This window comes from Cupressus sempervirens, chromosome 6, assembly GCF_028749045.1.
Source record: "Cupressus sempervirens isolate cs-2001-9-10 chromosome 6, ASM2874904v1, whole genome shotgun sequence".
Taxonomy (NCBI): domain Eukaryota; kingdom Viridiplantae; phylum Streptophyta; class Pinopsida; order Cupressales; family Cupressaceae; genus Cupressus; species Cupressus sempervirens.
Genome location: NC_143123.1, coordinates 469,466,744 through 469,610,922, shown reverse-complemented (window position 1 = coordinate 469,610,922; position 144,179 = coordinate 469,466,744). Strand labels below are relative to the sequence as shown.

At 34.7% G+C, this 144,179-nt stretch overlaps 1 protein-coding gene across 1 annotated transcript; it reads right to left on the bottom strand.

Moving 5' to 3' along the window:
- Positions 1 to 41,576: 41,576 nt before the first annotated feature.
- Positions 41,577 to 104,165, bottom strand: LOC149553090 (GTP binding Elongation factor Tu family protein). The gene is made up of 12 exons (XM_089788604.1): positions 103,703 to 104,165; positions 72,368 to 72,443; positions 72,058 to 72,150; positions 71,628 to 71,702; positions 44,194 to 44,298; positions 43,956 to 44,046; positions 43,649 to 43,854; positions 43,119 to 43,202; positions 42,981 to 43,046; positions 42,821 to 42,883; positions 42,497 to 42,737; positions 41,577 to 42,401 (listed from the first exon to the last, which is right to left on the bottom strand). The coding sequence occupies exons 1-12, from the start codon at positions 103,864 to 103,866 to the stop codon at positions 42,334 to 42,336; spliced, it is 1,332 nt and encodes a 443-aa protein (XP_089644730.1). The 5' UTR covers positions 103,867 to 104,165; the 3' UTR covers positions 41,577 to 42,333.
- Between the last annotated feature and the right edge of the window lie 40,014 nt (positions 104,166 to 144,179).

Sequence of the window (144,179 nt, the reverse complement as noted above, 5' to 3'; positions counted from 1 at the left end):
TACTCATTTAGCATGTTTATTTTAATTTAGGCAGAGCTGCATGCTCTTTTCTAATAATCCAGAGCATGATAAAGATTCCAAATCACTGAAGACAATTTTTTTTTAAGTTTCTATTTCAATGTCATTTTAGTTGTTAATCAGTTTTATTATTAAAATATGAGTGCTCTTTTTTTTTTTAATTGAGGTGATTTGTTTAGATAGCTATGGAAATAGTTCGTTGTGAGGTTGTTATTAAGGTGTAAACTGTGGTTTATCTATTGTCTACACTTGAACAACTGAAATGTCTGACAACTTTTTTAAAAAACTACTATTTACTAGATAGAAAAACTCAAAATATATAAGCTTACTCATCTGATAATAATGATGAAAGGAAAAATGCTATCTATAATCTGGAAATTATCTGGAGTCTGTAGTTTACGATGGCAGAAATGCCTCAAATAATCTCTCCAACTAAACAATTGATCAACTTTAGGGTCGAAACTGGTTCCAAATCTCACTAATCAGATTTTAACATGTGATGAAAATATTAAATCTTAAGTTCAGTATGTTGTTAAGGTTTTGAATGTTATCATCTTATTTAGATAGGTTGATGCTTGGATTTCTATATGAGCTTACCTTTGTGAACACTTAATTTCATCTCTACCCTATATTGCTACTTAAAAGAGATACTATACTTGGCATTGGAAAACACATATAGAGGTTATTTGTTTAGGACAATGCAAGAGATATTTGTTTAATATTTATTAATTGTATTCGAGAGTTGTGGAATTAACCAAAACTATGTGCAAGAAAGCTCTATTTACATATTACTAACCCATTGAGTCAAATAGTTATGAGAATTCCATTGTTCTTTGTTATATGAGAGAGATGCTTGTTTGATTGACAATAGGAAGTAATGTCCTTAAAATGTTACTTGAAGTTGAAGTATCTATTCATCTTGAACATTGAATACTTGTAATTGAATCATGTGCATTAGATGTAGTATGATGTGTAATTCTAAGTCATCAGATAAATGTCATGGTCTCACATTTATTTATAGATTACTACTGCTAACCTTTGATATGGTGTTAAATTCCATGATGGTTGATAAAGTTGTATAATGATTTTATGATGACTTTACATGGCTTGTTGAGATGCCATATTTGGATTGGATTATGATTCTTATTTTACATGTCTCACATGTATAAATGATGTCTACTGACCTAATTATGTGGTTATTGGGAATGTCTGTGTAGTATATTAATTTTAGAATATGACTCTTCGATATTACACAATTCCATTACTCCTGTGTAGTATCTTTCATGTTAGGAAAGATTTCGGGGAAGCTTAATAGCTTTGTGGTAGGGTGATAAAGCACTCCTATCATATTCTTTCCCTTGTGTTCTTAGACAGGTTTTTGGAGCTCAATTCAACTTGGTCGTCATGGTAGACTATCTGGTATCCAGTACCTAGATTTGGTAATATGGTAATGAAATTATGGTTTATTTAAACTTGAGTAAATATGAATATGTATCATTTTAGTTAAAGTTAATGATAGTTAATCAACTAACGTTGACTGGTCAAAATTTAAAGGACTTTGACTCTCATTGATTTTTTCGCATTTTATGAAGACTATTGATGTAGCATTGGTTTTGCAGGGGCAGTCCTTACAATAACTCTCTCTCTCTTTACTATATTATGTCAATCTATTCTTCTTGTCTAAGGTTATTGCAACACCACTTTTCTTTTTCCTGATCATTTGATTCTGTAGATGCAATGTAATGTGACTCTATATGAATGAGTTTTAAATATAATCTACAAAGCAAAAATATTCATAACTCTTGATCCTTTTCAGTTAACTGATATATAAGATGATCAAATTATGATTCCAGTGATGGCTTGATTTGATTAGTGTTTCTTTTGATACTTATTTCTCTAGCTTATGCAATGAATATGGTAAATTTGTGATCCTTAATGTAATCACTGAAAAAATCAATCACTATAGTGATCTTCCCTAAACACAAATTTTGTAGAAATTTTTTAATTCAAAACCCAATATGAAGTCAAGATTATAGTAAGAATTCACTATTATTATTCTTAATGAAGCTTTTTATTGGTTCACTTTTATTTGTTAAAAAAACAAAAAATTATCATAACAAGAACCAACACTACAACTAACCAAAATAGTTCACTTATTCATTGTTTACTTCTTCTATTTCAATCCATTCTTTTTATCTTTATCCATTCGTTGTTATAATATAATAAAGATAAATAATACTTTTTTTACTTCTCTATTAAATAAATAATGAAAATTTAAATTTATTTTAATTTTTTATAGAAAAACTTAACCAAAATATTAAATGTTGAACTTATAAAATTAAATGAAAACTTTTAATTAATTATATAAAATTTAATTAAAAAATTCGTGATTGTATTTGATAATATAATATGATACTTCAAACTATGCTTCACATGAAGGCTTGATTTACTCATTCTATCAATAGATTATTCTATCATTTTTAGGAAAATTACATTGTTCTTTTCAAGACACTTCAACAAGCACTTCCTTATTTGAATCTAGAATTTAATATCCGTTATCTAAACCAAGTGTTGTATCACTCAATTTTAGAATGTAGAATTTATAAAGTGTTGCGTATGAGAGTAGCAGTAGGAAAATAACAATCTTCGCCTCCCTGGAACTTGATCCCAACCTAGAGAGTGTTAATCAGGTGTGGCAAGTGGGTAGCTCAGTCAGCAACATGATTCCTAGCATCCACGGTTTTGTTGAGGCCAACAAAAATAGTCTAGGAGAACTTAATCTCCAAGCTGGATCTTCCTCTACTTCCCCTGTTGAATAACCTACACCAGTTGTTAATAATGTGAGTATTGCATTTTTTAATCATGGGTTTTTTTGAGACATTAGATTACCAAGGTTTGTATTTTGTTTCTCGATTTTCATATTCATAATTATATGTCATGATTCATCATTACAAGAGAGTTGTAAAAATTTCATCATCATTGGATTTTGTACAATTCACTAAATGGTGAATTGTGGATTATAATCTAAAGGAAAAGAATATGCAATTCAATTTAAATAATATTTTTCTTTTTTCAATTTAATATTTCTTCTTATATTTTGAAAATGTTTTAAAACTTCAAGATCCAGATAAGGAAGAGGAAAGGAAAGGGGTTTTTATAGTCCACCACACCAGCTATAGTTTTTGGGTTGACATATGGTGATAGTGATATGGGATTACCTCCTTTTTAGGAGGTACCTAATTGCACTACAAACGAGGCGTACATACCCTACCCTAAAAAGGAGGTACCTAATTGCACTACAAACGAGGCGTACATACCCTACCCTGCAGTGGGATTTGAATTTGTGACCTCTCTCTCAAGAGTACTAGTTCTATATGCATTATAGAGAGAATTCCAATAGAGACAATTTTAAATTTGAGTTTTACTTTGAGTTAAAATTTGTTTAGCCTCTTTTAGCTTTTTTGTTATTTTGATAATGAATAATAGATTGCAGATCTAATATAACCAAGTAAAATACTTGCAAACAATTTGAATCAGAATCAATATTAATCTACTAGATGTGGAATTTTGTGAATATTTAGCATTATGTGAAATTGAATTCTTTCTATAATCTTAATTAAATTCATAGTGAAAGTGATATAAGAGAGTGCTAGTAAAAAGTGGCTTTTGAAGTTCAAGCCTTGGAAATAACATGAAATATAGGTTGCATTCTTGCTATATTCTATAATCTATTATAACAAATTCATTTTCTTTATTTAGTTTGGATTCAAGAGCATTTTCTTTCTGTTGATTTCAATTTGGGTTTTTCACATCCCTATAATATTTCTGCTTTAGTTTGCAATGTTATGGGTGGAGATAGGAGAGTCAAACCCAATAAACATGATGACTTCTATAACATCGTGATAAATATCAGACAAACATCAACAATGACCACCAACAAATGTATTATACATATCCAATGTATGGGGTTAATGATTTACACATGTCATAAGACTTAAATTATTTGTCCTTTTACATTGAGTTAAAATTAAATGTTTGGAAGCCTTTTAGCATGACCTATCTGTTATATTACTCGAATATTTTTCCTCACCTTTTAATATATTACCTAACTATATTTTCCTATCCAAAATACAAGCACTAAATACCAATCAATAATTATTTTTTAAGATGTATATTCTTGAGCTTCTAAGGTTGGCTCCCATGGAGGGGGGCTTCATTAAAAATATATTAGTCCAAGCTTAAAAATTCTAGCTCCTAAATTTATGGAAGTGCGGTTCCATTAATTTTAAATTTGAAGATTAACTAAGAGATTTTAAATTCATGTGTCATAATTGTATTACAAAGATGGCTTTTTAGGATCCATATACCACATGCCTTGAATTAATTATTTTTTGTCTAAAATCTATATCATTATAAATTTAAAAGTAAAATCCATAACATTCCTTTAAATTATATTTAAAAACTAAAAAATTTTAAAATAAATATTGTTTTAAGTTAGTGGAGCTATGTCTAACCCTGAGATCTAAAGACCTAAAAAGTAGGAGCTTCTATGAAAAGATTTTAATACACTGTTAGGGAGATTAAAGGTCTATTTTTTAAGTAGATGAGGTCTCATGATTTTTTTGGGCTACAAAACTAATTAGAATATTTTCTTTTAAAATAGAAACCCCATTTTTTAGGTCATAATTTGAGTGGATGAAAGTGAGGTGAGATTCAAACATTGACAAAAATTAATAATTTAATCTCATGTTTTCCCTAAATAAAATTCACATGTATGCTCATCTTATTTTTGCTAAAATATCTCTATAAGTACAACTCCATTTTAAATTATAACACTATAAATCTTAAGTTTATTTTCAATATACAATTTAGAGGACCATTATCTCTGTTAAACTTATTAAATTTTTTTTAAAAACATAAGAATACTTGCATTTAAATATTCTCCTTAGTTTAAAGTTTTTTAATATTTTCGTTGACCAATGGTTGTAGGAGTCAAGTGTATGAGGAACACGTGACTCAAGTTGGAATTGAGGATATAATTGATAATCAAAGCGCAATTGTGTTATGGATAAATGTTTGGTTTATATTACAAGGTATTATATTGCTATTATTATTATTTTTTATTTTAATAAAGGCACATGATGTGGTAAGTTGGTTTATATTACAAGGTATTATATTGCTATTATTATTATTTTTTATTTTAATAAAGGCACATGATGTGGTAAGTCAAACTATGCACCCTTAATGGGAGATGTCGTGGGAAGAATGACTAATGTGGAGTTCAAATTCCTCACTATGGTTCCTCTCACTAATTTCAATATAACTTTAAAATTTTGGTGGAATTGCATGGAAAGAAACTAGAAAATAAGGTCAAATGTATTTTAAGGGGTTGAATGTTCCAAATAAAAAAAGTCATTTGTGGTATTGTGTGGAAAGAAATTAGAAAATCAAAAAACTAATATTTATTGTTAATAAAATAAAATTATAATTTAGATGTTAATAAGATATAAAAACTGAGATCAATTAGGAAGTTGTTCTTTACAAAAGTAAATTTTTATTTAACATATATGTATTTTTTAATTCATAACTTGAGACATTAGTATATTATATAGTTTTTTCTTATTTTGATAAATACAATTTTTAAATTAATTCTAATTTTATTATTATATGAAAATTCTTTTATAGTTTGTCATATATTTTAATATTTTAGTAGAATTATTCTTATATTTTGTGTTGAGGATTACAAAATATAAGAAAGATATTTTAAATATAAAATTTTAAAAGAAAATTACACTTAAATAGATCTACAAGCTAGTATTACTAGAACTTTTTAAAATTGTTTACATGAGTAAAAGTTGTCACAACATCATACTTGAATAATTCTTTTTAATAAATTATTGTTAAAGTCATCGTTAACATATATTTTGAGTTGAAAATTTGTGACCTAATTATAATATATTGAGCTAGTTAATGTATTTGACCACAATTATTTTTTCTACTAAAAATACTTATATTCATTTGTGCTAATAAATTATCTTAGAATATAATTTATCAAATTTAAGATTCCTTCTAATCAAAGCACCACCAAAATGGGACTGATCAAATAATGCCCTCCACTTCATTTCCCCATAACCCCATAACCCTTTAATATTGCCCAAATCTAGCGCTTAATTTTGTTAAGTGATTTAATTTCTTTCACATAAAATGTTGTTATTGATTCTATGAGATATGCTATTTTGCTACTTATTTGGAAAAGTAGATGTTTAGTTTTCTAACTATATTATGCATGAGGAAGTAGAAATGTTACAATTTTACTATGACATTATGTTACAATTGACTTTTTGTGCTTTCAACTGAAGACATATTATGCCAAAGCAAAAGGGAATCAAGTAAGCTCTCGAGATTCTAGATGTAAGAATTGAGAATGGTGTATATGTTGTAAGCTAGTTAGGAAGGTGATTCGAAGACTTCTATATCTCATTGCATCTTTTATTATTTAAATCTACAGTCTACTCTATTGGATTGCTATCATTTAATGTAATTCAACTTTGTTCAATAAAAAAAATGTTCTAGAAAATATCTATATTTGACAAGTATTTAATGATAGTGATCCAATTTATAACTTTCAAACTATACAAATGAATATCACGAGTTGTTGATAAAATGATTACGAACAATAAAAAGTATGAATACACAAGAAATCTTGTATAAGAATGTCATTATTCAATTGAAAATATATTAGTAAGGGCTCTAGTGGCACAAGAAAGAGAGGGAATTAACATATTTAAGGTAGAACTCCATCCTATAGATTTTTAAAAAAGAGACATTGAAGAGATCAATTTCTAGGATGAAGCAACCCCGAAACCTATTTCCATTTGGAAAATATTAAATCTGTCATTTAAATATGTTCAAATATTTGTTGTGATGTTTCAATTAGAAATCACATCAAGTAAGAATTATATAAGGTAATGCAAATGAAAATTAGAGTCTTATTGTTGTTCCAATCAACAATAGTTAGATGTCCTTAGTTTTGTGTACCCTAGTGGCTCTTACACTATGAACTTAATCATAGTTTCTTAGCTAAGTTTATTGATTCTTATAAGTTTAATATGGTTAAGTATAGCTAACTTATTTTATTATTCTTGTAACTTGGATATATATGTTTAAAATGGTGGGACCTATAATTTTAGCATAATTTGTGTCTTGTTTGATTGCAATCTTAGGTTTCCCTTCATTACCATAGAGTTTTATCTTGTTTGGTTGTAATCTAAGATTTTCCTTCACTACTTTTTGTTGGTCTTCATGTTATGTAATGAAATCATGATTGCTTTTGTTAATAATCTAATAAAAAAAGAAAACCTTAATAAGACTTTATGAATTTGTTAGAGGAATATCTCATTATTACATAAATGGAAACCTTCTAATTGAAAATAATAAGTTCAAATCAATAAAAATATGATACTAAGAATAATCTTCATTTATGTACACAAATTTAACTAAACACTAATTAATCATTATTATCAATTAGTGAAATAAATATTATTAAAAATTAAATTAGGACTTTACTCAACGAAATCCATCTAAAAGAACTTTTATCACAGCTAGTTTTAGGGTTCAATCATCAACATCTAGGAAAGAAGAAATGCAGATAAATTGTTTGACGAAATGCCTACACCAAGCAAGCAATGCATATGCTATGTTCGGCAGAATGTCTTGAGAAAAAATTAAATGTACAGAATATTATCTTGATGATTGTCTCATTGGAAAACATGCTTCATGTAATGCCAAGGTTTCTAGAGTATTCACCCACAACTCACCATAAAAGTTGAATTATATTATTGAGCGAATTTGCATTCTACAGAAGCTAGAGAAATGGTATTACCAAAGAATTATGAAAATCCCATCACATTCTATTCAAAGGTAACTATTCAAGTACATACAAGACAAAATATCACACAAAAAAAAAATATAAGAGAATTTAACATAGTGCTGAAAATATATTGTAAATGTAACAAGAAATACAATGGCAGATTTTGAGAATGGACAGTAACCCAAACAACTTATCCATATAAAATATGGATGCACAAACCAAAGAAATAAATGCATGTACAACTAATAGAACATTTTCGATGCAATGATAACTATGCGTATATATGTGACTGTACATTAACGATTAACTCTTTATTTCTAATTAATCATGAAACACACTAATCTACGTATCAATTTCAGCATGTTCAAGGAATTAGCATACAATCAAAATCATTAGAATAAGTAAAATTTTGCCCTTTCATTTATTATGTAACTCCAATCAATGCCATTGTGTAACTTTGTTATCTTATTCTAAGTCTTTCTAGTATAACCCATACACACAAGTCTACCTAGATTAAATCATAAAGAGAACAAGGACTTGATAAGTGAGTATTTGGTTGTTAAGATTGATGATTAATGTGATAAAAGGGTGTACTTTAGTTGATTAATAATGTTTTAGAATTAGGAGTATGTAAGTGCAATTCAAGAATAGGAGTCATGTTCATATGAATGGAAAAGAAGAGAATTACTACTATAAAGAGGAAGGAATTTTATAATTCTTGATTAAAATTTCTAAAAATTGAAAAATTAAAATATGAGTCATCAATCTTTTATAATAAATAAATTCAAGAACTCTTCTTTTAACCAAGATTGATAGAAGTGATTTGCTTCTATAATCTTAAAATTAGAATTATTTATGTTCACATATCAAATGTCACATTTTAAATACTATTCATTTCACAACAAAAATAATTTTAATTGTCATAAATAATACTACTATAAATTCTAAAATTTATACATAAGTACTTAGAATAAAATTCAAAAACACATCCTACTAAACATAATAATAAGTATTTGTTAAATAATTTAAAATTTATTAAAAATATAAATAAATAAATTTAGATTTATAATAATATTATTATTACATTTAAAAATAATAATAATTACTTTTATATTGAATTAATTGAGATGTAGTTTATATCTATTGTTATTAGTCTAAAGAAAATATTTTTATGCTAACATTTTATGGTGTCTTTGCTGGAAGTAATTTATAATATTGTTTACCCTTCCTCATTTTTATTAGACAAACAATAATCACATAAATTATAACACAGAAAAAAAAACTTGAAGGTTGAAACTACATATTTTACTTCTATTGATTTTGATTTGGTGCAAGATGACTATTCTCAATTGTATCAAATCTAAAGAGAAATTACTCTCCAATTAAAAGTATGCAATTGAAATGTTAAAAAATCAACTATTTTACTAAATATGATTAATTAGAAAATTAAATACAATTTTAAAAATAATAAATCTAACTAAAAAATTAAAATTTAATTAAAAAGTAAAATTGACTAAAAGTGAAATAAATCTAATTAAATGATTTAAGGAAAAAATAAGATACCTTGAAAGCTTTATTAAAAGATGTGAAAAAATAAGTACCATTTCTCCTTTATGTTGATATGGGATAAGATTAGCACAAAAATTAATATTGTTTTAAACATCAACATGAAATTGTAATTTTTATCATTAGGAACATGACATTCCAAAACAAGTACATGGATAACAATTTTTTCATGAGAGGAAGCGACTTCTTTTCTTTTGCATTCAAGACCCTCCAAGTCTATATTGTGAAAAAATAAAAAATAAAAGAAAAATATAGAGCCTTTGAACACAATAGAAATCAACATTTTAGATTAGAAAAACCAAAACTCACCAAAAGATCAATGATAAATTTGCTGACGTAAATTAAAATCAAAGTGTTTCAATCAATAAATTCAATAGAACCGAAATAGAGAGATGAACAATGGGTAACCATATCTTAAGAATTTAAAGGTTGCATTTACATAAATCAATGATCAAAAACTTACTAAAAAGATATAAAACAAAAATTAGAAACTTCTTTGCAAATTAAAAATGAGATTGCTAAGAATAAAGTTGGATTTTTAGAAATTTTAGAAATTATGAAATTTTTCAATGAATCATCAAAAAATCAATTGGAAAATGAAAAACAGACCAGGTCTTCAAAAATTTCCATCAATAATACAATTTCAGGGAGCAAAGCTCCAACACAAAGCCTATCAACTTAATTAGATTGTGTATGAGGAGCAAAGTGTCTTTCAATAAGTGGAATTAGATTGTGTATGAGTAGTAAAGCATTTTTCAATCATTTTAATCAGTAAAATGTCTTAGAATCTATGTTAGATATGTATTTTACAAAAAAAAAAAAATTACATGTCTAGGATTAAATTATGGTTACATTCCTATAATAGTGAGATTCTACTTTTCAAGTTGCTAGATATAGTTCACTTTGGACTATGGGGTTAGTTCTATAGTGTTATTTACAAAGATCTTTCTAAATAACACCATGGCATTGGTGCATTCTATGGGCCCTATAGACATATGTTTCTCCTTGGTCAATCCTTATAAATGTAAACTCAAAATTTAAAACAAATAGAAGAGCTCTAATATGCATATTTTGTATCCCTTTTAGTGTGAAAAATTGAGATGTGCTAATATTAATTACTTTTTAATGTCCAGATTAGAATAATTTCAAATTATTCCTTGCTTGTACTTATGGTTATAGTTAAAATGTCTTGAAATACAATAAGAAAACATCAAATTCATGAAAAAAGAGTGTTTAATCAATTGAAAACAAAAAGGTTGATGAAGCTAGGTATTTGAAAGTTGAATTTGAATTTTTTAAAAGAAAGGAAGAACTTCACAATTTTTGGTTTATCTTAATATAGGCAAACCATAATATCCAAATGACTAACAATCATGTAGCAAACCATAATATCCAAATGACTAACAATCATGTAAAGAAAAGTGTATAAATATGTGTGATAATGAAAATTTAAATTTATTTTAATTTCTTATAGAAAAGCTTAACCAAAATATTAAGTGTTGAACATATAAAATTAAATGAAAACTTTTAATTAATTATATAAAATTTAATAATTAAAATTTGTGATTGTATTTGATAATATAATATGATACTTCAAGCTATGCTTCACGTGAAGGCTTGATTTACTCATTCTATCAATAGATTATTCTATCATTTGTAGGAAAATTACATTGTTCTTTTCAAGACACTTCAACAAGCACTTCCTTATCTGAATCTAGAATTTAATATCCGTTATCTAAACCAAGTGTTGTATTACTCAATTTTAGAATCTAGAATCTATAAAGTGGATCTAATATGTAGTGCACCCAATAAAAAGCTTCATTAGGAATAATAATAGTGAATTCTTACTATAATCTTGACTTCATATTGGGTTTTGAATTAAAAAAATTCTACAAAATTTGTGCTTAGGGAAGATCACTATAGTGATTGATTTTGTCAGTGATTAAATTAAGGATCACAAATTTACCATATTCATTGCATAAGATGGAGAAATAAGTATCAAAAGAAACACTAATCAAATCAAGCCATCACTGGAATCATAATTTGATTGTCTTACATATCAGTTAACTGAAAAGGATCAACAGTTATGAATATTTTTGCTTTGTAGATTATATTTAAAACTCATTCATATAGAGTCACAACTATATTAGAACTTTACATTGCATCTACAGAATCAAGAAATGATCAGGAAAAAAAAAAGTGGTGTTGCAATAACCTTAGACAAGAAGAATAGATTGACATAATATACTAAAGGGAGAGAGTTACAAAGTGCAATGAATGCCAGTCTCAAGTGGTTTGTGTCAAACTATACTCTGCCATAGGGTCTGTGTGTTGATCAATGTGGTACGTCAAGAAGCAAGAATGTCAGGATGGAGAGACAAAAGGAAGACGGACAACATACCCAGCCAATCGAAATAACTAGTTGGGTAGCTGTTGCCCATGAGAAAGGGGCATTGGCTAAATAGCTGCAAAAATGCACCAGCTATCAACCAGTGCCATTACTAACTTTGTCTCCATCTCCATTGGGTGCCCATGCAATAGGATACCATCATGCACCTATCATACTTTTTTCATGACTCATGTTCCAATGCTTGTCAGAGTCAGAGCTATCCAAATTAAATGTGGGTCAGTGTACATTTTTTGGAGAGTTACATTTCTTCTTTGAAAAATTAAAAAGTAAAAGTGATAAAAGTAATAAAAACCTTTCAAATTGGTAGGGTATACAGAAAAAATGATGTCGGCCTACATGTTTGTGAACTTGTTATTATTATTATTAGAAGGCTTTGATTTAGGTTTGAATAATGATGTCGGCCTACATGTTTGTGAACTTGTTATTATTATTATTAAAAGGTTTTGATTTAGGTTTGAATATTGATAATCATCTTTGGTAAAGAATTTACTATATGGTGTTTATTATAGAGAAGCGATTTTTTATTGATAGATATAAATATACTTAATTGTTAGGAAAAATTAATAATTTTGTTGAAGTTTTGAATTTTTTTCTAAATTTATAAATGTTTAATTAATTTTAAGGAAATATTTACAATATATGACTTGGCCAATTCAGTTTCATTTTTAGAAGAATATATGTATTTTGATAAAATTATATATGTATTTTAGTTGATTGATCTATTAATAATATAACATTTTAAATAAACTTCTTTAGATTCTTGACATTTTATTATATAAAAAAGTTCAATTTTCTATATTTACAATTTGAATTTAATATTTGTAAAATTTATAGAATTTTTTTGAATCTTATTTTAGATCTATATAATGAGAGTGAAAAAATTATTCCTAATTGTAATGATAAATTAAATAGTATAATATAAAATTTTAATTTTAAAATGTATTAAATAATTATGTTTAAAAAAAATTTAAAACATAAATTATTAATTTAAATATATAAATTATTAATTCCAAAATATTCTTTTCAATACTATATAAATTTTCATATAATTATAATAACTAGATCATACACAATTTTATTACAACATTCTATTTCAATCATCAAATATTTTTATTTTCTCTATAGAAATTTTAGAATTAATTTTAGAAAGGATTGTTATATATTGTTTGCAATAAAATTATATCTATAATTTTAGCTTGGCAATTAGTTGTTATTAAAAATCATGATATTTAATTTTTTTTCAAATTTTTATTATTAAAAATTATATAATTGATTTTAGAAACATTTTAAAATACTCTATAGATTATAAAAAGTTCATATTAACTAAAATACATAACTTATTTTATCAAAACATCACAAATCAATTATTATTTCATTATTATCGTTCAAATACTTTAAAAATCAAAATAAAATAGATCAATCAACTAAAATACATATATAATTTTATCAAAATACATATATTCTTCTAAAAATAAAATTGAATTGGCCAAGTCATATATTCTAAATGTTTCCTTAAAATTAATTAAACATTTATAAATTTTGAAAAAAATTCAAAACTTCAACAAAATTATTAGTTTTTCCTAACAATTAAGTATGTTTATATCTATCAATAAAAAATCGCTTCTCTATAATAAACACCATATAATAAATTCTTTATCAAAGATGATTATCAATATTCAAACCTAAATCAAAGCCTTTTAATAATAATAATAACAAGTTCACAAACATGTAGGCCAACATCATTTTTTCTGTATACCCTACCAATTTGAAAAGTTTTTATTACTTTTATCACTTTCACTTTTTAATTTTTCAAAGAAGAAATGCAACTCTCCAAAAAATGTACACTGACTCACATTTAATTTGGATAGCTCTGACTCTAACAAGCATTGGAATGGGAGTCATGAGAAAAGTATGATAGGTGCATGATGGTATCCTATTGCATGGGCACCCAACGAAGATGGAGACAGAGTCAGTAATGGCACTGGCTAATAGCCGATGCATTTTTGCGGCTATTTAGCTAGTGCTTGAGAAAGGAAGTTCCACTTAATTTTTTTTTGGAATTTATTATAATAAATTGGAAGTTTTTTTAAGCTAACAAAATGATTATAAAATTTGTTTCAGAAAAAAAAAAAAAAAAAAAAATTAGGGTTATGGACGTTTCAAAGAAATATGGGCTTGATTATTGACTGCTGCATGCTGTGGAAAAAGGGCACCCCTGGTATGGGAATTGGGGTATTGAATTTGCAACTGGAAGTTTTGCTCTAACATTTGAATCATACAATAAAGTTGTTGAGTGCCTCTCAAGGTGCCCAATTTGTATCCATTGTTTATTGTCTCAGACTAATTACTAACATCTACATTTTACGAGTGGTTGAATTTTGGACTAGAGTCTTAGCTCATTTATAGGATGGTCCTAGGAGTTAACTTAGGATAAGTATTTGTTATATCAAAAAGGCTATTTATAAGCATACCAATTTAAGATTTACAGAAGTGTAATAAATTCAAAGTGAGTCTCCTCAAATAGTTTTAATTTACTTCCACTCATGTTGCACATATTTAACTAGTTGGTCTTCCATGTTAATAGGACAAACTTGGAATAAATTTAGGAATGATAATTTTCTCTTTTATATGTTTTTGTTCTTTAAATTTTCTAATTTATGGGTCTTCAGTTAGGTTAGGAAATATTCTTCTGCACTGTTCAATGTATTATGAGCATTATTAATAAATCACATATTTTGAAATGAAAATGATGTAAAATCTATTTATTTATTTATTTATTTATTTTTATTTTATTTTTTTTTTATTTTTTTTTTTTTTAAAATTCTACTTAGAAATATGAATACCGAAATAAGAAGATTGCTATATTTCTACATTCAATCATGAACCCATTTTGCCCCAATATTTTTCTAAACTAGGCTCTGTTACCAAAATGTCATGCCCAATCTTTTTTTTTGAACAAGACACACACACGCATACATAATAATATTCAATTTTAATTCTTGGAAACAATTTAAGAAATATTTAAACTAAAATATATTCACAATATTGAAAAGTCCTTTCAAATGTTACAATCATAATTAGATATTTACATCAATTTACAAATTACATGAAGATCTACTTCTAATCTTTTACAAAACATAACTTTTACAAATCTTCATAATAAAACATCTTCAAATATCCAAAAGAAAGTGAAAATATTCCAAGCTTTTCTTCAAGACATATCCATTTAGAAAACCTGTACAAAACAACCCTATAAACCATGGAGAGCTCACCTCCCAGCCTAGGTCTCTAAGAGACCACCCACCGAGCTTGGAGAACCAAGATCAACTGGGTAACAATCAAGCACACACATATAAATCAAAAATACAAGATACAACATTTAACACCCTTTTGAGCTTACATAGTAGGTTACCAAAGGAACCAATAGAATGGGTAAAGGTGTGCCTAAAACCCCAAGGAGAAGCCAAATACAGAAAAAACCAAATTTTCATTCACAAGGCATACAAAATAAATACCAACTCTCACAAAACTTCTCCCCTTATCACCCCCAAAGTGCATAACAAAGTACTGGCACATGCAGCCCATACTACATGCTTATCCCTCTTCCTTCCAGGGAAGAGACTCTGCATTCAAGGGATAGGCCCCACTAACCCCTTTACCGAAGGCCACTTCTTCCCTCCCAAGGGTGAGTGATGTCCTTCCACACCCATAACATCATACTCTCAAAAATCAAATGAAAATAAGGCAATAGAAATTCATCCACACCCAACAATCTAACAGGAACAATGAACAACACACATATGCATCTGTAGCAAAATTTATACATCTTTTATTCAAAAAAATAATACAACACATAATTTCCAAAACATGGCAAAAGCTCCAACCTTTCTCCAAGTTATGGTAAATGACCCAATTTGAGAAGAGCACTCTATCCTTCCTTCATCCAATCTACAAAAATCAAAAATCGCTAAAACTAGAGAGTGGGTGAATGTCAAATCTATTTTCCTATCTCCCTCTAAAAGAAGAAAATTCCAAATTTTTCTCCATCATAAAAGAGAACAAACACTTCAACTCCACCTAAGTTTCCCTATTTGGTTGGAATTATCAACTCACTAGAGATAAGGTAGGAATTTTGGCTAAGACTTCTTCCATTTTTGCAATACTTAAGAAATGGGATTTTACAAGTGGTAGAAAAGAGATTTTTACTCCAATAAGGCCAAAATCAAAGCCCTGATATATAGTACTAACATGTAGGTAACTTAATTTCACTAAAAGAACACTCTAGGACTCAAATAAAGCCCTCTAAAGTTACCCTGAACTTGAAATCCGAAATTTAATTTAATTAAAACCTTCACAAGATATTTTTATGCAAGGAGATGAAAACTTAAACATTTCTAACTAGATAGGAATAAGCTTGGGTTTCTTTTGCCAATATCTCAACCTAACTTGCTACTTAAACACATAACAACACAAGTGTCAAGTGACACAATAAAATATACATTTAACATTATGAGTGGCAAATCAATTTTCACAAAAAAAGAATCTAATCTAAAACATCCATTCGCATTACGTTCACAAAGTAAAATACCTAACAATGAGCTTAAGATCTCTTCAATAGATCTAACCTTGGCAATCTCAATTAATAAAAAGGTATAACCTTGGTTCTCCATTTTACCATGGATATTTCTTGCACACTCAAGCCACATATCAGTAATCCAGGATAAATAAAACATATGCATATAAAATCTTCAAACAATTATGTATTCATAATTGAATCAAAATATAAGGCATTTCTCAATTGAATAATATTTTTCCATTTCTAAACCATTGTGCATATATAATACTACCCTTATCGAAAATATATATATATAATCCATCTAACGTTTATATTCAAACATAATTTTCTACTCATTAATAAAATAACCAACCAAGTACATGAATGTAACGAATCATCAAGCATCATAAATAAGTCCTAATATCATAAATGATTACCATAAAATAAAGTGTCCCATAGTATCAAATAGTCTAAGTAATAGTCCAAAATAGTCCAACATATAACAAGGTCTCAAAATATAAAGTATCTACAACGCAAAATATAAACTATCTAAAATACAAATAAACTACTATGATATGCTATGACGGGCTAGGGTGAGGCCTCACATCTTTGGAACATGGGGTTTCAATAAATATAGTGAGTTATGAAGCATTGATCAAGGTGTGAAAGAGATTACTTAATTTTAATTATTATTTTGATGATTTCTATTAAAATAATTAATGATGGTCATGTATGTATTTTGATGTTATTTTGATTGTTGTTGTGGGGACTTGTTACTTTGTATTGTAAACATGCCCCCTTTCAAAGATGAACATATTGACTATTTGGTAGAAATAATTAAATATTTTATTATATGTCCATATCCTAATTACTTGTCTTGAAAAGGACATGTATTTAACTGCCTACACTTTTTAAACCCATGAGTTAATCTTTGCATGTGTTGTTTGATTTTAGTTTTGGTCGGTCCTACTTATGTTGCCTTTATGTATTTTTAGCTATGTCCTTTACTTGGTAAATAATTTGATTATGAATTCGAGATTAATCTTATGATATAAGAATTGTTAAATATTATTAAATGATTAAAAAGGAAAATATTAAAAATATGATGATATTTAATTAATTGAGAAATGAATTAACTATGTGCTTCAATTTAATAGTCTAATCTTGGATATTAAAAATAATTAAAATTACTAAGGCTAAATCAGTGTATTTATAATTATTTAATTTAAAAATAATAAATGTAGGAGTTACATTTATATAATGAGCTTTAAATATTATTATTAGTTAAAATAATTTATTTTCTAAAAATATCTTTCTAATTAAAAATGAAGTAGGAATAATATCATAAAATGTTATTCTAATTAAAGGTACTAAGCATGCACGAAGGAATTAATAAAATTAAAAAAATAAAAGATTATTTTAATGATAGGCCTTTGCATGTTAGTGAAACTGAAACCTTGGGTAGGGTTAGAGTCTTTATTAAGAGATTCAAGCTCATTTCTCCACACACTAGTTTTGGGGGAGCAATCTGAGAATTAAAGTTAAATAATTATTGAAGCATTAGGAATTTTTAGGTTGCATGTGTTCATCAAATTGTCCAAAGTTTTAGCTATCAAATTGAGGTAGGGTTTAAGAATCCCTTTTTAAAAAAATTTTGATAATTTTGTCTACCATGCATTTTCCATGTTGCTAAATTTATTTATGAAAATTTATAGGATGATTTCTTTAGAGAAATCCTAGTTTGCATTTGATAGTTATTGATGTTTATACTTCTAATTTTATTAGTTGGAGCTCTAAAACATTCTAGATAAGAGGATGAGTGGGTGCATTTTGAAGACTCTAGCATCCATGGAATCTCCATTTGCATGATCTTCTAAGGAAGATTAGGACATCTTTTCTTCCCTTGCAAAAAAGGACTAGATTAGGGACGTATATCATATGCCTATATGGAATTATTGGATTTTTTTTTATTGCATATGTAACGAGTACTACATCCATTTGGCATTGAGGAATCCAATTTGACTATATTGGATATATTACATGTATGACATTATTGGACATGTATATTTGGAAATCAAATTGGAATATAGATAGTAGATGTTCACGTCACATGACAAGAGATAGAGATAATTTTGTTAAATTTAAGAGCTATGATGGAGGTGTTGTTAGATTTTGAAACAACACACTCTATCATATAAAAGGAAAAGGATGCATTACTCTTGATGGTAAGAACAACACTGAAGATGTATATTTTGTTGATGGTTTGAAACATAACTTGTTGACTGTTGGACAACTTGTTGATAAGGGCTATCATTTATAATTTTCTACTAATACATGTTCAAACAAAGATAAAGCATGAAAATGAGATTACCATATGAACAAGAACAAGGGGTAATGTATTTTAGTCGAGTCATATTGAGACTATTTGTCTTGTTGCAAAAGTTGATGATAGTTGACTATGGCATAGAAGATTGTCACATAAATTTTGATAATATAGTGAAGATGAGTAATTATAATGTGGTTAGGGATCTACCAAAATATTGTGAAACCTACTAACATGATGTGTAATAAATGTGTAATGGCTAAACATTAAAGAAGTAAATTTCCAAGAAAAATATTTACTACTTCAAAAAAGTTGGAGATTGTTCATACAAATCTATGTGGTCCTGCAAAGACAAATAATTTCTATGGTAAGAGGTATTTCATTCTTTTCATAGATTATTTCACTTAGATGATGTGGGTTTCTTTCTTGAGAGAAAAATATGAAGCTTTTGTTAAGTTCATTATATTTAAGGAAAAATTTGAGGATGAATTAGGAGTCAGGATAAAGTTTTTGAGGTCTAACAAAGGTGAAGAGTTTATTTCTAATTAGTTCAATGCATTTTGTGAGGACAATGGTATTCGTGGGAAAGTTTTAACATGTAATACACCATAGTAGAATAGTATAGCAAATATAAGAAACAAAATAGTGAGTGTGGAAGCTAGAGTGGTGTTACTTGAAGGTAAGGTATCACATGTACTATGCATTGGTCATGCACCTATTGTTAAATATTTTATAATTTTAGGAAGAAAATACTATATTAAACGAGAATATAAATTGGGGAAATTTGATCATAGAAGTGATGAATGCATATTCCTTGGTTATTCAATTAAGAGTAAGGCATAAAGATGTTATAATTTGAGACTAGAGAAGATTTTTGAGAGTGATAATGCCGCAATTGATGAGAGATTTCAAGTACAAGAAATAACATTCAAGTATGGTTCTAAACCTAATTCAAATCATGCTAGTACAAGCCAAAGACCAATATAAAATTAGAATACAAAACAAGAGTTACTATTTTTAATTGGTGATGGAATATAAGTATAGATTGTAGAACCTAGAGAAAAATAGAGAGCACCTAAGTATGTTGCAAGAAACCATCTTAATGATTAGGTCATTGGTTATGCAAGCAAAGGAGTAATGAAAAGAGGAGAGGTAAGAGATGAAATTTATTTGATTCCATAAATCAATCCTAAGAGTACTGATGAAGCATGTAAGATCAATTTTGGGTAAATTCTATGAAAGAAGAGCTTGAGTAGATTAAGAAGAACAATACATGAGAATTAGTTTGTAGACCTAAAGATAATAATGTTATAGGTACAAATTTTTTTTTCAAGAACAAAATGAATGAGCAAGGTAATTTGTAAGGAACAAAGTACAATATTGGTATGTAAAGTCTATCCACAATATGAAGGTATAGACATTGAAGAAACATTTTTCCCTGTAGCAGGATTAGAGGCTATAAGAATTTTGTTGGCTTATTTATCTAAAAAAAAATTTAGTGTTCTAGATGGATGTTAAACCATCTTTCTTTAATGGAAAACTTGAGGAAATAAGTGTACATTGAAAAATTTGATGGATTTCATTGGCAGAAGAAAACAAAATGGTATGCAATCAAAAGAAGGCACTAAATGGATTAAAGCAAGCACCTAGAGCCTGGTTTAGATAAACACTTTTTCCCTATAGCAGGATTAGAGGCTATAAGAATTTTGTTGGCTTATGTATCTTTAAAAAAATTAAGTGTTCCAGATGGATGTTAAAGCATCTTTCTTTAATGGAAAACTTGAAGAAATAAGTGTACATTGAAAAAATTGATGGATTTCATTGGCAGAAGAAAAAAAAATGGTATGCAATCAAAAGAAGGCGCTAAATAGATTAAAGCAAGCACCTAGAGCCTAGTTTAGATAAACATTTGTTGAGTTTTAAATTTAAGAAAGATAATATATATTCGAGAATTAATTTAGATACCTTATTGATTACTGAAGGATTTGTGGATGGTATCATTTTTAGTAGAAATGATGAGGCAAATAATAAGCTTTCTGATGATGTGAAAGATGAATTTGAAATGTCTATAATTGGTGAGATGAAATATTTTTTTGGGATTGTAAATAACACAAACCAAAGATGGCATTTTCATATATCAAACTAAGTATCTTAAAGAATTATTGATAAGATTTGGCATGAAAAACTACAAACCAGTTGGAACACCTATGGTTATAGGATGCAAATTTTTTAATAAGGATGATTCACATAATACTATGAAACCATGGTATTGGTCAATGATTGGTGGCCTACAATATTTAACTCATACAAGACCAGATATTACAAATACAATTGGAATTATAGCAAGGTATCAAGAAGATCCTACATATACACACTTTGTAGTGGTTAAAAATATTTTTAGATATTTGAAGGGGAAATTGGAATTTGGCTTATGGTGTGATAGATCTAATGATTTTCACATTTTATGTTTATACTAATGTTCATTGGGTTGGTAATGTAGATGATAGAAAGATCACAAGTGGTGGAGCATTTTTCATTGGAGGAAGGTTAGTAACTTGGTTAAGAAAGAAGCAATATTGTATTTCTTAGTTTACAATAGAAGTAGAATATGCAGTAGTAGAAAACAATTTTAATCAGGTAATATTGATGAAAAAGATTCTAAAAGATATTGGTATTACATTTTTTGAACCTTTTATTATGCACTGGGACAATACAAGTACAATTAGTATATCATTAAGAATCCAATTTTGTATTCTCAAACTAAGAACATTGTAATTGAGTATCATTTTTTAAGAAAGGTGGTCACTAAGAAGGAAATAATATTGGAGTATGTGAGCACAAAATAGCAGATAGAAGATACATTCACTAAACCATTGGCTAAAGATTCCTTTGAGTGCCTCAAAATTATACTTAGGTTAATGGCCCCACCTACTGCAGAGTAATTCGATATAGACTTGCACCAATCTAGTATATTTACAGAATTATTTATTCATCTAGATATGATGCTTGGTATTACTTCTTAGGGGAGTAGTCGTAATGAGAAGAGCTATTTCTAGAGATCTTATGTAATGTTTTTGGCATAACAATTTTTCTTGGCACTTAACATTTTTTTGTTGTAGATTGGCTTGATTCAATTCAGGTACTTTGATGGAGATGTTCATAAAAAGGGGATTATTTTAGAATGTTAGTTGGTATTTAGCATATTGGCACATTTTCCATTGATGTCAAAGGGGAGAAGTTTAGTGTAAATCAAATAACCTTTGGGGGAGAAGATTGGAACCTATGGGGGATAAGAAGTACATTATACATTGTAGGATTGTATCAGAGCTTGTAAAGGCTGTATATATTGAGGATATTTCAAAAATCATATTCAGTTGTCAATAGTACATAAGATTGCTTTTGCATTGGTAGTTTTTCACTATACGTTTCCATCAATTAAAAAGGGGGAGGTTATTAGAAATAGAGGTTTGGTTTGCGCTTGGATATATTTCTTATGTTTTGTATGTATAAAAAGTTTTGTCATTGATAGCATTATATGTTTTTGGTAATCATGACAAATAGAGATTTTTTATATCATAAGATGATTGTTAGTATAGTAAAGTTGGCATATGAAAGGTTGCTCTTTGTGAACTTAGATTCAAATATAAGAATGGGTGTAGACATCGTGTCTATGTTCGTTGGATCTTGTGTTTAGTTCTAGATGAGTCATAGTATGTTTGGTGAAGACTAGTAGTAGGCTAGTGTACAAGGAATTAATGACATAAATAGTTGATCGTTTATTTTTGTATTTGATTGGCGAAGTGGAATTGATGTAACTGAGCTTGGATAATAGTCGAATACTTGTTCATGTATCCTACTCTATATCATGAATGTACATCAAATGCTAATAGCCTTTTCATTTCTTATTTTAAGATCTTATAGTTATGCTCTAGAATATTTAGTATACTTAGTATTTTTTTATGATTCATTTAATTTATTTTCCAACACCAAAGTTTAAGCTTACATTGAATTTATCCTCATAGTCACCCTCTTCTAAAGGAGTTTCACTTCGCTTATTTGAAGGTTGAGGTTTCAACTCATTCCTTAGAATTTACATTAATTTGAGAGTGACTTTCCATAATCCTCCCCCTTTTTTATGTTTTATGGGGTGTTAATAAATTATAGCTAAAATCAACACTTGGAAAAAGGTGATCGCAGGTGCTTTACAACTTGGCCTTCGAGTGTATGACATTCACGACCTTCCCAAGGAGGTTGGTCGCACCTCCATCACCCTAGAGGAATTAATGCATAAAAATTTTAGTGGTGTTAATGAGTGCCTCATCCCTGGATGGTATTTCTATGGAAATACTAGTTGTGAATCACCAAATTTTGCTCAACCAACTCGCTTATCTTTCTACATTGTTTTCCCAGGCATTGAGGAATGAACCAAATGTTTTGAATGGATAAAGATTCAAGCATGTAGGAAAAGGAAGTGATGATTCAAGTTGAGGAAGAGATTCAAGTAAGGGTTCCTCCTTTCTTTCTTGTGTCATCATTTCTAATTTGTAGATGAACAAGGTAATTGAGAATGAAATATATAGGCTCAAAGACTCTACAATTTTCCTAACATCCCAGGACATAAAGAAACTACCCGCTAGAAAATACCTTAATGACTGGTTGCATAATAATTCATTTTAAAAACTAGGGTTCAAGTTCTTCTTTTTAGGATGATTCAAAGCAGTATGTTCCTTATATTCTTTGAAGACCCCAAGTCCCAAAAGAGTGTGATTAAAAGACAATTTTGGAGAATTGGTAACACCACATTCCATGTGATTCCATGGTCCACTGACATTGTAGATGACAAAATTATAGCTCTCTCCACACCTTACTAGATTTCAGTGGGTAAAAGTTTGTCTTTCCTATGGAACTTGATTCCTCGAGCTTTAGGCCCCATTGGCAAGGGAAATTGGATAGACAAGTCTTCCACATTGTTAACACATACTGATGCTAGGGTTTTGATTGCATTCAACCCAAGTAAGGACCTACCCAGAGATGTTTCATTTCTTATTCAAGGTGATAACTATGTTTGTCCTCTATCCTTCCTAGGTGGTATCAACTCCTACTTCCTATGCAAGAAAGATGGACACATTAAGAAGAATTGCCCCCTTCTTAAAAAAGCTAAACCTACTAGAAATAATGGATAGAAAATAGACCCTACAACCATAAAAGGGAAATACACCAACATTGTTAGAAACAAGAAGGAACATATGAAGGAAATTCCCTCATTAGAATTTGAAACTTGACATGTATCCGTTGACCCCTATGGTGAATTAGAAACCCTTCAAGTTGCATTCAAACCCCTGACTAAGAAGGACCCCACTACTTTTTCCCAAGATCTAATCAATTTTGAGATGCTCACTCCATCCCTAGAATCTATAAGGTTGATACAAGAGAAATCTAAAGATAAGATGTTGAATGCCCAACTGATTATGCTTGAGAAGATCAAGAAGCTTTCTGGGCACAAATTTAGGAAGGATTCAACAAGATACCATGTTCTACCCCCTTTTGAAGAGGTGGAAGCCTTATTGAAAGGTTAAGAACTGCAAGTTAACATTACACTCTCAAATTTAAATTCTAATCAAAATAACCCTGAGGTTGAATGTAAGAGTGATGGGCTAGATGTTATTATAGATTCATATGATGCAGTAGATAAAATTAATGGCTTTGATTTGGTAATAATCCCAGCCAAAACTAACCCTACTAGCTCCCATATTTTTGGTGACGGCAAGAAGAAACTAGCCTCGTATATTAGGATCTCAAGTGAAGATGAGATTTATGATTAGGATATGGAGGATTGCAAAGGAAATAGAGTAGAATCTCCCAAGCTAGATATAGGTGAGAAGGGTGATTGTTTTTTGTTCATTTCCAAGAAGAAGGATAGGAAACTTAGGAGGAATTTGGTGGAAAGGGTAAAGGTGTTGAATGTTTTTGAAAACAAACAAAAAGAGGTGGAACAAGTAACAAAGAGGAAGAAAGGTATACCTATGATGACTCACACCCCATCCAAAAATGCTTTAAGAGATTCGATTCTCCTAAAGAGAAAAAAACCCTATCACCCCAATTGTATTGGCTAAATACATATCATGGAACGTAAGGGGTCTAGAAACTTTGGATAAGAAATATGTTATAGAGAGATTTCTTAAGGCTCATAAGAACACTAATTTTCTACTACTACAAGAAATTAAAGATTTTAGGTCTCAACTAGACATGGCCCTAAAATTTATATGGAATTATGTTAAGTCCTACTATACCAAATATGATAAAGTTAGGGGACAGAGAGCTACCCTTGGAAGCCCCAAGTGGAAAGATTCAATAGTGGAATGGGGATCCTCACCCTACATTAGAGTTGTGTGGGTAGTGATGAATCACCAAGAGACGATGTTTGGAATATGCTCTGTATATGCCCCTAATTATCATTTGAATAAGATCTCCCTATGGAATTGGATATCCCAGCTTTCACAATATCCTGTGGATATTGGCTAGAGATTTCGATATGGTAGAAATTCAACAAGACAAAGTAGGAGGTTGCAAGTTTGAGTGGAAGGGAGAGGATAGGTTTTTTTGGAATAGAATGATGAGTAAGCACTTGTTTGATCCACTAGATGGAAGAAGGGGTGAACACAAAGGTATTTGGTACACTTGGACGAACTTTCAGAAAGGCAACAATAGAATCTGTAGTATACTAGATAGATACTATGTTAACAAAAATTCCTTTAGCTTTCAATTGTCAAAGGAAGGATCTAGTGTGCTTGTATACCTCTATACATTATTTGATCACCAGCCCATCATTGCCAATATCTTTTGGATTGAAAGGAAACTTGTAGATATCTCTAGAACTATTAGATTTTTCCTCAACACTATCCTTCTAAAGGATGTAGATCTTAATGGTGTTACAGTGATGGTGAGATTGTTTAACCATTGTATTGTTCCTTATCTTGATGCAGCTTCAAGGTGGTCCACTATGATGGAGAGATGGAGAAAAACATTTTAGATAGTGGGTAAAAAAGGTCTAAGGATATGAGAAAAAAGGAGACATTCTTGTTGATCTCAGATTGGTTTTGACAAGTGAGTGTCAACAGACTTAAGCCGTTTACTTAGTTCATGCCAAACTAGTGATACATGTCGAGCACAACATGAAAATAGTAGACCGTGTTGAGTTGCAATAAATGTTGAGTCACTCATGTGCTGAGCAGATAGACCATGCCAAGTGATTCAAGAGCCGAGTAAATAGTGGATGTCGAGCAGTGTAGGTGCCGAGTTAGAGCAAAAAATAGTGCTTGTTGAGCATCAGTGACTTCATATGCCGAGTGACATAGCTTTGACATATTTTTTTATAATGCCACAAACAACTATGTAAACTATTTTTTGAGCCAACTTAAGGATAGATTACAATCTTTGAGAGATAAGAACGAATCTATATTTGGATTGCCTATGCAATTACATGTAGCCAATCAGAAAATGGGAAGGTTTAAGAGATAATATGGATGAATCTCTATCATAGATTCATACCTAACCCCAAGCTACCTAAGTCTTCTTAAGGAGGAGAAAGCCCTAAACTCTTTATGGCTGAGTAATCAAATTGGAGCAAACAAGATAGTTCGTAGAGCATTCAAGGTGACCTAGAAGAAAAGATTGAATTGCAGAATTAGTTAGAGAATAATAGAGGATAGAGAGAAGGATACAACATTGAGATGTTTGATTGAGAAGGATCAAAAGATAATTGTGTAGAGGTGATCTATCATTAGGCGAGCAAGTGCTAATTGCAAGATCTATGCTAAGACATTTTAACAGGTGATATTAGTCAAATCTCTTAAGTAGAGTAGTCCTAACAAGCTATATAAAATCCTTTAACAGGGTTCTTACTTAGTTGTAAGTTGAAGTTCTCTAACAAGGCACACTTCTAACAAGGTGTTGAAATTCTCTAACAAGGTGAGAACTAATAGTCTTTGTAAGCCTTTAACAGGGAAGACCTTTCACAAGGTAGACTATGATTCATGGTTAAAACATTGTAACCTTAATTGGATACACTTTACAACTGTAGTAGTGAAGATTTGTGGGTGTCATCCCCATCTCAGTTTTACCTTCTCACTTGGAGGGTTTCTGGATAATCATATATGGTGTTATGAGGGTGATTACTTACATGTTTCCATGATTTAGATGCATATGCTTTACATGTTATTTCAGTTTACATATTGAATACATGTGATGAATGAATGGTAAAAATTTTATGGGTCCAACTTTAAACTATTGATTCACCTCCCCACCCCCTCAGAAGTTTACTCTTTCCACTTGTAATTCTAGCAATTGGTATTAGAGTCTAGTTCTCTAAAAGAGAAGCTTTGCAACTTTAAGGGAAGATCTTGAAATGGAAGTCTACAAATTGGGAAAGACTATTGAAAACCAGGAGATTGAAATACATCTCATACTACATGAACTAAATGAGGTAGGAGAGGAATTAAAGGAATTGCTATTGCAAAGAATGACACACAATACAAAGAGATAGACACTACTAAATTATTTGTAGATGGAGACTCAAATGAATTTGGTGCAACTGTTGCAGATCTAATGGAAAAGAATAGAATCCAAGCTGAGGAAATCAAAAATCTCAAGTTAGAACAAGAATCACAAGCCATACTAGTATGTGAAGTGGTTGAACTGAAGAAGAAAGCCATGGAAGACAAAGCTATGATTGAAGAAGAAAAAAGAGTTATGGCTAATAGACTAGAAGAGAAGTCAATAGAACTGACCAAGATTTCCAACATGCAATTGGATACTCTAAGTCAAATGAAGAATGCCAATTATGAACTGAATGTCAAGGACATTGAGATAACTACACTAAAGTTGTAGAATGAACAATTGCAAAGAGACTTGAAAAGAGAAAAGGAATTTGCTGAAAGTTTCAACAAGCCAAATGAAGCCATCAAATACTTTAAGCAATTATTGAGATCCCCTAAATCCAAAAATGATACATTAGGATTGGGTTATACAAGCACTGAAGAAGGAGAATCATCCAAAGTTGTTGAAGAAAGGAACATCAAAGGTAAGAACTCCAAACCTACTTGTCATAATTTTGGTAAGAAAGGACATACTACTAATTTGTGCAGAAGCAAGCATACAAATCAGATTGTCAAGCCTAAGAACATGACTCATTGTCATAAGTGCAACAAGCAAGGTCATCAGGCACATGAATGCAGAACTAGGACCATGCATAAACAAAGATTTGAAGGATATTGCTACAATTGTCAGAAGTATGGACATAGAGCTTTTGAATGTAGATCCAAATCCATGTGGTCATCAAACAAGCCAACAAAGGTAAGAAACAATGGAAACTTTTATAATTGGGATTATAATACAAGATATAGTTGTCATTAGTGTCAAGAATATGGACATGTTCATGAGAATTGTATTAGGACACACTTCAGTGATAACTACAAAAGGTGGTTGACTCAAACCACATGTTTTAGTTGTTTGAAGACTGGTCACATCAATAAGCATTGTTCAACTAGGTCAAAGGCACCAAGTTGTGAATTTGAAAAAGGAAAAGGCAAGGCAGATGTTGAACACATCAAAGATGAGATGAACAAGACATGGAAAAAGAAAGGTGATTGCAGCACATCAAATGGAGAAGAGATCACTTCACCCAACAAGTCAAGTGATCACACCTCATCAAACTAGACAATTAAGAGGTATGTGGGATTGATTTTCAAGTGTTATATCATCCATCAGTTCCAAAGGAGATAGTATTGAAAAGACTACATCAGCATGAATAAAGATGCAAGATGTTGTTAAATAAAAGTTAAGCTAAATCTTTAAGTTTTTCATGTTGTTGTTGAGCATGAAATGTTTCCAATGTATGTTGAGTGGAATGCTAGTTGATGTCAAGCTAGCAGTTTGGCTAGTTGATGTCGAGCTCATAATAACTGTCGAGTGATGGAAATATCAATGGATGTCGAGTGATCCTAAAAGTGGTTGATGCTAAGCTTACAGTTGTGTAAGCACTCAACATTAAATGCAAGGTTTTTGAAGGGTATATGATTGATTTTTGCTCATTATTCATCATTTCATATTCAAGCAAGAGTGAGAAAAGTAGAAGGTGATTCAGAAACTTTTTCAAAGCGTTTGCAGAGATTTTCACAATGATCTAACACCAATTTGTTAGATTTCATAAGGTATTTATCACAAGCCAAGCTACGCAGTTTAATTTTGCATAAACCCTAGTTTGACAAAATGGCATCTAGTTTGAAAAATGTTGAAGGGAAGGAGGTTTTGAATGTTCAGCTTGTCAATAATGAAGTTAAGCAACCCATATTTAAAGCCATTCCTAACATCGCCTATAAACAAGATCCTTCTAGTGCATTGTCAATGATCTCGCCAAATGTAACTATGGTGCAAGATGTGAGGAAGTACTATAATTGCAAGATAGGAAGTATAGGAGACATGGAGATAAGATATGCATATAATAGATTGTGTGAGAATGGTGTTTTGAAAGAGGAATACAAAATTGTTGAGAAAAAGGGTTTAACATGAGCCCTAGATTTTCTAAATGTATTTAAGACTGAGTGGATAAGAATTGTACTAAGCTGAATTCACGACGGTTCTTTATGGCTAGAGGGAGGACTTATCAAGATCATTAAAAGAATAATTCATAGGGTTATTGGTTACCCAACCCTAGATTGGCCAAAGACACTCAAAAGTGAATCCAAGGAAGTAATTGAGAAGAATACTGGATCAAAATGGAATAAGAGAGGCATGATAATAGATATTATTATTGATCCATTGTTGAACTTTGTTGTAAGGGTAATCTCACATAAATTCTATCAATCCAATAGATTGAATAGTGTATCCTGTATAGCTGTGGATGTTGGCTACAAAATTGTAAAGACAGATCATACATATGATCTGGTAGAGCTACAATTACAACAATTGATGGAGAATCTTGGAGCCATCAGGAAAACCAAGAGTGTGCAATGCAAATTTGGTTCAATGTTGGTTTGCATATTCTTTTATGTAAAAAATGCATATCCCTCTTTTGGTAATGTAGGATGGAAGACCAATAGGTCAATTGTGGTGTAAATCAATGAGTACATTGAGCAGATGGGAGAAAACTTTGAAACCTTGAGGACAAGTTACTTTAAATATTTTAAGAAATCAATGAAGGAAAGAATGAGCACACCAGTTTCTTTGGTTGAACAATACTATAATGACATATGTTTTCTTGTTGATGTTGATTACAGTTTTGTGCAAGCTGCCACACCAAGGGTAAGATGGTTAAGACCACTTGGGTATGAAATTAATATTGATGAAGCCTCAATAGCCATCACTGTGCTACTAGCAGAGGAAATAGATAAAAGTGTAAATATATTTGGCAACTATGAGATGGTAAAGTCAAAGATTACCATGGAGTTGAAAATTGCATCAGTTATTAAGAAGAAAGATAAGATAGTAAAGAAACTAAAAGCCAAAGTTGGAGAAGGTGCAAAGAAGGAGGAGGAGGAAGAAGAAGAAGAAGAAGAAGAAGAGAATTAAGACAAAGAAGAAACACAAACTCAAGCACCTCTTGCCTTGACCCAAGGCATGGGAGAAGACAAGGAAGTGGAAACCTGAAGGTGTTGAGGGAGAAGAAGCTGAGGAACCACATACTCCTACCGAGCCAAAGAAGAGGAAGGATAAGGCACAACCAGTGACAAGGGCAAAGAAGATTGTCAAACCTAGTCCAGCCAAGCCAACTTCTCCTACCACTAGAGCTAGCACACGTGCTACAACTCAAAAGGCTAAGGAAAAGACAAAGATAAAAAATCAAGGATGCCAAGTGCAAAAGAAACAAAGAAGAAAGTATGCGGCACAGCCAGATTCTAATGAAGAAAGGATAGAATCATATGAAAATAACCAATTTAAAGTGGTAAGTCACAATCCTCTATTTGATCTTGAAAACTTATGTGAAAATGTCAAAAGCAATGTTGATTTATCTAGTTTGAAACATATTAATTTTGATAAACTTGGAAGAGAAGAGAAAAATCAAGTGGAAGAGGATTATATGTCATGATGTCAAAATTTAAGAACACTCCACTAGAATTTGCCAACTCAATACGAAAAGATTTATATGATATTGTTGAGCAAAAATGGCATTATTGTTTAAATTTGGAAAAACATATGAGGGAAACAACATTAGCTCAAGTGATGCTAGAGTTGACAAAGGGACAGGTTGCTAAGGTTGTCAAGAGATATGTAGTTAGGTTCACATCTAAATATAGAGCCTTCAGCATTCTTCAAAATAACATTGAAGATGTGGTCAAGAAATCAACTCAAATATGGAAACTTATCTATAGATTGACCACTATGAAACAAGGAGAAGTTGACCCTTCAAAGTGTAAAGATGATGATAAGGATGATGAAAAAAATGATAAAAAGGAAGGTGATAAGGAAGATAATACAGTTGGGAAAGAAACATAAAACCAAAATGATGACAAGGCAACAGCTGAGCAGCAGCAAGATGAACAAAGTGTGCAGGACACACAAGTGTTGAGTGTCAGTCCTCCCCATGACACAAGTGTAACAACTGAAACCATAGGTGTAAAGGATGTTTATGATGCTTCAGCTTAGAACATCAATCCACTTACTACAGAAGACTTGAAGAAGATTCTAGACCAATCTACACTCCAAGCTAAACTCTATGAAAATCTAGTTTTGGTTAGTGTAGAAGAATTGCAAAAGGTAGTAACTGAGGTCACAAGGGAAAAGATGAGTCCACAAGTGTCATCCCTTTAGTCACTAATATACAAACTTTGGTTTAAACAACAGTAGATACATCTACTAAGGTTGATACAAGTGTTAAATTTGATATTGCAGGACAACAGAGAACAAGATAGATAGATTCATTTGTACCTACAGCATAGGAAGAAGGTGCTAGCCAAGTCATAGTGATAGATCAGGGCAAGCCTAAAGAGCATGAGTTAACACCTAAAGTGAAGGAACAGGAAGCCATCCAAGCACTGGTAGCCCTACCAGCATCTAGCACTCCTTCTACACAGGTTCTTCAAAAGCCGAGCACAGAATCCATTCCATTACAAATCTCAATGCCAAGCCCTAGCTCATCAAAGGTTGATAAGGTAATTCACTATGGAGACATAAGCCTTGATGAAGAAATTGTGATTCCAAAATATGACTAGGACACTATGACATTGGAGCAAATAGGCATTTTACAACAAGCCTTAGAGAGGAAAAAGCATCAAGAAATGCTTAGGAGAGAACACTGGCAGAAGCAAGCACTCCAAGATATAAAGGACATCTTTTTAGATGCATTTAGCCTGCCAACTCCTGAAGAGACCAAGCCACTTATAGAAAAACTGATTGATATAGTTGAAAAGGTCACAAATGAAGACCTTGATACAAATGCAAAACTTTTAGAATGGTTTAAGAAGAAGTTTCAAGGAAAGGTAAATGAGAAAATATCCAGTGAGATAGTATTACAACAAGTTGCTTTGGCAACAAAGGTTGAAGAGGTGAAGAAGGTACTTGAGAATATATTCTCATTGTACACAAAGCTATGTGATCCTACACTCTTCACTCAAGAGATGAGGAGTCATATTTTGAGTCTGGAGAGAAACCTCACCATATCAAGTACAAAGCTACTTAGAACCTAGCTCAAAGTGAGAAGCATTTCAGAACATTACTTCAGACACAAAATCAATTAGTTGTACTGACAGTAGATGAGTCTAGCATAAGAGCCAAATTGACATGTATACAGGCATCTCTCACCCCACACATGGAAATATTGCACAAGGAGCTAGGTTATGTCGAGACTCTACTAAAGAAAGACCCCAATCTTTCTACTTTAGATGGCCTAGTACACCTTGCTGATGAGCTTGCAATCCAAATCAAGTCATTGGATGTTGCATGTGACAACTAGGATATAGCTCTAACGATAATAATGGATGTCCACAAATCATTTTTGGACAAACACACTATACATGTATAGCCCATTTGACATAAGTGTCAAAAAGGGGGAGATATAATATAGGGGGATATAACAATAATATAACATGGGGGAGATATAAAAGAAAGGGAGATATAATATGAGAAATATGATATGAGGGAGTATGAACAAAAGAGAAATGGAAAAGAAAGGGGGAGCATAGTAGCAGAATTATATCATTGGGATGATATGCATTTTTGGAGAGAAATTAGCAAACAGATACAGATATCAACTAAGACAGAGCATATTAGATGAAAAAGTATCAAATATAGTGCATTGAATTCAAAGGGAGAACAGATTTTGGATACAAATCAGACACATTAACTCAGGGTGAGTTATCAATTTTAAGGTATATAGGTTATTGCAGAATTTTAAAATTTTGAAGTTTTGTATATAAGCCAAGTCATGGATATGTTATGCTCGAGAAGTTAAGGATAATATTGTATATTTAAGTGTTTTTGACACTCATGTCAAAAGGGGAGATTGTTGATCTCAGATTGGTTTTGACAAGTGAGCGTCAACACACTTAAGCCATTTACTTAGTTTATGCCAAACTAGTAATACATGCCAAACACAACATGTAAATATTAGACCATGCTAAGTTGCAATGAGTGTCGAGTCACTCAAGTGCCGAGCAGATAGACCATGCCAAGTGATTCAAGAGCCAAGTAAACAGTGGATGTCGAGCAATGCAAGTAGTCAGAGCAGAAATACAATGCATGTTGAGCATCAGTGACTTCATATGCTGAGTGACACAGTTTTGACATATTTGTTTGTAATGGCACAAACAACTATTTTAACCATTTTTTGAGTCGACTTGAGGATAGATTACGATCTTTTGGAGATAAGGATGGATCTATATTTGGATTTCCTATGCAATTACATGCAACCAATGAGAAAATGGGAAGGTTTAAGTGGCAATATGGATGAATCTTCGTCGTAGACTCATACCTAACCCTAAGCCACCTAAGTCTACTTAAGGAGGACGAATCCCTAAACTCTTTATGGGTGAGTAATCAAATTGGAGGAGTGAACAAGATAGTTTGCAGAGCATTCAAGGTGACTTAGAAGAGAAGGGTGAATTGCAAAATCAGTTAGAGAAGAACAGAGGATAGAGAGAAGGATACAACATTGAGACATCTAATCAAGAAGGATCAAAATATAATTGTGTAGAGGTGATCTGTCATTAGGCAAGCAAGTGTTAATCATAGGATCTATGCTGCGAAATTTTAACAAGTGATTTCAGTAAGTAGAGTAGTCTTAACAGGCTATATAAAGTCCTTTAACAGGGTGCTTACTTAGTTGTAAGTCGAAGTCTTCTAACAAGATACACTTCTAACAGGGTGTTCAAATCCTCTAACAAGGTGAGACCTAACAGTCTTAGTAACCCTTAAAACGGGAGACCTTTCATAGGGTAGACCATGATTCATGGTCAAAACATTGTAACCTTAATTGGATACACTTTACAACTGCAATAGTGAAGATTTTTGGGTGTTGTCCCCACCCCAGTTTTACCTTCTCACTTGGAGGGTTTCTAGGTAATCATATCTAGTGTTATGAGTGTGATTTCTTAAATGTTTACATGATTTAGATGCATATGCTTTACATGTTATTTTAGTTTACATATTGAATTCATGCGATGAATGAATGGTGAAAGTTTTATGGGTCCAAGTTTAAACTATTGATTCACCCACCCCCCCCCCCCCTCAAAAGTTTACTCTTTTCGCTTGTAATTCCAACAATCCTTACGCAAAACCCTTGTTGTGGTAGAAATAGCCTTACAATCCAACTCTAATGATTGCTCCCTATAATGTTCCCTGGCTAAAGTGAGGGATGCTCTGAGAAGGATCTAACAAATTAAAATACAAAGGGCTAAGACTAGAGAAATAACTAATTGAATTGATCTTGGGAACAAAGGGTCTAAGTACCTTTCTCAAATACTTAAGACTAAGGAAGCCAAGGACAAGATTGAAACCCTTAGAGATGGAGATAGGTTGATTAATGATAACATGGAGATAGTGAAGACTTTTGCCTCCTACGACAATTTATTTACATCAAAAGAGCACAACTCAGATATGGAAAGTGAAGGAAATAGAATTAGAAAATTAATTCCAAGAAAGGTGACAGAGAAAAACAAGCCTATGCTAGATGAAACCATCTCTAAAGAAGATATTGTGATGGCTATATCACAAATGAATAATGACAAGGCCTCGGGGCTAGATGGAGTTCTTGTGGAATTCTACAAAACCCACATAGAATAGATTTGGCAAGATCTCTTAACATTGTATCAAGAAGGCATTAAGCATGGTTCACGAGGGTATGAGATTAATTCTAGATTAATTGAACCCATTCCCAAAGATGGGACAAGACCCTGATTAAGAACTAGCATTCTCCTTAATGTCTCCTATAAGATCCTAGCAAAGATATTGGCTCTTTAATTCAAAGAGGTCTTACCATATGTCATCAATCATACTCAAACTAGATTTGTAAAGGGGAGGTATATTTTGGAGAATCTCATTACTTGTTAGGAAATGATAGAGTGGGCTAAGAATTTTGGTCAATAAGAAGCCATGTTCCTCATAGATTATGAAAAAACATATGACAAAATAGAATGGAAATTTATAAGGTTGATGTTAGAATGTTTGGGATTCCTTGCATACTTTATCAAGATGGTGTCTACATTAATGGCAGATGCTTATGCAACAATGGAGGTCAATGGATTGAGATCAGATTCCTTCTACCTTTCTAGATCTATAATGCAAGGGTGTCCATTATCCCCTTCCTTGTTTGTCATTATTGTTGATAGATTGCACTATATTCTTAGAGATAACTCTCTATCCCCTAAAGTTAAAGGAATAACTTTACCTAACCATGAAGAAATTAGTGATGTGCAGTTTGTTGATGATACCTTACTTCTCATTGAGTTGTTTGAAATCAATATCACCAACCTCACAACTAAATTGAACATGTTCTGCAAAGCTTTAGGTAGCAAAGTCTTTATTACTATATCCATTACACTATGTTGGACAAAGCAGCCTCCATCATGGTATCGTAAATTTAGATTTTCTTTGGGTGGACCTGCACATATAGTTAGATATCTAGGGATACCATTCTCTATATCCCCCAACCTAAATATGATGTGGGAATGGGTTAAGGAAAAGATTGAAAGAAAGCTCAATAAATGGAACAACAAATATTTGTCCCTTGTCAGAAGATCACAAGTATCTCAGAAAGTGTTATTAGCATATACAATTTATTACTCTTCTCCATGGCTCTTCAATAAAAATTACATTAACTATATTCAAAAAGTGATTAGAAATTTCTTATGGTCAGATGGAAAAGGGAACAGGAAGAGACATGTTGTGAAATGGAGTTGGTGCTCTATGAGGAAGGAGGTAGGAGGATTGGGTTTGAAAGATCTAAGGTTACAAGGCGTAGATGTTGTTGCCAAATGGATTGCAAAATCCACAAAATGAAATGAACCTTGGAAGGTCCTCATTAGACACAACATTGCTTAGGGTGCTCCTTGTGTTGGCAAATCTTGGAAGGGTTTACATATCCATGACCTACTCTCAGGTAGATGGAAGATTAAGGTGGAAGGGTTAGTAGTATTTAAAGCTATTTGGAAGGCATGGGAAAAATTAAGACAATGGGTTACAAGGGTTGAGATATCATACTATCAAGCCAACATTTATGAGGAAAAATCCTCTTGGTGGAACCTTCAAAGAAAAGGAAAACCTTTGGGATGGGACAAAACAGGAATCCATACATTTAGGGATCTCATAGAAAAACATAGACTTTTAACTTGAGGGGATATAGCTTCAAAGTTCAACCTTTCCCCCTCAAAAAAAAGAAGATTTGTTGTCCTCAAAAGTGCTTGGCTAAGTGCCAAACTTCCCCAAAAGTGTGGTGATGAGATTGATAGACTTCCTCTCCTTGCCTAGCCAGAGGGATCGTGCATCTTCTCCACCAAGGCTAAATACATGTACAACCTATTGTCTAACAACAATGATATTTTTGAATACCTCAACACTTAGAGGTCATGTAAGCTAGAACCTAAATGTTGGTCTAAACAACTTTCCTCTATCTCGCATAGGAATGAACCTAAAATTAAATGTTTTATTTGGCAAGTCGTGCTTCGTCATTTATCCTTGAACAATGTTAATGGTGATCCTCTCTCCTGTACTTTCTATTTGGAGCCTGAAACTTTGTCTCACCTGTTGTCAGAATGTAGCTTTTCCAAAGGGATCTAGAAGTGGTTTGGAATCCATCTAACTTTGATATCCTCACTGTTTATGCTATTACAAGCTCTATTCCTGGTCTCCCCAAGCATCTTAATAGATTCTAAGCCATTTTTTCTTCTTACTGGCTTTGGTCTATGTGGTTAATTAGGAATGATGATGTATTCAAAGATAAGAGTAGAATCCTTTATGACTCTCTGTGGAGACTCATTATGCATAAAATTTGTTTGCAAGTTATTGTTAGCTACAAAGTGAAGGAAAGATAGGCATTAAGGGTCACTAATGACTGCTCTAAGGTGCTTAAGGATGAGCACATGCAATTTGAAGTAAAAGCAGAAATCAACGAGTCAGGTTATTGTTAGCTACAAAGTGAAGGAAAGATAGGCATTAAGGGTCACTAATGACTGCTCTAAGGTGCTTAAGGATGAGCACATGCAATTTGAAGTAAAAGCAGAAATCAACGAGTCATTCACATTCGAGGGCATCCTTAAAGAAATGTTGGAAAAATATCAAGTTGACAAAGGAGCTCGAGGACCTGAACAAGCAAAGTGAAACAAGGAAACAAGCAAGCACCAACTCTAATGTTGGTAGGGCCAATACTAGAAGGACCAAGCTGGGCAGATTTGTTAATCATTTGGCTGATAGCACTGAAATAGTCAATGTAATCATGTTTATAGAAAATGTGGATGAATTCAATGAAGGAAGAACCCCTTATATCATGATATGCGCTATCCCTTAAGCCTGAGCACTTCCATGACAGCAACTTTGTTTGGTTCGATGTTTTAATGATGATCTGTACAGACCTCAAATCGTAAACTTGCTGCTTTTGCTTGTAAACTTTATTATGTTGTTATGAATTGTAAAGTGACTTTTACGTATATCTAGAAGAAAATTGCAGCTATAGCAACTTAAAGATCTTTGCGAAAAAGTTAAAGAATGGAATACTCGTTCTTTCAATTATTTAGATTATTTTTAAGTTGATAGACTGGAGACCTGTTGTTAGATGTCGTAAAAATAGGAAAATGAAAGAAATTTTTATTTCTCGATGGTTGTCTTATGTCATAGAAAGTAGAAACCATGGTGTTGAATTGGAAAACATCTGAATGTATGAAACCCGCAAGTGGATGCATTTGTTTTAATATGCTCGCTCTAGAATTAAGTGGCTAATGCACAATAATGCCTTTTGCCAAATCATCATTGCCTAATGACATCAGCACGCATACAATCATTTGCCAGAAATTGGCATTGCATATTTTCAGCAAAAGCTTAGAAACACATTATTATTTTGTTGACATCGATGGGGATTTTGGTCAACATAGGCTGATACTGATCAAACTCCTCTTTCAAATCGCAAAGGATTTTGTTGTTGCAAGCATGATAGTAAACAAACGTCTCCACCACTGATTATGTGCAAGTTTGAAGAGTTTAAAATATGGTTATGAGTATGGTACAAAAGAGAAAGAATGGGTATGCAATTGTAATAAAGAACATGTTAGATATACAAAGTCGAATGCAGTAAACGTTAGAGTAGGACTTGTTAGAAAACATATGGCAGGAGCATCGATATTAACTTTCTTGAGAGTTGGTGAGGTCGAGGCCACAATATAATTAAAAATAATAGTTAACATAAAGAAGTATAATAAAATTTAGAACTCTGGGTATTGCATATGCCCAATTCAAGAATAGTTAATTGATATTACCTTTAGTTTTCAATTAAAATCCTATTTTGTTTAAAATACTTATATTCTTTTGATAATTTTAACAAATAGATGGACTAGAAAGGAGTTTTGGGGCAAATTTCTTCCCTGCTTGCTTTAATTTTGATAGAGTACCTAACATTTTTGCTAATGGACTAGATATTATAGAGGCATCTTTACTTTCACAACTTTGTTGAACGATGTTAATGGAGCTAGATTTACAGTGTTAGGAAAGGTTAAGTTATTTTAACAGTTCTAGGAATAGTGGTAAGCCTCCACAGTAAAAATATTTATCATAATGTATACTTCCAAAATTTGTATTTATTTTTTATTTTTAAAGATTAATTTAAAAAAAATTTATTTATTTTAAAGAATTGTAGTTTTCCTCACTTTTATAGCGATAATTTTTTTTATTTATTTAAATATTTTTATTTCAAAAATATAGATTTTTATAAGTTTAATATTTCTTTAGCAAATTAAGATAGATATAGTAAATTAAATATACACAGATGAAATAGGATATTGATACATAGATATAAAGGGTAAAGAGATGGGTAAGATAAGATAGCAATAGGGAGGGGAAATGAGTGTCTACATGCGTGAGTAAGAAAGATAGAAAACTAGCGAACAGGGAGTATATGGGTTGGAGAGAGACATCTAAATAGAAATAAAGAGAGATATATCCATAAATATACTACAATATGATCATATGATATATAAACTACTATCGATATAACCCTTACACCCCTTAAAAGTGCAAACACTAATAATAATTGCTTAACGAACTTCACATGGCATGATGCTAAAAATGTGCCAAAGCTGACAACTATTTTATAGCGTTATGCAATCGGAAGGCATCCACAAAGTTACGATGCAAAAAAAGATTACTCTAGTAATCTTTTAAATTGGTTGTCATTTAAGTCAAAATCAACCCAGCTTGTCAACCATCTCTTGCATTGTTCGAGCTTGATTTTGAAAGGTGTCCCAACCCCTAAAAAATGTGTCGTGTTCATTCACAGTCAATAATTTCGCATAACGTGCTATTTCTTCATTTTCAGTCTGTAAAAGTCTTTATTTTGATGTTATACTTTTCTATCCTTTTGAACTGGTCTGTGGAAATCCCGTAATTTTATCCGTGTTTCTTCATTGGCAGATAATCATAGTTTCTGAAGTACTTGAATATAATCAATTATAAAGCCAGAACTTATATTTTACATTAATCGTTTTTTATTTTAGGGACAGGATTGCGCATAAATAATGATTAAAATATCAATTATGTCTCGGCAGTACCATGTCATTTTAATTCTATTAAAATGCTTTGCATGACTATTGCCTTGCTTCCAAATTACACTATTTTGGAGTAGCGTTTAATTATTGCAGCTTTATTATATATAGATACTAAAGATGTTAATAATTTCTGTATTTTTCAACCGAGTCGGCGCTGTTCTTACTAATTATAAAGATCAAATATTTTGTTTCCAATTACACTATCCACAAAGGCACATGAAATATTTGAGTTTAGCCTGGTAAATGCACTACTTTTCATAATCTTCTTAAATATTTGTTTCAATATCTAGTACATTACAGAGTCAAACGGAAGCTGTAGCTGATCTGAATCATTTTTCACGTCTTGGCCATTGTCTCGCATATAATATACAGACTGACAGTTCCAAGATATTACAATTAGACATATAATATAAAGATCTGCAATAAAGTAAACCAATGTTTATACCATTCATTAAAAGATAAAGATCTCTTTTCTCAATTTAACTACCATACAATTTTGCACATTATATAATATACCCCTGTTTAGATGTCATTCATAATAAGGAGTATAAAAATAATTTAAGGTTCTTATTTCCTTCGTCCGTAAGACTGTTCAATCTGACAGACGTCGTTAAAATCTTTCTTTCTTTGTTATTAAAACTCAACATATAATTTAAAGACACTGCAATAAAATATACCAATGTTTATGTCATTCAAAAAAGAATAAAACTTACCTATTTTATTTTAACTACCATATAATGACACAAGGCAACATACCCCTGTTTATGTCATTCATAAAGGAGTATGATGGTAATTTAAGATTGTTATTCCCTGTACCCTAAGACTGTTTAATCTAATGGACATCATTAAAATCATTCTTTCTTTCTTTGTTTTCCTTTAAATGTTAAAAGCTCTTAGTAAAACGAGTATCCATCCTACATTATTATCACTACTTACTTTGTCTTTATTAGTAGCCCCTGCAAATAATAGATAAGCTCATCCATTCCCTACCATTCTATTTATGAACAATCTAGAGTGATTTACAAATTTAGACCAAATAATTAACTACTGTAACTTTACCTCCAGGTAGCTACTACTTTCTTGAAGTAGCCCAAAATCCCAAGAGAAAATTATCCAGCCAGGATTGATGCTCATGTTTTTGTGAACCCTGAAATCACAATAAAGTCGGCTTGCCACCTATAGACTTAGTACTATAAAAGCATTTGGATAAGTAATTATAATATTACCCTCCCACTCAATTGGACATGAAGTGTCCTCTCAACCATTTCAAGTAACCCCTGATAGAAATGGAGGCAGAATTGGGTTAAACATATACATTAGTTGGACAGTGCATACACGTGATGGGGTAGAGATCAAATGTAATTGAGTCACTGGAAAGCTGCCATGGGATGGATTTTTATATACTGACAAAGAACTATAATATGTAATACAAGCCTATAAATCAATATAAGTGTTATATAATGTCCAAACAAATGGTACCCTAAAAAAGCAGTGGTCATCTGCACTTAAATGAACAGCGTCATAAACATGGCACTGCAATTTACAAGATATTGTGGTGAAGATATCACATACATCATCTAAACATTTATTAGATCAGCTTTTAAATTCTAGCTGGTGCTAGATAATTGATTTCCATTATATCATAATATGCCACATTTTCTGGATAAAATAAAAATTACATGGTGAAAGAAATGCATAATCATCGTGTGGTACAATTTCTTGTTCCAACAAGAAAACTCCAAATTATACTACTAGTCAGAAACTTAGAATCCTGACTGTCACAAACTTAGCTCAACACATGCTTGGCACAACTAAGAAAAAGTCTAAAAGAGACAGACCTTGCTTCTGTTTTCACTTTTCCCATCCAGGAGGATCCCTTTTACTTATGTCAATACCAAAATGCATCTCAACACATTTCTTTACCCAGTGCAAAGATGAGCCTCTGCCTCATCTGCACCTATATAAAAACAATTTCTTAATAGAATTTCCAGTGTACACCAGCAAAGAAAGAAAAGATGTTATTCAAACCTGAACATATTCAACGGAGGCACATAACTCCTTTGACAATCTCAATAGTCCAGAAAAGGTCTTGTAAATAGATCTAGAGTAATTTAGCTGTGGTTCAAAGTTAAGTTGGGTGAGCTTGTAAAGAATTGGGTGAATTCGAAGTTCAAACAATTAGATTAAACATAAAAAGAAAAATCAATGAGAAACAAAATTTCTCTTCATCGTTATATGACTTATTGCCAAAATGTTGTATTTCAGGAGCCATCCCACCTAACATTTGAGCGGTTGTTTCCTTCAAAATTTCTCACTTCGGTATGAAAACAAAATTCTATCCTTCACATTTTCTAACTAGAAGACTTTTGAGATCACCCCTGCACCAACAGTCCTGCCTCCTTCCCTTAGAGCAAACCGTTGTCCTACAAAATGTTGCAAGTGACAAAAGAATCATCTTAATGCTTAAGCTTTTTTATTTAAATGTCTTCAATAAAATACCAAGGCACACTTAACGTACCAGGTTCAATTGCGACAGGTGATATAAGTTCAAAAACTGCAGTAACATTGTCACCAGGCATGACCATCTTGACATTCTCTGGTAACTCAACCTTGCCAGTCACATCTGCCGTCCGCAAATAGAATTGTGGCTTATAATTGGAGAAAAAGGCAGTATGACGGCCACCTTCATCCTTTGTAAGTACGTATATCTCTGCCTCAAACTTCTTGTGTGTTTTCACTGTACCTGGCTTGCAAACAACCTGCATTGATTGTCACAGATGCATCAGAGAGGTTGCCATATGCAACTAGTTCCCAAAGAAAACCAATTATCTCGAATAATCACCTGCCCTCGGAAGACATCATCACGCTTCAGGCCACGCATAAGGAGACCTACATTATCTCCAGCCTGTAAAAGCCCTCTTTTAATCATCATCTGCTTTCAAGTTTCAAATCAAATAAAATCAACCAAACAAAATATAGATACATTTGTTAGAACAGCATACCTCGCCTCGGTCAAGTATTTTCTTAAACATTTCCACACCAGTAACAGTACTCTTTGTTGGAGGACCCTGTTTCAAAAAGCAAACTGTAAATACTTTGTGGAAAATCTTGCACACTCCTCACACCAATTAGATGCATACCTCTTTAAGTCCTAGCACTTCAACATCCTCACCAACTTTAATAGTTCCTTGCTCAACACGTCCAGTCACCACTGTTCCACGACCCTGGGGCAAATGGTTCAGATAATGAAGTCAGAAACCAATACAACATTTGCTCATTTAAATCAAATAGCAGAATCAACCTTTAAACTCCCAAAAATATGGAGACAAAAACTGAAACAAATATTAGCCATGCATACAAAGATGCACAAGATGAGGAGCAAGGCCACACAATTAAGCACACATGTACTGGCTATTACATATGACCATAATGCAAATCGACAATAAGAGATTGGTTCACACTGCAAATGCATTCCATGGGGAAATCATTTCCTCAAGCAACCAAATGGTTTTGGAACAACAGAGACAGATAAAAAGAGTCATTTCACAAGGGTATTTTAGCAGCATATGAAACTACAGCTGTCCTGGTAATATTATCTCATAAATAGGAGTGTAGTTTGTAGTAGTAATGAATAAGATGATGCAGCTGCAATATACTAGAAGAAAAGCACCTGAATGGAAAAAACATCTTCTATGGGCATAAGGAATGGTTTGTCAAGAACTCGCTTTGGTTCTGGAATGTACTCATCCACTGCTTCCATCAATTTCAAAATTGCTTTCCTTCCTATTTCTTCGTTAGTACCCTGTAAAGCTGACAATGCAGAACCCCTGACGATAGGAATCTCATCACCTGGGAACTTGTAGAAGCTAAGCAACTCTGTCACAGTTGTAACAATTAACCCTGTCAGTATGCTTTAAACAATGAAAACTATAAAATACATCAGAAAGGTCAAAGCTTCAACAAGTATTAGTAAATACCACGAAGTTCCATTTCTACAAGCTCCAGTAGCTCTTCATCGTCCACAACATCAACCTTATTCAGAAAGCATACCAAAGACGGTACTCCTACCTACCTCAAGAATTTAACAAGTTCATTAAATTTTATCCCAACCAAAATCAACCAACCCAGCTTTAGTAGCACACATGTTCTACACAAGTGTATATATTTATGACAAAGAAGAGCAATCAAAATGTACAAATCAGATAACTCAAGAACCTGGCGGGCAAGCAAGATGTGCTCCTTTGTCTGGGGCATGGGTCCATCGGGGGCAGACACAACAAGAATACCTCCATCCATTTGAGCCGCTCCAGTAATCATGTTCTGTTTACAATTCATTTAAAACATAAAAATGGTTACACGAATTCAGCAGAAACCAAGATACAAAAAGAATTTGTTTGCACGTAACAAAGTATCAAGTCAATAAAATGTTATAACACACGTCTCTGAAATGTCCCAATTTGCCTATGTTAATCCTCCTCAGTGCCATCTTATTTACTTGTGGAATAAAAATTAAAACTCGTAATTTCTTGATGATTAAGAACAGAAATTATTTAAAGTGCACTAAAATTGAACTACCTAAGCATGATAATTGATAAGTTATAACTATTTATTACTTGAATGGAGCACTACCGGCCTCATCACCAATCAAGCACAACTGAACAATTCTCTTATCTTTGAAGTTTCTACTGGCAGAGATAATGAAACGCCCCTTGATTTTAGTTCATTAAACATAACATTTTTTATACATCCGTCAGAAATTTGTTTCCTGCAAGGAAACTTGTAAAAGACCTTGGTACCATGGCCCCTCACATCCTAGGAACACTGTCCTAAAGATGACAACAAAACATTTGCTACATGCATAATCCTTGAGACTGCAAAATTTTCTGAACTGACTGTATGCACTAGTCCAACTCTCCAAATGTAAATTATCAGCTAGCAAGCCTTAATACCAAGTCCTAGGCTGGTTCTTTGGGTTTGCCAAGGTCCCTCCCAGGAAGCCAAAGTGCCTGGGAGGAACCCTGGGCAAACCTAAGCTAAACTTGGGTGAACCTAGCGGGACCCAAGGGCTGCCCAAAAAAAAAAAGATTTTTTTAAACATTTTTGTAAATGAAAGAAAACTTACTTATCTAATTTCAGCCTTACGCTATACATTGTGAAATTGGAATATCTCATGAAGGTTTTTGTAGTTTCAAAGGCATTAACTTGGGCTTGGTGCAGAGAGCTCTGCCCCTTGACCCTGCACTGTATTGTGGCAGGAAACATGACAAGAGTACTGAAAATAAACCTTCCAAGGGGCATTGTCCTCAACCCTGCTAGGAGTGTTACCCTTACAGCCCCACGAGGGGCACTGCCCCTAAACACCACTAGGGGCGTGGCCCCCAAAAGCCCAACAAGGGGTGCTGCCTCCCAAACCCCCACTAGTTATTAGTATCTCTTGTTGCATAACAAACTTAATTTCTCTGCGGCAGTGACAAGAGATTGGGATCTAACCCTTGAGTGTGTTGACAGTGGGCATAAACATAATTGTTGCAGCTTGTCCAATGCAAGGCTTGTGGAACTGGAGTTGTAACTTAAATGATTCAATATGAAGATTATTAAACACTGACTTTGTAATTTTCATTGTCTATTGACATTTGACAAATCACTAAAATATTATGAATAATTATTTTCATCTTTTGGCAATTCTGAGTATCATTGTTTCATGTTATAAATTTTTAATCTGTGTCTGTGCCCATGCCCAAGGGTAAAAAATACAATACCATTGTACCCGGTACCTGTACCAGACCCATATAAGACCAAAATTTAGTTTGAGAGCAAACAAATTATCAATATCTTTTACAAGCAACAAGTCAACAAGTCAACAAAGAAAAGATACAGAATCTGTGTAAAAAACTTTAAAGAAATGGTGACACAGATATCTAGTGTACTATTTTTTATGCAAAAGTTCCATAATCTAATTCAAGGTTATTTCCCAAAATATGCTAGAAACCTTGTGAGGAATAAGATTTGGCAAATACGAAACACACCTTTTTGTCCCAGAAGGATGCTCAAAAACATCTTTTGAACGTTGAAAAAATATGAAAAAGATTTTATAATATCTGCTCCTGTAAACATAGAATTCATAGCATATGGTGTTTACTAGTTTTGAGTTTTGACTATTGAATGGCATGGATAGATTGAAGTTTTGCAGGTGTTTTCTGACATTTTATCTTTACATTACAAATATAACATTCTTGATGTATCTTTGAAAGTTTGTTTGGCATCAGTTATTATTTCTCAAGAAGCTTTGAAGATATTGATCAAAGGATAGAGGATGTATAGAGATGGCTCCAGACTTTAATGAACGGTACAGTTATAAGCAAGGTCAAGAGAAAAAGATATTACATTATTGAAAACCATCAGCATTTTTCTAGTAATAAATAAGACTAATAAAAAATACACAATGCATGGAACTGTAATTGTGATGTAGAAATTTAAAAATTTATCACAATTCTATGTTAGCCAATAGATGCGATAACAGGAATCATTTGAGGAGATTGAACACTAGATTTATATTTTATCACAATTCTATGTTAGCCTACAGATGCAATAACAGGAATCATTTATTTCCTCAAGAAAGAGGAGATTGCTGGAGAAATTAAAGAAGGAGCCCCTGGTATTTGTTTTGATATTGTCAGCTCTAGGGAAGCCTTTAAATTGGTATACCAAAGTTATCATTTGAAATTCTTTATTACTTCTCTGGTCTCCAAAGAGCAAAATAAGAGTCTTATGGCTTCTTTTTTCAGAAAAAGAAGTGAGGTTTTCCCTGTTTCAAACAAAAAAGGAAAGGCCCTAGGTCTGGCTTCCTTGCAACATTCTTTCAGCACTTTTGGCAAATTGTACGTAAGGTATGTGAAAATGTGGAAGCTCTGAGGGGATCCAACAAGGTCCCATACAATTTAATAATACTTTTGTAGCCTTGACCCAGAAGTCTGCTTCCCCTTCCACTTTTGCAGATCTTAAGCCCATCTCCCAGTGCAGTACTATTTATACTATTATATCTAAAGGAATAACACTGACGATTCATCTTTTTCTGCCTTCTCTTGTTTCAACAGAGCAGGGAAGCTTTGTCCTGGATAAAACTGTAAATTTTAAACCATTTTTTATCAGGCTGGAAATAGGCAAGCCTTATGTCTGGATCTCACTTCAAAATCAGATCCACTGCAATATATAATATCCTCAATATAATATACATAAATGAATTATAACCCTTAGATATATGACAGTTTACATAGCTGTTCACATAAGTGATAACTCTAATTAATTTAGCAAGAACTCAACTTACAATTCAGTTTATTACGGACTTTCAGGGAGAACTAGAGCATCTAGTATAATCAAAATATATCGCAAATCAAACAGTAAATGGTATTCACCCCAGAATTACAAACCCTGTGTGCTAAGGTTCCTGTTCAAACAACAGAACATCAACCCACATGTGTGATTGCACAATGCTGGACAAGGGATTTTTGTCCACTAAGCAGCTGTGAAAATTGTAAGATTTCCACCCTCCAATCTCTAGTGATAGATAAACAGGATGTCGAATAAATTTGAGAGAACAAATTCACCAAACAAGAATACCACCTCTGTATCTATGCTCTTTGGCTTGGATTATAAAGGCACTTGAGCAGGAACTTCCCCTCCATAAAATAATTTCAAATTCTTTTCTTTCAAAACCCAAGCCCATAAGAAATGGAAAGTGGCTTAAAGAACAGCCTGGAATCTTTTGAGAAAAGGGGACATTGTAGTCTCCCTCCTTCGAGCAATTCAAATTTGGATGATTACAACGTGTTGCCTGATGCTCTTTTAGGAGACTGAACACTAGATTGCGATAACAGCAAGCATTTATTTTCTCAAGAAAGGGGAGATTGCTGGAGAAATTAAAGAAAGAGCCACTGGTGTTTTTTTAAGATATTCTCAGCTCTAGGGAAGCCTTTAAAATTGGTATACAAAAGTTATCATTTGAACTTCTTTGTTACTTCTCTGGTCTCCAAAGAGCAAAATAAGAGCCTTATGTCTTCTTTTTTTCAGAAAAGGAAGTGAGGTTAAAGGGTAAGGCCCTAGGTCTGGCTTCCTTGCAACATTCTTTCAGCGCTTTTGGCAAATTGTAAGGTATGTGAAAATGTGGAATCTCTGACGGGATCCAAGAAGGTCCCATACAATTTAATAATACTTTTGCGGCCTTGATCCAGAAGTCTGCTTCCCCTTCCACTTTTGCAGATCTTAGGCCCATCTCCCAGTGCAATACTATTTATAATATTATATCTAAAGGAATAGCACTCACAATTCATCTCTTTCTGCCTTCTCTTGTTTCAACGGAGCAGGGAAGCTTTGTCCTGGATAAAGCTGTTGCTTAGGGTACCATCAATTCACATGAGATAATTCAACTAGCCTTTCAGAACAAATTTTAAACCATTTTTTAGGCAAGCCTTATGTCTGGATCTCACTTCAAAATCAGATCCACCGCAACAGATATTATCCTCAATATAACATACATAAATAAATTATAACCCCTTAGATATATGATAGTTTACACAGCCGTTCACAATAATCGATAACTCTAATTAATTTAGCAAGAACTCAACTTACAGTCATTTCAGTTTATTACGGACTTTCAGGAACAACCACAGCATCTAGTACTATCAAGATATATTGCAAATCAACAGTAAATGGTATTCACCCAGAATTACAAACCCTATATGCTAAGGGTCTTGTTCAAACAACAGAACATTAACCCCTATCTGTGATTGCACAATGCTGGACAAACGATTTTTGTCCACAAGAAGCTGTGAAAATTGGAAGATTTCCACCCTCCAATCTCTAGTGATAGACAAACAGAGTGTCAAATAAATTTGAGAGAACAAATTCACAAAACAAGAATACACCTCTGTATCTATCCTCTTTGGCTTGGATAAAAAGACGCTTGAGCAGGAACTTCCCCTCCATAAAATAATTTCAAATTCTTTTCTTTCAAAAACCAAGCCCATGAGAAATGGAAAGTGGCTTAAAGAACAGCCTGGAATCTTTTGAGAAAAGGGGACATTGTAGTCTCCCTCCTTAAGCTTGCTTGCTCTCAAGCAATTCAAATTTGGATGCTTCAAAATGTCAACTCCTCATGGAACAATCTTCAGCTGGCAAGCCCTTCCATCCCACCAAATACTCAATAATAGTTATATTTCTAGACTTTATTTTCCATGTATCCAAGATAGTTGTTGGTATCAGAATGAGTCTTCCTCCATTATCCAAAACTGGCAAGTCTTTAGAGGGTCAACATGCTGCCTGATGCTATTTTAACACAAGAAACAAGGAAAATGTTGAAAATTTTGCTATTATTTAGGGGCTCTAACGTATAGCCTATTTCTCCCATCTTTCTTATGATCTTATAGGTATCATAAATCAGGGCTTCAAATTTTATGCGCCTTTCTTTCTTAATGAAGAAAGCATATAGGATTGTAGCCTCAAGTAAACCATGTCTCCAACATCAAATATTGATTTAGTGTGCCACCGATCAGCATAAAGCTTGGACTAGTTCTGACCAATGTGAAGATGGTTTTGGACCTATTTTTCATGATTTGAAGATCCACAAATGTTAAAGCATCATATTCATATAGGCCATAAAAGGTGGCATAGCTATGGACATACGATGGGAGTTCTTATAGTGAGTTTCTCTCAAATATAGCCACTTGACCCAGGTTGTTTGTTCTCCGAACACATAGTTTCTTAGTTATCCTTCTATTTATCAACAATTTCAGTTTGCCCACTCATTTGGAGGTGATCACTGATATACTAGAGCTAGGTGCGAGTTATGTTCCTATCAAATGAAACAATTCGATTTAGAAGTGACTCAAAAACTTGATGTCCCTCTCACTAACAATGTTCAAGGACAAACCATGTAATTTGAATACCTCCTTGAAAAATGAATCAGCTAATGCTAAAAATTTCCATAATCCATACAAATATTATCTGTAGCTTTAAGATATGATTGTGTGAATTTCTTTAATCACTGTTCCATATCACACTATGATCCATCGTCAGGATGCAAGTGTTTAAGAAGAGAGAAAAAGTAAGTTGCAGACCAAGGGTTCAATATAAAGAAGGAAGATAATAAGCACGTGATTCAAAAATGAGAAGACCCAAGTAACCAATTTAAAATTTAAAAAAAAGAAAATTAAAAGAGACCAAAGAAGTCAACTAAGTGAATAAGGAAATAAAAGAGCACCTGCCTAAAAAATGATCATAAATAAATCAATGAGATTATTTTATTAAATTAATTTTATTACCATCATGAATATGTCAAGAAATCTCTCTCTCTCTCTCTCTCTTAATTTTATTACCATCATGAATATGTCAAGAAATCTCTCTCTCTCTCTCTCTCTCTCTCTCTCTCTCTCTCTCTCTCCCTACATATGTATATAAATATTATTCTATAATAAAAATAAACAGAAGAAAATATATATATAAAATTTAAGGCAAGGACGACTTCAAGGCAAAGGGGTCTTTTAATCATTTGTTGAAGAGGGGGAGGCTCCAATGGCTTGACCAAGCCGTTAAGTGGCTTTGCTAATACTTCTATGAGTAGAACCATAATCCTCTTCTCCAACACATCAAGAACTTTGATAGCTATGCTGTAATATAACTGTGTAGTGCTCCATTGATCTGTCATATTTTACCTGTGCTAATTAACTAAAGTGGATTTTTGGATCAATCCTATCAAATATGTCAACCATATTTTGGCTAATTCTTCAAAATTAGTGATGAGATTAAGCTCTCATATCACTGTGCCATGGTACCACCATTCATTGGCTAGTACTTCCAAGTGAGAAGAAGAAAACTTGATGGCTTCATCCTACATTGGATTTTAACACATGTAGGCATTGATCTTGCATATCCATGCAAGGTCTGAACACTTGTGTGTCCCATCATAGATTGGTTCAAGAACCTTTCTCAAGAACTGTTGTGATGCTTTGTTAGCAAGATTCTTAACTAATTTCTCCTCTGTTCACAAACCATTTCAGAGCTTGATGTTCCAGAATGCAATGAATAATAGATCATCCTGAATTTCTCAATCAAGAGCTCTGTATTTGATATGAAGCACTGGAAAATCATTGATTATCTTAATTGCCTCTCTTTTTTATGGATAGTCTTTTCTTTAACCTCATCCCTTGATCCACTACCAACTCAATCCAATGCTACTCTTTTTTGTCATATTCTTATTAAAAACATTGAAGTACATGTAAACAGGGATGTCCAACATAAGTCTTTACGCTAGGAATCACTTAAGTTGCACAAAGAGACGTTTCCACAACTTAAGAATAGAGTAGAATGTAATCCAAAGACCACACTTACCCAATAATGCTCTATATCCTCTTCCTCTTGGGTAATTCAAGGAAAGGACAGCCAATGCACTGTTAAGCCTTGTGGCTTTGAGTTGGGGACCCCACAGCCACTTTTAGCTGCTTATTTGTTATTCAGAAGTACATATAATAGCAGAATGTTTGGCCAAGACTGGCATCAATTCCCAAGAGGGTTTAGTTATTCGTAAGTCAATACAAATATAGATCATTGAGATAGAGTGAGACGAATTTGGCAATTAAGAATCCAATCAAATTCTCACTAAAATTCCAAAACATTACTTGTTCTAGAGCAGGCACTAATGATAATCGTTTCCATGGTTGTTCTCATCTCATACTTTTATTACCTGCTATGCTGGGATAAGATTTCTCGCTCACGGCATTAGCTTTGAGAACAAGGCATACATAGATAATTCAGATGATTTGTTCCACAGAAATTTTGCATTATTGTTCCCATGTCATATTATCATTACCTGTTGTGTTTGGATAAGACTTCTCACTCATGGCATTAGCTTGGATGATGACAGGGTATACGACGAGATTTCAGATGATTTATTCTACAGTTAGTTTACATTGTAAACATTTGTTGAAGCCTCATTTCTTTCTGTCTATAACTTTCAGAAGCCCTATCTCTGATCCCAGAAAAGCTAAAAATTTCATCATTAAAGATGGAGAAGTTAATAAGGCAATCAATAAAATCATCAAAAGCAATTATTCAGAAATAGAAATTAAAGGTAGGGTTAACAATGAGAGTGAGGTTACTTCAAATTTCATTTCCAATTTGATGTCCCTGGTTGATGGCAAATTGTTTTTTAAGGAATATAGCCACTTGCTTTGTGAGAGCTGATTTTCATGGGGGTTTAGATGTTGCTCTGGAATATGCACTACAGGAATTCAAGGGTGTCTTTGCCAATTGCAGAGACTGAATTTCATGATCTGGTCTCAATGAGATCCTTCACCAAGCTGGAGCAAAGGATCCTCATTTTAGTGGGACCTAGTTGACAAAATACATAATTTAGTCATTGAAGGATAAAGGAAGGGAGGGGGGTAAGGACCCAAAAGAGTTTGATTACGGAAGTAATTGGAAAATATTTGCTTATTAATAACAGAGACTAAGAGGTCAATATATACAAAAGAATGGAACGATGTGTCCTTAGGAAACGATCATAAAGAATAGAAACTTTATGTTCTAGCTAAGAGGAAATTAACAATTATTCATAGCTAACCAAATATTAGAAACATTCTAATATTTACAATAGATTACAAATAGATTACCATTAACTAATAATAGACATTTATCTATTATCGTAATACCCTCCCTTAATGGTTAATCTATCCACAACACCAAGTTGTCCTCTAAATTTCACAAACTTATCAAGACTAAGAGACTTGGTGAGAATGTCTGCAGTTTGATCTGTAGTAGGAACAAACTGCAAGTCTATTGTCTCAACTTCAACTAGTCATCGTATGTAGTGACAATGAACATCCACATGCTTGATTCGTTCATGGAAGACTAGATTTGTGCTAACTTGATAGTGCCTTCGTTATCAATAGAGTAGTTGATCCTGCTAGTGACAGCTACATATCCCCAAGCATCTAATGAAACCAATGTCAGCCGATTGGATGGTCCTGGCGGTGTTTCTGTAGCCGACGGAATTATTGTCATCAGTGTTTTGTATTTTGTAGCCGACGGGTAAATAGTTTGTAGCGGACATAATGTTTGTGGCCGACGTACTCCTCCGGGAAGGTTCGGCGGATAGTATTTATATCCCGTCTGGGATCATTGTAAATCATCAATAATCTATATTCGTTTATCTTATGAAGCATAATGTATGTCTGGCATATGCGAATATAATTCGGCTATTCTGTTCCAGTGTCTGTATGCGTTGATTTCTTTACCAGTACGGTAAAAATTCGCCCGACTTCAAACTCCCTCCTCCAGCCGGTGTAACGCGGAAGACTTCTCTGCGGGGGATTTCTTTTTTCCGTGGATATACATAAACTGCGGTGGAAAGCCGATCTTGATAGTTCTGCAGCAGCCTTTTCTTCTTTCCCGGGTAATGGATGATAACAGCGGACGGCTTGCCTTCCTTGGTCCGCGGTTGGAAGCAAAACTATTATCTATTCCAACATATCAGGAGGATCGATGCAACATGTACCCCGCTTTTGCCTTCATTTCCTCACTCGTGGCGTTCAAATTGGGTGGTGTTGATGCGATACATTTGAAATTCTAAAGTCATAGCTGGAGGTGTTCTGCAGTCATAACTCCGAGGGGATTCAGCTTCATAATCCTCTGTTTAGGATTCGAGTAGGTTGGAGAAGAATTTCTGTGTGCAAAGGGATTTGTGGTGGATTGTAGAGGAGTAGGAAACAGGAAGCAGTATTTCCAAATTATTAAAAAAATAAAAATTTAAAAAAAAGCGACAGATTCAAGTTGTTCAGAATGAGTTACAGATGATGTCAAAAGGGAGGGGACGCATCAGTGGTTGCCAGAAAGAGTGTAGAATCGGCAAAAAATGACAGAAATGGTGTGTTCCGTGCATTTCTGTGTGGGTTGCGAAGTGCTAATTTGGTCTTGGCGACGAGGGACCCCGCCCTGTACTGCGACAGGGAGCGCACCCGGGGCGCTGCCCCTCGACCCCGCCGAGGGCGTTGCCCCCTGGACCCCCAGTCGTTGCAGATATCATTCGTGGGAGTCTAACCAATTGAGAAGAGTTGAAGTTGCTGCAGGCATGGACTGTTTGTGTACCAGAGGCACTAGGAGTAGGTGTTGGTCGAGAGGTTGTCTTAGTGGATGCATAGAGAGCTCGGGAGGAGTGGGTCATCCAGAAGGCAGTACAGCGACACTTAGCTCAGTGGACCCAGTGTTGGAAGCAGAGAAAGCAGCACGGGTGGCTATCAAGGTCAGCTTGAGGAGACAGTATTGTGTTAGCAGAGACTACAAATGCAACGGGATGAATGTAAAAGTGATGTGGCAGAAGCAGATTTTTCTTGTTGCAGTTAGTTCGTTAATGTATTTTGTTTGTTAATTTATCTTAGATATTTTGTTAATTGTCAGGAGACGACTGCTTTTTTTGGGGGGGATGGTGTCAGCCGACTGGATGGTTCCGGCGGTGTTTCTGTAGCCGACGGATTGACTATCGTCGGTGTTTTGTATTTTGTAGCCGACAGGTAAATTGTTTCTAGCGGATGAAATGTTGTGGCCGACGGACTCCTTCGGGAAGGTTCAGCGGTAGTATTTATATCCCGTCTGGGATCATTGTAAATCATCTATGATCTACTATTGCGAATATTATGAAGCCTAATGTATGTTCTAGCATATGCGAATATAATTCTGCTATTCTGTTCCATTGTCTGTATGCGTTCATTTATTTTACCTGTACGGTAAACAACCAAACAGCTTCACATCCTGCCTTAACAGTCCCTTTGTATTCGACCTCTATAGAGGAGGGAGAAATTGCTTGTTACTTCTTATTGGTCCATGTGACGACACCGAATCCCAAACTGAACACATATCCAGAAGTTGACTTTTTATCGTCAATAGAGCCTGCCCTATCTAAATCTGTGAACCCACTAAGTCTAGGATTAGAACTTCAAGAGTAAAGAAGTCCATAATCTAAAGTGCCCTTCACATAACGAAGCACACGCTTTATTGCCATCCAATGATCAGCTTTGGGAGCTATCGTAAAGCGTGAGATGTAGCTAACTACAAAGCTAATGTCAGGCCTAGTAGCAGAGAGGTAATTGAGGTTGCCTACTAGTTGCCTATATGTAGTATCATCAACAGGAGGAGAATCAAACTTGGTTGATAACTTGAGACCTTTCTCCATGGGTTTAGATGCAGGCTTGTAATCCTGCATACAGAATTTGTCTAACAGAGCCCTAGCATATTTGGACCGAGAGATGAATATACCGAAAGATTGTTGCCAAACCTCAACACCTAGGCAATAATGCATGAGCCCAAGGTCAATCATATCAAAAGACTGGCATAAATTCTATTTGATTCCCTAAATCAAAGATGTCGAACTGCTAGTGATGATCAAATCATCCACATAAATAACATGAAGGATGATGTCACTGTTAGTAGTCTTGATGTACAAATTTGAGTCTAAAGAACTCCTCTCGAACCTTTGATCACCGAGGTATTATCAATTTTACCATGCCTTGGGGCCTGCTTCAAGCCATAGAGAGCATTCCCCAATTTGAGAACCTGATGGTCTTTACCAGCAACCTTGAAACCAGGAGGCTACATCATGTAGACCTCTTCGTGGAGATCGCCATTCAAAAAAGCACTCTTGACATCCATCTGATGGACCTTCCAGCCAAACTGTGTTGCCATGGCTAGGACTAATCTAATGGTGCTCATCTTTGCAGTAGGAGCAAAAGTCTCCTCATAATCAATGCCCTAACACTAAGAAAAGCCCTTCACAACTAAATGAGCTTTGTACTTATCCAAAGTACCATCAGATTTGTATTTAATTTTGAAACCCATTTGCAACCAATGAGTTTCTTCCCTAGTGGAAGATCAGAAAGGACCCAGGTGTTATTCTTCGGCAAGGTCTGGTGTTCAGATGTCATGGTTTGTTCCCACTGTGGAATTCCTTTAGCCTTAGAATATGTTTGAGGTTCAAACACACTATGAATGTTGGACATGAGAAAAAAGTTAACGAAGTCTATAGGTTTGCTCTTTTTACAAACAGTTCTCACATAATGAGCTCATCATCACGAACATCGCAAAGTGTCTTAGCCCACCACTTACACCAAATAGAAGAATGACCAACATTAGTATCAAGAGATGCTTGGTGATCAGGTTCCTCATCAAAAGAATCTGGATCAAACTCAAGTGAAGCATCTACAAATTGAGGTGATCCTGTAGGAGAAGCTGAAGGTGTCTGTACAAGGATCAATGGCATAACTGGAGCTACAAGAGCTACTAGAACCCTCCCATCAAGTGGACCTAATGGAAGCCTAACTCCCAAATCATGAGCCTTCATATGCTGGCCTGTTGGATCAGGAACAAGAGAAACAAACATGAATGGTCCTCCTTGCTCATCAAAGACTACATCACAATTGTACATGAGATGAGATGTCTCATTTCCAATCAAGTGGTAGGCTTTGTGAAGACTACTATATCCAGCAAGCATGAGTTTGTAAGTCTTGGCATCCAACTTGGTGCGTGACGCATCAAGAATCCAAACAAAAGCAAGGGAGCCAAAAACCTTCACATGACTAATTATGGGCTTGCAATCTGACTAGGCCTCTTTCGAATTTTTACCTTTGACTACCATGGTGGGTGACCAATTCAAAAGATAAATTGCAATGTTACTTGCTTCTACCCAGAACTTCTTCGGAACACGTCTATGTTGGAGCATGGAAAGATCCATCTTGGTGATTGTTCTGTTCTGACGTTCAATTACACTGTTCTATTGTGATGTGTGGGGTGTGATTAACTGACATTTAATGCCATGAGTATCCAAGAAGCTAGAGAATTCACTAGAACAAAATTCCTCCCCCTCCCCCAAATGTTTGATCTAAGAGTAATAATAAATTTTCCAGACTCTTTTTCAACTAAAGGTTTAAACTTATAAAATACAAGAAATGCATTTGATTTCTTTTTAAGAAAATACACCCACATTTTTCTACTGAAATCATCAACAAACAACAGAAAATACCTAGACCCAAGAATTGAAGGAGTGGCCATAGGGCAACAGATATCGACATGAACAAGCTGAAGTACCTGAGAAGCTCGCCATGAATCGCCATTGGTGAAAGGTGTGCAGTGTTGCTTCCCAACCCGGCATGCATCACAAACTCCAAGTTGCTGAGTCTGAATCTCTAGCAAACCAAGGACAAGCTCTTCCAGAGCAAGTTGAGAGAGATAATGCACATTTAAGTGCCCATACCACTGATGCCAAAGTGTGTTAATAGAGGACCGTTGAGCAACCATAGCTAAGTCTTAAGAATCACCAAAATTAGTAAGCCAGAAAAGATCACGATCCTCAAGACCTGCTGCAACAATTGATTGAGTTGCCCTATCAATGATGGTACACTGATGTGAACTGAAGGTGTCATCCACGTGTGGAGAATATCGCAATAACTAATTGACAGGAGATTTAATTCCATCCCTAAAAAATAGTACACATCGAGAAAAATGGGATTCCTCCTACCGAACTAAATTTGAATGTTGCCTTTGTTGACAACAATGTACTCTTCTCCACTACCAAAAATAATAGAATCTGAGTAGGCCCGATAGTCAGTAAACCAGTCTCTACAATGGGTGAAGTGACGAGAGGCACCTAAATCAATATACCAAGCAGATGACCTTATTCAATCTACAAGTCTTTTAGCCATGAAGGCATAAAAGGCAAATTTCGTTTGCTCAGTGTTCTCTGCATTATTCTCTTTAGGCTATGAACCCGATTGCTTAGATTGGGCAGCTAAGCGTTTCTGACATTCAACCTTCATGTGACCAAACTTGCGGTAGTAGTTGCATTGAATGTTCTTTCAGAAGACTTCTGCTAATATGACTGTTGAAACTTGCCTTCATCCTTTTGAAAGGATTTAGCAACAAAGGTTTGCTCTGTGGAGGTGGAGATGGAACTGCTACCGAACTATTGTTTCCGTCGATCTTGCTAAAGCAGAAGTGTGCAGAGATCAGTAAACTTCAAATCAACACCAAAAGACGTGATGTTGAGAGTCTCGATAAAGTGCTCGTAGGACTTTAGTAAACTCTAGAGAGTGATAACCACAATGTCCTCTTCCTCCATCTTGTGACCAATGGCAAGCAATTGATCACGAATTTCCTGAATCCTATTCAGGTGAGCTTGGAACTAGGTCCACTCATCTATGATAAGAGAAAATAGAGTGTTCTTCAAGAAGAAAGCTTTGTTTTTGTTAGAAGTCTCATGAAGACCTTTGAGATGTGCCCATATCTCGACAGTTGTCTTGCTAGATGGAATCTGAGAGAGCTGATCATGGGCCACAGATAATTTGTGAAGCATCACCACCTCTTGATTATTTAGATCTCATGAATCCTGATCAATGTCAGGGGCAGTCGCACACTTCGTAACACCGAAAACAATTTGATCAATATTCTGATATTCAAAATTTGCTATGATCTGCTACTTCCAAGTGCCATTATTTCTACCATTGAATTTGGAATTGCTCTCGAGCAAAATATTGGTCAATGATGCCATAGCACATTTTTCAATGAAAAAGCGTGAAAATTTGTTAAGGCAAGTTTTTCGGGGCAGAAAAATGGAAGACCCAAAAAATTTGAAGGATGACCCGAAAGAGAGCTCAAAAAACCTTTAAAGAATATGTTGTCGGTTTGTGGATACATTGGCTCGAAAAACGAGATACAAAAAATCAAGCACAGAAAAATCAAACAATCTAGTTCAACTCTCTGAAAACCCACCTAGAAATTTTTATCAAAAAACAATTTGAACCAAAAAATTAGGGTTTTCAAACAAAAACCTAGGCGGCAGCTATGGAGGCAAAGAAACCCAAAAAAAATGGTGATTTAATGGAGAAAATGCCTAATTTTCCACAAGGACTAGTGTGGCTTGTTGAGACGTCATAGGAGTATGCAGAGACGTCAAGAAAAAAGCACCCAAAAAATACTCAAGAAATCGCACAAAAAATCACAAGTTGTAGGCCGAAAATTGTGATTTTGCAGACGTGATTTGTAGAGCAAATTTGCAAGAAAACTTTTAAGTATCAAATTCCTGGGTGCCATAGATAGTGTTGGTGTTTCAAAATGTCAAGTTTCAAAAACCCAATGATGAGAACGGAATACATCCAAAGGCAGCTACTTCCCATCTACAACACACCCATTCCCATCTACAACACCCATTCAGACATCGGAGCCAACTATAAGGCTATACTCCTACTTTAGGCTCTACAAGACCTAGGCGAGTGACCTCAGATTCTTCATATGGTACCAATATAAAAGCATATAACTAAATTTATAGAGCAGATTAAAAGCCCCTGAATCTTCTATGCTTATGCAAACAACATAGGCATGAAATAGCTAATGACATGACCTATGAACCTGATAAGTTAAGTGAGAGTAACTCTTGCAAGCTCTTCAACAAAGAGGGAAAAAGGATTTTGATTATAAATTTGATTTCAGCATAACCAAGACATGAACAACAAAAGACATCGATCCTATAGTTGATTAGTGCCTTATCTATTGGGCAATTCCACAAATCACTGACATGCATCCTTGGAAATCATTGACACATTTCATGTATTAGGACTTCCAAATCCATCTATTTACATTGTGAATTAGACATCTGCATCAATTCTAAATCTCATACTCAACCTATCCCTTCATGAAATCTACAATCCCATTATGGTAAATCAAGCATTTACATGACTCCTTGAATCATAAGCAAAACATACCAAACGTACAACCTAAAACAGATTGCAACTGAGATTTGTGTTCTTTGTTCTCAAATCACAAATGATAAGAAACATCACAAACAGGAGACAAGAATCAAAAAAAAGATAACCTTACTGCTGCACTTTTATTCATTTCCTCGAAACAAATACATAAAGGATGCATGAAAACAACTTCTGAAATGGCTGAATAAACTAGATAAGATAATAATATTAATGTCCGCGAAAAACCAACACGGATTATGGGGCTGAGCATACAAACAGAAGAGCCAGCCAAAGCAAAAGCACCAAACGGTGACTGAGAAGAAACAAAAGCGAGAGACAAAACAAGAAAGAAGACAAGGTAAGAACTAAGGGTCCTTCCTTGCCACAAAGAAATCAATAATAGAGGGGTAAACCCATGTAAGATCCACAGTCTTAGAATGCCATGTAGAACCGTTGTAGGACTGTCGCTACCTGGAGAGATTGGTGCACAGTCGGACCGATCTAGAATGAGAAGTACTGGAAGGCCTTTTTAGACCCCGTGGAGGAGACAAGGGAGAGAAAAAGGCAGTAATGAGCTGATCTAAAGTACGCCCCTAAGGTATAAAAGATTGCAAGGTAATCTCTCGAAGATGGGTGGCCTCCTAAAGATAAAGTGCAAGACACCGCTGATCAATATAGTTGAAGAACATCGAAAGAGAAGAACAGTCTCTAAAAAGGCAACAAAATCTCCCTCTAATCTCATAGTAAAGAGGACATCGAAATATGAAGTGGATCTCAGTCTCCACCTCTGCCAAAGTACACAATTGACGTATCCAATCAGCTCGAGCCATATGGTGGTTAGTCCGAGCCCTGAGGCAGTGAGAACCAACTCTAAAAGAACCTAAAGAAAACTATAAAGCATGATTTCAGCGTCGATAGAGATAAGCAAGGCGAATAGTAATACCATCATGAATCTCAAGAAAATGCTCAACATAGAAGGCCATCCTCGGTCACAAACCCCCTAGGGGATTACTCCAGGTAGTGGTAATGCATTGTCTATAAATATCCTGTCTGACATGCTCATTCAACTCCTAGCGTGAGGGGAGAAGATGAGCAAGAGCATCCAATGAGAACTGGTAAGGAGGAAGATGATCAATCTCAATCCCGATCCAACCCAATAAAGAGGTGGCCTAGGCATACTAACAGCAAGACCTAGTAGAAGTGTCGGATCTCATAATCTCCACAGAAGAACAATATGCCAAATGAGAGTATCTGTGTTGGTCCACATTCATCTCCATAAAACCACGAAGCTGATGAAGAAACCAAATCAAGTCAAAAATGGCAACAAGTTTGAGAGGATGAGCTCCAAACTCAACCAAGAGAATGTTGTGGGGGCTAAGTCTGTGACATCTTATGATGCACTGTAACAGCAACATCTGAAACCGCTCAATAGAAACCCGATCAAAAGCAATAAGAGAAGGCCCCCAAACAATCGAACCATAGAGAACTGTCGAACGAACCAAGGAGTCAAAAAGGGACAACTTGAACGAAATATCCTGGTAATGATGCCTAAAGCATTGTCTTTCTAGCAAAGCCAAGGAACCCATGCCCTTACTAACTCTAGACTGAATAGTTGGTCTCAAGCTGAAGTGCGGCCCCGAGAACTTCACACCGAGATACACATAAGAGGGAGTAATCTCAACCTCTTGACCCTAAAAGAAAAAATGAACATGAGAGGTCTTTAAACAATTACAGACCATAACCCGAGTCTTAGACAAATTGACCACAGGCTGTTGCTGATCACAAAAGGAAGTTAGACCATCAAGGAGTCTTTATAAGCTGTCGGGAGAAGAGGCTAAGAGAACCAGATCATCAGCAACGAGGAGAATGGAGATCAAGGCTTGATGCAAATAACACCCATCTCCCGATTGGGAGGAGTTTCGAAGGAAATCCTCCAACTCATCAATATACAAACCAAACAGTGTAGGAGAAAGAGGACAACCCTGCTTCACTCTAATGGTGCTTTGAATGGAACAGAAAAGCCCTATGGAGTCCTTAGCCTACCGGTTACCCTCTCATAAAGTCTCATAATAGCAGTCTACAACATATCTGAAATCTCAATCTCATGAAGCCGCTGAAATAAGGCTAACCTAGAAGCAGAATCGAAAGCCTTACGGAAGTCCACAAAACAACAATAGACCTTTTGAGAGCAATGTCTAGCCTCCTCAATGATAGCCCGCAGTGTGAAAACATGATCCATAGTCTAATAGTTTGCCCGAAAACCAATCTGCCCTTTAGCTCTACAACCTCTTCTATCAAGCTCACTAGCTAACATGGTGTTCAGAGCAGTGGCATAAAATTTGGCAAAAGTATGTCCGATCATTATAGCTCTATAGTTACCCAGATCAAAAGCAGGCCTAGACTTGTGAATAGGGTAAACCACATGTCTAGACTAGAACTATTTGTGTATCATTAATTGTTGTTCAATGGTGGAATCACAATCATGAAAGAAATTTCAACTAAACTGGAACCATCCTTGTGGTATCACAACAGTGAAAAATGTCCAAGAATTGGAACCAACCCCAGCAAAAGAAAGAAAAGAGAAAGAAATAGGAGAGGAATGAAATCCCAGATTTGCTCTAAAAGTGACACATGTCCACTTGAATATCCATCCCCTGCTGCTACAAAGCATCTCTCTTCTCTCTACAACCGAAATCTGAAAGGAATCTCATTATTAAGCTTTAACAAACTCAAAATATCTTCTCCAACTGATGAGAAACCTCATTCTAATAAAAACATCAGGTATGCATCTGAAATGCTGATAAAATCTTCACTACACTGATTTGGAGAAAACATCACCAACTGCATCCTTACTAACTTTGGCACACACCTAGTTCACCATTTTGCCAAAAACCAAGTCTGAACTGCCCTAATAGAAAGTGGTTGAAAAACAAGCACCTGGGACAAAACCCTGAATATCTCAAATATACTGCTTCATGTGCAAAAACAATCTGCAAATCTAGAAAGTTCGCTCCAAGACCTTTCCATCGATATATGATAGTCCTATATTTTCTTATTAGAGATGCCCAGAAGACATAGTTACACCACCCTAGGGGACGAGGGGACAAGTTTCTAGGACGAGGGGACAGAGGGGCCTTAATTTGGGGACAGTGGAGGGATGGCAGCGGGGGACAAGAGGGGTGTATATATCTATGCATATGGTACTTAAAATGCTAGTTATGAAAATATTTATTGCAATATAGGATATGAAGATGTAAAAGAGTGAATACTTGAACATTGCATTGAATTGGAACATCAAACATTAAACATAAATGGTTGAATCTGCAAATAGTGAATATCGAGATGTCCCCCATCCTTGGTGGAGGTGGCGAAATCTGGTGGCACCGCAGGGGATGGGGAGACGGAGCCCCCAAGTCTCCAGTGCGTTGAAGTCTCCGAGACATTAGGCAAAAAGGTGGGGGACGCGTCCCCATGTTACTATGCCAAAAGATCAATTTGAAATTTAGGTTCTTGTCTTGACTCTCAGGTCTGCATTATTGTGCAAAAATTTAATTCTTTCCCTAAGTCAAAACTTTATAATATAACCTTTTTTGATTTAAAAAGCCTTGCATGTAAATCAGAAAATAATAATAAAATATTTTTTTTCTAAACATTGGTATTTCCCTCCTGATTTCCAATATGGGTCAACCAGCTTTGAACAACCTGACACATGTCACGAGGTGATTGGTCTGTCCTCTGCTCCGTCACCATCACCGCCACTTGGGCACCACGTGGCACCCTCTTATTGGACCTCCATGTTTGGTCACTGCCATGTCATCAACTGCTAGACGCCCTGCCACATCATCACCACGTGGCATTGCCTGACTCATCAAAATGCTCTGTCATCGCCACTCGGGTCCATTGCGACGTGGAGGCATGGCTCTTCCCCGCATTCCTTATCTTCCTTCCATCTTCAAATTTCGGGGATGCACTTGCCGTCAAATCTTCCACGTGTCACACTCTAGTGAAGTGCTCCTATTCTCTGCCACGTCACTATCGACTACCACATGTCAACACGACACTTCCCCGCCTTGCTTAACGATCGAGCATATTCATTTTGCAGGGAAGCGACTACCGTCGGATCCTGCCACGTGTCGCCATCCTGAGCATCCATCTTGAAACTGCCATGTCAACACCTTGAAATCTGTACCATGTGTCACCTTGTGATTGGTCCACCCAGGCACCACATGGCATGCTCTGATTCGTCCAGCTGGTATAGTCATTGATGCCACATCATCATGCACATTGTTCAAAATTATCCCTATCCTTCAGCCAACCTGGCCCCACGTGAGAGGCTTGTGCTCCAAAAGCACGTGCATCTTACAGACACTTAACTAGTTGAGTAATTTAGTATTTAAGAAAATTAAAATGCCCTCGCTTGCCCAATGTGGGACAAATGGTTTTGAGTTATATCCACAATAATAAAGCCTTGCATGACCTGCTACAGGAAAAAGTTGCTCGTGATTCGCCTTTTGCTTCATTCCACTCATGGATACGAGGAGGAAAAGAATAAAGGTTTTTTATTGCAGAGAAAACCATGCCCATCTCCAACGCATTGGCTTCCTCTCTTTACGCGATCTCCTAAAAATTTGGCACCGACATTCTTAATGATTAAAACTCTAGACAATAAGAAGTCCATATCTTTTCTTTATCATAAGTTGGAGCCAATAACATGGTAAGACTCTCTTCATCCAGCGGCTTAATAATCCATCAGCTTGATATCTCTTCATTCATATTTCACTTGGGCAAGTAATCAAGTTTAAGAAACCCCGTAACAATGCTCATGGAGTCCTAGGCAAGCACCAGCATCTATCACAGCAGCTCCCACCAAAACATAAGCTGCCTCTCTATTTTAATGCCGTTACAATGGTGTTTGCTCATCTTGAAGGCATAATACTTGTTTTATCCAACAGCTACCTACCGATTGCACTGGAAGAGAAATCGATTGTATTAGAGGAAAGGCGTTAAAACAAAATCAGCATGGATAATCACAAAATTGCAAACCGTCCCTGCATGAAAATTCCTTAGCTCAATACCTCTGATGGAGGACCCGTACACAGCCCACCCTAGCCGGCCAAGTTTCTTCTTCTGATCCAATAAAATGTGCTTAGAACGCAATGCTTTGGAAATGGGAAATGAAAGGATGCTATGCGTATATAGTTGTTCAATTTTTAATGAAGCAAATGAAAGATCACACCTTCCCATACAGCATAAGACGCCTTATAAGAAACCTGATGCCCGACTCAATTTTAGGATGCCAATCCATTTAAAAATTTTACTCCTCTGATGTGCTCCTTTTTAAAATCATTCTGAGCAACTCAATGTTCTAACTCTTTACGTTTTCTTCAAATTCATTTATTTGATGCTCCAAATCCTTGGTACACTTCAAGCATCCTTCAATGTTCTCATTGCGTTGATTTTTTGCATTTCTTACTCCGCCCTTCTTAACTCCAACGTCTCTAGTTGCACTGCAATCCCCAAACAATGGTTTGTTCCAACGCTGATTTTAAGCACCATGGCCTTTAATATTTTAAACTTTCAACTCTCAATTTTCCCTTTGCATCAATCAGCATATGCACCTCCGGATATATAATGTGATTCCCTCTTGGTGTTGAAAACCTATTTGTGATGAGAGGCTCTTACCATTAAAATTTATGGAATGTTTCCACAAGAAAACCATTGCTATAGTTAACTACGACAACAATAAGCTTTTAGAACCTATCTCAGCATTGACAACAAGAGTCATGAATATCCCCCTCTTGATTTGCTCCCTTGCAGAACAATTGTGCTCATTTCGAGTTAATACACTCTTTACTAAAAAGAAACCACATATTTCTTACTCCAGAAACATTGACCAAGACTTGGTGTAAGTTATAACAACTAGGCACTTACATAGATTCAAAATAATTTGACATAGTGGGTCCTCCCTTATATATTCACCTTCTTTATCATTCACTGTGTATATTACCCACGTACCTATTGGATTTTCATTGCTTTGCACACATCCTAAAATGAAGTGGTGACTAAGAATATTATAGCATCACTTGAGCGCCTTCTATTCCTCAATCAAAATCACAACAATCTTTAGTCAAGCCCAAAGCGGGTCTGACTAAAAAAAAATTTGAACTGAAACCCTTGACATCTCGGACTGGTCTACTGAGCCTACTTCACTAACTAAAATTAATTTGCCAAGAGATCCTCTGACTGGCCTTAAAAACTGACAGAAACTCCTGATTGAGCCTCAGGATCTGACACACTGATTCTCTAGTACAAATTCTTTCAACCTACAAAATCTCACATCATGACGATCGCTCAATCAAAAGATATTGACCATCAAAATTGCCTTCGTGAAACTCCCTATAAGCAAACATGTCAGAAAACCATAAAGTACATTCAGTTTTAGCTTCGAAGAGAGGGCAAATTGACACTTAGGGGCACGAAAACTGGGACATTAGTTCACTATCACGAGGAAAGTATAATCCTGTGATTTGGGCTCATGACAAATAACTAGGCGCATTTGGCAAGCGTTCAAAGTGGGGTACTCAGAATTGCAGAACTGGGAACACTAGTAGAAAAGTGATTTTTGCAAACGGAATGGCCCTAGGAAAGTGTGTAGTCGGATTTGTCAAGATTTGAAAACTGGCACACTTCAAGAATTTTTAGAGTAGAACACGGTGGTACAATCCATTTGGTTTCAACTATCACGGATTTAGAGTTATGACATCCAGAACAAGGCTACTGATCAATCTGCACTTCTTGACACCAGTAAAACATCACAAATTGCATTTGGAATCACATTTGAAAACTATTCAAACGGATTGGTCACAAATTCAAATCTGAAACATATCATCTATTTGACCCCTAGAATGCAATGCAAAAGGAATCTTCTCATTAGGGTCAACTGGGTCAAAGTTATAACTAGTCAAACAAGGTCTCCTAGAATTCTAAACAATTTACATTAGCATGACAACAGTAAACAACCAACTTTGAGAAATTCAAAACCTAGTCAAAACATATCGAAACGACTTGAAAACTGAAACATAGGTTCTCTAATATGCATACAACACTCCCAAAGCGATGAGTCATGAAACTTAACCGGATGCAAGATATTAAAATGCAAACTATGCTTCCTGTTGCTGTTTGACACTAGAGCAAAAATGCAGATCTGAACATTGCTCAAAACAAAACTTCACGGAATGCTCCGGAATGACACTTTAACATCATAGGACACACGGATATGCTAAATGAAAGGTGTTAGAAACAGAAAACACCTCATAGGTCTCAAAAGGACAGCTGGGTACACATGCATTAAATGCACTTATAGGGGCTCAAATTGACTCAAAATTTCAAAATGGTATTCAAAACGGGAGTGCAATTTTGAGTCCCAACAAATAGATGAACTCGTGAATTGTGCAAAGAGGGCACGCTTTTTAGCAGGAGAAAAGCGACCTTCATTTTTATTTTTATGGATGCGATTTGCAGATGCATTTTGCAGATCTTCAAACCCTAGCCAAAAAAAGAGGTTCTTTTACAGATGAAATTCTCAAAAAAACAGAATCCCTAGACCAGCTATGGAGACAATCTCATAAATAAATTTTTAAAAAATTGAGCAAATAATTTTAAAAGAAATTATAAATTTTTTGAAAAAACCTGAAGTATTGGCTCTTATACCATATTACGGAAGTAATTGGAAAATATTTTTATTAACATAGACCAATAGGTCAATATATACAAAAAAATCGAACGATGTTTCCTTAGGAAACGATCATAAAGAATAGAAAACTTCTATTATAGCTAAGAGAAAACTAACAATTATCTACAGCTAACTAAATATTAGAAACATTCTAATATCTACAATAGATTACAAATAGATTACCATTAGCTAATAATAGACGTTTATCTATTATCGTAATAGTAATCTGGTATGGTGAATAGAGAGTTCTGTGTGTAACTTTACATCTTAATGTAGTTGGACAAAGGTTGTGTCTATGTCCTGTTTTGAGCATGTTTAAGGCTAGATTTTCTTCACTACGTAACTGCTCTATTTCAGATAATATATAAAGGATGAAGGACCAACTTCCCTTATTTACATATCAAAAAATATATATTAAATTTTAATATTTTGTGCATGCTCAGCATAAAAAGAAATGACAGAAGCCCAAGCCCTTCTGCAACACATCAATGTTTCAGGGCCATTCCAAGAACGCATGGCATATTAAGAGAAGCCAAAACATTTGTTTACTACAAAACATTTTTAGACAGATGTTATAATGTCCCCTACTAGGAGGTTGTTGATTTCCAATGTTTAACATGCATTACTATGCAACTAAATCAAGTTAGTTTTAAAAAGCAATGAGTAATTCATATTGTATTTTACAGTTAACATATTTAAACCCACTTTCTTACTTCTCTCCACTCTCAACCATAAGGAGGACAGGGGGTACTTGTCATAGAGCACTCAAAGGACAATCTACAAGTGGATACCCTCAAGATTATTCATACCCATCTCCGGACTCTGCCCTCAAGATTTCAGAAATACATGTCCTTAGCCGATCTCGGGATTCACCCAACTTGTGAGGAATTACTCCAGCTGTTCTCTGCACCCTATCTGTCCTCAATAGAGGCTATAGCAAGAGGCTAAGGGATAGGCTATGAATATACAAACTTCAAATAGATTATGAATGATTTACAAATATATGCGTATGCATAGTTATATAATTCTGAATCATTAATATAATAAACTGATACCAATGCTATATGACATGAACTGGACCATATATCAGCCCCTAATCCTTATTGGCTTTCAAATATTATATCCTGCAAAGCAGTATTAAATCATACCCTTGCTGTTACACTTTGTTACCAGCCAACAAACAAGAACTTATTGGTCTGATAAATGCAGTGCGTAAGTCTTCTCCAGATCTCCCCAAATCCTTCCTTTGAGTTGTTTGGAAACCTATCTAAACCTTTATCTCCTAAAAGAAATGCCTCTTGGAATGGTCCTTTGTCACATCCTGTCCTTTAGAGATCACCATTGTTAACATAGTGAATCAATTAATAAGATCATCACACCCTTTATGGCTGACAGTGTTGATTGCATGATTAACTTGTTAAGTTCTTGTATGCGAATATGTCATATAAGCTGCTGACCATTTTCAATTAAGAAAAGGGTAATCTCTGTAACTAATCCATCTTATATATAGTATATACAGATTACCTCTTAGTCATTTGTTATAATAAATATTTGATGTAATCAAGTGCTTTGAGGGAGACATTAATATGAGGATTGCTTAATACAATATGCTGTATGTTGTAAAATTGCTTGCCCCCAATCGAAACTATCATGTTTGCTTCAAGGTTGATGCTACATATATCGCAGAAACATCTGGCCCGCCAAACCAATCTCCATGAGCCTTGATGAGGGGGTAGTCGTGTTCAAGGAAGGTAACCTCAATAGTTTGAAGTTGCTGTTAATTGCTGTGACAATTATCAATACGTCCAAATCACTGTTAATCTTTGTTCGACTTTGTTTGATCAACATATGGCAAGTGAGTATTATCGTGTTTATTTTGACTTCTCATATGGTTGCCAGTATAGCTTATTCAGGTTGTATATGTATTATTTAAGTCAACCAGCAAACTGTTCTATTCATCGGACCTATACCATATCTGATATAAACTATCCTTGAAACTATATCGACTTCTTAATGTATGACTAATACTCTTTATGATATTTACACTGCCTTTCAATCACTAGTTTGCTTAGCATGATCTCTCATTTGGTTATAGGTGATTAATCTTATAAAGATGTGTCCTGCATAATCATATCTTGACCGGTGCAATGACCTGTACGGTTATCAATGGTTCCTTTGTATCATGTTAGTTTTCTTTAATAATAAGTTTACGTCTTTAATTATAACTTAATTAATCTTTTTGATTAAGTTGCCATTTCAGATTCCAGCACGGGTTCAGGTTGGAACTCGTCCAAAACATTTTTGGGTTGGGTTTGGATTCATTTTAGGTTTGCCCGTACAATTTTATGTGCATGTGCGGAAGCATGTGCATGGGTGTGTGTGTGTGTTGTGTGTCTGTGTGCGCGCGTCTGTATGCGCGTGTCTGTGTGTGTGTGTCTGTGCGCACACGTCTGTGTGTGTAGCAGCAAATAAGTTCATACGCAAATGGAGACAAGAAGATTTTCCTTTCATCCTCAAATGCACAAACAACATATATAACAATCCTTTTGGTCTTTTTACTGGTCACTCTTAGGGTTGGAGGTCAAATAGACCTAAGTTGGCCAATAAGAATTACAAGAAGTCGAAGAAAATGACGTTTTCAGTCATATTTGCCCCAAATTCATTTTGTGTTCCTCTGTCCAAATCAAAAATCTTCCAAATTCGTCCAGAATTCTTGCACCAAATCTGACTTTGCAGCAAACCGAATCTTGAATTCCACCTTCCAGGAGCTAATCTGGTAACATAGGATTTTAGTTGTCTCTAGGTCCAACAAGGGGACATTACAGATGTGATTGGAGAGACTACCACACCCTCCAACTGGGATAAAATTCTATATCACTATCCAGTACATAAACATTAAGGGATTGCATCCCATTTAATTGGAAGTGTTTCCTAGATAGTTAACCTGAAATTCATAAATGAAATAAAGCCAATGGAAAGAATCACAGTTGATAACTGGAGAAAAGGTTCAGTCACCATTGATTTCCATCTGTGTAGAAAAACACAGCATTTTCTTGCAGTCTGAGAAGCCACTGGTCGGTAGAAATTTGGAAGCATATGTACTCTTCAAATAAGCTAAGCTAAACAAATATAAGGATAATATCTGCATTAATTTGTATAAAAAGATTTTATTTCAGATAATTACAATACTTGTGCCAGTATAAGATATGAAAGGATTTCTTTAATAAGGTAGCATCTATGAATACGAAATAAAATTCGTTCAGTAGATAACATTCAGTGAGACACCAAAGAAAAAGGAACCTTAAAGCCAGAAGAATCTCTTAAGAAACTTACAGAGCCTTTGCCAAACAACAATCGTGGAACGAATTTTAAAATGAAAACAACAGTTGAGTGTATACTTGAAAGGTGTCGAATTATGCAATATTGATCAAAGCTGGGCACCTCCCCCATCAGATGGCGCCAAGCTAAGTCACAAGATTCGCCGAATTTCATCCATGAAGTTTGATTTAAGCAAATTTTTACCCTTTCTGAACTTCATCCATGTTTTATGATATTTAACTTAATATTGTTATTTATAATAAGATTATTTTATTTTAAAATAATATTTTACTTATTTAGTTTAATTATTAAGCAATGTCAAACTATTTTAACAATTTTGTAGATATATTACTTATATTTAAAAATAGATAAATATATATAAGTTTAATTTAATGTCGATTTTTTTCCGAATTTTTACCCTTGCTGAATTTTATCCGTAGTTTATGATCGACGAACTCGAATTCGATTTTGAAGCTTGTGACTTAGGTGCCTAGTTTTTAAAAAATTCAACTGTTCAATCTTACTTGTCAATGAAAAATTTAAAAAGTTCTCAAACTGCCATCCATGTGGTGAACAAGCTTATAGATGTACACACAGACAGAAATTTAGAAAGTGCATGATATTTGCAGCTTTACAACAATTTGTAGCTTTTCAAGAAAATTTCCCACAACATGCAATTGCATTACATTAATGATAGATCTTTCAGCCTAACTACAACAATGATCTATGGTTGTCCTCCGCATGACTCGCAGATTTTCCCATCTTTACACAATCTGTTTCATATTGAAAATAACATATTTAAATAATAAATACATTGATCTTACTTTCACATAGTCTGCATGTCCAGGGCAATCTACATGTGCATAATGCCGCTTGACTGTTTCATACTCAACATGTGCCTGAAAGTAAACAAGCATAATGTTAAAGAAAGGATACACATACTCAGCAGAAGCCTAAATATCATAGGTAATTTTGGAAAACTACGATCAAAAAATAAAAGTTCAACATCAGTCTATAAATAGCATTAAATACATAAGTGCTGCATAAATCTAGGAGTTGTATACAGACAAGCCAACTTGAAAAAATAAGTAAAGCTGATATCCAGAAAACAAATAAAGATGTCCAAAAATCAAACCAGGAATTGCTGTTTTTACATGTACCATATTAAGCCAACAATATATTTCAATAGTTGTGAGTGATCAAAACAAACATCTATTCCATAATAAAACATCACAATCTTAGAAAAGAGCTGACCGTAGCAATGGTAATTCCTCGGGCTTTCTCCTCTGGAGCCTTGTCAATCTCATCAAAAGCAACTGCCTTAGCTTTACCTTCTTCTGCCAATACCTGCCCAGAAAACAAAAACATCACAGACATCACACTTCACTAATCACTGTTGATCTTGCAAATTCGCTAGGATTAGAAAAGCTAATAAGGAATAGATTTCACAGCTAAAACTGCCACTGATGGAAATTAAGTACGATCAGAAATAGGAAAAGACACAGACAACATATAGCAATTTTCATATAATAAATATTTAAGCTAGATTCCAATTTTTTCAAACCTTCGTAATTGCGGCCGTTAAAGTCGTTTTCCCATGGTCAACATGTCCAATGGTTCCAATATTCACATGAGGTTTCCTGAATTAAACTAACATATTATCAATACTGTAAATTATTTTAAGAAACAATTTAAATGCGAAAGAAAAAGGAATTTGAAACACTAAAACATACTCATTTACCTCATTGTAAATGCAAAATACACATACCAAATTAGACTTGCTAAACGTTCATTCTTGCTTGTCATTACAAAAAATAGAGCTGAAGATTAATAATTTAAGGCTCAAAAGTAACTGGACAGCTATTTGCATGAGGTTCCCCAAAATAAACAAAATAAACACTACAATATTTTAAGAAACAACAACTTCAACAAAATATAAACCATCTTTATTACCACGACATCTGTTGGATCATATTGTTTTTCCAAGTTTTTTTTTTACAATATGCAGATATTTATGTATATCAAACTTCCCTACTTTACCAGTGCACTAAAGGAAATCCCCAGATCCAAGTCCAATTTGTTCTCAATCTGGTTACCCTATGAAACTACACAAGCTGCAACAAAACATATCAACATTCAGCCGACTTCACTCTGCAGTGGACCCAAGTAAATATGGGTCCATTTGGAAGAACACGGCAAACCTAGGGTGGACTCTATTTTAAATCTGTTTCTTTTTAACTAAGAGGTTAACTAATCAACACAAAAATGTGAGCCTTAACCCTAAAGTGACACTAAACACTTTGAAACGTTAAACAAATTCATTTAACTTGGTTTGAATGCAAAAGACACAAACCAAATATACTTATTAATTTCCAATCCTGGTTGTCATTAGACAGACAGTTGAAGATTGATCATTGAAGGGTCCAAAGTGATTGGAATGCTATCTCAATAGTTTGAAAACTTGCAAAATCACAAGTTCTTGTGAAAGACCCTTGGCCAAGCTACACGTGAGTAAACTCAGCTTGTGAGTTTTTCCCAGTTTTTCAGCAAGTCACCAGCAAGCAAGTTTGCCATGAAATTTGCCTGCCAACACAAAATAACCTAGTATGTGGATAGAAAAGCATCAAAACAATCAATTTTCACAACTTCTTCTTTATCTCGCACTCCTTCAATACATTTACAAAATCTTGTGGAGCTCACAAGTCCAAAGGTCTCTCCATGTAGTCTTGAAGGCCTTAATTTGGGGTTGATGGTGGGGGCTCCGCCCCTTACTCCTATCCTGTATGATGATAGGGAAAATATCAAAGCCAATGCCCCTCAATCCCTCTCAGGGCTCTGTCCCTAAGCCCTACTTTGGTTTTCAACAGAGTTACTGGATTCGTGCCCCCTGCCCCTAGATACCAGTGCAGATGCATTTGGGTGCAGATGCACAGGGGGGGCATCTGAATACCCTGTGAATGCATCCAGGTGCTCATCCTTAGTGAATCCGTCTGAATCTAGGATCAACTTCTGAAGGAGATCAGCTTCATTTGCCTGGTTTATGCAATGTACTGAAGTATCAAGTTGAGGAATGTAGTCATGACTCATAATAATAAATATAATCTAGAAGACATCAATACTCAATAAGTAGGCCATATAGCAAAATCTCATGTTATGCATCATGACAATCAGTTATTTTAAATGCTGTATGCATGGATTTATCTAGCTGTCAGGCAACATTGCTAGACTGTGTCAATTAATCATAGTTTTGATAGTCAATTTGAAGATACTAATCCTCATTTAGGCCCACATGCTTCCCTCCTATGTACCTAGCCACTTGAATTTCTCTATCTAATTTGTGTACCTGAGATCAAGCCATTCAGTGTTCTTCAAAAAAAGGTTTTTTTGCATGTGGATAATATGTTTAATTTTTGGATGTTATGCTAATCATAAGTCGAATAGCTTATGTCAGTTGTTCATTCATGCACTTGTTTACTAAATGCATTGCAGGTGTCCATAAGACTAAAACTTGGAAGAGCCAAGCTCTTAGCAGATGGTAGTCTGTGTATATACAGTAGAGCTGTTCCTGTATGATGCAAAGTTGAAACAGAAAAGAAAGATGAGATCATCAGCCGGTGCATGATTTTTTGTACAACAGTTGCAAGTAATTTTGTATTATATGTCATCTCCAGTTTTCTAAAGAATTTGATAAAACCAGGCCCATGTATAAGGTTTTAGTTTTGGTAAGCCATTGTGATATTTGCCACTGTTATCTCCTCTTTTCCTATAGTTTTGATTTTTTTTTTTTTTTTTTTTTTTTTTTTTTTTTTTTTTTTTGTGTAAATATCTACACACCTACCCAAAACCCAAAGAAAAAAATTCATGTATCCACACACCTAGTTCTCGTACCCGCATACATCTGCACCTGAACCGGTAACTTGGATTGAAAATCAACATATTATACTTGTTTTGGGTCCATATTTTCCATGGATTAAAGTTGTAAATGTCATATACAAATTTGTATTTTACATTCATATGACACTAAGATGTGAATTTAAATTGATTTTTGACTCAAAGTAAAAACTAACTAGAGATTTTGTAATCCATTTTATGCAGTGAACACCCACATGAACACACCCCCCCCCCCCGGCAACAATTTAAAATTTAAAAGAAAAAAAAAAAACCTGAAGCACCTGATGTTGGGACATCTTGGGGACGGGTACTTGGAGTACCCAAGTACTGTCACCACCACCATTCAGTATCCCAAGCGCCATTGGGACACGTCTGGAACACGAGGATGCTCAAAAGTCCTATTTTCTGATAATTTGAATTTCTATTTGAGTTATTACTTTCGATTGTTACAATTGGGTATGTACTATGTTGAATGTTCAATAATTCTGATTCGTGTTGCAATTTTGCTACGTTCAAGTATTTCAATTTGGTATGTTATACTGAAATATCATTTCACAACTGGCATTTCATGTTCTATATGTGTAGCATACAAACACCCTCCCCTCCTCCCTACCGTCGTCCAGAAATTGAGGCCCTTTGTCCCCCTGTTTTGGAAACTCGTCCCAATATCCCCCAATGCTTGTGTTCCATTAATTTTATGTGTTCTTGGCCCAACACCCCCTAGTGCTTGTGTTACATTGGTTTTATGTGTTCTTATACATTATATTACAAATTTATGTGGATTTTAAAGTAAGAAAATTTTGACGTCAGCCAAGTTTTGCCAAGTCACGTAGTTGTCCAACCATGGCTATTCCTACATATCTGCAAGAGCCTATTTGCTGCCAAGGAGATCATAGTACAAAATTTTGGGTCGTAGGTAGGTCATTTCCATTTTTTTCCTTCCTTTATTCTTTTACAAATAAGCTCTCTTGCTTTGTTTCCATTCTTGTAAGACAAAACTATTATATGAGCTGGGTTTTTTCTGCTTTCATTTGTTTGGAGTCTAGATGTGTTGTTCTCCAAACTTGTTGCAAATGGAATTACAATGCCAGCTAGTTCAAGCTTCATGGACAAACCCACAATAAAAAGAGACACAAGTTCACTATTATTGAAGCACATCAACGCAATACACTAGGTTCCAAGCGGCGGGAAGCATAGAAGAAATATAGAAGCTCATATAGTCAAGTGAAAGACCATTTGTATGGTATTCCTAGTGTCGAAATCTGATGTAGCTCCGAGACAGATCTTCTCATATCTGAGTTCTGTGATTTCAATTTCTCTTGTATCAGCTGGTTATTAGTTCTTCTGCAAGTTTTGTTTGTACCTCTTCAGCCCTCTAGTTTCTGTTTGTGACAGTTATGGATGTCATTATTATTCATTTATTGGTTGATTGTGTTCTCTGCTCTAAGCAAGCTCTGTTATCTCCTCCAATACATATGGTTTTACTTATATTTCTCAGCATATATTATTTTGTCTTGGCATATGATTTTTTATATCGAAGCTGTGCTATCTGTCCACTGCTCTTAAGCATTATGCTGACTCAGACTTGCCACTTGTGCAATCTGATGATGACTGGAATCCTACATTTCGTGCTTCAAGTATATATGCGAACGTGGAGTGTGGGCAGAGCCGTTTTAGGGGTTTCATATTTTGCAGTTTGCTTTATTATCAATTGGAGCTGCGTTGTTTTGTTATTATTGTCAGTTTATAAAGACAATGATGTCTCATCAGTTTATTTTCTTCTGTAAGACTGTAACCATTATTCTTCATATAATCTCTGCACTTTATCATGGTCATCGGGTATTATTCCTGCAGCTTCTATTCTCCCCGCCAAAGAGAAAAGATTACTAAAAGTACGTTTTAGTATTTCCCCATATGCAAATACCATGAAGGAGAGATTATTCGATCAGGCACTGATCATATGTGGCTGAGTTTTTATTATTGATACTGTATTGTGTTTTTCTAGAATCGTTATTTGGGCAGTAGAACACTATTAGTGTCTAAATACATCTGATCTATGATATCATTCTAATCTTCATTCAATCAGAGGTTGTATAAAAGATATTACAGAATACAGAATATTGTAATTGTTCTTATTACAAATTCAAATCATGAGCACAAGTTTGGTGGGTTGGATTGATTCCCTCGATGACAAGGCTTTTTTCAAGGATAAAAAACCAAGTCTTGTTTGTTTTTCTTAAGATTTTATATTTCATTTCTTAAAATGATTCTAGTTCAAATTTTAACATGGTATTAGAGCCAAGTTGAAGCATTTCAATCGTGAACCAGAAGCTCTTTCATCTTGTTCATTCTTCTTGATTGTTCTTTGCTTCATCATCAGTGTGTGAAGATGGTGAACGGCTTGAAAGTTGAAGACAAGTTAGAGAAATCTTCAAACTTTGCTTCTTGGAAGCCAAGAGTTCTGATTGATCTTGAGGAAAATGATCTTTTCAACTATATAAAGTTTGATGTTGAAGAACCATTGGATGATGCTGGTTAAGTTCAGTGGAAGAAGAATAAAGTAAAGGCCAAAAAGATCATGATTGTCTCTGTCAAAGATCATTTGATTTCAGTGATTTCAAAGTTAGAATCTGCTAGAGAAATGTTCAACACTCTGAAGTATCTATACAAATTTAATAACACCGGTAGAGATCTTGCTCTAAGATGTCAATAGCTGCACATTAAGATGTCAAGAAGAGAATTTGTGATCTCCTCTTTCATGAAAATTTCAGAACTCAAAGATCAACTTGCTGCTATTGGTGATACTTTTGGTGACAAGGACCTTCTTGTGTTGGCAATGAATGATCTTGAGGAATATGATCTTTTCAACTATATAAAGTTTGATGTTGAAGAACCATTGGATGATGCTGGTTAAGTTCAGTGGAAGAAGAATAAAGTAAAGGCCAAAAAGGTCATGATTGTCTCTGTCAAAGATCATTTGATTTCAGTGATTTCAAAGTTAGAATCTGCTAGAGAAATGTTCAACACTCTGGAGGATCTATATGAATTTAACAACACCAGTAGAGATCTTGCTCTAAGATGTCAATAGCTGCACATTAAGATGTCAAGAAGAGAATTTGTGATCTCCTATTTCATGAAAAAATCTTCAAACTTTGCTTCTTGGAAGCCAAGAGTTCTGATTGATCTTGAGGAAAATGATCTTTTCGACTATATAAAGTTTGATGTTGAAGAACCATTGGATGATGCTGGTTAGGTTCAGTGGAAGAAGAATAAAGTAAAGGCCAAAAAGGTCATGATTGTCTCTGTCAAAGATCATTTGATTTCAGTGATTTCAAAGTTAGAATCTGCTAGAGAAATGTTCAACACTCTGAAGGATCTATACGGATTTAATAACACCAGTAGAGATCTTGCTCTAAGATGTCAATAGCTGCACATTAAGATGTCAAGAAGAGAATTTGTGATCTCCTATTTCATGAAAATTTCAGAACTCAAAGATCAACTTGCTGCTGTTGGTGATACTTTTGGTTACAAGGACCTTCTTGTGTTGGCAATGAATGATCTTACTCCCTCGTTGGAGTCATTCATTCAAAACATTAGTGGAAGAGCTGAGCTTCTAAAGTTTGATCAATTAAGAGCTAATTGCATTCAAGAAGAATGTAGGTTGGAAGCAAGAGGTAGCAATCATAGAAGTCTTCATGAAGATGATCAAGTTCTTGTAGCTCATACAACAAAGGGCAAAGGGAAGAAAGAAAGCTTCAAAAGATTCATTGATAAGATTCTTGAATCAGCTCCTGAATTTAAGAAAGAAAAAAGAGATCTCTCTTGAATTCAGTGCTTTAGGTGGTTAAAATTTAGTCGCTTTGCAAGAGATTGCAATGTGAGACCAAAACCTTCTCATGGAGCTGTTGTTGCAGATGTGGAGAATTCTTCTCCTCAAAAAGAGTCTTGAAATAATTTTAAAGGTGTTCTTTTTATTTCTGCACTTTCTACTAATATTCCTACAAACAGTGATTCATGGTTAATTTACAGTGGTGCATCTCGTCACATTAATGGATTCAAAGAGCACCTCTCTGATTTGAAGGAAAAGGACTCTCACTTGCAAGTCATCATTGGTGATGATGCTAGTTACTCAGTAAAAGGTGCTAGCTCTACATCTTTTAAATTGGATTCTGGTATTCCTCTCCATTTAAGTGATGTGTTATTTGTTCTAGGTATAAAATGAAATCTGCTTTCTATATAAGCCTTAGAGGATAATGGATATCATGTGGCTTTTGTTGATGGTAAAGTTTGGCATCAAAAAAGAATTCTGATTTTAAATCACCACATAAAATTGGAGTTCATCATGACAACCCCTACAAACTTTCTACTTGTCCTCTTCATGCACTTGGTCTAAATTCATCTGATTCATGTTAGTTATGGCAAAAGATGTTTGGGCATCTAAATTTCAGAAATCTAACCTCTGAAAAAAGCCATTTTTCGTCTTCCTAAACTAAATCAGGATCATGAAGCAGTTTCCAAGGGATCCACTCTAGGTAACACTTTTCATGGTAGCAAATCTAGAACTAAAGAAATTCTAGAACTCATTCATTTAGATTTATGTGGTCCAATGTTTGTTGCATCTCTTAGTGGAGATCGGTACTATATTTCTGATAATAATAATTCCTCTCGTAAGTGTTGGATCTAATTTCTTAAATCTAAGGAAATTGATGAAGTGTTGTCTCATTTCAAAGAATTCGAAGCTTTGGTTGAAAATTTGTATAACAAAAGAATTAAGATTCTAAGATCAGATAATGGTGGAGAGTATGTGTTTGGAAATTTTAATAATTTTTGTATTCAAGTTGGGAATAAGAGGGAGTTTTATGTTCCCTACAATCCTCAACAAAATGGTGTGGTCGAAAGAATAGGACAATTGTTGAAGCAGCAAAAACAATGATTCATGATCGAAGTCCTCCCACTTTTCTATGGGTTGAAGCTTTTAAGACAGCAGTACCATTCAGAATCATTGTCCACATCAGATTCTTGACAACATTACTCCTGAAGAAGCTTTCTCAAGTATCAAACTAGACAATGGCTATTTTAGAATTTTTGCTTGTCCAGAATATATATTCACATTCCTAAAGAAAATAGCACAAAGTTGGAACCATCAAAAAAGAAAAAAGTTTTCGTTGGCTATCGTGATTCTTCAAAAGCATATAGAATTTATGTTCCAAGACAAAAACAAATTGAAATCAGCATGGATGTCACATTTCATGAAATTGTAGCTTGCAAATTATCAGAAGGCTCTAATTTTGAAAATGATGAAGAAAATGTTGAGAAGTCTCAAGATTTTGTTATGACTGATCCAAAATCACCTTTAGAGATTCAGAGAGAGACTGCAGATTCAGATTTTCATGTTCGTCCATCTTATCCACTTGATCCCGTTGATTTTTTAGTAGGTCCTAGTGCTACTCCAGACAATAAAAAAAGGCCCTTGTGCGCTAGAAACATAATGGAAGAAGTTGAATCTATACAGCTCCTCAAAAGTTTGCTAGTTATGTTGCATTGATGAGTCATATAATTGCTTCAGAGTGTTGAAGAAGCAAGCCTTTAATCAGCAAGTGTGGAAGGAGGCAATGATGGAAGAGTATCAATCTATTATAAAATTGATGTTTGGAATGTTGTTACAAGATCAAAAGGTAAATCTGTGGTTTCTTCTAAATGGTTATTTAAAATTAAGCGAGTTGTTGATGGTAGTATAGTGAAATATAAGGCTAGATTTGTTGCTAGAGGATTTTTTGAAAAGGAAGGCATAGATAATGAGAAACCTATGCACCTGTAGCTCGCTATTTCTCTATTAGAACAATTATAGCTATCCCACCAGTGAAGGGCTAGAAACTTCATCAAATGGATTTTAAGACAACATTTTTAAATGATGTCATTGAAGAAGTCGACATTGAACTGTTGATATGTTTGCCATTGCGCGAAAAGCTCAAGCTATCAACAAACGTCACAAACACCAAACTTACCTAGATCAAAAAGAGGCAGTTAAGCCATGTTGTGAACCCCGAAGGAGTTGCTGACCACCAAGTCAACAATCTCCCCCTTAGCACCAACTAAAGATTCCGCACCGATAGAATGAAGAAGACCTCCTGAGATTCAAAGCCATGACCCAAGGCTCTGATACCAATTGTTGGTATGTTTGCCATTGCGCCAAAAGCTTGAGCTGTCAACGAATGTCACAAACACCAAACTTACCCAGATCCAAAAGAGGCGATTAAGCCATGTTGCAAACCCCGAAAGAGGTGCTGACCACCAAGTCAACATGAACAGCCTAAAATATGTGTAATTCGTGATAAAGAATCATATGTATGCAAGCTGAAAAAGGCCAATGGTCTTAAGCAAGCTCCTCCAGCATAGTATGGAAGAATTGATATTGTATAAAAATCTTCTAAGTTTGGATTTTCAAAAGAATGATGTTGATCAAAATTTGTACTTTCAAATAAATGGTAACAAAGTGTTGATCCTTGTGCTCTATTTTGATGATTTATTTCTACGTGTTGATGATGATTTGATCGTTAAGTGTAAGAGTGAGCTTACTTCAGAATTTAAAATGAAGGATCTTGAACTATTGTATTACTTTCTTGGGTTTGAGGTATGGCAAAGTCTAAATGGTATTATTAAGTCGAGGTAAATTTGCTATAGATATATTGAAAAGATTATGGAAAATTCCAAATGGTATTATATTACATCAAGGTAAATATACTATAGATATATTGAAAAGATTTCAAATGTTGGATTGTAAGTCCATGGTCACATCTTGTGCAAGCAAATCTGAAGAATTTACATGAGGATGTAGCAGTTTCAGATTCAGTCGATGCTACCATGTATAGGTAGCCAATTGGCTCATGAATGTTTTTGGTTATGCAGTAAATAAATTGAGTCAATTTGTATGTGAACCAAGGCAGATTCATCTTGTCGCAGCCAAACATATTTTGAGATATGTTCGTGGCACAGTGGGATATGGATAAAAAAAATCATTGAATGTTAAGCTAACTTTGAAAAGGCTTCTCCGATTCAAGATTGGGCAGGATATGTCTCTGATAGAAAGAGTTCTTCAGGTTGTAGTTTCAATTTGGGTTCAGCTATGATTTCTTGGTGCATCCAGGAACAAACTTGTGCGGCTCAAAGCAGTGCTGAAGCAAAGCATGTCACAGCATGTACAAATGCAAAAGAAGCTGTGAGACTTTGCAAATTACTTAATGGCTTATTTGGTCAACTTTTTGAACCTAGTATGATTATGTGTAATATTCAAAGTTGTGTAAAGCTTTTAGTAAATCTAGTTTTTCCTAACTAGTCGACACATAGAAATCAAATATCATTATCTGCAAGATACGGTTCAAAGAAAGGTTATTGTGCTCAATATATTTCTATTGAAGAGTGTTGGCCTGTCTTTGGCACCCAACTTTTAAACTTGTAAAACTGAGCTCTGCAAATAAATTTCCCTGAATCCTCTCATAATTTCTAGTGATTTTCACTAATGATGTCTTTGTGTAGTTGTGCTTTATAAAAGGATAGCATTGGCTGGAGTGTTGAACTCGAACCTTGAACCTCAGAGTTCATAGTTCAGAATTCAAAGTTCAAATATGCCAATCCCCAGCAATCAGTCCAAAAGTACAATTTCTAATTCAAAGCACAGTTCATCAATTCAGCAGTGCAGATTCAGGTGTGAAGTTCAATGTTGCAGAATCAAAGTTCAAGAATCATTAGATGCCATGTGTTTATCTGACTTGCAATGCCCAAGGCTAAGAAAATATAGCAAGCTTCAAGTGTTAATATGCGGAACATGATATTCCTATCATCAAATAAGTTCAAATATAGCCATAGACATCTGAAAAATCTCACGGATGTCAATGAAATAAAAGAAATGTGAGTGAAGCTTGGGGCCATGCTCTAGTTGTTTAGCTGAAGAGTGAAACAGAGCACACCTAGGATCACCTGGAAGGGGAATTTTGTATCCTGGCATATTGGTGGCAGTTGTTGTAAGCACTATCACAAAGTAAGGAAATGTGCATGAATGGTTAGACACAATGTTAATTGCAATCTCAAGATCCACAGGCTATAACTGTAAGTGCTAGACACCACTCAATCCCAATCAAGGTGGCTCATTGCCATTGATAGAGTTGGCTTCTCTATCAAGAAATGTGGTAAATGACTCATGGTATCAGTGGAAAGATATGATAAATAGAGAATTATCAACATACATAGGAAAACATGAAATCATTAAATTCAAGACCAATCAGAATCTGCACAACATTGGTCGAATCAGTTCTCCATGTGCACTTCGATCTTTCTACATATATTTCCTTGTTCAAAATGATTGATCTGTCTAATGTAACTTTGATATCCATGTGAAGAAGAAATGCTATATTGTTGGCACTGGCTTTGATCCTTCCCAGAATGACATAAAAAGCTCGCATCTCATTAGCTGAGGATCATCATGTATGTCATCGATTTCAGTATGGGTTGTGATGTTTTGAATCCGATTCATCTTTCTCAATGATGAATTTGTCAGGAGGTTATATCTGCGGCCATCAACATGAAAGATAAGTGCAAATTGCTCGAAATGATTCTTTATATATATTTGGAGTAAGAAGTTTTCTTTTATAGAAAGGCATTTTGTCCCAGAGCTCCTGCCCTCTATCAACACCAAGGAAATACTGGAAGCCTTTCATCTAATGTTGTTGACAGTTGCGAAACCCAACTCAACAACTCTGGTGCCGATTTGGGAGCTCAGTGGATGAGCATTCAGATTCACAGGATATGCATTTTACTGTCATATGTGTTGGAGTTGGAGCCCTCAAATATAGGGACAAATGCAGTCATAAGAAAATGTAAGCTAATACCGAGAGAAGTCGTAATCTTAAATCTCTCACACTGAGTCTCACAGGACATAAATTGGGCATGACTGAGTATGATAGCCTACAACACCCATTTAAAAGAATAGGGTTTGCACAAGACTTCTGCAAAGAGGAGTGTCCAATTTGGCAAGATATAATTGTAGCGGGTTTTGGTGTATTATAATTTGATAAATCGGTAATTAGGTGCGCTCAGTCTCCACCATTACCTTTGGAGAACATGGACATTACATGCGAGTGAACAAGGCACACTCGGAATCAGATATGTCACCCATTGCCAGTGTTGGAAGCTTGTATAGAAGACTCATTTGGCAGAAACCCTACAATGATGACCATTTGGAACACATACCCAAAATCGCTATAGTCACATGGGAACCATCAGATGCTAAAGAGATAATCATTGACCATCAAGATAAGGAAGTTGAGGAGCCGAACACCCCTGGAGTAAAGAAGTTCATTGAGAAATAGACTTGACAGTGATAAGGTTCATTGGTGATACTGCTAATCTTTCAAGTCCCAACATGAAAATTCCATTTGGACAGATCATGGTGATGCCAAAGCAGGTGGCAATGGTGGACGGGTAATGACTATAGATGCTTCGTTGACCCCAGTAAAATGAATGCCGACTGTTTAACAAAATGACAGCCATGATTTATCACATATCGCAGTGAAGAAACAAGGATCATGACACATGTTTTCTTACACAATTAACAACTCCTCATTGTCAAGCCATGCGTCCACCATAAAAGGCATCATGGATATAACTAAAGGATATAGGCATCTGTATCTATGTGTTGGCTGGACATTGCAAATGTGGGCAGAAAGGGTCATGTAAAACAAAGTAAAGATCTTTTCCTAAAGTTTTATTTTAAGACTCTAATACTCCTTAATTTGAAAATGGACTTACATAACCAAAGAAAGAAAAACACATTTTCAAGAATCAGTTATGCAACTGAATTGCTACGGGGATGGTCAAGTTTAAATGTGAAACAAAGTCATTTAAGGGTTTCTTATTCTTTTGCACCAAGTCTTGAGGCTCCAGGGAAGGGGAATATTTGCTGAATGTTATTGTAACAGAGAAATAGTGGATTGATTCTATTTTCTGCACCTTGATTGTAATTGCAGGGATAAAATAATGACATGGTTATTCTGCCATGCTGTCACAAGGTTCGAATTCGTCAATCATAAAATTTGAATGAAATTTGGCAAGGATAAAAATTCGACAAAAATCATCTAAACAGCTAAACATTGCTAAATAATTTAACTAAATAACTCAATATCAGTTTAAAATAATATACTCTTATATTAAATAACAGTATTAAATTAAATATCATAAAATTTGGATGAAGTTTGGAAAGAGGAAAAATTCGTTGAAATCTGAATCTCATGGATGAAATTTGACGAATCCTATGACTTAGTTGTCATGTATTTGAAATGAGAAGGAATTTACATGTATCAGATCTTGAGGTATGAATGTGGGTTTCCTGGATTGAAACTGATTTTGTGGTCTTTTCTTTCCTGTTTTAAATACAATTCTGTATTATCACATCAAGTTCATGTGTATCTGTAAATCAGTCGGTTTGTATACTTATAGTTTGCAAAATAAGATATTTAATTCCTTTCATTTCCTCTGTAATGTGAAAGGCTTAATAAATGGTCTTGTGACTGTTTGTTGGTCCTTCTCTCTTTGTTCAATTTACAAGTCTAATAACCACATTCATCCCATGTTTATGGATGGATGTCAACAAGCCTTTATGTCTTCAGGTCAAAGACATAACTTATAGTTGGCATAATAAGATATTTAACTCCTTTCATTTCCTCTATAATGTGAAAGGCTTATAAAGATCTTGTAGTTGTTTGTTGGTTCTCTCTTTGTTCAGTTTACAAGTCTAATAACCGCATTCATCCCATGTTTATGCATGGATGTCAGTAAGCCTTTATGTCTTCAGGTCAAAGACATATCAAGTTGTTCGATTCACTGAACATCATCTAGGAGAGAGTTGTACCTCTCAATTCAGAGGAAAACTATCAACCCCGTGGTAGTCTTTCCAACTATTAGTTCTACTTGTCTCCTCATTTTGGGCATTTAAGGGTCGTTTGCGAAGATATTTTTGAGAGGACAACAATTTACAAGTCTAATAATCACATTCATCCCATGTTTATGGATGGATGTCAACAAGCCTTTATGTCTTTAGGTCAAAGACACATCTTATAGTTGGCATAATAAGATATTTAACTCCTTTCATTTCCTCTATAATGTGAAAGGCTTAATAAGTGGTCTTGTAGTTGTTTGTTGGTCCTCTCTTTGTTCAGTTTACAAGTCTAATAACCGCATTCATCCCATGTTTATGCATGGATGTCAGTAAGCCTTTATGTCTTCAGGTCAAAGACATATCAAGTTGTTCGATTCACCGAACATCCTCTAGGAGAGAGTTGTACCTCTCAATTTAGAGGAAAACTATCAACCCTGTGGTAGTCTTTCCAACTGTTAGTTCTATTTGTCTTCTCATTTTGGGCATTTAAGGGTCGTTTGCAAAGATATTTTTGAGAGGACAAATCTGTTTACTAACAAAGGGCAGAATGCAGACATTCTCATCAAACCTTTTCCTAGAATGAAGTTTTGCTACTTTTGAGATAAGCTTGGCACCGTGGAGAATGTTGTCCTTACCGAGAGAGAGTGTCAACTCCAATGACTTATTTCATAATGAGTTCTTCTCTGTGAGAGAAGTTAGAGGTGAGATAGTGGGCATAATGGAAGAGCATTCTCCTCTGGGAGAAGTCTGAGGTTTAAGCCCTCTTTCCACCCACTGCAAGTAGGCATGGTGGAAGTGTAGTCTTCTCATTTTCTTTCACCCTCTTCATGTAGGCATGGTGAATCCACCCTCTGCAGGTAGGAATGGTGTATTACAATAATAGATAAGACGTCTATTATTAGTTAATGGTTATCTTGTAAATATCTTTAGCTTTAGTTTGCTTTCGTTTTTTGCTTTCTCTGGAATAGAATGTTTCTATTCTTTACGATCGTTTCCTAAGGAAACATCGTCTCATTCTTTTGTATAAATTGACCTTTCGGTCTCTGTTATTAACAAGGCAAGTATTTACCAATTACCTCGTAATATGGTATCAGAGCTAACTTCTTGAAATTATTTGTTTAAATTTTTCCAAAAATTATTTCAGCTAATTTCTCCAAAACCCACCTAGGGTTTTCTGCTTGGAGAAATTCCCGAATTACAGGTCTACAAATCACGTGGAAATCGTGGCCATTTTTTACCATTTGTGACTGGTATATGCAAATCGCGATTTCTTTTGACCGAACTCCTCTGCAAATCACGGCTTCATAACTGGAAAAATGCATTTTTTGGAGGTCTGTGTATGGTCGGCCCGCATCTAAAATTGACAGGGAAATCGCGTTTTTTGCAACCCGCGCGATTTCTTCTATTTTTTCCTACAAATACAGTCACGACCTTCACCCAGTACTTGTCGCCTCTGCAATCCCACCTATTCTTAGTCATTTTTGAAGCAGATTCGACCACTTTTCATCAAGAAATCTGAAGTTTTTTCAAGCTTTTTTCAGCTAGGGCCATTTTTTTTCGAAACCCCAATTTTTGGGGTCGAAAAATTATTTTGTTTGCAAATTCTTGATGGGTTTTTCGAGAGCTCAATTGGGTTGTCGTCCATTTTTTCTGGGTGCCTCGATTAATGTGCCTCAATTTTCGAGCCAGCGGATTCAAAAAACGACAACAGATTCCTTTTGGGTTTTTCGAGCTCTCTTCTGGGTCATTCTCCGATTCTTCTGGGTCTTTCGTATTTTTGCCTCGAAGAACGTGCCTTTACAGATTTTCACAATTTTTCATTGAAAAACGTGCCATGGCATCTCTGACAAATATTCTGCTCAAGCATAATTCCAAATTCAATGGTCACAATTATGGAACCTGAAAGCAGCGCATCATTGCAATCTTCGAATATTGAAACACCGATCAACTTGTTCTGGGTGTTACGCAGCGTCCGACTTCTCCGGGTCCTGATCAAGATACATGGGATCTGAATAATCGAGAGGCAGTAATGCTTCTCAAACTATCCGTAGCTGATGACCAGCTTTCTCAGATTCCATCCGGCAAAACAGCTGCCGAAATCTGGACACATCTCAAAGGTCTTCATGAGACTTCCGACAAGAGCAAAGCCTTCTTTCTGAAAAACACTCTGTTTTCTATTGTCATGGATGAGCGCACCTCGCTCCAGGCACACCTGAATCGGATTCAGGAAATCCGTGATCAGTTGCCATCGGTCGCAAGATGGAGGAAGAGGATATTGTGCTAATCACTCTTCGGAGTTTACCAAATTCCTATGAGCATTTTATCGAGACTCTCAACATCACATCTACTGGTGTTGATCTAAAGTTCACTGATCTCTGCACCCTGCTACTTCAGCAAGATCGGTGGAAACAACAATTCGGTAGCAGCTCCAGTTCCACCTCCACTGAGCAAGCCTTTGCTGCGAAATCCTTTCAGAAGGATAAGGGCAAGTTTTAGCAACCATCTCAGCAGAAGTCTTCTGCTCCAGCATCCGATGGTACCAAAAAGAAGAACATTCAATGCAACTATTGCCACAAGTATGGTCACATGAAGGTTGCATGTTGGAAACGCTTAGCTGCCCAGTCTAAGCAATCAAGTTCGCAACCCAAAGCGAACAGTGTAGAGCACACTGAGCAAGCGAAATTTGCCTTTTACGCCTTCATGGCTAAAAGACCCGCAGATCATGTGCAGTCATTTGCCTGGTACATTGATTCAGGTGCCTCTCGACATTTCACTCACCGCAGAGACTGGTTTACTGACTACCAGCCTTATTCAGATTCTGTTATCTTTGGTGGTGGAGAAGAGTACACAGTTATTGGTAAAGGCAACATTCAAATTCAGTCTGTTGGGAGGAAGCTCATATTCCTTGATGTGTACTACGTTCCAGGGATGGAACTAAATCTACTCTCGGTCAGTCAGTTGCTGCGACATTCTCCGCGCTTGGCAGTCACCTTCAGTTCACATCAGTGCACCATCACTGATCGGGCGACTAAGTCTACTGTTGCAGTTGGTCTTGAGGATCATGGTCTTTTCAGACTTACTGATTCTAGTGATTCTCAGGACTTAGCTATGGCTGCTCGGCGATCTTCCATCAGCACACTTTGGCATCAGCGATCTTCCAAGAGTCAGAAACTGATGCTTGCTGGATATAGCAGTCTTCACAAAGCCTACTGCCTTATTGATGTTGAGACATCTTGTCTCATATACAGCCGCGATGTAGTCTTTGATGAGCAGTGAGGACCATTCATGCATGTTTCTCCTGTTCCTGATCCAGCAGACCAGCCTATGCAGGTTCATGATTTGGGAGTTCGGCTTCCATTAGGTCCACCTGATGGGAGGGCTCCAATAGCTCCTACAGCTCCAGTCCTGCCAGTGATACCTGTACAGACACCTCCAGCTTCTCCTGCAGGATCACCGCGTTTTGAAGATGCTTCACCTGAGTTTGATCCAGATTCTTCTGATCAGGATCCTGTTGATCAAGCATCTCCTAGTACTACTGTTGGTCATTCTCCTCTCCGGCCTAAGTGGTGGGCTAAGACACTTGCTGATCTTTATGATGATGAGCTCATTGATGGGAGAACTGCTCGAAAAAAGAGCAAAACTACAGATTCTGTTAACTTTGCTCTTATGGCCAACATTCACAGTGTGTTTGAACCTCAAACATATTCCGAGGCTAAAGGAATTCCAGAGTGGGAACAGGCCATGCAATCTAAACACCAGAGCCTGCTGAAGAACAACACTTGGGTCCTTTCTGATCTTCCCCCAGGGAAGAAACCCATTAGCTGCAAATGGGTCTACAAAATCAAATACAAATCAGATGGTACTTTGGATAAGTACAAAGCTCGTTTAGTGGCAAAGGGCTTTTCTCAACGTCAAGGCGTTGATTATGAGGAGACCTTTGCTCCTACTGCAAAGATGAGCACCATCAGATTAGTCCTAGCCATGGCAGCACAGTTTGGCTGGAAGGTCCATCAGATGGACGTAAAGAGTGCTTTCCTGAATGGTGATCTCCATGAAGAGGTCTACATGACGCAGCCTCGTCGTTTCAAGGTTGCTGGTAAAGACCATCAGGTTCTCAGATTGGTAAAAGCTCTCTATGGTTTGAAGCAGGCCCCTCAGGCATGGTACATCAAGATTACGTACCTCAGTGATCAAGGCTTCAAGAGGAGTTCTTCAGACTCAAATCTGTACATCAAAACTACTGACAATGACATCATCCTTCTGGTTATCTATGTGGATGATCTGATCATCACTGGCAGTTCGGCATCTTTGATTCAGGGAATCAAACAACACTTATGCCAGTCTTTTGATATGACTGACCTTGGGCTCATACATTATTGCTTAGGTGTTGAAGTTTGGCAACAGTCTTCTGGTATATTCATCTCTCAGTCCAAATATGTCAGGGCCTTGTTAGACAAATTCCGAATGCAGGATTGCAAACCTACATCTACACCTATGGAGAAAGGTCTCAAGTTATCAGCCAAGTCTGATTCTCCTTCCGTTGATGATGCTACGTATAGGCAACTAGTAGGCAGCCTCATCTACCTATCTGCTACTAGGCCTGATATCAGCTTCGCAGTCAGCTATATTTCACGCTTTATGACAGCTCCTAAGGCTGATCATTGGATGGCAGCAAAGCGTGTGCTTCGTTATGTGAAGGGCACTTCTAATTATGGACTTCTGTATTCTCAGAGTTCTAATCCTAAACTCAGTGGGTTCACAGATTCAGATTGGGCAGGCTCTGTTGATGATAAAAAGTCAACATCTGGATATGTGTTCAGTTTGGGATCCGGTGCAGTCACATGGACCAGCAAGAAGCAGCAGGCAGTTTCTCTCTCTTCTACAGAGGCTGAATACAGAGGGACTGTTAAGGCAGGATGTGAAGCTATCTGGCTTCGTCGGATGCTTGGGGATATGCAGATGTCACCAGCAAGACCGACTACCCTGTTTGTTGATAACGAAGGCGTTATCAAGTTAGCACGGAATCCAGTCTTCCATGAACGAACCAAGCATGTGGATGTTCATAGTCATTACATACGACAGCTGGTTGAAGATGGGACTATAGATCTGCAGTATGTTCCTACCACAGATCAGACTGCAGACATTCTCACCAAGCCTCTTGGCCCTGATAAGTTTGTCAAATTCCGAGGACAACTTGGTGTGTTAGATAGATTAACCATTAAGGGAGGGTATTACAATAATAGATAAGACGTCTATTATTAGTTAATGGTTATCTTGTAAATATCTTTAACTTTAGTTTGCTTTCGTTTTTTGCTTTCTCTATAATAGAATGTTTCTATTCTTTACGATTGTTTCCTAAGGAAACATCGTCTCATTCTTTTGTATAAATTGACCTTTCAGTCTCTGTTATTAACAAGGCAAGTATTTACCAATTACCTCGTAATATGGTGGAAGTCGTGTGTGACTCCTTATCTTATCCTTATCTTTCCCCTTCTAGGTATAGCTATGGTGAATATGTTTTATGAGATAATATTCGTTTAGTGTTATGATGAAATAACACGTTGTTATTGTTATGATGAGATAACAATTGTTCATTGTTGTGTTGAGATAACAATTCTATTAAATCTACAATGAGATTTGTATTGACATTACTATAGGTTGCAATCATGTGCACTTGTCATGGGAATGTACTCTGAAGATCTCTCTCTTGCCAACAGGGAGTGTTGAAATTTGATGGAGCTGCAAGACAAATCTTATCATGTCTCAATTCTTCTTCTATATCGGTTGGTTATAAGTTCTTCTGCAAGTTTTGCTCGTACCTCTTCAACCCTCTAGTTTTTGTTCATGATAGTTTATGGATGTCCTTATTCTTTATATATATTGGTTGGTTGTCGTCTCTGTTCTAAGCAAGCTTTGTTATCTCCTCCAGATCGTATAGTGTTTCTCATATTTCTTAGCATATATTATTGTCTTAACATATGATTTTTTATACAGAATTATCTCTCCACCGCACTTAAGCATTATGCTGACTCCAATTTGCCACTTGCGCAATTTGATGATGACTGGACTCCTATGTTTCGTACTTCCAGCATATATACCAACGTAGAGCGTGGGCGGAGCCATTTTTGTTGTTTCATATTTTGAGGTTTGCTTTATTAATAGGAGCTTCGTTGTTTTGTTATTTTTATCGGTTCATAAAGACAATGATGTCTCATCGGTTCATATTCTTCTATAACTGTTGTTCTTCATATGATCTTTGAAAAAACTTTCTGCATTTTATCATGGTCATCGAGTATTATTCTTACGGCTTGTATTAAAAGAATGTTTTGGTGTTTCCTCATATACAAATACTGTGAAGGAGAGATATTATTTGATCAGGCATTGATTGTATTTGGCAGATTGTTTATTATTGTTATTGTATCATATTTCCCAGGAATTGTTACTTGGGCATTTTATTGTTATTGTATCATATTTCCCATGAATTGTTACTTGGGCATTAGACCACTGTTAGTGTTTATATACATCTGATCTATGATATTATTCTAATCTCCATTCGAATAAAGAGCACAAATTGGGTGGGTTGGGTTGTTTCCCTCGGTGAAGAGGGCTTTTCCCAAGATAAAAATCCTTGTCTTGTTTGTTTTTCTTAAGATTTTATATTTCATTTCTTAAAAAAATATTTTGGTTCAAGTTTTAACACCCAGAAGAGAAATTAAGGCTTTCCTATGCAAGAAGGGTTCACCTATGCCAAAGTCTAAATTTGGTGGAAAATATTGCAAGCAAGAATAAACAAAAGAAGCAATTGCCCATTAAACAAGTCATCCTTTGGACGAGAAAGGATCTTGAATGATGAGGCTCCTCCTTCAACATCCAGTCTTGGAGTTTTAATATAGCTACCCAATTTTAACCATGCAGCAAGAAAAGCCCACTTCACACTAGAGAGTGAATAGACCATTGAGAAGAACATTTCAAAATGAATATTGAGAGCTCACTAGTCAACACATTGCAAAATGTGTCTAAGCATATTGTTTGTCTTTCAAGGTAAATTTGCTTGCTACATTAGCGAGAAATAATGAGTAAAGTTAATGAAGCTCCAAAAGGGTACAAGAGCACAAGTTAGGTGCACCTTTTGACAAAATGAGTGGAGCTTGTAGAAGACTCACTGGAACTCATTAAGAGTTCATGGGTCAAGACAAAGGAGTTCAATGTTTCCAATGGATGGAAAGATGCCAAGAATTAGCAGTTCATAATTATCAATATGATTATAATGTCCTCTATGGGAGCAAGGATTTTGGAAGTCATGGATTATGACATCCTCATCGAAGCCATCGAGTTAGTCATAATCGAGACAACACAAAGTATTGTAAAATGGTCAGCTTATTAGCTAATGCAAATTAATAATCATAGAGGTCATTGAGTTCGTCATAATGGAAACCAAAAAAATTGTGAAGTAACTAGCTTGTTTGCTAAAGCAAATTATTAACATATCTTTTAGACATCTTGTGTTGTCCATTTAATCAATTGTACACCTACTAAAGGTGACATAAATGATACAATTTTATGTTTAAATTTAGTTACTATTTATTTAAGTATGTTTTCTTCTTTATTTTTAAGACCAAATTACCCAGCAACACAATTACCTTGAGTAAACTTGGGTAGGTGTGGGAAGCACTTTCTAGCATTGTCATAAACCAACTTTAGCCTTATAGAGTTGGTTGATGACAATGCTAGAAAGTGCTTCCCACATACCTACAATCTCTTATTTGACATCACAATCTCTTATTGGGAGTGCTTGTCAGGAACCAGTCCCAATTTATATGAGTTGTTCTAACAACTCGCATACCTACAATCTCTTATTCGACTAATTATATTACCCCACATATGTGATATTCTAATACTAACAACCATATCCTAACCCATGTGACATTAATTCCTTACAAAAACCCCTTTGTGGGAACATAGGGGGAAGTACATCACATGAACTAAAAGGAGAATCGTATGGCTATGCACACTTCTAGTTTTACGTGTTGTTGTTGGGATCTTGTTGTAAATGGTCACCTATATACAAGAATTTATCCCACTTTTACTTGCAATGAACTTATCACTAACCAATCACAGTTTCCAGAAGTTTAGTAGTCAAAGGATCTGTATAACCAAATGCTCTCCTATCAATAATTTATTATATTATATTAACGATTTCATTATTATCCTCTTTTCTTAAGAAAGGATATTTTATAATATTTTACTTTGCATACAACAATGAAATGAAATGAAATGTCACTAATACAAAAGGTAACATCATCCTTAGTGGTTGATGAAAGATTATATTTAGCCTCCTTCCTCCCTGCCTCCAAAACATAAATTTAATCTCAACTTCTTCAATAAAACAAAGGATTAAGTTTTGTGTACATAAATTTAATCTCAACTCCTTCAATAAAACAAAGGATTAAGTTTTGTGTTTTCTATATATCATGCTTCCCAAAGTCCCACATTGCAAGTTGAATATGCAATTCTTGAGTATCTTCATGCAACCATCATCTAATTCTATATAAATTGAAACATCTTGATATGGTCCCCATTTTAGATGGCGCCCTTTTACATAATCGTGAGGTTTTATTGTTTATTTGCCCTTTCAACTATCCACATTATGGTACAAAAATCTTGATGCATGTAATATTATAATCTACATGGATCTACAAGAATTATTTCTTCTACTATACACATCTCTTGTGCATCTAGCATGACAAGCGGAAATCATTTAGTGGTCACCAATTTTAACCAAAACAAAGCCAAAAATTCAGTGACTTTGAACCCAAAGAATACCATACAAAAGCGAGAAAATACTCAAGATTCTTCTCAATCAACCAACTTAGGATATTGCCCTCCATACTTAACACTCAAGCAGCCAACTTAGGAAAATCCTCATGTAACAAACTTGCATTGAACACATGTTGACTAAGCTTACCATCCACAACACATAATAGCTCTCCATCTCATCAATATCATTAAATTCCATTATGTTTAAACTTATCCATTGTTGAACTCAATCACGCTATTTCACATCCAACACACTAAGAAACCTCTCTAACCTGAAGTGCTAGGAATCTAACTACACGTGGTGGGATTTCTTTGATTCCTTAACATTTGTCTTGATTTATTAAGCATCTTCTCCCACCTCAACATTTGCATATGCATGCTTTAATTTAGAATTCACTAGTTCAAAAACATTTGCTACATAATGTTCTAGTTCCTTATCAATAACATCCTCAATATCAATGTTTTTCTCACCAAACAAAAGACTTGGCAAGTTCAAGCTTGAGCATCGTACTTCATTTGGACTTAAGAAACAATCTATCACTTAGTATCAACATTCTTTTCCACCATTTTCTCTCAATTGGATTCAAACTTGAAGGCATCCTCCCCAACAATGGCTTGCAACTCAATAATCCAATTATCTAGTGTAGGTTCCAATGTGAACTCTTCAACACAAACACTTTGATCACCACACTCCTTGACATCATCATGCTCCAATACAAATTCTTCATCAACTACTTGATTACCATGCCCAAACTCAAAAGGTGTCAATACTCTTTTGGTAGGAAGCTAATCATCCATTTACCTTCTAACAAAAGATAGCAATCTTCACACATTTGCACTACTCTAGTCCTATAGCTAGAAGAATCATAATGATCTCATATTCCAAACCCTCTCATGAAAGTGTTCCTTGAATTCCAAAGTATACACAAAGATATTATCGTATTTCAACATATTGTGTCATTCAATACGTTGCACAATTATATAGGGGTTTAATCTCCCACAACGATAGAGGAGTTGTTCTCCTAAAATCTCACATTCAAATATTTTAATTTATATTATCCTATAAATGTGATATTCTAAGACTAACAAAGTTTTGCAAACACTAATTCCTAACAATATGTCCTATATATATAGTAAAGTACATTGGGGACCCTAAAGAACAACTCTCTCATGTGACACATGAAATTTTATGCAGAAAATTAAAAGGGACGTAATGCAAAGATAACAATAAATAAAAATATGACTTTGAACTCTTTAATAATATTAAACTATATGGATCCTATAATTATATTTCTAAATAGCAATCAAAGCATTCATTGAACAACACAAAGTCTTTGTAAATAATAACATAAACCTAGCACCACTTTGCAAAGCCACAATACTTAATATTTCAAAAGGAATGCACATGTTTTGGTAAACAAGATAAGAGGAGATTGTCGGCACCATACAAGTCAATACAATTCTACAGCTTTTAGTTCCATAATATGTATCTTCATTAGAAGAGCACCTATAAGACCTCACAATGAATTTATTACACTCACTTGTGATGATCATATATATTCTTGTTCAGTTTCATCATAATTCTTATCCTCCTTCCACTTGATTAGTCAAATTGATTATTTCATCCTTTTTGTAGTAACGATTTTATTTGCCACCAATTTTCCATTCTTTCCTCAACTTCAACTTTTTCCAATTTCTATTTTGATTTTCCAAGCACTCGGAATTTTGAAAGTTCTCAAGTTGTTGTCTTTTCCTTGTAATTCTTCCTTACCCTCTACGGCTTATGTTGTTTCCTAAAATTGCATATCATTCAACATGGGTTTCACCTTCTAATTCTGGCATCAAACATCATAAGAACATCTCAATTTTAATAGGATGCAAGTAGTGAAGTCTTTGAAAACCATGTTTGTCCAAACACAACCACTGAATTTGAAAAACACTAATGTGTTTGAATGTGTGAACTAAATGTTGGTGCTTGTGTTTTGTCATTTCTACTAGTTGAAATCTAAAGATTCCTAAGTCATTATGGTTTTCAACATGTCAAGCAATAAATCTACAATCCTAAACAAAATTGATGATTATTATTTACGCTTTTTTGTAATGTCCCTAGTAGACAAAAACCCAATATGTTGGCTAAACCCTAGCAGCCAATCCTCCATTGATCTAGCAAGCATGATTCTGAACCAAAAGTAGGGCCAACAACCACATGTCCATGAGGAAACTAGTTTTGACTAGCACTTTTGCATTGTGTAAACCCCACATTTAACACTTCAGCAGGCCATTCTCCATCAATCTAGGCTTTTGGTGGATGCCCATACATGCTTTTGTTCAAATAATCTCCGAAAAGTGATCTCTAATCAGCAAAATGGAAATGCCTTCTTGTAAGTTGTTACAATTCAAGGCATATATAAACGGAGGATTCCTAGCTGATCCAAAGAGACCCCTATCCAAATATGGAAAGATTAGTATAGCCTCTATATAGAAATTATTGATTGATCCTTCAAAAGTTCAAATTGGACTCCAAATTAGAGGGGGCTCTATACATTACTAGCCCAATCTCCAATCCATGCAAACGTTAGTCAATGAAGGCACTCTGATCAAGGGGTTTTTCTATTGCTTCATAGGTGGGACGAAATCATAGTGTTTGAATTATAGTAACTTTCTTCCAAAACTAGAATTTCTAAACTATAATTGCCTCGAAAGCCTTGGGTAGGGGGTTATGTTTAAGTCTCGAACTATAGCTCCCTTTATACTCTTGAAACTACTGCTTTTCCATAAGCCCAAACTCATGGTGGTGTCCACTAGCATTAAGAGTGGGGTTTTCATCACTGGTAAATAGCCAATGCAAGCAAACCTTCTTTTGGGCACATGCTCATTGGCCCCACAATCCAGTTCAAGTAGACTTTCACCAACATAATGGAGGAATGTCCAACGAAATTAAGCCAACACATTGTGTTTTCTTCCACTAGTGATATTACATGCCAACCATCCTCTGCAAGGCTCAACTTGAGACTTCAACTCTAATACCAAGCAAGGCCAACATCATGCTAGAAGCCCGAACTAATGGTAAATGTCCACAACCATGAGTGGGTTTTTTGTCCTAGTATAGTGTCAATTCAAGCCAACCCCCTCATATACACATGACTTCTATCCTCACCAACTAGCACATGCTCACTAGCACAATCAAGGAACATTCATCAAGATTTAGACAAAATATTGAGTTTTCATGTCATGCCCTGAACTAAGGAGATTGCAAGTATGGCCCTACACCTTTTTAGTGCCCCTTGGTGCACACAAAGGAAGATGTCATCGTTGGGGTAGGGGCCTCTGATCACAAGGGCAAGGGTAGCAAGACCAACAACACGATAAGTGGCAAGATTCGCCCAGATGAAGCAAAAGTAGATACCAATCCAACTGGCTAATGCTTGGGCAATTGAATATATATGGCCAACCAAGAATAATAGAGATTAAGAAAATGAAATAACAATGATTGTCTGATTAAAGGGGCAAATCAGCTTAAAGGAGTATCCCACTCATATCACTGCATTTATAAATTATAAAACCTTGCCTTTTATTCAGCAAAGGGAAACACAAAGGCAATGATTCATCCCAAAGAGCTCAAACATAATTGAAAAGGTATTGATTGGTTTTTGAAAGTTGGCATCATTATAGGAATGATTAGTTATGGAGGGTGTTAAATTTTCAAGGATCGCTGCAAATGTAATTGCACTGCCTAATTTATTGGTATGTGTGTTCCAAGTGCAGCGATCTCCCTTTATATTGTGGATAAGATATGGATAGAAGGGACATGTCTATTCATTAATATTTAATTAATATAATAGTTCATTATTTAACTACACGCACACACACATATATATTATGCATAACTTCATTTTAGTCTCATGAGTTTATCCTTCTGAAGTTACATAACATTAACACTCCCTCTTAGCTAGGGAGGATAAACACATAAATTACACCATTGGTAATACATGTAATGACAAAATTTTAAGGATATCTTTGATCGGAAGATATCCACCGTTTTGATATCATGAGTATTGGTCTCTAGAATATCAACATATGATATTCACCAAATACTTTGAGTAATGGTGAATATCAACACATGATATTCACCATGTGCTCAATACAGTAATGGTCTGTTGAATATCAACATTTGATATTCACCATTTTGATGTCACATGAGTATTGACCTCCAAAATATCAATATATGATATTCACCAAATACTCTTTGAGTAATGGCCTCCAGAATGTTGAGATGTAAGATATTCACCAAGTACTACAAGTAATGGCCTCCAGAACATTAAGTCGCATGATATTCACCAAGTACTCTATGTAATGGCCTCCAAAACATCAATTTTCAAAACATTCACCATATACTCAAAAAATGTTTATAAGGTTCGTGCACACGCATTCTCATAAGGCTTACCATATAAACATCCACCATGCATGGTATAAGCTATCATGATCTACATAGACATCGTAAGATATCCATCATAATAGAAAATTAAGTTATTGTAAAATCGTCACCTTTCAATAACTTATGATCATTTGGAAGTCGTCACTTCCTCATGATGTACACAGGATGGTAGGCCCACTAAAATCACATAGTAGCGAAGTATATTCATGAATCATAGTCCTCTTGACAGCTACAATTTATTGTCACTAGAGAATCCATCTCAACATGCTTTACTCCCTCTAAATCAATACGACTAAGATCACTAAAGATTGGCTGAATCATATCCTCTATCTACTCCCTCTCTTTCAAGGTTGCCTCTAATGAAATGTCAAGCTCCCTCTGAATCTTAATCTTCTTAACTCCTCATCCAAAGTTGTCTTTGAAAAAGTGTCACTCCCTCTGAATCTGATATCAATCCCCCTTTTCCTGCAATAACATTCTCGGAGGAAAAGATCAAGGCAAATGTGTATATAGAAACACAAGTAAGGGAGAGATTACAATGATTAGATAAATAAAATACTCAAGGATAATAAATACTTATTTGTACATCAACATCCATTGATCTTTCATTCTATTTGACAGTAATTTGAGAATGATCCCCATTATTTCAATATAATAAATATCTAATTTAAGTATGTACATTGAACATATATAAATATATTCCATTTTCTATAGATATACTTTAATTGATATTTTCAACATATTATTATATTTCTAGGGGATCAATATAATATTTTCCTAGCTATAACTGAGGATGTATTTATTGTCCATATAACCTTATAACTTTCATGACTGATGTCATTATTCATAATGACTAGCTTTATTGACATACATTTTTCAAAAGACTCATCAAATGTTAAATAACAAGTCATTCACTCTAAATATGAAATAATAATAATCCATACCTTATGTAATCTACAAACCTTATTTACATTTCTTAGGAATATGTCGATCAATATTATGAGTAGTGATCGATTTCCAAAGTTGATCAATTTTGTTCCCTTTTTCTTTTTGCCTAACATATCTAATATGTCAGAGTTTGTAAAGGCTTGCAATCATACGTCCCACATGTTGGAGCCCATGTAGATGTAATTTTTCCCTCGCTTGCTACTTTCGATGGTTGGGCCCATTATGTGTATGGAATATTCAACCCTAATAAGTATTCTATTCAATATAACTTTTCTTGCACATATGTTAGTGGGGTGAATTATGAAGGTGGCATTAATCATCATTCTTGAGACATTCGACAAGGTTGAGTTTGCAAACCTGGACACCCATTATGTCACCCACAATAGTCCACAAAACGACATAAGATTTGATATGCTAAGGGGAGACAATATCCAGGTCTGGATCAATTACAACCATTCAAAACAAAAATGAACTCGACGTGGCCCTCACATATCATAGGGCTCAGTCGTGTGTTGAGCCATTGGCAATGTACTTAGTCAGTGTCTTAGTAAATCTGACTATCTTAGTGTATGTTGAGGTGTGATTGCTCAGTCCACTAATTGTTGTGACACTTGTGCTACATCTACATAATGGTAGACTTATACAAATGGCCAATTTGATCAAAAGGAACTTGACGTTATGGGTTTGATGATTACTAAAAATCTGTTTATGTGGGACGGTATTCTCTTTTCCCTTTCGAATCAGGGTCTACTTATTTCTTATACTATCCACATATTGATCAATTTGTCCAACTCAAGTACAACTGATTCCACATGGAACTGTATTTCTTATCCCGAGGAGGGACTTGTTTGTGATTAAGTTAAGTTGACAACTTTATAGGGTGCCAAATTGATGGACATACTTCAATGCTTTAGTTTGTACTCAATACACATATTTTATTTCAATGTTTGAATCCAAATACAAACTTAGATACCATGGTTTTGACCTCACTCCACGCGTGGTCTTGTTTTATCTCACATGGAATCTTATTCCTAGGCAGTCTTTGATTTTATTACTCTCAACACGCATATCACCATATATCCAAGATTATAGCCAACATCTGTATGTAATTCCACTTCTTTAATAATTTCAATCAAATTACTTCCATCTGGATTTTAGTTCTTGTCCCTCAATCTCCTGCACACGATCAATGTATATGTGTTGAGCAATTTATAGTCAGAAACCTTTCTTTTGTTTGAATTTCCTCTTATTCTCTCCACATGGTAGACCTCCATGGAAGTTATTGCACTCATATAAATTGTTCAATCTTTTGTGTGCTCATTTTGAGAGCATAGGCACTTCCAAACAAGGCCTTTCCAATTGTAACATGAAATTTCTCTGTAAAAACACGAGGGGATGAATAGATTCTACGAGCACACTTTCTTTAATTTTTGACAATGTTTGTACCTATACAGTTCATATATCACCAAAAGAAATTTCTTATCATGGAGCAGTCTAAGCATTTCATGTTTTGAAGAGTAGTGGTTAGATTCTTGGTAGATGTAATGTTTGCATATTTGATTAATTGATTGCAATAATATGTTAAATATATTTAATCTAATCTTGTCGCTTATTTATTTCATCCTTGAGATATATTGATAATTCTCACTATTATTTTCTACCTTCTTTCCTTTAATCATTTCTTACATTTCCAGCCTGCTTTGATACCATGTTAAATTTTCAAGGATCACTGCAAATGTAATTGCACTGCCTGATTTATTGGTATGTGTGTTCAAGTGCAGCAATCTCCATTTATATTGTGGATAAGACATAGATAGACATGTGCCTTCATGGGACATGTCTATTCATTAATATTTAATTAATATAATAGTTTATTATTTAACTACACACACACGTATAGCATATATAATATATATATAACTTCAGTTTAGTCTCTTGAGTTTATCAAAGTGAAGCTACCAAACATTAACAGAGGGTCACCTCTCTTGTAGGAGTTGTGTCTGTTTTAAAGAGTTGCAAATTTGTGACTCTTCGTCTCTTTACAAGGATTATAAATAGGGTGAGTCTACTCATGATGAAGGCATGGAATGAGGAAGAAAGAGATTTTAAAAATAAGTAATCCAATCTAACTAAGAGTAGAAGTAAATATCCAAGAGTTGCAAATAGATTAAAGATAGTTTATGTGAATAAAGTTAAAATATAGGCATACATGTGTTCAAGCTATAGTAATACTTGCAAAAAATTATTAAACTTTAAGAGTAATCTAAATGTTTCTCAAAATTATACGTAATAAAGGATTCATTTAGAAATCTGTATTGAATTTGGCGAAACCAGTTACATTAGGAAGGGCAATCGACCTTCCAAGTTTACAAGACCCAAGTATGTCAACCTAAGAAAAATGATGTGCTTGTGAGCTAGGGGGCTTAAAGTGCACTTGAACTTGAGGTCCTATAAAGTACACCACTCTGGGATGGAATGGACAGCCACCTTTTCATGACTGTAGGCTAGGAGGTCGAATGTAAGTTTGATCGTCCTTCCTCCTGGGCTTGGACAAGGAGGATAGCCAGCCTCCACGATCAACTGAGGAATGCAAGAGTGACCAACCATCTATGCTCTCACAGCATGAGTGTGACCAACCTTAAGATTGCAATTTGCAAATGTTAAATTCCTAATAAGGTTTATAAGGAGAATGCGCATAGGAATGGCTAATGCCTTTATGAGATCTTAATATGAGAATGTTAAATAATTTCATGATGTATAATAATGATCAATCAAAATAAGATGTTATCTTGACTTATTATTTAATGTGAATTTCAAGTGACTGATATTGTGTGCAGGACCTAAGCCACTGGATTTATCTTGTTAAAAGGCATTTCAATTGGTAAATTTATACTCTTATCTCTTTTATATTTTATATTTTCTGTTGGAATTACAATTTTAGGGCAAAATATAAGATTATCCCCAAAGGGGACATTACTAATCATCCAACAAGGACATCACATGCCCACCAAGGCTCAACCATGAGAGCTTGGCTCTAATACAAAGCAAGGCAACCACTATAACAGAAGCCTGAACTGTTTTTGGATGGCATCCACCAATAATAATGCGGAGTTCTCATCCCACTAAAAAGCCAATGCAAGTTAGTCCCGTTAAGCACATGTGACTACTAGCCCCACCATCAAGCACCATTGAGTTTGAGTACATGCCTGCCAACACAATGGAGGAACGACCACCTGAGTTTAGCCAACATACTGAGTTTTCGACCAACAGAGACATTACATTTTTCCCCTAGCCTTTTAGATGGTTCTAGTACTCTTAAGTTCCAGGGCAAAGGCCTCGTGAAAGATGGATACCATTATCATTTAAATGTGAGCTGCCGAGAAAACTTTGATTACCATAACCTTTCCATTATGTATTATAGTAAATGTCTCTACCAAGCAACTCCCTCTGATTCTCTGAGATCTTTATTCAGGGCAAGTCATTTAGATGAGGAAGTAATGAAGGCATAAATAAAGGCATAGTTATTCTACATTTTACCATTGCCACCAGAATAAGCAGGTTCAGGTACTGAATAGCATTTCCAATTAACTGTGTATGGCATAATTTTTTTTGTCTTATCCATTTCCCAAGGATAAAATCGCTACAAATTTTGCATTAATTTTTAAAATTAAATTTAACGAAATTGCAATCCTATGGATAAAAATCTGCGTCGATCTTAGTTATATCCAAGTTTGTTGATGTCGGGGATATAAAACTCTGGAAACTACAACACCTTTAGACCAATAATATACGCATTGAATTTTTACAAATATTCTTCTTTCCCCCGATCAAAAGAAAATGTCCCGACTATGAAGTACATGATAAAGATTAAGTGAACTTACGTTCTGGTGAACGTCGCCATGCTCCTCCTCCACCAAAGATCTGTTCCCCATTCATTACAACCAGAAGAAGAAGAATAGACATCTCTTAACACATAAGATAGGGGCGCAGAGAGTCGAACCAGGGACTTGGAAGAGCTCGCCCTGGTAACCACTGCAGCAGCCATCTGTCCAGAAACCTAAAATGCGCGACTTAGACAAGAATCAAACCCCAGACGATACACAAATAAAACACTGTGCATCGAACTAACAGCTTAGAAGTTCCACAGCTCAGAAAACCCTTGCATTTGCATTCATTCAAGCAAATGACATTGAAATTATAGATTAAAAATGAGCTTGTATTAAGAAAAAATGAATAGCGGATAGAGGAACGAAAGAATAGAGGAGGACTAGAGGCGTAAAACCCTGGTAGTGAATACAGTACAGAACCGCAAGGGTTTTAGCGTAGGGTTTTAGATTGGCGCTTCAAATAGTTATAAAATGATCATTTTTAATATTACATTCACTCAAGACCAGCGAATGGCAGCAGAGCGTTAGTACGCTAAGAACACAAGCCACTTAGAATGGAAAGTTCAAATAAATAAATAAATAAATAAAATTGTCAAAAATGTGAATACATATATATGTTTGGTGTGATTTTATGATCCCATGGTTGTATTTAGGGTTTTTTCTAAATCCCTCATATATAATTACAATATTTGAAAAAAATTATATATCTATACACACGTTGGGGAAATTTTCACATATAATATGAAATGGGAATTTTCAAATATTTCTAAATTTTTATGTTATGTTTTTTTATTTTTCAACCATAATTATGTATGGGTAGACATTTTGGAGAGAATTGATTTAGAAGGAAGATTATTTATTAAATTTAATATAGATTGTACGTGCTAATAAAAATAGAGGGTATGTACTTTTTTTGTGAACTTATTTGTATAATTTCATTTTAATGTAAGTAGTGAGATTTTTTTTTTTAAATAGTTTTTAAAAATAATTATATAGATCAATAAGTTGTTGATAGTTCTAAATTTAATTTTGTAAGTCTTATGATTGTATCTTCACTATGTAGTTATTTCTAATGATATTTGTTAACATAACAAAGTATTGTCTTAAAACGTGTTTCCTACTTACTAAGATATATAACTACGTGTATGTATAAACTCTTGGTGATCATGCCAAATATATAGAGTATAGATAATCATGTACAAAAGTCATTCATAATAAAGCAAATCTAAACAATTCATATAGAATATAACTAATCATTGTGCCAGCAAGATGTGTGCTCTTCTATATTGAACATATTTATGGGCAACAGAATGGAACTATATACTATAAATTTGTGTTATCATTGTCTACTCTTTGATTGGCAAGGGTTCTTGATCCACCTTTTTCCCTTTTACACTCTTTTTCATATTGTTCATTGAGTATTGAGTATTGCATCTCCTTTTGAGCTCTTAGTACCCTTTTATGAATGGAATATTGCCAACTTCGCTAAATGACCTATGTGTAGCATGCGTTAACTTCTTTCTTGTTTATCTCGATAACTTTACTGTTCATTGGTATATCAAATTTCTCCTTAGTGATTTTTATACCCATAGTCACCTACAAAGAAATAATAGTTAATATGGGCCTTCTTGAAAACTTTGAGTGAAAGAAAGGAAAGGAAGCCAAGCACTCTGGGTTAGCATTTATGATATTTTGATTTGCCATATTTTTGTACTTCAGGCATATCCTTGTCATGATCTAGTTTGTGCATGTCCCAAAATACATAAAACTTTTTTTAGAATTTGACTAAATATGGAAGTCAACATTGTCATGGTGCATGAAATGTTATGTGTTTCCTATGACCTAGTTTCTCCAAATTCAACCACAAAACATGCAAAAGTGAGACGGGTACTAAAATTGTACAATATCGAATTAGGTTGAGATAAAGAATATAGGTCTAGGCCTAAGTTCCATACTTCTATCAAATCCTTCATGTGATATTTTTAGGATTGCTTCTATGTGATTTGTTTTATTCATGGTATAGACTATGACTTTGATGTTCATCTTTATCACATTAGGTTCTCGCTTGACTTGAACAAGGATAGCAATGCATGTTGGTATAAATTTGCAAAAAATATTGTCAAAGAGATTGTTTCACAACTCAGAGGACATGGTATCATAGTAAAATATCACTACCCTTATTTTCTAGTTCCTCTTCTTCTATGTTAAAATCCAAACTTCTTCTAAAGATGCATGGACTTGCATGTAGTGGGCAAAAGAAACAAGACAAATCATATAATTGTGCATAATCATTTGTTATTGTGCACTCGTGATAATTATGAGTTTTCTAAGCACTTCTTCATCTCTTTCTTGCAAACTCTAGTAGGAGAGTCAATCTCAAGATTCTCAAGTAAATAAATAGATTTCATGTGAACCCTTCTCCTATACTATGATTGGTTCTACAGTTAATGTTTTTCAATTGCATGGATTCGGGTAACCTCTATGGTTTCCATAAATGTAATGGACCAAGTCTTAGCCTTAAGGGATTTCTAGAAATTTTTGACTATGGATATGACTTGTGGGTCCAAAAAGAATAAGATATGTTGGCCTACATAAAAATTTGGATTCCAAAGAAGAAATCCAAACATGTATTTTTGCAAGGTTGGTGGATTTGTCTATTCACCTCATTTGTGATGCATGACATTATAATCTTGATGGATGTTTTACTTCCACTTTTAGAATTATATTTCACATGATTAAAGGCCCTTCTACAAATAATTGTTGGCATGAATGTTGATGGTATTCCTATAGGGGAGTATCCTAGCAAATTTGGAGAAATGATTCGATGGTTGTGTGTTGCATTCGTGATAGAGTTTATCATTAATGTCAACATACAGGTTATCTCGTGAAGACATGCAAAGTAGTAGACATAGTTTGGCTTTATACGCTTCAAGGATTAAAGATCAGCTTATGCACACGTGGGATTATATTCTAGAGTATGCCTAGATGTTATAGTTAAGAGCGCATTTAGAAATTTGAAGACTAGATAGTGTTAGGAAGGATTTGGTGAAGGCAGATTTTAGTCAGTATTCTAGAAAGCAAGTGCTATTGTTTGGATTTTATCTCCTAACAAAGATGGAACCTGGTTGAGAGAGCTAAAACAAAGGTTGAAGACACTTTGGTTAATCACACACGTCCAGATGATCTACGAGTATGAAGTTATGAAGAGTGTGAGCTAGAAGATTGCTTGTAATCATGAAAATATGTATTGTAATATCTTGGTCCTGTATTATTATTGTAAAGTGGGAAAGCCTCGAGGATGACATAATAATTTATTCTAGGACTTTGTATAAAGGAAAAGTCATTTCCTTGGATGTGAAGTGTGATATGTAGTCATAACTATTTGATGTATTGTGTGAGCTTGCATGCAAATATCTTTTGAATCGGAGAAGGGATTGGTGTTGTTGAGGCATGGTGAGCTTACAAGGAAATATCTTTGGAAAGAGAAGTTATTTTTGGAAATTTGTTGATGTACACTTATAATATTCAACGAGGATGGTGCTAAAATTGTTTGGATAGTGGGTACATTTGTCTTCTTTCAAATCCTAACACGGTTGACACAATTCCTAACAGGGTTGGAATCTCTTAATAGGGATTCAAAGTATCCTAATAGGGACTCATATGTACTAAATGTATTTCACTGACTCCAAACAAGGTCCATCTTTTCATGAGGAACATTTATATTAGTACAACATCTTGTGGGTACCATTCCCACCGGGGTTTTCCCTAGTTAACAAATCTAGTGTACTTGTGTATGGTTATCTTTATGTTGTTGTTGCATCTATTATTTACATGTTTCAGAATTCAAATATATATTCAGAATTCAAAGATGTTAAAATGATGGAAGATGAATTTGAAGGAAGTTTCTTTGGTAGAATAGAATAGATTGTTACAGGTATTAAGACTTGTGGTGGAGAGAAATCAGAAGATGAAGTTGCATGGAAAATATTGAAGACTTTGACACCTACATACATACAAATAACACAGATGATTGACAAGTTATTCCTTGCACATCTAATTTTACAAGAGAGACTCTTCTTGGGAGATTGCAATCAACGAAAATGTAGATGAGATAGAGTGGAAAATTGCCTAGAATTGAAACTCCTTTCAGCACATTAACTGTTCAACCTATATTGACAAGTAGTGTTATTACAAGTGGAGATTATGCCAGTAGCAGTCGAACAAAAATGGAAGAAGAAAATAAGATTGATGGACTTGCTTTACTTGTGAAGAGATAACCTAAAGGTACCAAAAACTTTAAGTGTTGGACTTATAATGAATATGGTCATTATTCTTCTTGTTGGAAATGTAGTATAGTCTAGGTGATTGAGGGGGTGGGGGTGAATTAGGAACCAACAAAATCTATACTTTAATTCACTAATTAAACCTTCACAATATAATATAATCTAATTGCATGCATGAAAGACTGAAAGCAATAAAACATTCATAACAATTGACACAACATTTGGTAACTCAGAAGCCTTTCAAATAGAAAGTAAAATTGGGGTGGGGATAATACCCACAAGCTTTAGTAATGCAGTATAAAGTTACCTTGTTTAAGCTTACAATTGATCACTTATGGTGATCTACCCTATTAGGAAAAATAAGGACTGTTAGGTCCACCTTGTGAAAGGATTTATACAATACAGTTAAGTATGCACTTAGTTAGGAGATTCTGGAAAAGACTATTAAGTCCACCTTGTTAAAGGATTTGACTGATGCACTTGTTAGGATGAATGAGTGGTTGATCTCTAATCTGCAACCAGGTTTGTTGAATGAGATTCCTTTGATGTAAACTAATCACCTTGGTGTGATGGATAAGACTCTTCTTTTTCTTTACTTCTTGTAGCCTTCTTCTAATTCACACTCATAGTGCTCCTACTTCTTGTATATTCACATTTGGATATGACAAAATGTATTACATAAATACCAATCCAAATCATTACCTTATGGAGTTGGCTACAATACCAAAATCAACATAATTCACTAAGTCAACTCACTATTGAAACTCGGGCTTTGAAGACCACTTGGGTGATGTTCTAACACTCGAAAACACTATCAACTCGACAAGCTCTGGCACTCAATTGACACTGGTGCACAATCCATAATGATCACTCAGGAGTAGCACAAAATCAGTTAGCACTTGGTGACTTGATGAACATTGAAGAACTTGATACTCAGTCAACACTACCTTCATTCTCCTTCGTTAACGCTGCTAGCTTAGTAGACACTGATAAGCTTGGTTAACACTATAGAGCTCAATTAACACTGTAGAGTGTGGTTAACGCTACAAAGCTTGGTTAACACTAAAGAGCTTGGTTAACACTATAGAGCTTGGTTAACACTACACTCTACCTCTGAAGCTCGGTAGACTCTTCTTTCTGCATGTTGAGATTAGTAGCAATTGTAAAGCTTGATAGTAATGTAATCAAACAAATTGATTTAGTGTTTGATCACTAAATGACAAATGATTCGACCATAAGGTCAACACTTCTAAATATCCTAAGAGAGTAAGGAAGTCTAGAAATCCCTATGAGATAAGAATGTCTAAGGACTATCTTTTTTGTCGATGAGGATGAATTAAATGCTAAAATGGAAGAAATCTTGAGTGAAAGTGATGAAAAAATAGAATAATTGTTATTAAGGAAGAAAGCCCTAATAAAGAAGAAGTTGGAGAAGAAAAAACATTAGCGTCACAAGTTGAAAAAAAAATTGATTGGATTATTGATAATGGTTGTTCCCATCTCATGACTAGAGATATGAATAAGTTTGTTGAATTCAATGGCTATGATGGAGGATTAGTTTGAGTTGGAAATAGTTTAGCCTATCATATAGAAGGAAAATGATCTATTACACTTGATGGAAAGACTAACACTGATTATATTTAATTTGTGGATGGTTTGAAACATAATCTTTTGAGTGCTAGACAACTAGTGGACAAAGGAATGTCATTTGCAATTTATAAAGAAGACCTGCATTATCAAAGACAAAAATAACACATTGATTAGTACTGGTACAAGGATGAGAGGTAATTTCTTTTGGATGAATCCTACTGAGACAACATGCTTAATGGATGATAATTGGTTATGGCATAAGAGATTTTCTCACATCAACTTTGATAACATCATGAAGGTCAGGACTAGATTTACAATTAGAGATGTGCCTAAGATTGTGAAACCTACTAACATTGTATGTAAGGATTGTGTAATGGAAAAATAGAAGAAAAGTTCATTTCCAAGCATGAAATTTACTACTTAATTGAAGTTGGAGATTGTGCATGTAGATTTGATTACATGTCCAGCGCTACCAAAGCACTATTTCTTTTATCAAGACTGGATGCTTGATGCTTCCTTTATGGGGGAGTATCTATGTTTGAGTTGAGTCGTGAAGAACTCTTGGTAACTTGTATTTAACATTGTCTCTAGAAAATTAAGCTTATTGCATATCATACTTAGAGAATTGACATAATGATACCTTTTTCATTGATACTAATGGGGGAGAGTATCACATAAAAAACACATTTTGATATGTATGTTTAGAGACATCATATGAGGGGGAGTAGCACATGAATCACATTCTAGGAGAAATATGCTTAAGGGAGAGATTCATGTTTATTGATAAAGAGAATTTGAAAATATGATGATGCATGGGGGAGATAAACACCTTCCTTGTGCATGATGATTACAATACAAATGAAATGCATGGACAACATGAATGGGGGAGCAAATGCAGTAGAGACACATTTGGTATTCATGAAACTTAGATGTTTTTCATCTATATTTCTATCAATGCCAAAGGGGGGTATTTTTAGCATGAATACTGATGATATTTCTATGGGGGAGTATCCTATTAGTGTTGGAGAGATGATTTATTGGATGTGTGTTACATTTATGACAAATTTTGTCATTAATGTCAACATATAGGTATCTTGCAAAGATTGACAAAGCAATAGATAGAGTTTGGCTTTGCATAGTGATGGCCTAATTTTTCACTCACCCAGTTTGTGCAAGATTCTAAAAAAAATCAAGAACAAATGTGTTGAGAATAAGCTAGGGTTTATGAAATTTTGTTAGCCCTTAAGAAAAACATTAGGCAAGTTTTTTCTGATCATTTGAAGCTCATGCAATATAATTTTAATCTTTAAAAGGATGTATGTATTTTTCCATGCATGAGCTCTTATCTTAAGTTTTGAAATATTTATGCTATTATATTTTATGGAAGATTCATGTTTGCTAAGTTGTGACTGTGCGAAGCAAAGAAGAGCACATAATCACATGCTTATTTCTGCTTAAGGCACTAATAGCTGTGATTGTGAGAATGAAGGAAGATAGTCAATACAAACTATTGGCACAACATCACAAAGGTTTAGTTAGATGGTCAAAAATAAGTCATGAGGGTTTGAGGAGTTAGTATTGAGTTAAGGTTTATGTTAGCACATCATTGCAGGCAGTATAAATGAACCATGGGTTAGAGAGGTGAAGATGTGAATGCTTGTTGTCACGTTGTCGCAACATTTAATTGTAGTTAAGGCTTTCAGGTTGCGAAATGGCAAGGGCAGCTAAGTGGAAGGTTATCGTGTGGTCACATGCAGTTTAAGTAACATCCTAAGTTAAGATGCGAAGCTGCGAAAGTAAGATGAAAGTGAAACAAAGCATCAATCATGCCTTCACATGTTAGAATAAAAAAGGAACAAGTTGAATTGTGAGCATGCAAATAAAATATATGTTGTGGTTAAAGTTGATGTCGCATCCTCACATAGTTTTGAATAATGTTAATGTTTTAAGATGTGAAGTAGTGATTAATGGTGAAGTGCATGTTCACAAGCTTTCATAAGCAATTAGAAAACTAAGTTGCAAAGTTGCAAGGTAAAAGAAATATTAGGTTAGCCAGCTGAGTGCACTGTTGCACGTTTAAGTTGAATGCCCAGCTTCAGAGTTACAAAGGAGCGATAAAGTGAAATCTAAAACATCGGATGGCTACAAGCATAAAATGTTCTGAGGGCTAGACTGTGGCGAGGTTGTGAAGTATATAAAGGAAGGGCTTATCGCAAGGTCGTAGTGATCACAAAGATATGTTAAAATGTAGTTGTAAAGCCATGATTAAATGAGAAATAAAAGGTTCGCTACATTGCAATCCATTTTCAAGCAAGGAGAAAGATTAGGTTGTTAGAATTCTTTAGAATAATTGAGAGGGGGGGGGGGGGGGGGGGGTGAATCAGTTATTCAAGGTCTAAATGCCCTAATAATACTTTTTCTCAAATTATAGTGAGCCCATAAACTTAAATCAATCATCTTAGCAAATTACAGTAAATCAATCTGCAGGGATAAAACATGCAAGATCAACACATGACACAGTGATTTACGTGGAAACCCAATTTGCGAAAAACCACCAGTAACATGCTACTTAATTCTCACTCTTCTAAAGTGATGCCCTGTTAAAAGCCTGCCTTGTTAAAGGCTTACAACACACTGTTAAATGTGACCTTGTTAGAGGATTTCACCATACTGTTAGGAATGGGCCTGGTCAAAGGACTTTAGAACATTCACTTGGAATGTCACCCTATTAAAGGATTTATAACATGGCTATTAAACAAACCTAAGTCCATTGGATTTAAACTATCTGTTACAATTTCTAGAGAGTAACAATAATGGCTTTTTGATCTGATACAACTTACAACATATTTTGCAGATTTCATATCACACTTCAGTTCAGTCCTTTTGCTTGGCTTTTAATCACTTCAACTTTGACAGCTTGTCATCTCAAGCTTCGTCTCCTTGAGTCTTCTTACTCATCATACCAATGCAACCATATCTGTGGTCATCTGTTGAAGCAGAGTAACTATGCTTTCTTACTCCTTATCACCTCCTTCAGCACTTTATGCTTTCATGCTTGACCTCCTCTCTCACTTTGCTTCGTGACCTTATGACTCCTTAAATAGAAATCTAGAGTCCCTTTCCTGTTCGATTCTTCCTCTCCAATTTTTAGGGTTTTAGGTGGATTAGGTAGGGTACAATGTATCTACCCCATATCTTGCTCTTATTTAGAAACTTTATCTAAAGTCCAGTTGTATTCTCCAAAAAAAAATTATATAATGTTCTGTGCCACCAGCTCATCACTCTTATCTTCTATTTAATTCACAGAATTCTAGATAACAACCTTGTCGGCTCAGATCTGGCGAATCTTCGATCTTTAAAATAATGCAGCAACTTAGCATTATTGGTTTACTGATGCTCAACACCTCTGTGTTACTTGGTACTTGTATCCTACTCAGTACCTGTATTTGCTCGGCACTTGTTTCTTGATTCGACACTTGTATCTATTCAGTACTTGTTTCTTGACTCGGCACTTGTATCTGCTCGGCACTTGTTTCTTGACTTGGCACTTGTATCTGCTCGACACTTGTATCTACTCGACACTGACTAGCTTGCTCGGCTCCCTCTCTAATAGACTTAGTTAGGCTTCACAAATGACTTAGCTAAAATCTTATATCTTTGATATGTTTCAGTGTGCCCATTCTCTGTGTCTTAGAGTATGTCATCAATACACTTTTTCATCAATGGCTTAGCTGATCCTTGTACTTCATTACAACATCATAACTTCAACCTTTCTCTAGGTGTTCTAGTTACATCTTATTGATTGCCTCCTCCTTGTCAATCAACCAATTGATAGTATTTGGATCACTAAAGCAATTGTCATTCCTGCAAGTAGCAAGTTTGACATCAATGACAAAACAATGATTGAGAACATTCTTTACTATTTCCATTACTGTTTATGTATGATCTTTTCAATCATTTCCAACATAGGTGAGAGGATGCAAAGCACTATAAAGTAAGCCCTAACCACATAATCATGGATGTAAATGGGAAAAGAAGAGATTTTGTTGTGAAATGGCAAAAGATCTTGTTCACAAATGTCACACCTATGAGTTCTAAAGCATAAAATGGCTTTTCAATGGCAAAATTTGAGCTAGATGTATGAAAATCTAAAAAAGTGTAGAATTGACCTATTTTTTGAATATTGATAGGTTTTCAAGTGTACCACCCTTAAATGCCAATTTAAGCTATGCCCTCATCACAAAAGTTGGTAAAGCCTAGAGAAAATAGGTTATCATTACCGTTTTCTCAATTGTCTGAGTTTTTTGAGTGATTTTAAGCACATAAGTGATCTTTAAGTGATTTTTATCAAAATAGCATATAGAATCAACAAAAATACTTGCAAAAATGGCCCAAAGAGAAGGAGAATTGATTGCATAAGCAGTACTTTACGAACCAACTACACCACCAAAGGCTCCGAGCACATTTGTAGAAGAATGGATACACATCTTGCCTGGTTCCACAAATGCTCAGAATGCCAATGACCTTGCATTCAAAGACCCATATGCAATGTGCAGAGATGTAGTTGTCCCTAACAGACATGGGTATCAATTGTTCTAGTTTTTCTACAAGAACAAAGTGAAAGAAGTTCCAATATGCAACCCTTGGGTAAGAAATTTGGGGAAATTGGTAATGCCAGTAGTATTTGTAGATGTGGATTTGGTTAGGGCATTAATCAAATGTTTTTTATTAAGGAAAATAGGTTTTACAGGGACCTGAAACTTGAAAGTTTTACAGCATAAAAGTTAAGACATTAAAGTCCAGCAAAACACGAAACAACAACCAACAGCCAAAAAGAAACAAAAGGCCAAAGGCCAGGAGGCAAAAGCCAACCACCAGACCGACAAGGAAAACCAAACCTAATGGTTCTCCTTATACAAATCTTGTAGAGTTTCTGCAGCTTTATTATCCTTCTAGTTGTCTACTCCATCCTAGTTAATGTTCTAGGCTTCCTCCTGGTCCAAATGATCCACCTGGTCCCTGCTAGCATTAATCAAATGTTATAACTCTATTAATAAGTCATTCCATAGAAAGGGTAAAAGTGTTTTTCTAGCATTGGATAAGGATATATTCATAGAGGCATTTGATTTGGATGGACCTATGTCATTGCCCATTAATATTGAAGAGCTGAATGGGAATTTCAAAAACCATAAGAGTTTTTTATATGGGTAAAAATATGACCAAACACATTCCCATGGTGAAGAAGGATGTAGGAGAGATTCCAAAGAGGAGAGATATTGAGAAATTTATGCCCTTGGATTTCTTTCAAAGGTATTTTCAAAATATTGTGTTTGGGATTGACAAAGCCCTAGGTTCAGATGGAATCGTGAATGCTTCAGGGGCATATTATGTCATGGCTTTGAATATTCAAGACCTAAATCACTACGTTGGATATGATTTTGTAGAATACATCATTGAGAGCATTCACAAGGAAATCATTGCTTCCCAATAAGGAGAGCTGAAGGATTTCAAGTTCCATTACTACTTCTTGATCATGCACCTTATCTTGTCTAAGAATGCTAACATATTTGATCAAAGCTTCTTCAAGTCAACACAGAGTGGGGAGAGAGGTTGCTAGTGCAACGATGGACATGGGTATGACAAATGTACTATCCATATTCAAATATTATCTCTTTTTATAATGATTTTGTTCATCCAATTTTGAAAATGATAGGAAGTATAATTGAAGTGTTTTCTTATTTGAAGAATATACTGTTATAAGAATTTTTAAATGTCCTCAGCCACCCCACATTTTTCCTAAATATGTTCCTCAGAGGCTAGGGTTGGTAGAAATATTTTGGCTGTTGGTTTCTTTGAATAGGGAATACTAAAGAAAAGGTGTCAAGAAGGGAACATTTCTATGTAGATGTACTAAGGTAGGAGATTTTGAAATTGGCAAGAATGCCATTGAGCAAACCAATTCATTTTTACAAAGTTATAAAATGCCAATTGGGCCAGACAGAACTTATGACTCTTGTAATGTAGTAATACATGCCTTGAGAAGTATGAGAGGATATAATCTGCCCCCCACAAAGCCTATGTGGGAAGAAGATGTTATTGTTGATGTGTTAAGTGAGGATGTTTGTAGGGAAAGAATGATTAAGTGTAGAGATATTGTTGGTTATGAACAAGAAATAAGAAAGCCAGACCCATCTTATAGAGGGTTTTATCCTAATGAAGAATATTGGGCCAGATTAGATACGTGTGTAGAGAATTTTGATGAGTTGGTGTCTCAAGTCCTAGAGGCAAACAAAAAGAAGATTGACTCAGACTATTCTAATAATGAATACATAGTGGAGGTATCTGATGAAGAAGATCAGTCTAAAGATGACCAACTCAAACAAGATGTTCTTGAGAGTTTTGCATGGGCAGAACAAAGACATAAGAAGTAGAAAGTGGTAGAAATACTAGATAAGGCTCAACAAAAGGCTCTCTAGATCTTGTTAAAGGGGAGAAACTACTTTGATGATGTTAGAAGAAGATTCTTAATATCTTAGGCATTTAAAGATGAGCGGAGAACAAAAAGACTACAACTAGAGGCTCAAATGATTGATGATAAAATCATTGAAGCTAAGGAGTTTATGAATGATGACAATTTTATCAAGTCAAATGAATTCAAAAACTTCTTGTTTAAAATAAAGAGGAATGAATGAAAATTATAGATAAAGCCTAGAGATTTAGATGAAGTAATTGCTAGGTTGGTGCAAAAGTTGCAGGAGTATGACCCTACCAGTGAAACCCTTACTACCGAAGAGGCTAGAGATCTAGTAACAAGGAGTTGAATGATTATCTTCCCAAGAAGGGATCTGAGCTCTTCTTTTATGCTAGATCAAATAAGAAGACAAGAAAAATTAGTCTCTTTTGAGGATAAAAATCAACATGGGGAGATGATGGGATTAGGGTTCAATGTGGATGCCCAAACAATGGCAATTTGGAGTCTAGCTCCAAAGGACGATAAACCCACTTTCATGGAAATCAAAGAATCCCCTAGGGTAAATGTTATATTTTGGCATGTGCAATCTACTTCTAGTGACTAGATTTTTGGGATGCATACTTTAGTAGCATTAATGGGTAAGCACAAGATGGACACTCTTTAGGCCCAACTTGAAAAAAACATATGAAAAATTTATTGGAACAAGGAGTTATGAAGAGGAGATGAAGAAGAATTGTCTTACAACAAAACGTTATTAAGTTGGAGATGGAGGTGGCATCATTGAAGAAAGTTGTTAGAACTATCACAAAAGTTCATGACAAAAGTGTGCAAACAGAGGTCCAGACTTTTGAAACAAGGGAAACATTAGGCTAGCTTATGGAAATTGATGAAGAAAAGCTAAAAGGTAGCAAAGATGTACAGATCAAAGCTATGACAAATTTGTTAATTCATAAGATCAATGCATTGAAGATAGTTTCACAAAATGTGCATGGCAGTTACATTGTATTAGAAGGAGCAAAATATAATTGTGTAGAGGCAATTGCTCTGTTATCTAAACTATTCAACACATAGGGCCCTTACATTCAATTATTTGACGGTATAATTACTATACTTCCCTAGAAGTAGGACCTACCGAAGAAAACCATGTGAGTACAAGTAAAGCAATTCATAAAGTGAGAGATCTGAATGGTTTCTTTGGAGGAAAGATGTAGCTAGTCTAAAACAAGATGAAAATAATTGCTACTAGGACACCAAATTTTGTACCTACAATTTTGGACAATGAGGGCAAAATAAAGGACAGGGTTAAATGGTCATGATCTTTTGAAAATATTCTTGGTCATCCCAGGTTTTTATCTTTTTGTAACAATGAAGTAAGTGTCACTGCTATTTATGATATGGTAGATATGCTCTATAAGCTAGAGGTAGAGATGTCTAAGGTGGTTGCTGAGGTCAAAGCCATAGCTAATGCCAAGTGGACCAAGTGCCTAGAAGATCTAGATACAATCAGAGATGTCACCTGGCCTAATATTGATACAGATATCACCATATGGGAACTAATCATAGATATCAAGGCATTGTCGTCTAGTGATAGTGTCTAGATGCAGTTGAGATGTTGTTCAAAAATAGAAAAGGCAAAGAAAAGGCATGGATGGTGATAGGAACTAAAGACAAATTGAATTTGCTAAAAAGCACCACCTGCCAGTTTTGTAACTATATCTTAGTTTTTGGGGCCAAGTACAAAGAATACTTTGTTTGTAATAGAATAGGAATGTCTTTGTATTGGCTTTTTATTAAAATTTTGACAAGTGTCCTCCCATTTGAAGCTTGTTGCAATCCTTTCTATACAAGAATTCCCAAGATGTGGAGTAGAGGTATGATTTTCTTGTAATTTTGAGAATTATGCTATTGTTGTCAATCCATTGAGTCTCTTGTAAACTTTATGATGTATTCTCCTATAGGTCTAAGAATATAAGTGAATATTGAAGGATTTACTGCTTTATTTTGAAGGTTTTTGTAGTTTTACCAACATTTTTGCAATTTTCAATGAAAATTAATGCAAAGGAGGAATTTTTGCCATATTTTTGTCTTTGAATTCTATCTCCATTGTTGTGTATTGGTTATCTTGGGATTGTGTAAGAAATTTTTATGCAATTTAATGTAACTAGGATAGGTTGTCTATCAATTTGTTGTTGCTTTTAATTTAAGGATTTAAGTAAATGCTCCAATAAATTGATAGGGTTTCTAGTTATATACCAGGGATATTCATAAGAATGGGTTTAGGGACAATTGTTGATAAGATTAATTGTAATGCAATTAGTTAGTTCAAAAATATTTTGCTGGATAGACTTTGAATCCCAATGGATAGGGCATTGATCATACATTCAATTTTATGTTGAAGAAGTCATAGGGTTGCATTAGGCATAGACTTAAAATCAAATCAATTTTACTTTATTGTATGAATAATTAAACTGTTGGTCAAAACTTATTTGCAGTAATCCCTTGAGTATCATTGTTAGTTGCTACTGTCAAGGATTAATTGTAGAATATATAAGATATGTGACCATTGTCTAGTTTAAAGGGATAGATCTAGAAAAGAGAAGTATTAGTTGAATGAATTGTGAGAAAATTGCCAAATAATCAACTATATAACCATTGTATCCCTAAGGTGCACTCGCCTAAGCTTTGCAAAGCTTGAAGAGTAGAGAATCTTAGTGTTTTTGTTGAAGTTGGAACTAGATCTAAAGTTTTCTCAGTTAAACATAGGAAGTAGCTAAGTCCTTAGACTGAGATAAGTCCTTTGAATACTGATATCAGGCCTTTTCTACCTAGTAGTCTAAAAAACACCAACACATAGTTCGAGGATTAAAGATCAATTTATGCGCACATCGGATTATATTCTAGAGTATGTCTAGATGCTACAGTTAAGAGTGTGTATGGAAATATGAAGATTGGATAGAGTTATGAAGGATTTGGTAAGGCATCTTTCAGACAACATTTTTGGAAAGAGAGTACTATTTTTTGGATTGTATCTCCTAACAAAGATGGAATTTTGTTGAGTGAGCTTAGACAAAGGTTGAAGATGTTGTGTTGTGGAGCCTAATCAGACTTAGAGATTAATTTGGCATAGTTTTCTCCCCATATTATTTCTAAGTGAGTTTGGGGGTAGTACCCCCACTTTTTACTATGACAAGTGGGGTTGAAGGGCAACGCCCTTGTAGGGGTTTTTGGGGGCAGCACCCTTGAAGCCAAAAATGACCTTATAAAAGGCATCAGCTACTATTTTTCTATTATTCTAGCCTTAACTTTGTAAGTGGCAAAAAGCTTGTATAAAAAGGCTTAGGGTTAGGGATTTTCATAATGTGTGATGTAAAAATTGGTTCTTGTGGTGGTATTGAGTTGTAAGGGATTACAAATTGTAATCAAGTTGTAATCACTGGATAATAATAATATTAGACTTGTTGTTGGTGGATGTAGCCTAGGGATTGGGTGAACCACATTAAATCTTGGTGTCTTGTGTTCTCCTATGTACGATATACTATTTTTTGATATTGGTTATATTTGCATGTAAAGTCTGGGTAAAAGTACAAACCTGTGTCACCTTTTATAAAGAAACGGGATATCAGAATGTGACAGTTCAACATTAATGACAAAAAAAATGGTATTTGTGTTTAAAATATGAAGATGATGTAAATTGATGAAATGTGCAGAATTGGATGAATTTTATGCCTATAATTTTTATAATTTTTTAAAGTAAGAATTTATTCATTTTATTTTATTTTGAAGTCCCTTTTTTAACTATAAAAAATATAGGGTGTAGTTCCCATCAAACAAGTATATGCAAATCATCTTTTTTTGTTCTAATTTGAAAATATCTTATAGATGACGTGTATAGCTAGTGAATCAAATAAGAAATAATTATTTTTGATGTATATTTTCTTTGTTATAAGTACTCAAATTCGACCTTATCAGAATCCAACAATTTTTTCCTCCCGTCAAAACTTCCCTATCAAATCTATACCTTCTTGAAAAAAAATTACATATTCATGAAGATGATTCTCTCCTCTAGAGATAAATATAGTTTTTAAATTTTTTTGATATGATTTACTATTTTTTTCCTTTTTTGAGGGAGCATCTTTTGAAATGTTGAAATATTGACTTATAATATTTTGAGATTATAACATATTACAACTAATCAAAATGCTTAAGAATTTATATAATGATGATATTAAATCTAAGATCTATAAAAGGGTATTTTTAGATTTTGAAAAAAATTGAGTTTTGATAGAGAAATGAGATTTGACCAAAATAGGTTCTAGTATCATAAATGGTGACACAAATCTGTTTTCCCAAGTTCTGTTATTTTTGTCTGAGGTTAATCCTAACAAGTGGTATCAAAGCTAGATGGTCATCATTTTTTTTTCTTTTTTTAGCCAATTCATTTTTTTTTAGTGATCCTCTACAAGAAGGTCTCATAGTTAAGTGGGATTCTCATGATTGAGAGGGAGTGATGGTAGACAAGGGTAAGCTAAGGATTGACAAGTTTAATGGGCAAAACTTTCAATTATGGAAGATGCAAATGGAGGACTATCTCTATTAGAAAGATTTATGGAAGCCGTTGGAAGGAAAAAACTAAAACCCAGGGAACTATGACAAATGAGGAATGTGAGATTTTAGACAGAAAGGCACTTGGAAGCATTCAGTTATGCTTGACACCATCGATGACATTTAACATTACAAAAGTGAAGACAATGAAAGAGTTGATGGAAACCCTAGTGAAATTGTATGAAAAACCCTCTGCTTCAAATAATGTATTTCTCACGAAGTGTTTATTTAATATGAAACTGGCAGAAGGTGGATCTGTTGTAGATCATTTAAATGAGTTTAATATTGTTATTAGTCAGTTATCTTCTATGGGTGTTAATTTTGATGAAGAAATTAAAACTCTCTTGATTTTGTGTTCTTTGCCTGAAAGTTGGAATGGCTTGGTAATGGTTGTGAGTAATTCTATTTCTAGATCTAATACCCTAAAATATGATGTTGTGATCAGTGATATTTTAAGTGAGGAAACTCATAGGAAATCCTCAGGTGGATCTATATGAGGAAGTGCTTTGAATGCACAAAGTAGAGTCAGAATGACTAAGAGAGGAAATAATTCCAGAAATTGTGGAAAATCAAGAAGAAAGTCAAAGGGGAAGAGGTCTCAATCCAGAGGACCGAAAGATCATTGGTACTATGGTAAACTAGGGCATAAGAAGAAAGATTGATGGACTCGAAAGAATAATGGAGACAAACCAAAAGAGAACAAGGAGGCAAATGTGGTAAGTAACAAATCTGAAAAAGATGCTTTGCTTCTATTTTTAGAAAGTATTAATGATTCACGGGTTTTAGATTCTAGTGCTTCATTTCATGCTACATCTCATAGAGGTTATTTCATTGATTATATCCAAGGGGATTTGGGGCTTGTTTTTTTGGGGGATAATGAACCCTATTAGATTGTTGGAAAGGGAAAAGTTAAGATTAAGTTGTTGAATGGAAAACATTGGCTACTACATGAGCTAAAACATGTTCCAAGGCTGAGTAGAAATTTAATTTCACTGAGGCAACTCGGTGATGAGAGTTCTGTAGTTACTTTTAATGATAAAAATTGGAAGGTTTCAAAAGGTTCCCTTGTAGTAGCAAAAGGTGTGCAAGTAGGCACCTTATATCTTTTTATAGGTCATATTGTATATTGTTCCTTTTACTTTAATTGTTTTAGAGAAAAATGAATATTTAGGAATAGTTGTTGTAGCTAAGCAAGGAGAACAAATAATTGTTGTAGATTCTGATACAACATTGTGGCACAACAGACTTGGGCACATTAGTGTGAAAGGTATGAAAGTACTTCATCCAAAGCAAGTCTTACCAGGTTTGAAATGTGTTAATATACATTTCTATGAAATTTGTGTGTATGGAAAACAAAAGAGAGTGAGTTTTGTGAAGATTGGGAAGGAAACTAAAAGTGAAAAATTAGAGCTAGTGCATACATATGTATGCGGACTGGCTCAAGTATCTTCCCTTGGTGGATCTCATTATTATGTTAGATTTATTAATGATGCAACTAAAAAAGTATGGGTTTATTTCCTTAGACAAAAATTTGATGTATTTTAAACTTTGAAGAAATAGAAATGCTTGGTTGGAAATAAGACTAGTAGGAAATTAAAATGTCTCAGGTTTGATAATGGTGGTGAGTATTGTAGTCATAAATTTGAAGATTATTGCTCCACTAAATGGTATTCATGGATAGAAAATTGTTCTAAGTACCCCATAGGAAAATGGAGTGGTTGAATGCATGAATATGACTATAATAGAGCGTATAAGAAGTATGAGGTTTCATCAAGGGTTATCCTTAAACATGTGGGTAGAGGCTGTCAATATTGTTGTATATTTAATTAATAGAGGTTCTCTACTCCTTTGGGCTATGGTATTCTAGAGGAAGCATGGACTAGTAAGAAGGTGTGTTATTCTTTTCTCAAAAGCTTCAGTTGTGAAGCATTTTCTCATATAGATTCTGAAAATAGAACCAAGTTGGAAGCTAAGTCAAAGAAATGTGTATTTTTTGAATATGGAATTAATGAATTTGGTTATAGGCTTTGGGATTTTGAAAATCATAAAATTATAAGAAGTAAGGATTTCATATTCAATGAGACAATATTGTACAAAGATCTATTGCAGCAACATGAGAAGAAAGAAGATGATTATGTAGTTCTAGATGATACTCCAAAAGATGATGTTCCAACAATTCCTCATGATGTGCAACAACAACAACAACAAAAAATACTACATACCCCAGTGAATGTGAGATGATAAGCAAAGCTACGTAGATCTCCAAAAAGATTTTTTCCTTCTTTGTACTCTATTTTACTAACATATGCTGGTGAACCTAAATGTTATGATGAAGTTGTGTAGGTGGATACTAAGATTCAGTGAGAGTTTGTAATGAAAGATGAAATGGACTCTTTGCTAAAAAATTAGACTTGGGATTTATGCAAGTTGCCTACAGGTAAAAGGTATTTACAAAATAAGTGGGTTTATAGGTTGAAAGAAGAGGATGGAGGTAAGAAAAGATTTAAAGCGAGGTTAGTTGTAAAAAGATTTGCATAGAAAAAAAGACATTGATTTTGATGAGATATTCTCTCCTATTGTTAAAATGACTTCTATTCGCATTGTTTTAAGTATTGTGGCCACTAAAGATTTGCATTTGGAGCAACTTGATGTTAAAACAACCTTCCTTCATAGTGATTAAATGAAGAGATATATATAGCACAACCACATGGATTTTAGGTCAAAGGTAAGGAGAACTTAGTGTGCAGATTGAAGAAAAGTTTATATGGCTTGAAGCAAGCACCTTGGCAATGATATCTAAAATTTAACAAGTTTATGCATAAGCATGGATATAGTAGGTGTCATTCAGATCATTGTGTTTACTTTAAGAGGTTGGATGATGATAACTGCATTATTTTATGTTTATATGCTTGATGATATTCTTGTAGTTGGGTCTAACACAGATCACATTAAGGGGTTAAAGGAACAATTAGTACATTCATTTGCTATGAAGGATTTGGGGGCAGTAAAACAAATCCTTGGTATGAAGATTTGTAGAGATAGGAAGAACATGAAATTGATTTTATCTCAAGTTGATTATATTGAGAAGGTGTTGCAATGTTTCTCTATGGAGAATGCTAAAGCTATCAATACACCTTTACCTGGTCATTTGAAGTTGACTAAGGTGATGTGTCCCAAGACATAAGAAGAGGAGGACAAGATGTCTAAGGTACCTTATGCTTTAGCTGTGGAAAGCTTGATTTATGCTATGGTATGTGCCTAAGGTACCTTATGCTTTAGCTGTGGAAAGCTTGATTTATGCTATGGTATGTGCAAGGCCAAATATTGCACATGCAGTAGGAGTTGTTAGTAGGTATATGAGTCACCTAGGGCTTGAGCATTGGAATGCAATTAAATGGATTCTTAGATATTTGAGAGGAGCATTCAGTAGGTGTCTACATTTTGGGGGCTCTACTACTGATTTATAGGGCTACGTTGACTTAGATTTGGTAGGGGATATTGATACCATGTGGAGTACTATAGGTTATGTAATTAATATTGGTGTGGCAACTGTGAGCTAGGTTTCTAGGTTACAAAAGGTTAATGCTTTATCCACTACAAAGGCTAAGTATGTTTCTACTATAGAGGCAACCAAAGAAATGATATGGCTTCAGTTCTTCCTAAAAGAATTGGGATAGCCTTAGAAGGATAACTATTTATTTGTAGATAGTTATAGTGCCATTCATCTTGCAAAGAATTCAGCTTTGCATTCAAATTCAAAACACGTACAGTTGTGATACCATTTCATTTGGTTAGTTTTGGATGATGGATAGTTAAAGTTAGAGAAGATACATACAGATGATAATCCAGCAAGTATGTTTACCAAGGTAGTAACAAGGGAGAAGTTGAACTCCTCTTCAGCTTTGGTTGGTCTTCTAGATTGAATAGACTACAAGAACAACATACTCTAAGGTGGTTTGATATATTCCAATGGGAGCTACAAGTTTAGTGGTGCTATGATCGGTCTCCAAGTGGAAAGTTATTATTATGGAGTATGATCAATCTCCAAGTGGGAGATTGTTGCAATGTGGAGCCTAATCAGATTCAGAAGTTTATTTGACATAGTTTTCTCCCCATGTTATTTCTATGAGGGTTTGGGGGTAGTGCCTTCAAGACAAGGTCAAGGGGTAGCACCCTTGCGGGGGCTTGGGGTAGTGCCCCAAGTGCACTCCTTATTGCAATATAGGGTGGAGTTGAAGGGTAATGCCCCCGCGGGGGTTTTTGGGGGTAGTGCCCCCGAAGTCAAAAATGACCTTATATTGTAAAAGGCATTAACTATTATTTTTCTATTATTCCAGCCCTAATTTTGCAAGCAACAAAAAGCTTGCATAAAAAGGCTTAGGAGTTAGGGATTTTTATAATGTGTGATGTAAAAATTGGTTCTTGAGGTGGTATTGAGATGAAAGGATTATAAATTGTAATTAGGTTGTAATCACTGGATAATAATAATATTGGACTTGCTATTGGTGGATGTAGCCCAAGGATTGGGTGAACCATGTTAAATCTTAGCGTCTTGTGTTCTCTTATGTGCGATCTATTATTTTTTGATATAGGTTATATTTGCATGTAACTATTATTTTTGTTTGAGGTTAATCCTAATAGAAGACACATTGAAGATTCTTTGGTTAATCATGCACATTTAGATGATCAACGAGTATGACATTATGAATACTATGAGCCAAAAGATTGCTCGTAATTATGAAAAGATGTTTTGTAATATCTTAATTTGGTCCTATATTATTATTGTAAAATGGGAAAGCCTCAAGGCCATCTCAATAATTTATTCTAGGTCTTGGTATAAAGGAAAGTCCATTTCCTTGGATGTAAAGTGTGATATGTAGTCATATCTATTTGATGTATTGTGTGAGCTTATATGCGAATATATTTTGGATCAGAGAAGGGATTTGGTGCATTTGAGGCATGGTGAGCTTACAAGGAAATGTATTTGGAAAAATATTTTTTGTTGCAAAGTTTTTTATGTAAACATGTATTATTCAATGAGGATGGTACTTAAGCTATTTGGATGGTGGGTCCATTGTCTTCCTTTCAAATCCTAACAAGGTTGGCACAACTCCTAATAGGGTTGGAATTTCATAACAAGGACTCATATCTAATAAATGTATTTTATTGACTCCTAATAGGGTCCATCCTTTCACAAGGAACATTTATATTAGTACATCATCTTGTGGGTATCATCCCTACTGGGGGTTTCCCTCTGATCAAGGGTTTCCCTAGTTAACAAATTTGTTGTTATTGTATATGATTATCTTTCTATGGTTGTTGCATCTATTGTTTACATATTTCATAATTTAAGAAGGTATTGAGAGGAGTTTTAATTGCATAACTGATTCACCCCCCCTCTCAATTATCTTGGTGGATGTTACTTTCTAACAATAACATTACAGTCCAACCTAAATAAGTGTTGAGGTGTTGGTTTATTTATCAATGGTAGTCATTCAAGATCCTCTCACCTTGTTCATATTTTGTCTAAAGTTAAAGGATGCCAAATCAAGTAATAAAGTTCCTCAAGGTTTTAGAAACCCCTTCATGGATGATGATTGGTTGCCAAAAAAATTACCACTTTTTTAATTCACCAATAGGAGATATATGACACCATGATCAAATTTGGTGACCTAGGTGGTGATGAAGTCTTTAGAGAACAATTAAATGAGGTCCACCCACGGAAGAACCCCTAAAATGTTCTAGTAATGAATCTTCATCACATATTAGGGTTGTTCTTGAATAACAAAGTGCACACACCAGAGAAAAGTCTATTTCATTGGAGAAGAGGCACGTGGCCCCTCAATAATCAAAAGTGATGGTGTCATCTATATTTGTGCCACAAGAAGTACACAAAAATGTTCTAAAGAGAAGGCAAGGTGGGGATCTAGAGAAAATAGAGCAATGGCACCACCCTTGTAGAAAAAATTTAGAAGAATGAGGAGATCAAACATGGGGATCCTCTGTAATGAGAAATGAGTAGAAGTTAGTATTACAACACCTCTACATTAGTTGGTAATTTTCTCTCCCTCTCTTCTCTCTTCTCAATATTTTGTTTAAATTTTTCCCTTGATGCCTAGGTTTGGACCTACTACTATGTATTCCCCATAGCTAGCCAACACCACATTCCTCGGAGTCCTAATAACCTTTTATGATAATGATTAAGGTGTTTGTACAATTTTCTCTCCTTTCTATATCATGTCTAGTATATATATGCCTTTGCAAAAACTTCTACATCCATGAAAATGGTCATGAGAAGCCCACCTTATTCTACCTCCACTCAATCAATGTTTTTAACCTTGGCTATAAGTTATTGGATGCTCTTGAGTAACCCACCTCTCTCAGTTATCACCCTTACCTTTGCTAGAAATTTTAATGCCAACACACATGGGAGCACATCAAATACCAATACCCTTTGCCTACTAATAGGTTATACTCTTGTGAGACAAAAAACTTGATTCTCCCTAAGTACTCCAAGGATAGTTTAATGTCACGAAGGAGACTCGTGTAAAAATGGTCTAAAAGAGAAGAATGAGAGACATTACCAAAATGGTCACCTCCAAGATTGAATTTAGGTAAAAATAGGTTTTGAGGGAAATCCAAAAGCCCTTACAAAGATATTACATCAGATATTCAATTAGGCCCATTGAAACCAAAAAATAGATTAAAATACTATTGGAAACAAAAAAGCTAGTAGACAAGACCAAAACCAGTAACACCCAACAATGTCAAACTAGCTGACACAACAAACACACCACATCACAAACACGAAGATAAAAAGTAATCTAGGAGAGCATGATGACATCACCAACAATATCTTGGATAGTTAGAGCAACAACTTCTCAATTTTTCTTCCTCATACTTGCCCTAGTTCATTTGGCAGGACCAACAACTATTGGAATTTTAGAATAACTTGGGGGATGGGGTGGGGTAAATCAATTATCCAAGGTCTAGATGTATAAATGAAACTTTTCATAGCTTAGTGAACCCATTCATATCCATGCATGCATCCATAAGATTATGCAATCGCTAAAACTTGTAGGTTATTGTCAAATCAACTTGTACAAATGTAAAACATAAAACATAATAGATTCATCAACACACTTGACACAATGATTTACGTAAAAATCCAATTTGGGGAAAAAACACCAGTAACATGCTACTCCTTTTCACTCTTTTGAAGTGATGCCCTGTGAAAGGCCAACTCTATTAAAGGTTATAACACACACTATTAAATGTGACTCAGTTAAGGTATTTCAATCACCTTGTTAGAAGTGAGCTTTGTTAGAGAACTTTAGGCCATTCATTTCAAATTCCACATGGTTAAAGGATTTACAAATGATTTTTAAGTCAACCTTACTCCAAAGGATTTACCCTAGACTAATACAATTGTTAGAGAGTAACAATAGAGCTTTGATCTGATACAACTTACACCTTCTCTTGCATATTACAAATCTCTATTCAGTCCTCAATTCTTCTTGGCCTTCATACTTTGTAGCTCTGATAGCTTGTTCACCCTTCAAGCATTAATTTCCTTAAGCCTTCTTGCTTAACATGCCATTGCAGACTCTTCTCTTGGGTTACATGATGAAGCAAAACCCTTAACTCCTTCTCTTCCTTAGGTTCTCACACATGATAACTTTACTTCATGACAAACATTACTATAAGTAGGAAATTAGGATATTTTCCTACTCATTTTCCATCATCAAAATTTAGGGTTTGGATGGATTAGGTAGGATACAATGCATCTACCCCATATCTCATATCTCTTCTAGGAACTTCTCCTATAATCCATTTGAATTTACCTAAAAATGGTTTACCTCAAATTCTGTACCACAAGCTCATTAACCTTATCTTCCACCTAGTTCACAAAAATTAAGAAAACAAACTTGTCAGCTCAGATTCAGTGAATCATTGATCTTTAAAATAATGCAATAGACCTTTCGATGCTTGGCACATACTACGTTGCTTGACATCTATTATGAATTCACTCGACATCAACTAAAGTTTATTGATGCTTGGAATCAACTAAACTTTACTTGGCATCAATTGTCTTGCTTGACATCCACTAGAATTTTTCTTTTACTCGGTTCCAACTGACTTTCTACTTGGCTTGCACTAGCTTTTCTTAGCACCTACTATCCACTCAGTCAAGCTTGGCAGACAAACTTTATGTAACTTGTTCTTCTAAACTTTCTTAGTGTAGCCAACATTTGTAACCTTAAGTAGATTATCAATACATCATGTCATAACTATCTTAACTGATCCTTGTTCTTCATTACATAATCATAACTCACCCTTTCCTCTAGGTGCTTTTGTTACATCTTATTGATCAAATCCTCTTCATGAATCAACTAAGTAATAGTACTTGAATCTTATAAGTAGTTGACTTACCAACAAATAGTAGGTTTGACACTAGTGACAAAATAATGATTGAAACACATAGTCTTCTTCAACAATCTCCCTCTTTTAATGATCTCTTTCAACAATGATCTTTTCAATCAGATCTCAACAATCTCCCTCTTTTAATGATCTCTTTCAACAATGATCTTTTCAATCAGATCTCAACAATCTCCCTCTTTAGCATTGATGGCAAACCAAACTGATCAATTAAGTCAATCAAATGATGAACATCTTGTTCGACCAAATTGACTAGGTTAAAATAGTAAGACAATACCAAAAAGAAAAAATTGTATAATCAAAATTTCTCCCTCTATCAGAAACTTCCATCTTCTAATTAGATTACAAAACCCCTTCTTATGACTCCCTTTGAGTTCCTTCTTGTATCTTCTTCATCATACACGTGTTTTCTTCTGATATTGTTGACCACTAACACTCTTCATCTCTTTCACAACAATCTCTTTCCCTTTAGATACTGTTGATCAGGAATATCTCACTCAGCATTTATACTGGTTTGATCAAGATAATATCTCCCTTTGTAGTTATGCATTCTAGCTTTGATCTATCTCCCTCGTGATTAGTAAATCTCTCCCTTTTTTCTAGCCCTTGATCAATATCTCCCTATCTATTCCGACTCTTGATTAGTAGAATATCTCCCTCTCTAACAACAATACTAAAGACATATCATCTTTTCATCTTAGACATGTAGATATAGGCTTTTTTAGTTTCTTTAGTTTCTCCCTCTATCACTTTGCTTGTGACTAATTTGGAGTTATAGCTCTTTGATTACTTTATGCAGCTCCTAAAGTAAGATCTTCTTCATCAATGTGTAATATATGAATATCAACTTGTTTGATGTAGGGCACTCCTCTTGTTACTTAGATAGCCTTTGATAGGGGTATCACCCCTAATTTCCCTCTTAGATACTCATGAGCATCCTTAGATAATGGTTTTGTGAAGATATCAACAATTTTCTCCTTTGTGTTAACATATTCCATCTTCACCTCTTTATCTTGAACTAACTCTCTCAAGTAATGATACTTGATTACAATGTGCTTAGTCTTTGTGTGCACCACTAGATTCTTTGATATATTGATAGTATTGTATTTGTAAGAATTTGGTATAGCTCTGATACCATGTTAGAATTTGCCTTAGGGAAAAATTCACTTAGGAACTAAGAACTCAAACACAAGCACAACTGTAGACCAAAAAATGGAAATGATCAATTAATCAGAGTATGTCCTAATACATTGCTCTGTTCAGTATGCGATGTACAAACAAACTAGGAGTGCCTGTATATAAAGGCCTCTCAGGAAGCACCTAGAATGTCTCTAGAAGGAACCAGGAGATAAGATAAGCATCATGACAACTAAGCACATGTTGTATCCAACATTCTAGATGAGTGGATAAGAATGACAAGGTTGTAGACACCATGTGCTTAATTAGTGTGCTAACTCTTATGTTTTAGACACCATGTGCATAAAAGAGGTGTGAACTCCTGTGTTGTCAACATGAAAACTCACAAGAGTGCAGATACTCCCAGGTGACTAAAAAATAAATAATAAAACAATGCATTAACCTAAGTAAATTTAAGTGTAAATAGTAAATACGTATTTACACTAACAGTATTATCACAATAAAGTATCACTGGTTCTGTGATTTCTTCCTTCATTTCTTTGAGTAGCTGTTTGATCCATACAATGTTTATGCAATTTACAATAGCAACAACATATTTAGCTTCAACAATAGATTGTGAAGTACAACTCTATTTCTTACTGGTCCATGTAACTAGTCTCTTGCCTAAGAAAAATGCTCCTCCACTGGTGCTCTCTCTATTATCAATGTTTCCAGCCCAATTAGCATCAGTGTAGGCTCTAATTCAAACTTTTCATTTTTCTTGTAGTATAGACCAAATTCTTCTATTCCTTTTATATATCTCATTATTCTCTTCATAGCCATTAAATGATTTTCCTTGGGATTAGTAGAGAATCTTGCAACTATCCCTATAGATAATGTAATATCAGGTCTACTATGTACTACATATTGCAATTTGCTAATCATAGACCTAGACATGGTTTGGTTCACCTTAGTAGAATCATCACTCTTTGACAACTTGTGTCCTATCATCATAGGTGTACTTACTCGTTTAGAATCCTCTAATCCAAAAGTTTTCAATATCTCCTTGACATACTTTGACTGAATGATATATATATATGATACTTCATCTGATATACTTGCAAACCCACAAAAGATTTGATTTCTCCAAACATAGACATTTCGAATTATTGCTTCATTTGTTTTGTAAAATCCTTACATAAATCATTTTGATATTCAAATATGATATCATCAACAAATATTTAAGATAACATAATACCTTTACCTTTCTCTGTCTTTATGTACAAATTGTTGTTATCATTAGTCCTTTCAAATCCAATCTTCACAAGATAATTATGAAGTCTCTCATACCATGCTCTAGGTGCTTTTTTCAAATCATATAGAGGTTTGTGCAATCTACATACCATGTTCTTATTATTATCATCAACAAAACCTTCTGGCTATTCTATGTAAACCTCTTCCTCTAATATGCCATTTAGAAATGTAGATTTAACATCCATCTAATAAACTTTGAAGCCTTTGTATGTAGCATAAGCAAGTAGAATTCTTGCTCCTTCCAATCTAGCAACAGGGGCCAATGTCTCTCCATAGTCAATTCTTTCTTCTTGTGCATATCCCTTGCAAACTAATCTTGCTTTGTTTCTTGTGACTTCACCATTCTCATCTAGCTTGTTTTTGAATACCCACTCGGTATTAATCACATTCTTGTCTTCTAATCTAGGAACTAGACTCCATGTTTTGTTCTTCTCCATTTATTCAATCTCCATGCAATCTCCTCTTCCATGGCTTTGTACCAGTCAAGATCTTCTAGTGCATCTCTTACTGATTTGGTCTCTTTCATGCTCAAAAAACATGATTCACTTCTTAATCTATTTCTTGTCATTGACCTAGCATCTTCATCTCCAATGATTTGAGTAATAAGATGATGTCTTTTGACATATTTGGACAATCTTGGCTTAGCTCTTGTTTCTTCATTTTGTCTTTCAACTTTAGAATCAATATGTATATCTTTGTCAAGTATCTCAACATCTCTTTCATGTGTACTAATCTTAGAATCAGAATGTGCATTCACTTCATTCTATAACTCGACATCTGAATGCAACTCAGTTCTTGAATGTAACTCGGTTCCTGAATGCAACTTGACATTCACAGGATGTGACTCGACAGTCACTAAAACTTGCTATTAGTTTTGTAACTTGATTTGCAACATCTTCTTTGGCAGACATTCCTTCATAAAAGTATACAAATGATTTGTATTCTTCTGACTTTTTCATAGGTTCAACCTCATCTACTTCTATATATTCATCAAAATTCACATTTGCACTTTCCACAATTTTGTTAGTATTAGTATTCAAACATTTATAAGCTTTACTTCTTGTGAAATATCCTAAGAATATACCTTCTTCACTTTTTGCATCAAGTTTTCCATTCCTAACATCTTTAAGAATGTAACACTTACTTCCAAATACCTTAAAGTATTTTACATTGTGTGGATATCCATACCATAGTTTAAAAGGTGTTGAATAAGTACCTTTCTTATTTGCACATAGTTCAAGGTATAAACAACTTTACTTACAACTTCTCTCTAGTATTTCAGGGCAAAATTCTTCTCCATCATGAGTGTTCTAGCACAGTCTATTATAGATCTATTTCTCCTTTTAGCTATTCCATTTTGTGGAGGGGTCCTAGGGGTATATGTCTATCTTTTGATTCCTTTGTCATTACAAAACATCTCAAATTCACTTGATGTGAATTTTCCTCCTCTGTTAGATCTCAAACATTTCTGACTTTTACCTGTTTCTTTCTCAACTCTTGCCAAGTACCACTTAAACATTTGAAAAGCATTAGATTTCTATTTTAGAAACATAATTGTCATCATCCTAGAATAATTATCAACAAATAGCATTATGTACTTATCTCCCTTATAGCTTTGTACTTCAATCAGTCCACACAAGTCAATATGAACAATGTCTAGTATTCCTTTAGAGGTATAGGTTTTACTCTTAAAACTTGACTTTGTCATTTTGTCTAGCTAACATTGTTTGCACACTTGATTATCAGGCTTCTTCAACTTAGGCAAACCTCTAACTTTCTTCAAGTTACCGATACTAACCAAGTTATCAAAATTAACATGACATTACCTTTTGTGCCAAAGCCATACATCATCAAATTTTGCAACAAGACAAGTAGCATCCTCTATATCAAGATAGAATAGATTACTTCTAGTTTGATCACCTTTTCCAATCATTTTCCCATGTGTGTTGTATATCTTAGCAATCTTGTTTTCAAATTCAACTTTGCATCCCAAATTGTTCAATTGTGACACACTCAACAAGTTATAGTTTAGTCCTTCAACATAGTAAGCATTGTCACATGAAATATTATCTATGAGTTTGATAGAACCTTTTCCTTTTGTCAAACATGGTGCCTCATTACCAAATCTTACACTATTCTATCATAACAATTTAAGGTAATGAACTTACTTTTGTCTTCAGTCATATGACGTGAGCATCCACTGTCAATGATCCATTTGTCATTTTTGCTCACACAAGTCACAAGTGCAGTTGCCTCATCTTCATCAGACTCATCCTTCATTGCAACATACACCACTTCATCAGAATCATCTTTTTTTTCCTCTTCAGCAATGTAGCATGACTTTTTGCCTTTATCTTTGTAATCTTTACTGTCATCTTCTCTTCTAATCTTGTACTTGTCACCAAGTCTATAGTTCTTCTTCTGTGGACATCTTGCAACAATATGGCTAACCTCATTGCAATTGAAACAAATGATGGGTAACTTACCTTTGAACTTGCCTTTACCTCTATGGAATCCTTTTGCCAATAGTGCTTCCAGTTATTCAACATCTTCCTCATGTGTATCACTGTCACTAGATACATATTTTATCTTTCTCTTCTTCTTCTACTTCACTTCATCCGAGTCTTTCAATAACAACTTAGCTTTGAAAGTAGATTCAAGACTTTTAGGTTTGTAATTATCAAAGTTAGATAGTTCAACAACACTGAGTCTACCTACCAGATTGATGCAGTGCAAGGCAGGAGAATCCCCAAAGAAGGTGTCCTAGCCCCCAAAAAATAACCACACAATGAAAGATAAACAATAATGCAAGATTTCAAGCCAAGTCGCAATAATTTATTCACAGATATAACTAATTACATGTAATATACTCTATTGTAAGGCCTTATGGGTTAGGGCCAAATAAAACAACAATTACAAAATTAGTTCTACAAGATCCAACAAGATCCACTTACAAACTCGATTCCAACTAGTCTAGATCCAGAACTGGACAAGAACACTGAGAAGAATCCACACATGTACCTTTAGGTCCAAGCAATCCTCTAGTTCTCAAGCTGCAACCCTAGCTCTTCAAAATTTGCATCTATACTTCATCTCCTTCCCCAAGCTGGAATGAATAATTTCTTCCTTAAAACTCCACAAAAATCCTTACTTATACTCAACTAAGCCATAAGTCGGCCCAACTCATTACAAACTAAATTAAATCCCTTGTATGAAATATAGGTCAAGCTACAAGTCGGCTACAACACTAAATTAAATATCCACATATAAATTAAATGCCAAAAGTTAGCTTCACAGACAACTCGACACAAATAGAACCAAGACCAATACTAGCACTTGGCACATATATGAATACTCAACATCCACTAGAAAAATTGACACCAACAGGTTTACTTGATACATGAAGGAACACTTGGTCAACACAACATTGCTATAGTAACTCGACATCCACTAGGAGGTATAGTAACTTGACATCCATTAGGAGCTTCAGTAACTCGACATCCATTAGAGCTATAGTAACTTGGCATCCACTAGGAGCTACATTAACTCGACATCCACTAGAGCTATAGTAACTCGGCATCCACTAGAGCTACAGTAACTCGACATCCACTAGGAGCTACACTAACTTGGGATTCATTAAAGCTACAATAACTCAACACCCACTAGGAGCTATAGTAACTCAACATCCATTTGAGCTACTGTAACTCGACATCAACTAGAGCTACAGTAACTCAACATCCACTAGAGCTATAGTAACTTGACATCCATTAGAGCTATAGTAACTTGGCATGCACTAAAGCTACAATAACTTGGCATACACTAACCTGTTCAACGACAATAGAAAATTGGAAACCACTGGCACTAGGCTCCAACATGCAGGATTGCAAGAAAGCCTAGGATGCTCCTACATCAAACACCCTAGGTTCAAAAAGATGTTCTAGTAACTAGAAGAACATCTTAAGGGATTCAACACATAAATCCCAAATTGGTTCTTCAAATACATATCCACCAAATCATCAACTTGTACACTCTTTCCCTTGTTCTTCTTATGCTTCTTCACATCCATCTTAGGTGTGCTATAGGTCTATTTTCCATACTAATCTCCAACCTTCTCAAAATCTACCAACTCAACTCGAATGCTAATACTCAGGTTCGTTCTACCAACCTCTTCATTCTGCAAAGGAATTAGGGAATGCTTCCTGCCTCCTTTCTCAATTGTAAATACATTATTGCACAATCATGCACAACTTTGCAATCATATTGCCAAGGTCTACCAAGCAACACATGCCAACAGTTCATGTCAACAATATCACACAACACTTGATCCTTATACTGTCCAATCTAGAAATCAACAAGGCATTGCTCCCTCACTTCCAAAGCATGCTCACCTTGTAACTAGCCAATCCTATAAGGAAAAGGATGTCTCATTCTCTTCAAACCAAGTTTTTGAACCATCTCCTTAGCAACAAGGTTGTCTGTACTAACACCATCTAGAATCACCTTGCAGACTTTATCACCATACTCACAAGAAGTCTTGAATAAACTAGTTCTCTGATGAGAATCCAGTGTCCTCTCACCAACCAATAGTCACCGAGACAGTAAACTCTCTCCTTGCTTAGGCTGACTCTCCTAGACTGTAACATCATTCACAACAATAGTTGTCCTTCCAATTGGACATTCAAAAGATCTATGCCCTTCTTGACCACACCTGAAACAATTACCTTTGAACCCACCTCCACCTGTCCTTTTCTGTTCAATAGGTTTTGGTTCACCTTCTGCATTTGGTTTAGCTTGTGCCAAACTATCTTGCTTCTCCTTCCATTTAGCATTACCTTGATTCTTCGTCTTCATCTTCTCCTATTCTCTCAAAGCATACTAACAAGCATCCTCGATCAAAGAAATATTCAACATACCAACTCATCCTAAATATTGAATCTCAAACCATTAATGTATTGTACTACCTTCTGCTTTGACAATTCTCTATGCCCAGACTGAATAGTCAACTTGTAGAACTCCTCAGTATAATCTTTTACAATCATATCCTTCTATTTCAAATTTTGTAACCTCTTAAACAACTCAAGTTCATAATCAACAAGAATGAACTTAGCCTTCAACTTAGTCACCATCAATCTCCATCTAGTGATCTTTAATTCTCCTTCTTCTTCTTTGTCTCTTTGTAGTTTTTTCCACCAACGAGTATCATGTCCCTTCAGCTTAGTTTGTGCCAACCTTACTCTATGTGGATCCTCAATATCCTCAAGCTCAAAGTAGTCTTCTAATTCACCAATCCAATCAATCAAGTTTTCAGGATTCAAAGAACTCGAGAAATTAGAAACCTCCATCTTATGCTTCAACCTCAACTGAGATCCAAGTCTAGCAAATTGACCAACCCTATTTCCCATAGGTCTCTCCACATGATCAATTTTGGCCTCACCACTCGATCTAACAAATTCAAAGTCTTCAATAGCTTCCTCATAACCATCTTTAGTGCCCATATGCCAAGGTACACCACCTATAACACTTATGATCTCAGCAATCATATCACTCTTCATCAACACCATCTCAGATCTGAAAGTGGCTTTAACCTCCTCTATTTCAAATCTAAAATTTTCTTTAACCCTCTTTGAGATCCTTTCTTCCATAGCATCACTAAGATAATCAATCACCTTAGGGTCCAATCTTCTTGGAGGCATCTTCCAAGATTTTTTGCAAACCCTAATAAATCCACTTCACAAAACCCTGGTGCAAACTACCTCAACTTTGGCACTCGGTCTACACACTCAGGAATAATCTTTGCTATGATACCACTTGATGCAGTGCAAGGCAAGAGAATCCCCAAAGGAGATGTCCTAGCCCCCAATAAATAACTACACAATGAAAGATAAACAACAATGCAAGATTTGAAGCCAAGTCACGATAATTTATTCACAGATATAACTGATTACATGCAATATGTCTAGCTGTAAGGCCTTCTGGGTTAGAGCCAAATATAACAACAATTACAAAATCAATTCTGCAAGATCCAACAAGATCCACTTACAAACTCGATTCCAGCTAGTCCATATCCACAACTGGATAAGAATGCTAAGAAGAATCCACACTTGTACCCTCAGGTCCACCAAGAAATCCTCTGGTTCTCGAGCTGCAACCCTAGCTCTTCAAAATGTGCATATATACTTCATCCCCTTCCCCAAGCTGTAATGAATAATTTCTTCCTAAAGATTCCACAAAAACCCTTACTTATACTCAACTAAGCCACAAGTTGGCCTGGCTCATTACAAAATAAATTAAATCCCTTACATTAAATATAGGTCGAGCCACAAGTCGACTACAACACTAAATTAAATACCCATACATAAATTAAATGCTAAAAGTTGGCTTTATAGACAATTCGGCATGAACAGAACCAAGACTAATACTGGCACTTGACACATACATGAACAGTCAACATCCACTAGAAAACTCAACACCAACAGGTTCACTTGTCACATGAAGGAACATTCGGTCAACATAAGATTGCTAAAGTAACTCGGGATACGCTAGGAGCTACAATAACTTGACATCCACTCAAAGCTATAGTAACTCGACATCTATTAGAGCTATAGTAACTTGGCATCCACTAGGAGCTAGAGTAACTTGGCATCCATTAGAGCTACAGTAACTCGACATCCACTAGAGCTAAAGTAACTTGAAATCCACTCAAGCTATAGTAACTCGACATCCACTAGGAGCTATAGTAACTCAACATCCATTAGAGCTATAGTAACTTCACATCCACTAGAAGCTATAGTAACTCGACATCCATTAGACCTACTATAACTTGACATCAACTAGAGCTGCAATAACTCAGCATCCACTAGAGCTATAGTAACTCGACATCCATTAGAGCTATAATAACTTGACATCCATTAGAGCTACAGTAACTTGACATGCACTAAAGCTACAGTAACTTGGCATACACTAACTAGTTTGGCAGCAACAAAAAGTTGGAAACCACTGGCACTAGGCTCCAATATGTAGGATTGTAAGAAAGCCTGGGATGCTCCTACATCACAGACCTTCAAGGGTTAGATTATTTCTTGGAATACATCTCAATTCTTGAATTGCAAAAACTCTAATAGCATAAATAGGTAGTAATGTTCTCAAGACTTTGCTTAACACACTATCATCATCTATCTAACCAGTAGCTCCTTTTATTGCACTAGCAACGTCTTTTATTCTAGTAACACATTGAGCAATATTTTCACCTTCTTCCATTCTCATATCATCAAACTTACCTCTGAGACTCTCAGATTTGGCTCTTTGAACATTTTTGTCTCCTCCATAGATGGTGGCTAGGGCATCCCACATTTTCTTTGCAGTGTCAAGTCCTTTTATATCATCAAATTTGGCATAGCTTAGGGTAGAGGCAATCTCCAACATTGCCTAATTGTGTTCTTTCTTCTTCTTCACATCTTCAATAGTTAGAACTCCAATTGGATCAACATGTTCCATAGAAATGGTAGATTATGCATGATCTCCAAGTCCTCCAAGCTGTAGCTTCATCAAACTTTGCCATGTAGGAAAGTTATCTCCATTGAGCTTGGGTACTTCTCTTTTAGACATCTCGATCTTTGTGCTTCTAGTACCTTAAAACTAGTCCTCTTAAGCAGATGGCTTTGATACCAATTGTTGGAATATTTTAGAATAATGGGGGGGGGGGCACGAATTAGTTATCTAAGGTCCAGATGTATAAATAAAACTTTTCAGAGCTTAGTGAACCTATTCATATCCATGTATGCATCCATAAGATTATGCAATCACTAAAACTTGTAGGTAACTATCAAATCAACTTGCAAAAATGTAAAACATGAAACATAACAGATTCGTCAACACACTTGACACAATGATTTATGTCGAAACCCAATTTGGGGAAAACCACCAGTAACATGCTACTCATTTTCACTCTTCTAAAGTGATGCCCTGTGAAAGGCCACCCCTTTTAAAGGTTACAATACACACTATTAAATCTGACTCGGTTAAGGGGTTTCAATCACCCTGTTAGAAGTGAGCCTTGTTAGAGGTCTTTAGGCCATTCACTTGGAATGCCACCCAGTTAAAGGATTTACAAATGACTATTAAGTCAAGGTTACTCCAAAGGATTTACCTTAGACTGATACAATTATTAGAGAGTAATAATAGAGCTTTGATCTAATACAACTTACAACTTCTCTTGTAAATTATAGATCTCTATTAAGTTCTCAATTTTGCTTAGCCTTCACCTTTGCAGCTCTGATAGCTTGTTCACCCTTCAAGCATCATCTCCTTAAGCCTTCTTGCTTAACATGCCATTGCAAGCTCTTCTCTTGGGCCACTTGATGAAGCAAAACCCTTAACTCCTTCTCTTCCTTAGGTTCTTGCACATGACAACTTTGCTTTATGATAAAAAATTCCTATAATTAGGAAATTAGGATATTTTTTCACTCATTTTCCATCATCAAAATTTAAGATTTGGATGGATTAGGTAGGATAAAATGCATCTACCCCATATCTCACATCTCTTCTAGGAACTTCTCCTAAAATCCATTTGAATTCACCTAAAAATGATTTACCTCAAATTCTGTGCCACCAGCTCATCAACCTTATCTTTCACCTAGTTCACAAAATTTAAGAAAACAAACTTTTTGGCTTAGATTCAACAAATCTTTGATCTTTAAAATAATGCAGTAGCTCTGCATTATCAACCTTCTAATGCTCGGCACATACTGTGTTGCTTGACATCTATTATGAATTCACTCAACGTCAACTAAAGCTTACTGATACTCGACATCAACTAAATTTTACTCAGCATAAATTATCTTGCTTAGCATCCACTAGAATTTTTCTTTTACTCAGATCTAACTGACTTTTGCTTAGCTTGCATTGGTTTTTCTTGGCACCCACTATCCATTTAGTCAAGCTTGGCAGACAAAATTTATGTAACTTGTTCTTCTAAGCTTTCTTAATATAGCAAACATTTGTAACCTTAAGTAGATTATCAATACATCATGTCATCACTATCTTAACTGATCCTTGTACTTCATTACATTATCATAACTCAACCTTTCCTCTAGGTGCTTTTGTTACATCTTACTGATCAAATCCTCTTCATCAATCAACTAAGTAATAGTACTTGAATCTTATAAGCAATTGTCTTACCAAAAAATAGTAGGTTTGACATCAGTTACAAAACAATGATTGAAACACATAGTCTTCTTCAACAATCTCCCTCTTTCAATGATCTCTTTCAACAATGATCTTTTCAATTCAGATCTCAACAACAACATCCTTGCCCTACTCCAGATCCATGTATCCAATACCTTGGTTGTCATAAATGTTATCCATACAAGTAGAGAAATCCATGAGCTACTAAGTAATCGCCTTCATCTTCTCTGCATTGCCTCTTAGAATGTCCTTCAGGTTTTTCTCATGCAGCTCCATATCCTCAAGAACTTGCCCAATTTTATTTTCCAGGTCCATTATGGGCTAAGATTCCCCATCCAACCAGGCTTGGAGGTTATCAACCTTGGCCTTAAAATTTTGAATTTTGTTACATATCTAGTTATCCATCACTAAGTAATTATAAACCCTTAACTTAGCCTTGTTTAGAAAATCTAATGTAATCTCTACCTTTCAAGTAGGACTCTCGTGGCTAGAGTGAGTGGCAATATCCTTCCCATCGAAAAGCCCACAAATAGCATTTTGATCATCAACATTAGAAAGAACATTATTATTAGGGTTAGAGTACCCCTTGGGCAAGCTAGAGTTGGGATAGTTAACAAGGTTCAAAGTGGGAATTTGACCCTCCTTCCTATTATGATCCATCTATTGGGTAATCTCCTCCTGCACATTGCTTGACTTCTTAACAATTTATTCCATCTACATACCCTTAGTCCTCAAATTTTTGCTAGACTTTCCCATGGGAGGTCTTGCCTTCTCAGTGTAGGTGTTTATCTCTTTGTCCTTATTCTCACAAGAATCCATGAAAGAGACCTTACCATCCTCCACATGTGCACCTTTCTTCTCATCAAAGGGAGTGTTAATAGGGCTCCCCTCTTCATCCTTCAAATTGAAATCAACACCACATTCAATCTCCATCCCCTTGTCTGTATTAATTTGTTTCTTGGTGTTAAATAGGGACTTCTTTACCACTTTAAAATCCCATAGACTCTTATTATCAAGATCCTCCCCTTCCATAATTCTCTTCCTTTTAAGGTCTTTCAAATGAGTCCACAATTTACAATACTATGAAATCAAAAGGATAAGGCCCTCATGAAGCATTGGCTTCTTGGATTTTTTCATGTCTTTAATAGGTTGTTCTTGAGGGACTTTAATATGAAATAAGAAAAAGGCATCCTTTTTTGTATGGAAAGTGATCAAGCAGAGAAAAATGGTAGTTCTGCACCCTGGATTATCTCTCATCAAGAGTAAAATAAACCATAATGCAAGAAAGAACTTTCGTTTGAGTAGTTTAATATGCTCGATATTATAACTAGCATTTGCACCAAAAGAAGGTGGAATGATTGGGTTGATAGAAAGATATACTACAAACATGTTATTGAGCTCTTGAGAAATTCTAAACAATTAGAAATGAAGTTTTTTTTTTTTTTTTTTACTTAACTCTGGACATGGTTGTAAATGTCAAGTTCTACTTGTTTGCCTAGTGACATAAGGCCAACTAGTAATTTTTAATTCTTGTAGCAACATAGTTTAGAAGTCTAGTGGGCTAGCACCAGGACTTGAAAAATATGAACTATTTCACTAAGAGCTTCATTCACCAACCTTTTTTCTCTCCGTATGTTTGAACAATTAGCACAATTTATTGGCCTTTGCAAAGTAGGATCTATTCATCAAGAGATTTTTTTTTTCCTTACATCATCAATAACTTTCTAGAACTATTCATAAATATTATCAATCTAGATATCAAGAATTCTAAATTAATTTCAATTAATTAGAAGAAAAAAAATTATTTTCTTTTGCTAAGATACATGTTTGGTTTGTTGTTTAGATGTTGCCCACAAGGAAAGGATCCTTTTTTCTTGTAAATGTATTTATTTTATTTGTAAATTAGAGGTGGCATAAAATTAGACATTGAATTTAGAAAATAAAATTACTTATGAAAAATATGGTTTGAGGCTATGTAATCTAGTTATTTTATTTTAAACATATTTATTTATTATTAAATTATAAGCATTATAAAGTTTGACATTAAGCTTAGAAAATAGAATTAATGATTCCAAGTTAAGCTTATGCATGACTATCAATGTTAGCTTCAATCTTAAATAAATGATGATAGAGAGGTGGATCACATGAATTAACAAATTTAAGTCATGAAGATCAATTATTTCTACCACTCCCTTCAATTGTCTAATTTACCGCACAAGTAGGAGTTTCCATTACACGATTATTATTTAGTGAAAATAATCTGAAGAAATATATAGATGGCAAAAATTAAATGAATTATTTTAAAAGAATTTTAAGACTTTTTTAGTAAGTTGATATTGTGATATGATTTTTAAATGTTATAATAAATTTATCTAGATAAGATTTCATTTTAGAATTTTTAAATTACAAATAATTGTAATTTCTCTGATTAAAACAAAGATGTAATGTATATATTTTACTTTTAATAGTTAAATATATTTATCTATCATTTCTTTATAGTTTAATCAACTATCAAATTGTATATCTCTTTATGAACCTAATTGTTACACTTGCTTTAAATACAAATGCTTCTATATAATTTTACAAATACTATGTCAATCGCTCTTTGACCACTTGAATGCAAGTGACTCTCTTAGTATAAGTAGTAATATTGAGCCATGTACCCTTCCACAATATATATACTAAAAAAATCCTTAATCTGGCTTACCTTTTTAGCTAGTTGCATGACTCGTAGACATGAAAAGTGGGAGCTAAGAACTTGTTGCCAATTCTTTAGGGTATAGGCTAATCTCCCACAAAAAGTACCAAAGAAAAAATAAAATAAAATTTATTTTTTCTTTAGATTTATGAAAAATAATGATTTTTTTCCAATTTTTGTTGTTGTTTTCGACTACAAACTATGTAGATTATGAAGATCAAACGCTGATATTTAAAAAAAAATCCATGATGTTTTTGATCTTTTGAAAATTGGTCAAGTGTATGTTTTTGTGGGAGGATAGCCATGTTTAGAAAGACTAAGAGATAGCTCCTACCAGCCCCTATCTGTGCATAGTATAGGTGAAGACAATTTATTTTAGGAGAGAGTTGTAAAGAAGATGCAGTGTGGGAGTAGAGGCAAGGAATATTATATTGATGGTGATTGCTGGAAGGGGCAATGTGGTAATTGAAAGAGCTAAAATATAAAAGATTGATATTATTGATTCAGATTTTCTAGATACATTCAAATACAAACTGGATTGATATTGAATGATTCATATTGATATGTGAACAACTTTATATAGCGTCATTTTCCCTTACAAAAACTACTTACAGGAATAACTTCCTAGCAACTATATATCTGATTGATTAATTAATTTAAACTAAACTTAGAAACTAACCTAATTTAATGTAATTATTCCAACATCCCCCCCTTATTACATTGATCCAACTGGAGTGAAAGTTGTAAAGTTTTTAAAAGGAAACTTTGATGATG

Excerpts from the sequence above, each read along its gene's own strand:
- LOC149553090 (XM_089788604.1), bottom strand. The coding sequence starts at position 103,866 with ATGGCTGCTGCAGTGGTTACCAGGGCGAGCTCTTCCAAGTCCCTGGTT. Across the intron at positions 44,299-71,627 it reads GACATGCAGACTATGTGAAA|AACATGATTACTGGAGCGGC; the intron begins GTAAGATCAATG and ends AATTGTAAACAG. Across the intron at positions 43,855-43,955 it reads TGTAGAAATGGAACTTCGTG|AGTTGCTTAGCTTCTACAAG; the intron begins GTATTTACTAAT and ends CAACTGTGACAG.